The following is a 139,922-nucleotide window of genomic DNA, read 5'->3' as shown; positions in this document are numbered from 1 at the left end:
AATCAGGTTGTACGCCCCTCGCAGATCCAACTTTGTAAAAACGCGTCCTTTCCTCGCCGTCGCCAGCAGGTCATCTATCTTGGGCATGGGAAAGGCCGCGGGCTTGGTTCTGGAATTTAAAATTCTGAAGTCTACCACCAGTCTTTTTTGGGGCGTGTCCCTCTTCTTCACAAAGAATACAGGACTGCCCCCCGCTGCCTTCGACTCCCGGATGAAACCGCGCTTCAAGTTGAGGTCTATGAACTCCTTGAGCTCCTGCAGCTCATCCTCAGACATGGAATACAGTTTCCCGGCTGGCAGCGTCGCTCCTGGCAGGAGGTCAATCTTGCAGTCATAGGGCCTGTGGGGGGGCAGCTTGTCCGCTTCCTTCTCGCAGAAAACCTCCAAAAACGCTGCATACTTGCGAGGCACTGCTTGCAGCGTGCCTAATTGTAGCTGCGGGTCGTCCCCTCCTTCTTCCGGGCTAGGAAGGATGCAATGTTCCGCGCAATAGGAGGAGCCGAAGGTCAGTTGGCGTTGGTACCACGCCAATGCTGGGCTGTGCCTGTGCAGCCAACTCATGCCGAGGACTACAGGCGTGTCCGACAGGTGTGTGACATTAAAGCTGATGACTTCTCGGTGATTTCCAATCCGCATCACCATTGGTTGCGTTTGGTGCACCACCTGCCCCCCTAACAAGTCTCTGCCATCCACCGTGACAACGTTCAGGGGCAGCGTGGCTGGTAGCAGTGGTATATTGTGCTGCTGAATGAATTCCAGTCCTATAAAGTCAGCGTTGCTGCCGGAGTCAATGGTGATCGGCACCTCCAGAGTGCGTCCATTGGGCAGTTGGAGAGACGCTGTAAGCTGCACCACTGGTTTGGGTGGGAGGGGGTCTGTGGGTTGCAAAAGTGCTGGGGATTGTTTCATTGACTTGTCTGACTGGACCCCAGTGCCTCTTCCTCCAGCCAGACTCTGTCGTTTAACTGTTGCTGCGTTTTCAATTGAGCTGCTTCAGCGACTGTTGCGGAGGCTGCAGTGTGCTTGTGGAGCCTCTGGGGACACTCTTTCGCCATGTGTTGAGCACTGTCGCAGATGTAGCACTTCCTGTTCCCTCTAGGAGGCTTCGTTTTGGCTGCTCCCGGTGTTAGGGCTCTGTTAGCTGACTGAGCCCTGGCACCTCCTATCTCCATCGGCTCTTCTCCCCCTCCCTGCGAGGGTGTGGAGTGCGCACGCGCTGCTTCTCTGGGAAAGAAGGGAGGTGCTCTGGCTGGTGCCCTTCCCCAACGCCCTTCTTCCCTGTTGCAAGGACGTTCTTCCAGATGCACCCCGATCTCCAGAGCCCTCTGGACTACCTGCTGGGTGCTCCTTGGTCTCTCCCCTCTTCCAATCTCCGCTTTTACATCTGCATTCAACCCCTCCCAAAAGAGGTCTCTGACTGGCGCAGAATCTTTTTCCCACCCCAGGGCATGAACCAGTCCGAAAAATCGAGTATGGTACTGCCGCACGCTGGCTTTGCCTTGTTTAAGTCCATGTATGTCCCTCCTGGCAATATCGACGTCTACCTTTGATAAAAAGCAGGAGTCCATTGCTTTAATAAAAGCCTTCGCATCTTGGAGCGCTGGATCATTGTCCCTCCATAGATTCCGCAGCCACGTTTTGGCTTCCCCATGCAAATGGGACAAGATAAACCCCACTCTCTCTCTCTCATCTCTAAAGTCTTTGTCAAGTAAATCCAGCGCAAACAGCAGGTCTGCTCTGAAGTTGGGGTACTGCTGCAAACTCCCGTCGAAATGCGATACAAGGCTTCCTCCCCTTCTCCCCAAACCTATGCCTTCTGCCTTGGCTCCCGTTTGCCCCTCTTTGGAAAGCACGTCCAACCTGGCCTGGAGATCCCGGCAGGAGGTAACCATCTCCTCCTCTCTCTTCCTGGATGCAATTACCTCAGTGCTGAGTTGTGTCACCGCTTCTTGCAGGGCTTTTATCTGCTCTTCCGTCGTCATCTTGCCTTAGTTTTGTGAGCTCTGTAAGCACCCCTCCTCTGTCCTCGCTGCGCCGACTCACGTGGCGAGGTTCTTGGTGCCAAAACTTTAAAATAGGAGACAGAGCTTACTGTCAGGGCTGGCTCCGGGTCCCAGCTCACCAAGGACCAACGCTAGCCGATAGTACAGTATCAAAGTCTTTATTGAAGAATAGTCTCCATTTACAAGTCTCAGCGTCCCAGCCCTACGTCTGGACTTTAGACCGGCGAAGCTCTGTCTGGATCTCCACCCCCCGTGCACCAGTTCAAGACTCTAATCTTACTCCACCTCTTCCTTCTCTCTCTCTTCCTCTGGGTCTTACTACCCCCCGGGGTCTCATTCCTCCTGGACTCTTCCGACGCGGAGCTAGACCCCTCTGACTCCTCCCCCTCTCTTCGGCGGGCTTTAGGACCTGGCTCCTTACCCGGGCTGCCCACCTTGCCGCCCTCCTGTACATTTGAACTTGGCGCGCGCGCGCGTTTTACTTTCCGGATGACCGTTTCCTCGCTCCCTGACGAGGGTGTGGCCACTCCTGCCTCACGTTCTCCCTCTGCCTGCGCGCTCCCTGATCCCGATGCCTTGGACTCCTCCCCCCTACTGCACTCTGGGGGGGACGCTGGTCCGGATTTCCAGCTGCTACTCTCTGAGTCCCCTTCTTCCCGAGGTGTCCCCCTGGGCACTCCCCTTGCCCTGACCATGGGGGCCCCTTTCTGTGAATCCTCCGAGTCACTGGAGAGACTCAGAGATCTTGGACTACTGTCGCCGCTGACATTTCCTTCCGACTCCTCCCCCTCGCTCTCTGTTTCTTCCCTCTCCAGTGACTCTGCTCCTGAACCCCTGACAATAACAATATCGTATTCCCTTAGAAAACAGAAGAGGTTATACTGTACATCCCCCTGCCTATCCACTTTAAGTCATTGCTCATTATTTCTATATTAATTCTCCTTTCTTTTCATCTTGCGTGTGCTGCCGTCTGCGTCGATCTTGTCCACCGCCCTTCACTTCTCAAGTAGTTGTTCATCTTCACTTTTACCCGTCCACATTCCGCACAGCCAGTGTCCATTTCCTGTCCAGCTCCGAATTGTTTTGCAATTCCTGTTCTCTCTGCAGCGTTTGTGCTCTATTATCTGTCGTAAGATTATTTCTCAAGGACAGCCATCTGGTATTAGCTCTAAACAAGCAGAACTCTCTTCCTGCAACCCAACAAACCCTCGTCGCAGAAACCAGCCCATTGGGGAGGAAGACCATCATTCCACAAAGACTTTGAAGTACTAACAAGGTCCCCTCCTTCTGGCAGAAAGTTTTATTCATTCTCCCAAGGATGTTTTGTCAACTTCGGAACCAGGTCCTAACTTATTGGCACTGTGCCCAGGGCCGGATTTAGGTTTGATGAGGCCCTAAGCTACTGAAGGTAATCGGGCCCTTTATACGTCCAGCTGTCCTTTGTCAACAACAATTTGTCACTGTTTTTTGTGTTGAATACATGCTATATGGTAATTTATGGACCTAATAGGTATCTAAAGCCATTTGCACATAACAAATAGAAGCCTACACAACACAAAACACTGTTGCTGTATGCAGGTTTTATTTTATTTGTTTTTTATCTTATATTTTGGAAATGTACCTCCAGTTTTTTTTCCTTTAAATTTTTTTGGTGGCCCCCAAGAGAGTAGGGCCCTGAGCTATAGCTTGTTTAAAGGTAAAGGTAAAGGGACCCCTGACCATTAGGTCCAGTCGTGGCCGACTCTGGGGTTGCGGTGCTCATCTCACTTTATTGGCCGAGGGAGCCGGCGTATAGCTTCCGGGTCATGTGGCCAGCATGACTAAGCTGCTTCTGGCGAAGCAGAGCAGCGCACGGAAACACCGTTTACCTTCCCGCCAGAGCGGTACCTATTTATCTACTTGCACCTTGATGTGCTTTCAAACTGCTAGGTTGGCAGGAGCAGGGACCGAGCAAGGGGAGCTCACCCCGTTGCAGGGATTCGAACCGCCGACCTTCTGATCGGCAAGTCCTAGGCTCTGTGGTTTTAGCTTATACGTAAATCCGGCACTGACTGTGCCGTTCAGATGGAGTCACAGCTGGTTGGAAAACCTTAAGAAGAGCCTCCTGGATCAGGCTGAGGGCACATCTAATCTAGTATCCTCTTCTCACAGTGGCCAACCAGATGTCTGTGAGAAGCCCACAAACAAGATGTGAGCCTTGCCGTAGCTTTTGTCTCTATCTACAAAGCAGAGAAGCAGGAGGAGCACTGCAGGCAAGTGGGCAGGTCTGATTCTCTGCCACAGCCAAGCTCAGAAAACCTCCTGGTTTTATCCAGGAATGTCACAACTTCCAACCTCCCATTTCCTGGTGGGTTTGTGTCTCGTGGCCCCGTACGGTAATCCCTGGCGAATGTGGTTGCTCAACCAAATGCACTACTAGATTGTTTTTTTGCGGTTGTACTTTTCTGGTTGCGATTGTCAGCGATGATTAATATCTCACACCTAGTTTCAGGGTAGGCTGGGCCTTTGTATCGTTTGCTCAAATAGGGGCACTCCCTCATTTCTCCCCTTGGAAACCTAACCCACAGACTCGTGGCAGGCTGGGACAGAGGCTCATTATGCCTCGGCGGTGATTTTTTTTGTTTCGTTTTGCTTTTTAAATCTGTTTTGTTTACAAAATGTACAGGTAGAGAAGAAACAATAGGGGAACGGCAGTGAAGACAAGCAGGGCTGGTCCCATGTGAATAATTCATAGAAATCCTAAGGGGCCAAGAAACCTATTAGATCACGTGTCAGCAGCAAGAAGAGGCCTGCATGGCAACCCCCCCCCCAAAAAAAAAATGCCCCCACTGCAGCCGATTTCCAGGTAGCTGTCAAGCAAAATACAAAAGATGCAGAAAATAAAACTGAGCAGAACAAAACCAGCAACAGAGGATAAGACTGACAGCTCTGAGAAGCACAAGGCGGAAAGACAGATAGATAGGAAGGAAGCGTTGAAAAGCCTGAGAAAATATGTAATGTCAAAAATCCCATAAGGCATCATAGGTAAGCCCTGTGCATTCCATTACTGGAGGAGCCACCACCAAACAGACCCTTTCTCTTGTAGCTACCTGCCAACTCAAATTATATACTGTGTGCTAATTCATTCGTAGCTTTAAGGCCTGCCCTCTCATCATCAAAGGTTCTCAGAGCCGTTTGCAAATATAGTTTCTAAGACAGTCCGTTCCCTCAGGCTGGCTGTCTAAAAATACATCACACGGGGGGGGGGGGGGCTAGAGTTTAAATGGCACACAAACATGCCTCTTATGATATGGATGACTGGTCTGTTGCAGTTTTTAGGTGTGTGTTCCCCCACCCCCACCCCTAAATGCTTTGCCTCTGACCAGCATAATGCACATGTAAAGTACAGTGGTACCTCGGGTTAAGAACTTAATTTGTTCCGGAGGTCCGTTCTTAACCTGAAACTGTTCTTAACCTGAAGCACCACTTTAGCTAATGGGGCCTCCCGCTGCCGCCAGAGCATGATTTCTGTTCTCATCCTGAAGCAAAGTTCTTAACCTGAAGTATTATTTCTGGGTTAGCAGAGTCTGTAACCTGAAGGGTCTGTAACCCGAGGTACCACTGTAAATCCATCATTGATTCATTCAAGCTGATAATTATCTTTTCAGAGAGCTGTTTTCCCTTAACCCAGTCTTGTCAAGTTTTTTGCTTCTCCTGGGCAGATTCTTCAGAGCAACCCGAGCAGCGAACATGCAGGAAGGATAATAGAAGGGTGACATCTCTGCATCTGCAATGTGCTCATGGGCAAAGGCACAGGGCACCAAGGCCGGCCCACCCATGAGGCAAAGTGAAAGGACTGCCTCAGGCGGCAGGATCTACTGGGGCAGCAGATCAGGAGGCAGATTTTTATTCTCTCTTTTTTCCTGATGTAGATCTTCACCTATCCCTTCTTCCTTGACAGGGAGGAGGGGGCGCCATTTTGTGATTTGTCTCAGGTGCCAAAATATCTTGGGCCGGCCCAGCAGAACACACTGGGTGTTATGTACTGAGTTGAATAGGATCCAAAATGTAGCAGTCTGATTGGTCCTAGAACAATAGGATCCAAAATGCAGCAGTCTGATTGGTCCTAGAACAATAGGATTCAGAATGCAGCAGTCTGATTGGTCCTAGAACAATGCAGCAGTATGATTGGTCTGCAGGAGCCACCCAATCCAGCTCCAGATGGAAGTGAATCCACAACCTGATTGGCTTACAGGAGAATTCTGGAATTAGCCAATCATGTGCAGCCCATTGTGTAAATAATGTATATAAAGCAGATACTTTGGGGAAACTTTCATTCCTCCTCACCACTATTAGCTGAATAAAGAGCATAAAATCCACTCTCGACTCTGAGTATATTTCACTGGGGAAGTGGGTAGGTTTGTGCAGATGTTTCTCCAATGAGTGCTGGAACATCCAAGCAGACACTGGACAAATTGAAAAGGTCAAGAGACTCCCTAATTTATTAGAGTTAACTTTGTAAGAAAGCTGTTTGTGATTGAAACAGGAATGTTGCCATGGTACATTCTGTGGAATTGCAAAGGGTGTGCCTAATTTTATATAGTTGTGAGCTCTTGGCAGCATAAGTTTGCTCCTGGCCACCTGAATTCCATTGGGCAGATGGGCTTTGGTGTTTCTGAAACATCTCTCACCTGTCAGACTATGGGGTGTATGGTGTATATTTGTGTGGTGAAGTGCTGCTGCTGTCACAGCAAGAAGCTTCCTGTCCTTCTCGCACTGCGGCACAAAAGTGTGTGGGTTTTTCCGCCTTCTTACCTCACCTCCCACTCGCTCTGGATGCTCCAAGCACAAAAATGAAGTAATTTCTAATGCGACTTTTGTGGTAAAGTGATTTTTTTTCAGTGTGGGGTTGCCAATACAATAGTTCCTTGCCAAGGACGCAACCCTAGGTACGCCAGTGGACTCTTCCAATTATACGGCTGCTTCGTCACTAAAGGTGCCTGACTCCTTTTGACTGCTGGTGTTTTATAAAGCAGGCATCTATCTACCAAGCTACGTAGTAAGGCTTGCCTAAAATCCAGAAGTCATGGTAATAGATTTTGTAAGGAGCCTGGGAACGCTTCAATTAAGGATCCATTACAGGCGCCTTCATTAGTCAACATCTGAACTGAAGTTTTTCCTTCTTTCAGTCCATTTCTATTGATGGCTTTCTGATTGATGCAGACATAGCTTTCCTTGCTGGTAACGAGTTACCGCTTTGGTTTAATGACCAAAATGGCTTTAATTGGAGGCTTATGAGAGAGAGAGAGAGAGAGAGAGAGAGAGAGAGAGAGAGAGCGAGCGCAAGAGAGAGAGTCAATTGTCTTCTCTGAAAGTTGCAGCACGGTCCCCAAGCCTGACTATTTGAAGACCTGATCATTTAGGTAGATACTTTCCAAAGGCAGGAATAGCACTGTACCACTTCTACTGGCAATAAGAACACTCTTTGAGTGCTGGGGAATAGACAACTCTATATTCAGGTACCTACTCACCTAGCAGTTCGAAGCATGCCAAGTGCAAGTAGATAAATAGGTACCACTCCAGCGGGAAGGTAAATGGCGTTTCTGTGCGCTGCTCTGGTTCGCCAGAAGCGGCTTAGTCATGCTGGCCACATGACCCGGAAGCTGTACGCCGGCTCCCTCGGCCAATAAAACGAGATGAGCACCGCAACCCCAGAGTCGGTCACGACTAGACCTCATGGTCAGGGGTCCCTTTACCTTTACCTTTTATATTCAGGTAGGGACCTGGAGGGTCATCTAGTCCAGCCCCCTGCAATGCAGGAATCTCAACCAAACATCCATGACAGGTGGATATCCAACCTCTGCTCACAAACCTCCAAGGAAGGAGAGTCCACAACCTCTCGAGGGAGACCATTCCACTGCTGAACAGCTCTTACTGCCAGAAACTTCTTGCTGCTGTTCAGTCGGAATTTCTTTTCTTGTAACTGGAATCCATTGGATCAAGTTCTATTCTCCAGAGCAGGAGAAAACAAGCTTGCTTGCTTCCGCCCCTCATAGCTGCTCAGATTTCCACCACCTCTCTCTTATAATAATAATATTTTTTTATTTATACCCCGCCCTTCCCGGTTCAGAAAACCGGGCGCAGGGCGGCTAACAACAAATTTAAAACACTTAATTGATGCAACAAAAAAACCAGCTTAAAATACAGTATGAAACGTGAATAACAATACATTCCGAATTCAAAAATCAATTTAGGGGGGAAATCCATCCAATAAACATTAGATGATCACCAGGGCTAGCTGGCTAAATTAGTCCTACTTGGGCCAGCGAGGAGACCAGGAGAGAATTAGCTGTGGGATCCCAGAGCGGATAATCTTCATAAAAAGAGGAGGGGGAGGGAAGGAAGGGGAATAAAAGATCAGGCTAAGTTCAAATTGAAAGCCAGGTGGAATAGCTCTGTCTTACAGGCCCTGCGGAAGGAAGTTGCCGTATTTTTCGCTCCATAAGACACACCACACCACAAGACGCACCTAGTTTTTGGAGGAGGAAAGCAAGAAAAAATATTCTGAATCTCAGAAGCCAGAACAGCGAGAGGGATTGCTGTGCAGTGGAAGCAGCAATCCCTCTTGCTGTTCTGGCTTCTGGGATAGCTGCGCAGCCTGCATTCGCTCCATAAGACGCACACACATTTCCCCTTACTTTTTAGGAGGGAAAAAGTGAGTCTTATAGAGCAAAAAATACGGTACCTAAATCCTGCAGTGCCCTGGTCTCATAGGACAGAGCACTCCACCAGGTCGGAGCCATCAGTCTCTTCCCTTTTTCTCCCCATCCTGGTGTGTGCTGGCATCATAGGAGCCAACTCCTAGGGGCCAAGGGGTCTTTAGCCCCCCCCCCAAATGTTTGAGGGAGTCAGACCCCTCCCACCCCCCCAATTTATGGGCATTGTCATTCAAATGGTGTGTGCGCACCATGTCATGTGATCAGCTATGCAGAGCGGGGCTTACCTGCCCCCCCCCCATAGTTTATTCAAGTCGGCACCCCTGGCTGGTGTCCAGTGAGAATGCTGCTGGAGTCTCTCCTCCAATCGGCTAGACTGGAGGCACTGGGACTGCTCCTTTAAACATCTGCATAAATTTCAGCACAGAGGGACACAGAGAGCATGGCTGGTCCCTTGTGAGGCTTTGTAGGCTCCCTGACCCCTGTGGGCACCTTGTTGGAGAAGCCAGCTCTAAATAATTTTCCCCCTTTGGAGAATAGCTGTTGCTCATTATCCCTCCAGCTCCCTGGCATGCATTGTTAGGTGAGTCACCTGGGAGAAATCTGATCAGGGAATTAACTTCCTACTGGGCGGAACTGCCGTAAGGTATCAGCACCTTCGCCGGTGATTTATTGCACATCAGCCGAGCACAGGATAGAGTTGAATATTTATTTCTAAGCACAATAAGCCTCGCAGGCCCCAAAGCCAGCCATCACCTCCAGTGCCGTTCTTCGATTTACCTGCCTTTCTTATTCCCTTCTGGAGCATGTCTTTATCATATAATTGAAAGATAATGTCAAAATTAAATTCAGAGAGTTAAATGGTTTAGCGCGAGGCACTTCAGAATGAGGGGCGAGTTTCGGTGCTTTGAAATGAAGCATCAGCGAGGAGCTGTCGCTCTCAGGCCAAGCATAGCTCCTAACCTTATCTTTACATTACATAGAATTAAGTGGCACCTGTTTGAATGTTGTTTTAAAATTTCAGTTGCCTAAAACAACCTCTCCTTTTTTCAGTTGGGGAATGCATTCCCTAAGAGATCATCCGTCAAGCCATGCCAGCTGTGGGCAGAGTGAGAGACAAAAATGTTCTAGATCAGTGGTTCCCAACCTTTTTCTGGCCATGCCCCATCTAAGCATCTCTAAAATCGTGGTGTTGCCCCCCCCCCCCGTGGCATATACCGTATTTTTCGCTCTATAAGACACACCAGACCACAAGATACACCTAGTTTTGGGAGGAGGAAAACAAGAAAAAAAATATTCTGCATCTCAGAAGCCAGAACAGCAAGAGGGATCGCTGCGCAGTGAAAGCAGCAATCCCTCTTGCTGTTCTGGCTTCTGGGATAGCTGTGCAGCCTGCATTCGCTCCATAAGACGCACACACATTTCCCCTTACTTTTTAGGAGGGAAAAAGTGAGTCTTATAGAGCAAAAAATACGGTAATTCTTATTATTCAAAAAGTGAACTCCTATTCACGTGGAGGAAGCCTAAAGGGCCATTCACTGTTAATAACTCATTCTCGAATTGCCCCCCCTTAAAAATCAAGTTGCACATCTGTGAGGGGTGTGCCCCACGTTGGGAACCATGGTTCTAGATTAAATAATTTAAAGCAGGAGTGGGGAGCTGTTTGGGATCTTTATCTCCTCCCCCCACCTCACAGGCCGACTTCGACAGGTAGAAAAGTTTGCCTACCTGTCAAATATCTGGTGTCATGATGACATCAGGTGACTGATAGGTGGATAGCCCTGTTAGGATATAGTTCCATTCCACCTTTAGAACAGGCATGTGGAGTTGTTGTATGTCATATGTCTGTTTACTTCCAGCACAGTCTGCTGGGAACTTCCGTTGTATATAGCTTTTGCCTATACTGTTTGCTTGGACACAAAGGGAAGCAGACATGTTTTCCTTTTGTCCTGATGCTGAATAAACGCTTGTAAATATGCTTATTTATGCCTCTGCCCGCTACTTCTGTTGCAAAGAGTTCTTATCTCTGCTGGCTTGCGTGCTAAGCTGCTAAAGGTCTCTGAGGCTTGAGTCGCAGTTCTTGATGCTGTTCCGAGAACCGGAGTTTGCCCAGCTGCTGGCCGGAGGGCTGGAGCCAGCTGGGGGCCTGCCAAATGCCCCCGTCTCCCTGGACACATCCCAACAAGCCCCACCTGTCAAAGTTGGCCTGTGGGGTGGGGCAGGAGGGGTCTGCATCACACAGGAAATGCCCTGGTGAAACATCACCCAGGGGGATTGAACTCTCGGTTCATCAGTTGATGAGATCTTTGAGACTTCTCTCAGTCCTGCCACAGGCAGGCTTGGTGGGGATGCAAGACAGGGCCTTCTCCATGGCTGCTCCCAGACTGGAACTCCTTCCCTGGAGAAGCCAGACTGGCTCCCACCTTGTTATCCTTCTTGCCAGCAGCTGAAGACTTTCTTGTTCCAAGGCTTTGGGGAATTGACTGCTTTTAATGAAGGGGCTGGTGCCGTGCTTTTTCAATTGTAAGTATTTTTGTGTTTTGAACAGGTTTTATATGTGTGCATCGTTTTAATTCTATTAATTTTTAATTGTTTTTAACAATTGCTTTTTCTATGTTTTAAGCGGTTCTTGTTTTTATCTGTAAGCTGGCTTGAGTTTTTTCAGGGGGGAAAGCCAGGGTATAAAGAAATATGTCATGGAATAATAGAGTTGGAAGGGACCACAAGGATCATCTAGTCCAAACCCCTGCCTAATGTGGGGCTGAAACCCACAACCCTAAAATTAAGAGTCCTTGAAGGATATTATTAACAACAACTGGAGGGTTCAGTGCTTCTCTCTGCAGGGGTCAACTTGCCAGCACATTAACCACAGGGTTTGCACCCCCCTGTTGATGGGCATTGCCATTCAAATGGTGTGTGCTGGGAAATGATATACAATGAAATGAAAAGGATGTTTAAAATAACATTTGTAAAAATAATAATAAAAAAAAAACCCAGTTGCCTTTCTTTTGGGAATTATAGGGATGTTGTTGTTGATTAGTCGTTTAATTGTGTCCGACTCTTCGTGACCCAGAGCACGCCAGGCACTCCTGTCTTCCATTGCCTCCCGCAGTTTGGTCAAACTCATGCTGGTAGCTTTGAGAACACTGTCCAGCCATCTCGTCCTCTGTCGTCCCCTTCTCCTTGTTCCCTCCATATTTCCCAACATCAGGGTCTTTTCCAGGGAGTCTTCTCTTCTCATGAGGTGGCCAAAGTATTGGAGCCTCAGCTTCACAATCTGTCCTTCCGGTGAGCACTCAGGGCTGATTTCCTTCAGAATGGGTAGGTTTGATCTTCTTGCAGTCCATGGGACTCTCAAGAGTCTCCTCCAGCACCAGAATTCAGAAGCATCAATTCTTCAGCGATAAGCCTTGTTTATGGTCCAACTCTCACTTCCATACATCACTATTTCCCAGTAGCGATTATAGGGATAGAACTACCGGTACCTAATTGTATAGAAATTTACTCATGTATGCAACTACTGTGGCAAGAATGTTACTTGCCCCAAAATGGAAAGAAGCAGAGGAAGAATGGATACAAAAACTTATGGAATATGCAGAAATGGTGAAACTTACCAGAAGAATAAGAAATCCAGATAGCAAACTTTTTATAAAAGAATGGAAATGCCCTGGGGCCTAGGCCTACCCCAACCTCTCTCACCACCAAAGGAACACAAGTGAATAGCAAAGAGAACCTGACACAAACGACACTGACACAAAACCCCACACATTAAGTAAAATAGAAGCATTGCCACCCGACCCCACCCACACTCACCATGCCCCCTCCACCTCTTTCCCCCTTTTCTTCCTAATGTAACACTAATGTCTCAACAAATGAAACTGACCTGTAGAAAATGTAACTTGGAAAAAAAAGACAGTGCACATACTTTTGTAAACCAAGAAATCTTTTATAAAAAATGCTTTAAAAATAAATAAAAGAATGGAAATGGTTTACTGAACATTTACCGATAAATTATAAACAGATAAGAACACTGGCAAGATTATTGTAATAACCTGCAGCTACATAAGAGCTTTAAAGAAGATAAATAAATGAGTAAGTTAATTTGGATATGCAGAAGATATTAAAAATAAATTTAAGGAACCGCAGAAAGAAGGGGAAGGAAGTCAAGTTTTAAAATGTCAAAATGACTGTGAAATCAGTGAAATGTATATATCTGAAAAGTATAAGTAAAAATTAATAAATGGTATGTGCATACCATAGTGGGACGCGGGTGGCGCTGTGGGTAAAACCTCAGCGCCTAGGACTTGCCGATCGCATGGTCGGCGCTTCGAATCCCCACGGCGGGGTGCGCTCCCGTCATTCGGTCCCAGCGCCTGCCAACCTAGCAGTTCGAAAGCACTCTCGGGTGCAAGTAGATAAATAGGGACCGCTTACTAGCGGGAGGTTAACGGCGTTTCCATGTACTGCGCTGGCTCGCCAGATGCAGCTTGTCACGCTGGCCGCGTGACACAGAAGTGTCTGCGGACAGCGCTGGCTCCCGGCCTATAGTGTGAGATGAGCGCACAACCCTAGAGTCTGGCAAGACTGGCCCGTACGGGCAGGGGTACCTTTACCTTATGTGCACATCATGTATTGTGATCGATTATACATGCCAGGGCTAACCTGCCCCCCCCCCCATATTTAACTCAAGTTGGCAACCTTGAACTGAGCTATGCTCTAACCAACTGACCTATGCAGGCACAAATATACTTGGTCAATCTGGCTGGGCGGGCTAATGGGTCTTGTGGTCCAAAATATCTGAAGAGCAACAGGTTGGACAGGGCCAAAGTATTGTTGGGTCTGGTTTGAGAAAGGGAATGGGAATGGGAACACAAGTAGGCTTGGGGGTTTTCAAACAGCTGCCGAAAAGAGGGCTTTACATCTTGGCGCTTGCAACTTCCTCTTAACCGCAGCCGGCATAGAACCAGCAGAGAGCAAGCCAAGCCAAAATGCATACATGACAGAACAGAGGCTGCAAGAGTGCCGTGCCCACAAAATCGAACTGGCCTGCGATTGAGGCAGCCGGGTTTGCTGTGGGCAGCTGGGAACGAGTCAAGCTGCACATTTTGCAGAATGGGGGATTTTTCTCTCCCGGGAATCAGTCTTAGATTAAGGAGGAAGGATTTCCAGTGGCAGCCAGGTTGCAGAATGCAGGCTTAAAAAAAAAAAATTAGTAAGCAATAAAGTGATATCATTTCAAGATAATAGCCTCAAGAGCCAGGAATGCCTTTCACCAGCTTTGGCTGGGAAAACAGCTATAGCTGTTCCTAACTGTGTCCCCATCCCTGCTGAGTTGAAGGAGGGTGGCGCTGTGGTCTAAACCACTGAGCCTTGGGCTTGCCGATCAGAAGGTCGGTGGTTCGAATCCCCGCGACGGGGTGAGCTCCCGTTGTTCAGTCCCTGCTCCTGCCAATCTAGCAGTTCAAAAGCACGTCAAGTGCAAGTAGATAAATAGGTACCGCTCCAGCGGGATGATAAACGGCATTTCTGTGCGCTGCTCTGGTTCGCCAGAAGTGGCTTAGTCATGCTGACCACATGGCCCGGAAGCTGTACGCCGGCTCCCTCGGCCAATAAAGCGAGATGAGCGCCGCAACCCCAGAGTCGGCCACGACTGGACCTAATGGTCAGGGGTCCCCTTTACCCTTTACCCTTAATGGACAGGAGCAAAGGCTGCTGATGCAACCAAAACACCAGCACCTGCCACATCCTCTGTCAGAAGGCTAATACAGTGGTACCTCGGGTTACAGACGCTTCAGGTTACAGACGCTTCAGGTTACAGACTCTGCTAACCCAGAAATATTACCTTGGGTTAAGAACTTTGCTTCAGGATGAGAACAGAAATCGTGCTGTAGTTGCGCGGAGGCAGCAGGAGGCCCCATTAGCTAACGTGGTGCTTCAGGTTAAGAACAGTTTCAGGTTAAGAATGGACCTCCAGAACGAATTAAGTACTTAACCCGAGGTACCACTGTAATAATAATAATAATAATAATAATAATAATAATATTTATACCCCGTCCATCTGGCAGGATTGCCCCAGTCCCTCTGGTGGCTTCCAACACATATAAAAACGTAATAAAACATCAAGCATGCAGCTGATTGAACCTGAGATAGCTCAGTCGGTAGAGCATGAGACTCTTAATCTCAGGGTGGTGGGTTCAAGCCCCAGGTTGGGCAAAAGATTATTGCATTGCAAGGGGTTGGACTAGATGACCATAGTGGTCCCTTCCAAATCTACAGTTATATGAATCTGTGATTAAAAACATCTTGATACAGTGGTACCTCAGGTTAAGAACTTAATTTGTTCCGGAGGTCCGTTCTTAACCTGAAAGTGTTCTTAATCTGAAGCACCACTTTAGCTAATGGGGCCTCCCAATGCTGCCGCGCCGCCAGAGAACAATTTCTGTTCTCATCCTGAAGCAAACTTCTTAACCCGAGGTACTAATTCTGGGTTAGTGGAGTCTGTAACCTGAAGCGCCTGTAACCTGAGGTACCACTGTACAGGGTTTCAGATGTCTTCTAAAAGTTGAATAGCTGCATAGTTCTCCACCTCCCCGACATCTGACAGGAGGGAGGGCGTTCCACAGGGAGTGACGCCTTGTGGAAGGAGCCACAGGAAAATACAGATTCCCCCAACCATAACTGGCTATTAAGACCCCAAGCCGGAGGTTTAACAACTTGCAATGAGTCTCTAGAGTTGCAGGCTTCAGGGTGACAAGCAATTGAGAGCAGCTGACCTCATGAAAGGATAACTGTGCTTATCTCTGTTAAATGGCCTTGAGATTTACAGATGAAAGACCGTAAATGTGTTAAATGTCATTAAGAGGTGTTAATCAGCAGCCCTTTATGGGTTGCCAGAGAAGCGTGTTGTCTTAAGGCAGGGCAAGCATTCTGATGGCCAGTGCAGAAGTAATGCCTTCTTTCAGCCTACTCTTTTGGGGGCATTCGAGAGATCCCAGCGCTGCTTTCAGGTTGGGCTCCGTGTCCGAGAAACGCTCAGATCTGCCTTTGCTATGTAAGTTTGGGCAGTGTGTATGGAGGTCCTGGGATCCAAAAGAAAGCAGAGCAATAATTTTGAGACTAGCCCGGCTGCAGGAGTTGTCAGAGGGAGGCCTACAAAGTGCCATCTTAGGGCATAGCTGTCAACTGTTCCCTTTTTTTAGGGCAATTCCTTTATTCCGAATAGGATTCCTCGCAAGAAAGGGAAAAGATGACAGCTATGTCTTAAGGACTCCGCTCCAGATTTGTGTAGGGTTTTCTCCCGAGCCTTTTCTTCTCCTGGAGATTTCCTAAGTGGCAGCGGGTATGGATTGTTCCTCAGGGTCTGATCCTGAAGCCTTCCTCATGAATGAGTATAGCTGCGAGGTAGTGGGGGTTAAGGATCACAATCATTTATGCCTGGATTCATCATCTCATATTTTAAGCGATTTAGCAGTTTCCGGAGGGTTTAAACCGGTGGTTCAAACTGGTGCAACAAACCACCAAGTGTTACCATGACACCATAGAAACTAACAAATTTATCACAGCAGAGTCCCTCTTTCTTTCTTAAATTCGTATTAAATTTGGAAAATTAATTTGTGTTAAATTTGCATTAAATCCATCAGATGCATCACATTAAAGACAGCATATGGGGGTCCTGGGTTGCCCAGATGACAAGACACCCCTCTAGGCCTAAATCAGGGGTCAGCAACCTTTTTCAGCTGTGGGCCAGTCCACTGTCCCTCAGACCATGTGGTGGTCAAGACTATATTTTTGCAGGGGGGGAATGAATGAATTCCTATGCCCCACAAACAACCTAGAGATGCTTTTTAAATAAAAGGACACATTCTACTCATGTAAAAACATGCTGATTCCTGGACCGTCCATGGGCTGGATTGAGAAGGCGATTGGGCCGCATCCAGCCTGCGGACCTTCGGTTGCCTACCCCTGCCCTAACTGATGGGGTCCAAAGGAAAACAGAGCAGTACTTCTTGCACCAGTTTGGCTGCAGGAGTTGCTGGAAGGAGGCGTACAAGGCAGTGGCATAGCGTGGGGGGTGCAGGGGGAGCCGGCCACACCGGGCGCAACATCTGGGGGGGCGCGCTCGCACTCGCAGCTCTCTGCCCCCACCTGGCTCACTCACTCTCTCTCACTGCAGTGCTGGCTGTGCAAATCCGATCCGAGCCGCCGGGTCGCCGCCCACTGTGGAGGGGAGGGTGCCAGGCGTGCGGTGCGGAGAGCGAGGGACTATCTGGGGGAGGGACAGTGCAGCGGGGGGCGCAAATTACTTGCCTTACCCCGGGTTAGGGGGCGCAAATTACTTGCCTTGCCCCGGGTGCTGACAACCCACGCTACGCCACTGGTACAAGGCACCATCCAACCGTCTTAAGGACTCCACTCTGGATTTGTGTAGGGTTTACTCCTGAGCCTTTTCTTCTCCTGAAGATACCCCACAAAGCAGCTGCGGTTTAGGATCAGAGTTTTCCATCTCTTAGATGGGCTACCTTCCCAGGTTGACAAGCCCCATCTGCCCCTCACTTCCCTCTACAGCAGCGGTTCTCAACTTGTGGGTCCCCAGATGTTGTTGGACTACAACTCCCATCACCCCTAGCTAGCAAGGCCAGAGCTCAGGGATGGTGGGAGTTGTAGTCCGCCAACATCTGGGGACCCACAGGTTGAAAGCCGCTGCTCTACAGCATGTGCAGAAACCACCTTCTTGACCGTTGGACCCTCATCCGCTCAATCCACCAGAGCCGGTCTTCGCATAAAAGGGACGTCCCTGTGAAATGTATTATTAGCTTTCCCAATGCCATCCTCTCCCATCCTCCCATTAACTCACCTCATTAGGTTGAGATTCTTCTACAAGCCTTTCTCGCGGAGGTGATTAAAATAGTTACCACCTCTGAGCCCCATCTATAAGATATAACAGCTGGATGATTAAAGGGGTCAAGAGGTGGACAGTAACCAGCAATTCCCTGGTGCTTTAAAATAGTACTCTGATCTTCAATTCCGCCCAAACTCTCCTGCAGTCAGAATAACTGAGGGCTCCCTCTGCTGGTTGACAGAAATGACGGGCAGGGCTTCATAATTAACCTGCCAAAAAAGAGAGGAAGAAGCTATTGCAGTCTGGCATTAGATCTAGAACAGACAAAGACAAACTCGGCCCTCCAGATGTTTTGGGACTTCAATTCCCATCATCCCTAGCTAACAGGACCAGTGGACAGGGATGATGGGAGTTGTAGTCCCAAAACATCTGGATGGCTGAGTTTGCCTATGCCTTATCTAGAAGAAGAAATCTCTAATTGAATGGGCTCAGGTGGGCACAAATGAAAGCCGTTGAGGTCCTCCTGCAACTCTCTCTAAAACCAGTCCACATCCTGGCTAGAATGCAAAATCAATGGATTATTTGGAAGTTGCGGGTGCTTCACTCTTAGATGTCAAGGTTTTCCGAGATGAAATTTCCCTGTGTTGTACAGTTGGGAGGGAAATGGAAAGAGAAAACGTCTCAGTGTTGGCATTCTGTAACATCACATTTGGCAAGGATGAAGGAGGTCCATCACAGCTCTTAACATCATGAGAGAACTTTCCTGCATTGCCATTGCAAGCCCTGGCACAGACAGCAATCAAGAACAATCTGTTGAATCATCCCAAGATATTAAGGAACAGCAAGCTGCGTATTTTTTTATAAAATTGTTCAGGCTGAAGTACAAAAGAAATAGAAAAGGGTAATGAATTAATCAGCTACACCATAGCTGTTTGCTTCTACTTTTAACTTGCTTCTTGTTTTGCTTCCTCATTTTGATTTAGGTTGGCTCGTTTCTGTTGAAAGCTGTTGAGCTTTCTTTTTTTGAAACATGGATTTGGCACATATTATCAATAAAATTTAATACAAAAAAATAATAAGATCTGGCCTATGTAGCTAGGTGCGGAAAAACGAATTGCAATGTGTATGTTTCCCCGATAAGTGTGAATGCCAATATATATTTAAAGAGCCTTCCCCGCACATCGTATTTTAACGCCATCCAAATGGGTGGTGAACACTGCCTTCTATGGGAGCGAGAGCCATAGTTTAAATATGTGCTGCCTTGCCCTGATCCATGCTCTCCTCTCATACATCATCATCATCATTATTAATAATAATAATTAAATTTCTATAGTGCCCTTCATCTGGAAATCTCAAGACAGTTCACAACATAAGATTACATTATAAAAACCACAAAATGCATAGTAAAAATAAGAACAAGCCAATAACCCCCCCCCCTTCTCACAAACACATTTAAAATTGGACTCTCACCTGACTCTGCTGACTCACGGCAAGGTTCAAAGTCCTGCATTCCCATACCTTCTTGTCTATAAAACCCCCGAAGGAAAACAAGAGTGTTTGTTCTGTGTGAGAAGTTATTACCTCACAGGAACAGGGCAAAGAAAGCTTTAAAACATGGGGGTGGATGAGTAATGGACTATATGGAACTGGCTGAAATGACAGGCAGAATCAGAGACCAGGGAGAAGAGACGGTGAAAGCAGATTGGAGGAAGTTCAAAGATTATCTACAGAAACACTACAAGATAATGAATGTTTGATGACATCTGATTGAATGTAAAAGGTTAATAGTAAAAAGTTTAAAGATTAAAAAAGACCCAATATTTTAAGATATAAGAAAATCAAGTTATATTAAGACATTAAAATTAAGACAAAATTAATTAAGACAGAGGGAAGGAATTTGCTGACTGAATATATGATCTGGAATACAGAGAAGGGAGGTCTGGGGAGGTCGGAGAAATAAGTTAATGCAAGGAATATAATGAGGATAAAATTGTTTTTACTTTTTGTTTTTCTTTTTTGATATTTTTCGCTGTTTTGTGTTTGTGTTTTACTGTATTTTTCTATCTTTGTTGTGTTGTTGTTTATTTTTTGTGGCTTGATCTCTTATGTAAAACCTAATAAAATATTTGTTTTAAAAAAATAATAAAACATGGGGGTGGGGATGTGGGAGCCCTGAGCCCCATGGCGAGTTGACAGGTTTAGACATTGGGGAGAGTGACATTTGTCACTCCAGGAATTCCCACCCGCCCCATGGCTGGTGTAATGTATCAAGACCAGGTTCCCACAGCTCTGCAGTAAGTTGCCATCTCCCCCTTCTCATGGGCCTGTTAGCAGCTGCACATCTGCCAGAAATCCAACAGGTGATGCTTCTGCTTTCTCTGCACCTGTTGAATGCTAAACCCGTCACATAAGCAGTTATTTTATCTCGTTTGCAGCTCATCTTTCTTCCAAGGCACAATACATGGAGCTCCACCATTGTTATCCTCACAGAAACCTGGAGAAGTTGGTGAAGCGAGACAAGGAGGACAAGTCAACACAGTGAGCTGAGCAGGAGGAAGTCCCTCCCAATCTCAGTCTAGCAGTGTTTCTCAAACTTGTGTCTCCAGCTGCTTTTGGACTACAGTTCCCATCATCCCTCACCACTGGTCCTGCTAGCTAAGGATGATGGGAGTTGTAGTCCAACATCAGCAGGTGACCGAAGTTTGAGAAACACAGGAAGGTCACATGCACACCAAACATTTAAGGCACATTTATGGGACGCGGGTGGCGCTGTGGGTTAAACCACAGAGCCTAGGACTTGCTGATCAGAAGGTCGGCGGTTCGAATCCCCGTGACAGGGTGAGCTCCCGTTGCTCGGTCCCCGCTCCTGCCAACCTAGCAGTTCGAAAGCACGTCAAAGTGCAAGTAGATAAATAGGTACCGCTCCAGCGGGAAGGTAAACAGCGTTTCCGTGCGCTGCTCTGGTTCACCAGAAGCGGCTTAGCCATGCTGGCCACATGACCCGGAAGCTGTACGCCGGCTCCCTTGGCCAGTAAAGCGAGATGAGCGCCGCAACCCCAGAGTTGGCCACGATTGGACCTAATGGTCAGGAGTCCCACTCACTGAACGTCACTTTCAATCCTTCATTTGCATACAAACTATCCAATCACTGAACGTCACTGTTGCATTCTAGTGGAGCTCTAGATAAGCAGGCTGACTGAGCTCCTCAGTTCAGTTCTGTTCTAGCTTATAAATAAAGAGCTGCTTTGGAAGAATCACTATGTCGTCTAATATGTTCGCCCACAACTTAACACCGCCCATCTGGCTGGGTTTCCCCAGCCACCCTGGGCAGCTTCCAACAAAATATTAAAATACAGTGGTCAGTTAAACATTAAAAGCTTCCCTAAACAGGGCTGCCTTCAGATGTCTTCTAAAAGTCTGGTAGTTGTTTTTCTCTTTGGCATCTGGTGGGAGGGCGTTCCACAGGGCGGGTGCCACAACCGAGAAGGCCCTCTGCCAGGTTCCTTGTAACTTGGCTTCTCGCAGTGAGGGAACGCTGGGGGTGGAGATGCTCCTTCAGGTATACTGGACTGAGGCCATTTAGGGCTTTAAAGGTCAGCACCAACACTTTGAATTGTGCTCAGAAACGTACTGGAAGCCCATCTAAAGTAGCAGGTCCCCACTGGGGGCATACCCACAAGTTCCCAGATTCTGGAACTCCCTCGGTAGAGTAGTTAGACTGGTTCTCTCCTTGTTATCCTTCCACCAACAGGTAAAGGTGTTCTCGCTGCAACAGGCTTTCAGGAGCTGACATTTAATCAGGGAGCTGGAGCAGGGCTGGATTTAGATTTGATGAGGCCCACACCCAGAATAAGGGCCTCATCAAACGGCTGCGCTGGCTCGCCAGATGCAGCTTGTCACGCTGGCCACGTGACCCGGAAGTGTCTGCGGACAGCCTCTAGAGTGAGATGAGCGCACAACCCTAGAGTCTGTCAAGACTGGCCCGTACGGGCAGGGGTACCTTACCTTTACACCCAGAATAAATGGGAAAGGTTTTGGAGGGGAAAGATATTTAAAACAGTATCAGCCAGAATGAGAGGGCTTGCACTGAAAACGAATTGCATGTGGCAATTCAAACGAATTGCAGTTCAGCTGTCCTGCATCACCTCCAATCAATCTTCCTGTTATTGGAGAGGATGTGGAAGTAGAGGGGTGCATTTTCATCCAAATTTTTTATTGGAACAATATTCTCAGAAAACAGGTTCAAGCTACACCGCAGTTGGCAGCATTATCCATTTTTGCTGTGATCAAATTTCACAAAATAAATGAAATAAGAAATTGATCAGACAGTAGAGTGTGGGACTCTTGATCTCAGGGTTGCGGGTTCAAACCTCACAATGGGCAAAAGATTCCTGCATTTCAGGGGGTTAGACTAGATGACCCTTGAGGTCACCATTCAACCCTACAAGTCTATGAAAAAGGCTGACCCGGGGCAGGCAGCAGAGAGGCTGCAGATCTGTGAGCAGGGAGCTATTTTTAAAAAGCCGAATCATTCACGTCTCACATCGAATATACGTAACTAATCTGTAGAAAGGACTTTATGATCTGAAAACAAAGACTTTTGCAACCCAATTTTTTTTTAAAATAAAAACAATTTAACATAAAAAAGAAGTCTAGATTGAGGTCAGAAAACATGGAATTCATAAAAGACTTGGGGGGTGGAATACTTCTTTAGGAGACCACTGTAAGCAGATGAAAACATTAGCAGGATTTTTTAAGGACGATTTAGCTAGATATTCCAATATACTATAAGTAGAACTATTTGTAAGTTCCAAATTAGCCTAGGAGTAAAATATGAATAGTATAACATTATGGACTGAAAATATTATGAGGATATAGAAAGATAGTAACTTGATGAAGTTAATTTTATTAGAAAGTGGATATTGGAAAACTGCTACAATGAGATCTATGGAAACTCAGCGGGGATTCAAGAAAGTCCTTTAACAAGGAAAACTAAATTGGGTTCTTAACAGATAGGTGTTTATATGCTTGTTTGTTTTTACCTTTTAATATTGTGATGTTTTTCTTTTATGTGTGTTTGTTGTAAATTTGGAAAACCAATAATTTTGGGGGGGGAAAGAAAAGATAACATTAGCAGGATTTTAATCTCACTTGTAATGTAACAAATACTGTGGATCCTATGGATAGATATAAAACATAGATTATGATATAAAATGCAGTTGAAAATGTTGGCATCCATGGAGGGGATGGGGGGGAGGTCTCGAGATTCAGAGAAACCTCTTTATATGGAACTGTATTTGGTTCTAAATTTACATTTGCAAAATCAAATAAAAACGATAAATTAATGCAAAAATGCAAAAGAATCCGAGGCACAGGCGCTAGGACCTTGCAGGGCGCTCCGGGAGTGCCTCGGAACAAGCCGGCAAGTGGGCGGCTTCTTTCTGCCGGCCGAGAGAAGGGGAAGGGAAAACCAGCTCTGCTCCGTGCCAAACTAAGTGTGTGGGGCAGCGGCGGCGAGGCTAGGGGCGCGGCGCGCGCGACGAACCGGCTTTTCAAGCCCCGCTCGCCGGCGATGTGGCAACTGCCTCCCCGAGCCCGCAAGATCCAAGGCGCACCCCAGACTCCTCCGGGCAGGAGGACAGCGGGGGCGTCGTAGCCATTCTCGCCCGGAAAAGCAGCGCGCCCCGAGCGCGGCGCCAACAAACCGGCCAGCGCAGGCAGCGCGCAACATGGATGCGGAGAGCGCCAGCAGCCACAACAGCAGCAACAACAACAACAACCAGCAGCCAGGGAGCCTCCTGCCCGGGACTTCTTCGGAGAAGATCGTCGCCGAGTCGTACAAGGTCTACAAGCGGCGATGGCTGCTTCTGGGCGTAGTCTGCCTGCTCAATTGCTCCAATGCCATGGTGCGTAAAGAGCGCGCGCGGTTGTCTTTTCTTTTCGCTCGTCTCCAACTTGCCAGATTGCGCACGGGATTCCTTTGGCCGGCCGCTTTCCCCCCCATCGAAGCAGCCCTTCGATTGGCCCGGCTTGGAGCTGCAGGGATTTCGGGAGCCGAGAGGGAAATTTGAACGATCTGGCCACCCCAAAGTTTAAAAAACGCCTTCGAAGTGGCTGGAGGTACTTCGGAGGCGGAGAGGTGGCGGCGCGGCCGGATGTTCTCGGTTGTTAGCAAGCCTGGCGGATGAGTCAAAGCGCCTGTCATTGGAAGCTTGCGTTTTAAATCGTTGCCTTTCTGGCTTCCGAGGCGCCGGGCAGAAGGTCTCGCCGCCCCGTGTTATGCATTGCTTAGAATCATAGAATTATTATTATTATTATTTTTAGAGTTGGAAAGGGACCCGGAGGATCATCTAGTCCAACCCCCTGCAATGCAGGAATATGTAGCTGTCCCATTTGTTGTTGTTTAGTCCTTTAGTCGTGTCCGCCTCTTCGTGACCCCCTGGACAAGAGCACGCCAGGCACTCCTGTCTTCCACTGCCTCCCGCAGTTTGATCAGACTCATGCTGGTAGCTTCGAGAACACTGTCCAACCATCTCGTCCTCTGTCGTCTCCTTCTCCTTGCACCCTCCATCTTTCCCAACATCAGGGTCTTTTCCGGGGAGTCTTCTCTTCTCATGAGGTGGCCACAGTATTGGAGCCTCAGCTTCAGGATCTGTCCTTCCAGTGAGCACTCAGGGCTGATTTCCTTAAGAATGGATGCATTTGATCTTCTTGCAGCCCATGGGACTCTCAAGAGTCTCCTCCAGCAGCATAATTCAAAAGTATCCATTCTTCAGCGATCAGCCTTCTTTATGCTCCAGCTGTCCCATACCGGGATCCAACCTGCAACCTTGGTGTTATCAGCACCATGCTCTATCCAACTGAGCTGTGCATGATCTGCACAACACCCCTGCGAGGTAGGTTAGGATTGGAGAGACAGAGGGACTGGCCTGTTAGGGATTCTTATTTTTATTTTTGGAAATAATTTTTATTTGATTTTACAAATATAAAGTTATAACAGTACAACCATGCATATCCACATTTACAGATTCCTCCGAATATCTGAACTTCCCACCTTCGCCTTCATGGGTCCTATCCTTAAACCTTTTCTACTGCATCTTTTCCAGTATTCTATATTGAATATAACTCCATTGTTTCCATAGTACTTGCTACCTTACAAGTGTTATTGCAGTCCTGCTAATGTTTTCATCTGTTTACAGTGGTCTCCTAGATAAATTATAAATTTCCCCCATTCTTTGTTAAAGTTTTGGTCTTCTTGGTTCCTGAGCTTTCTGATCAGTTTTGCCATTTTTGCATAGTCCTACAATTTAATTTGCCAGTCTTCTCTGGTAGGGACTTTATCTTCTTTCCATCTCTGGGCTAATAGCATCTGTGCTGCTGTCGCTGCATGCATAAAATGTCTTTTCTGGTCCCTTGGAATATCAGCACCTACAATTGCTAATAAAAAAGCCTCCGGGTTTGTTTTTTTATATATATAAGTTAATTTAAACATTTTTTTCATTTCATTACATATCATTTCCCGGAATGCTTTTATTACCTGGCCTGGTAGGGATTTTAATGGGGGTTTCCGTGGTACAACGCTCATATCCAGCCTTTCTCCACCTCGGGTTCCCAGATCTTGTTTGGCTACAACTCCCATTACGCCCATAGCATTTGTTAGTCTTACATTATGCAGTTGTGGCTTCCCCCAAATAATCCTGGGAACTGTAGTTTGTTGAGGGTTGTTAAGACAGCACAGAACTACATGTTGTATGCATGCCTGAAACAGGAGTAGGGAACCTTGCTCCTGGCTGCAACCCACAGAGCCTTTGGGTTCTCCCTCTCAAAGGAACAATGAGGCTCTGCCTCCATGGTCCAAAGCAGTGTGTCTTGGATTACCAGTTCAGACGGTTGGGAATCACGGTTGGGTAGAGTGCTGTTGCATTCAGATAATGGGAGAAAGAAGGGGGGATGGAGAGGACAGAAGAGTGAGATAAGAGAAGGAGAAGTTTAGATGATGATGATGATGATGAATATTATTATTATTAATTGAATGCTGTGGATGCTTGTGAATTGATGCCATTTTTGTTCCACTCATTTCTGGCACTCCCTCTAACACCTTGGGGCAGCTTCATGTTTTATGCACAAGTGTGGGCAGATATGCAAGTGACATTCAATAGTGCAGCCTCTTGAGAGCCAGTGTGGTGTAGTGGTTAAGAGCGGTGGAGTCGTAATGTGGGGAACCGGGTTCGCGTCCCCACTCCTCCACATGCAGCTGCTGGGTGACCTTGGGCCAGTCACACTTCTCTGAAGTCTCTCAGCCCCACTCACCTCACAGAGTGTTTGTTGTGGGGGAGGAAGGGAAAGGAGAATGTTAGCCGCTTTGAGACTCCTTCAGGTAGTGATAAAGCAGGATATCAAATCCAAACTCTTCTTCTTCTTCTTCTTCTTCTTCTTCTTCTTCTTCTTCTTCTTCTTCTTCTACAGTTCCCAGACCTTTGTCAAACTACACTTCCCAGTATTCCTTGGGGGAAGCAATGACTATTAAAGTGTTAAAAGATTGCCTTGAATGGATTGTGTGCATGGGACCGCCCAGTTTTCTCAAAGCTCTGGGGACCGGATGTTCTAAGCTGCATGGGGTATTTTAAATCCTGAGTTAACCATTCCTAGGCAGTGGTCGCAGTCTGACCGAACCAGAGAATCATAAACTTTTATAGTTGGAAGGGATACCAAGGGTCATCCAGTCCAACCCTCTACAATGCAAGAATCTCAGCTAGATCATACTTGACAGATGGCCACCCAACCTTTGCTTAGTAGCCTCCAAGAAAGAAGAGTCCACCATCTTTCGCAGGAATGTGTTTCAGTGGAAGTGTAATCCGAAGGTTAACAATCCAGAGCCTCTGAACATGTGCAGAGTGCCGCTTCCTCCCCTACACCAAAGCCCCGAGATGAGCTCAAGTCCCAACTCCTCTCAATTTGCAAATTTAGACAGAGTCAGCAGAGACTAATTAAGAGGTGCGTCTTGTTTGCTTCATTCGTTCATTGATTTACTGGAACGACAAGGAGCAAAATGTGTGTGAATCACTATTCGGAAGGTGCAGGTGTTGAATTCTTGTGCTGCAGCAGCTTTCAGAGCTTGGAATGTTCAAGTTTGGGAAGGAAATGATTTAAATCAGGTCTCTGCTGCTGTGGGAAACATATTGCTTAGCCAGGTGGTCCAACGAAAACGCTGGCTCCAGTTGCAGAGCGACAATATTTCAGGTGGGGCTCATTTTGCGACTGTTCCAGGGGTTGAAAGGCCCCTTTCTTAGGACAAAAGGCAAAAAGGCTTGGAGCTTTTTGGTTGAGAGCTGAGGCAGCATGGCTAATGTTCAGTGCAGATGGGAGTTGTAGCCCAGCAACAAGTTCGCTTGGTGCAATGAGGAGGTTATGTTTTCCCCTCTCATTAAACTGGAACATGGAGTCACGTAAGGAGTCTGGTTGTCAGATCCAGGACCAAGAAAAGGAAGTACCTATTTCTGCAAAGAGTAATTAATCCATGGAACTCCCTGCCACAAGATTTTTATGGCAAGTATCAGGCTCACACCCTTGCCATTCATTTCCTTCATATGTATGTTAGAAAAACATGGGGAGGCCAATGTGGAGGCAAGCGATCCAAATACGATGGACCTTGGGGTTGATCCAGTAAAGACATTCAGATCATAGAATCATAGAATCATAGAGTTGGAAGAGACCACAAGGGCCATCGAGTCCAACCCCCTGCCAAGCAGGAAACACCATCAGAGCACTCCTGACATATGGTTAGATGTTTCTTCAAACATGGAAGTGGCCCCACTAGAAGATAAGAGATTCTTGAACGAATTGGATAAGATGACAGGAAGGATTCGAAACCTGCTGGACCAGAGATTCACACAAGATTGGAATAAATATGCAAACTATTTGAAGAGCAACTGTAATCAACAAATTACGCCAGTAGGACTACGAGAAGTTTGGTAAGGAGGAATATATGGAATATTGCAAAGAGGATAAAGAAGAGAGACATTAGATATGATATTTAAAAGTAATAGTGAAAGTAAGAAATGTAAATTAAGTGGGAAAGATTGGAAAATTTTCAGATGTGATTGGCGGAAGTAAAAAAAATTGTATAAGATATAAAAGTATATTTTATAATTGTCAAAAATGATATGTATATATATCTATTTCTTGAATGAAGTGATCCGTTTTCTACTGAAGAAACCCAAAGAATGGAGCCACTGATGAGGACGAGCGGGCTTGGACTCTCTTGGGTGATGGTCATAGACATGAGCAGCAAGCATACGCCAAGCTAAGGCCTTCAAAGAACTGGGTTGAAGTTTTCACCCCCAAGTCACTGCCTCACCACACAGAATCTGCAGGGAAAGGAACATTGCTGGTCCTGGCAATGCCAGCTCAGAGCTGCCCGGCGTCCCATCAAAGCGATTTCTGCTGTTAATCTTGGAAATATGACTTTGTCTTCTCCAGTGGCGTTGCGTGGGTTGTCAGCACCCGGGGCAAGGCAAGTAATTTGCGCCCCCAACCCGGGGCAAGGCAAGTAATTTGTGCCCCCTGCTGCACTGTCCCTCCCCCAGATAGTCCCTCGCTCTCTCTCCGCACCGCACTGCATGCCTGGCACCCCCCCCTCCACAGTGGGCGGAGACCCGGCGGCTCGGATCGGATTTGCACAGCCAGCACTGCAGTGAGAGAGAGTGAGTGAGCCAGGTAGGGGCAGAGAGCTGCGAGTGCGAGCGCGCCCCCCCCCCCAGATGTTGCGCCCGGTGCGGCCGGGGCCCCCCCTGCACCCCCCACGCTACGCCACTGGTCTTCTTACATACCATGGGCAGAAAGGCTTGCCCAGGTTGAAAAAGGCCACCCTGAAGCAGTTGCTTACTAGACCAACAAACAGAGAGTCCGACTCAGGAACTTGCCTCACAAAAAATCCCTTTGTCTTGGCTGTGTCCCGCAGCACCGACAACAAAGTTAAAAAGATAAGTAACTGTACAACCTTTGAAGCCATCTGAAGGCAGCCCTGTATAGGGAAGTTTTATTACGTTTTTGTATATGCTGGAAGCCACCCAAAGTGGCTGGGGCAACAATAAAAAATATTTTATTTTATTACCTGCACATTCTCCAGCAGCAGAGATGCTGTCATCTGCCAGCCAGGCCTTGCTGACATTAGAGACATTAGAGATCAGAAGCTGGGTGCCAGGGAGCGGATGGACGCAAACCAGACACCATGAAAGGCGGCGCTCAAAAGGAAGAGACAGTCTTTTCCATCAGTATTATTTAAAGTGGAGTCCGAAGTTGCAGAGCAAGGAAGGAAAAAGTTGCCTTTGGTGCAGGAGGCAAGTTTCTATGCCAGTCTCTGAGCTCCTTCCAGGAAAGCAAGAAGCATTTTTTTGAGTGTTCCGGGACACATTACAGCCCAGGAGACTGCAAAGCAGTGAGCAGGATGACCTGGAGAGAGACCTCTGGGTCCAGGGAGGGAGAGAGGCATTTCAGCCACTGATTCACTGCTGGAGGAGCACACTTTACCCCTGGAAGTAATCACACAGAGAGACTCTGAGTCTGGAAAATAAAAACACTAGGTTTGTTAGAGATAATATATATTCAGTAGGAAAGATCCTATCTAAGGTGGAGATGCAAAGAACAATTCTTGCTCTTTGTTTTTGTAATTTATGTATGCAACAAGATTTATACAGTGGTGCCTCGCAAGACGAAATTAATTCGTTCTGCGAGTTTTTTCATCTTGCGAATTTTTCGTCTTGCGAAGCACGGTTTCCCATAGGAATGCATTGAAAATCAAAGGAAACAAAAAAGGAAACAAACTTGCAAGACGTTTCCGTCTTGCGAAGCAAGCCCATAGGGAAATTCGTCTTGCGAAGCAACTCAAAAAACGAAAAACTCTTTCGTCTTGCGAGTTTTTCGTCTTGCAAGGCATTCGTCTTGCGAGGTACCACTGTATAAGAACTTAATTCATTCCGGAGGTCCGTTCTTAACCTGAAACTGTTCTTAACCTGAAGCACCACTTTAGCTAATGGGGCCTCCTGCTGCCTCCGTGCCGCCGGAGCCTGATTTCTGTTCTCATCCTGAAACAAAGTTCTTAACCTGAGGTACTATTTCTGGGTTAGCGGAGTGTGTGACCTGAAGTGTCTGTAACCTGAAGCATCTGTAACCCGAGGTACCACTGTACAGTAGGTGGCTTGCTCAAAATAATACAAAATATTCTCAAGGAATTACCAATATACCGTATTCTTCGCTCTAGAAGATGCGCCAGACCATAAGACGCACCTAGTTTTTGGAGGAGGAAAACAAGAAAAAAACTATTCTGAATCTCAGAAGCCAGAACAGCAAGCGGTATCGCTGCGCAGTGAAAGCAGCAATCCCTCTTGCTGTTCTGGCTTCTGGGATAGCTGTGCAGCCTGCATTCGCTCCATAAGACACACACACATTTCCCCTTACTTTTTAGGAGGGAAACAGTGAGTCTTATAGAGCAAAAAATACGGTAAGCCATAGGTTAAAAAGAAGAGCCTCATGCCAACTGTCTACTTCTTCAACAAGCTCGGATTTTGCTTGTTTTTTAACAAATTGAGGCCAAGAGAACACCAACGACTTCTAGTCAGGAACAGGTTGTACCTGCCATGAATAGCTCCTATGTTAATTCTTTCTTCATTTATGCTTCCCACGACACACTAGCAGCTATCTCTAGCACCGCCCGGCCTTTCCCCTTGCTGTGCAAACAACAGCACATGTGAAAGCTTATGTCGCAATAAATCTGTTTGTTTTTAAGGGACCACAAGTCTCTTTGCTGAAGGTTGCTACAGCACAGTAAAGGTAAGGCAAAGTTGTGGGCCTCTTGGGCTTGCCGATTGGAAGGTCGGTGGTTCAATTCCCCGTGATGGAGTAAGCTCCCGTTGCTCTGTCCCAGCTCTTGCCATTGTATCAATTCAAAAGCATGCCAGTGCAAGTAGATAAATAGGTACCATTGTGGCGGGAAGGTAAATGGCGCTTCTGTGTGCTCTGGTTTCCGTCATGGTGTTTCGTTGCGCCAGAAGCAGTTTAGTCATGCTGACCACATGACTCAAAAAGCTGTCTGTGGACAAACGCCGGCTCTCTTGGCCTAAAAGCGAGATGAGTGCCACAACCCCATAGTTGCCTTTGACTGGACTTAACCATCCAGGGGTCGTTTACCCTCTGGAGTTAGCAGTTGACATCATCGAAGCACTGTCGAAAGTCAGTCTCCCTCCTTAGAAATTCTCCAAACTCTGCACAGTGGTACCTCGGGTTACAAACGCTTCAGGTTACAGACTCCACTAACCCAGAAATATTACCTCGGGTTAAGAACTTTGCTTCAGGATGAGAACAGAAATCGTGCTGCAGCGGGAAGGCCCCATTAGCTAAAGTGGTACCTCAGGTTAAGATCAGTTTCAGGTTAAGAACGGACCTCCAGAATGAATTAAGTTCTTAACCCGAGGTACCACTGTACTTCCTGCCTGTGTTGGTTGGTTGAGGGATATGTCTGCTGAGAAACAGAGTGCTGGTTTGAGCTCAGAGTGTGGTGGAGCCGTGGAGAAGCAGTAATGAAAAGGCAACGATGATAAAGATAATGAGAAGTTCAGATAATAATAATAATTTATTATTTATACCCCGCCCATCTGGCTGGGTTTCCCCAGCCACTCTGGGCGGCTTCCAACTGAATATTAAAAACAGTACAGCATCAGACATTAAAAACTTCCCTAAAGAGGGCTGCCTTCAGTTGTCTTTTAAAAGTAAAATAGTTGTTTATTGCCTTGACATCTACTGGGAGGGCGTTCCACAGGGCAGGCGCCACTACCGAGAAGGCCCTCTGTCTGGTTCCCTGTAACCTTACTTCTCGCAATGAGGGAACCGCCAGAAGGCCCTCAGTGTTGGATAATGAAAGAGCAGGCCCAACAAACACGCCGAGTGATGATTAGAGGTGTTCCAAACTGGCTTATTTCCAGGATATCAGTCAGGGCCGCCCGGCCCATGAAGTGAGGTCAGGCAGTTGCCTCAGGCGACAGATCTGGCCTCCACCTCAGGCAGCTGCTACTGCTGTCTCTTCTCCAGCTTCCTCTTACTCTCCTGTCACCTCCAGCGCATGTTGCGGAGGGAAGGGGTTGCGGAGGAAAAGGATGTAGGGCTGTGGAGCTGCAGAGGAAGAGATGGTGGCAGGCGTGGGGCAGGGGCTGCAACGAAGGAGGCAGGAGCAGCATCTTCTGTTTTGCCTCAGGCGGCAAAACTTCCTGACCCTGATACTGGCCGTGTTTCAATGAGAAGAACAGCAGACTTTATCTGCGGCAGAGTTCTTAGTCTTTATTGCCTGCCGAGTTACTTCTGTTCCTTTAGTCATACATACTCCAAAAATTGTGTTACACTCTGGACTACTTTACTCACGGCTTAATTGCCTAATTGGACAATTAACCTATTCGCCACACTTAACCTCTCCTTTGTTTTCATTGTGACCCAGAAAAAAGGCTCAAGTTTCTGTAAGCAAAAGGAGTCGTCCGGGTTTGCTTCCAGTTAAACTAATCTGCTTTCTGTTATGTTGTAAACAACCAGCGATACAAGATGCACTAAACAACAGGACTGATGTGGACTAGTGGCCATATTGCACATTGACGTGCATCACTTGATGACCCTCAACTCGATGTGTGGGCCAACTCTGTTAAGGTGACAAAAATGAACGGGTGCCTGTAGCAGCTACTCATTTTGACAGCTACTGCAGGCATCTGTTCAGAGCCTTCTTCCAGCTCTCTTGAGGCCACCATTTTTCTCCCTCACATCCGGGCTAATTCAGACAGAACGGAAAAAGGCAGTCAGTGCATCATCCAGGGTACAACCCCCCACACTACAAAGGATGGGGAGGGGCTCCCAGGAGCGCAAAACTGGGAGGAAGAACCACCAAGACGCTTGTGGGTCTTTAACAGTGGTTTGGATCCAGCATCTTAGAACAAGGATGAGGGATGTCAGGCCAGAGGTCTGAATCTGGTCCTCAGGAACTCTTCCCAGGTATCACATACCCTGGACACAGCTTTTACAGTCTCTTTTCTGCACTGCCCTTGATAGTTTTCTCCTGGCTGAATTGTGTCTTTGCACTCCAATAATGTTGCTTGTTTGCCTGGATAGAGGCTAGAGAGGAGCATGTGTGGGTCTGTAGAAACAGGCCTGTTGCACAAAGGTAAAATAAAATAAAATTGAATGCTCTCATCCTTTTTTGCCTCTGGCCTTGCCCACGCCTAGCATGGGTTGCCCAGTAGTGGGTGTGACTCTCTGGCTATAAAAGGTTTCCCATCTCTAATAACAGAAGTTGGCTTTTGTTTTTGTTTTTGTGTGCATGTAAGAGAAAGAGCACTCTTTTATTAATGTGTTATACGAAAAAACTGCTCCTTTTCCCTTATGGGGTACCCAAGAGCCCGTCTAGAGTCCTTTTGTAGGTTCTCTATCAGTAGGAGAAAATAACAGAGGCCAACCAGAGAATGTTGTTGTTGTTTAGTTGTTTAGTCGTGTCCGACTCTTCGTGACCCCCTGGACCAGAGCACGCCAGGCACTCCTGTCTTCCACTGCCTCCCGCAATTCGGTCAAACTCATGCTGGTAGCTTCGAGAACACTGCCCAATCCATCTCGTCCTGGGTCGTCCCCTTCTCCTTGCGCCCTCCATCTTTCCCAACATCAGGGTCTTTTCCAGGGAGTCTTCTCTTCTCCGGAGGTGGCCAAAGTATTGGAGCCTCAGCTTCAGGATCTGTCCTTCCAGTGAGCACTCAGGGCTGATTTCCTTAAGCAAAGCAGCTAGTAAGCCTGATCTTTATTAACTGTTGCTACAGGGTGCTCACAACCACACGCTGGAGGCAGGAGGGACTCCGAACAATGGTGCGCAAGCCCTTATATAGACATTTTGAAATTGCCCACCCTGGAGCCCAAGACCATCCCCCAAAACATCATACATACATCACAGAAGGGGCAGTCTACAACAGAATCCTGTCTGACATGAAACCTGTTGATGGGTTTTTATCTGGCTAGCCTGGCTATTCTTTTGTGATGATAAATACAGTGGTACCTCAGGTTAAGTACTTAATTCGTTCTGGAGGTTCATACTTAACCTGAAACTGTTCTTAACCGGAAGCACCACTTTAGCTAATGGGGCCTCCTGATTCTGCCATGCCACCAGAGCCCGATTTCTGTTCTCATCCTGAAGCAAAGTTCTTAGCCTGAGGTACTATTTCTGGGTTAGCAGAGTCTGTAACCTGAAGCGTATGTAAACCGACGTACCACTGTACTTAATTTCTGAGTCCAGGTCACAGGCTCGCCCTATTCATATCTTAAATGTACCCTTGAGGCAGGATTTGTGAGCAAAGAGACAATGAGGAGGTTTTTCTCATCTCCTCCCTCCTTGCAGAGAAACATTTGAGGTCAATTTGGGAGAGACAGTTTCAGGACTTTTTTCCTATACAGTGGTACCTTGGGTTACAGACGCTTCAGGTTACAGACTCAGCTAACCCAGAAATAGTGCTTCAGGTTAAGAACTTTACTTCAGGATGAGAACAGAAATCACCAAATGGCGGCGCGGCGGCAGCAGGAGGCCCCATTAGCTAAAGTGGTGCTTCAGGTTAAGAACAGTTTCAGGTTAAGAACGAACCTCTGGAACGAATTAAGTACTTAACCCGAGGTACCACTGTACTGCTTCAGACATGCGGTTTATATATTTATGTATGTGTTTTCTTGGTACATTTATTTTGTATCTTGGACATTTTCATAACAATGAATATTCTGCATCTTCAGCTCTGCATATTCTTTCGCCATCTCTGCACATCGCTTACCTGCTCCTGAGTTCTGCGTCCTTCACTCTGGGATTACCATATTCCACTTGTAATTAGCTTGGCAGGCTCTGTCAATTTGTGGGAGAACCTCTTTGATAGCGTTAAGGCTTCATTAGTTTCATTTCCTGAGGCAATTTCAGTTCAGAGTTCTTTGCTCTTGACAATTTGACAAGCGAGTTTGTCTCTTTAAGAAAGGCTGCAAGTTGACCTTGAATGGAACATTGCAGGTGTTCTTTGCAATTTTGCAAAATATATTTGTTTACCAGATAAAAGGTACTCCCTGATTTTAACTCTTTTAATTTAACTTCCTAGTTTTCAAATGACTGAAGATTTTGACAGATTTTTCTGAGCACTTAGGGTCAAAAGAAAGTACGTGATTTCTTTGTTCTGTGAACCGCCGTGATACCTCTGGGTATAGGGCGGTATATAAATTCAATAAATAATAACAATAATTTAAAACAACTGTTGAGATACTTCTTTCCAAATCCGCTAGACAAGAGTGTTTTCTTCTATGTATGGGCTGTTTTTGTGTACAGTGCGTAGGAATGCAAATGCTTAGGCTGTTTGTGAATGCATTAAAAAGTAAATAAATCAAAATACCAAATACTTCAGCTCCCTGCGTGGGTTTCAACTAAGGACTCCCACTAGCGGAATGGGGTTTCCCCCCTGCACCCCCCAAATGGCTTGGAGGGTCAAGAGAACCCCCCGAATAGTTTGCCTCTCAAATAACAGCATTCTGTGCCCTTTTGGAAGTTTTGCAGGTTCATTGGCCTTCCGTACAGTTTGGTTCCACTTTTTAAAAAAAGGTTTTGCTGTACTTACGCTAACTTGCAGGTTCTCCTGAACGTTCTGATTGTTGTTGTTGCTTAGTCGTTTAGTCATGTCTGCCTCTTGAATTCTACCTTCGCAGCGTCCACATGCCCTCCAACTTTTCTCCAATGAAAATGTTGTTGTTGTTTAGTCATTTAGTCATGTCCGACTCTTCGTGACCCCCTGGACCAGAGCACGCCAGGCACTCCTCCTGTCTTCCACTGCCTCCCACAGTTTGGTCAAACTCATGTTCGTAGCTTCGAGAACACTGTCCAACCATCTTGTCCTCTGTCGTCCCGTCTCCTTCTGCCCTCCATCTTTCCCAGCATCAGGGTCTTTTCCAGGGAGTCTTCTCTTCTCATGAGGTGGCCAAAGTATTGGAGCCTCAGCTTCAGGATCTGTCCTTCCAGGGAGCACTCAGGGCTGATTTCCTTCAGAATGGAGAGGTTTGATCTTCTTGCAGTCCATGGGACTCTCAAGAGTCTCCTCCAACACCATAATTCAAAAGCATCAATTCTTCGGCGACCAGCCTTCTTTATGGTCCAGCTTTCACTTCTATACATCACTAATGGGAAAACCATAGCTTTTACTATACTAACGTTCTGATACTATCCTCTAATTTGGTAATGATTTTGCTCTTAGCATATGATGCTTTGCTTCTTTGCTCAGTTTGCAAAGAGACGACCAAATGCCTCGTTTCCAGATTTTTCTAGTAATCAAAGGTGTCTTAGAATACATGTGTACTGAATTTCATGGGTGAGGTGAGGACGTAACCTTTTTCATTCTCCCTTTTTCTGAGTCATCATGTGGGACTAACATGACACTTGCCTGTGGAAATATGCCCGTATGGCAGGGCACACAAGAAAAACGTAAGAGCAGGATGCAGATTGATGGGTAGATAGATCAGTATAAATAAATAATTTGCCTTTTGCCTAGAGATGTGTCTTGCATCAGTCTCCGGAGCCCCAGCCAAACACTAATTTGAGATCGCATTAATTGCCTGGAACCTTCCCAGCTAAAATACAAATCCACTCGGAACATTGAGCTGCTCATGTTCTAATGGTTTTCCTGGATTTGTCATTCGTTCTTCAGCACGATGCTTTAAGTCACCTTCAGGTCTAGCAACATGGGGTGACATTGCCCCGCTCTGTAAGATCTTCAAGGAAATCCTGCCTGGCCCTGCGCAATCCAGGCTTCCTGTCTCTCTACCTCAGGGGTCAGCAAATTTTTCAGCAGGGGGCTGGTCCACTGTCCCTCAGACTTTGTGGGGGGCCGGACTATATTTTTGTGAGGGGGGGGGAGAACGAATTCCTATGCCCCACAAATAACCCAGAGATGCATTTTAAATAAAAGGACACATTCTACTCATGTAAAAACACGCTGATTCCCGGACTGTCCACAGGCTGGATTTAGAAGGTGACTGGGCCGGATCCGGCCCCCGGGCCTAAGTTTACCTACCCATGAGCTAGCTGATTGTGTCTAGACAGTGCTACTCACAGATGGTGCCCTAAACATAACTACCTGCAGGTTTTGTGTCGTTACGCTGTAACCTCGTTCCCCCTCCATCTGCAGCTATGGTTGACATTCGCTCCAGTGGCTGATAAAACAGCAGAACGGTTTCACACGTCCATGGATATGGTCAACTGGCTGTCCCTCGTGTACCTCGTGATATCCGTTCCAGTCGGGCTCATAGCAATATGGATTCTGGACACCGTCGGGCTGAAATGTGCCGTAAGTTGAAATGGAGACTGGCGCGAAGCGGCAGTTTTTGAGCAGTAACCTGGGAACTTGCCTGGAAATCTACTGCAGATTTCTTTCTTAGAAGATCACAGATGGTCAACAGGCTTCTGCTTGACCCTGCTCAGGGGCTAATAATAATAATAATAATAATAATAATAATAATAATCTATTTATTATTTATAACCCACCCATCTGACTGGGTTTCCCCAGTCACTCTGGGTGGCTCCCAACAGAATATTAAAAACACGATCAGACATTAAAAACTTCCCTAAACAGGGTTGCCTTCAGATGTCTTCTAAAAGTCAGATATAGTGGTACCTCGGGTTAAGTACTTAATTTGTTCTGGAGGTCCGTTCTTAACCCGAAACTGTTCTTAACCAGAAGCACCACTTTAGCTAATGGAGCCTCCTGCTGCCACCGCGCGATTTCTGTTCTCATCCTGAAGCAAAGTTCTTAACCCGAGGTTCTATTTCTGGGTTAGCAGAGTCTGTAACCTGAAGCGTCTGTAACCTGAGGTACCACTGTAGTTGTTTATTTCTTTGACATCTGATGGGAGGGCCTACCTTGGGGTTGGGCAGGTTGGCAGGGACACCAAAAATGCGCCTCTCCCTGGGGGTTAGGAGTGGCTAGGAGCCCACCCACACCAGGGTGGCTCCTCCGCTGCAGTCTCCTCTGACAAGGGCCTTTTTTCAGCCGGAACTCCCAGGAACTCAATTCCAGCACCTCTCAGGTGGGCGCCATTGCCATTATAAGAGAACAAGGGAGGCGTTCACAGTGAGTTCTGGCACCTCTTTTTCTAGAAAAATAGCGCTCGGTGCAAGGGATCTCCTGAGCTCCTGCTGCGCTCCGGAGGCTTTAGGCGGCTATCCCTGAAGCCTGGAGAGCGAGAGGGGTCGGTGCGCACCGACCCCTCTCGCTCTCCAGGCTTCAGCAAAAGCAACACGAAACCTCCGGAGCGAGCACTCCCTCTGCGCTTCGGAGGCTTCACATTGCTATCGCTGAAGCCAAGGAGCCTGCATTCGCTCCATAGGACGCACACACATTTCCCCTTAATTTTTGGAGGGGAAAATGTGCGTCTTATAGACCGAAAAATACGGTAGTTCTGGAATTTCAATTGTTGAAATTTATTCCGTTCTCATGGATGGCTGCTTGAAATCAGTGTTGGTGACATGGTTTGTTCTACTGCAGGTGATACTCTGCGCCTGGCTGAACATGATGGGAAGTGTAATTCGGATTTTCAGCATCCTCGATTTCCTGGATCTGGGCTCCCTCAACTTTGTGTACCTGCTTGTGGGACAGTGCCTCTGCGGCACGGCCCAGCCGCTCATCATTTTTTCACCCACCAAACTGGCAGCCTTATGGTTCCCAGAACACCAAAGGGCCACAGCCAATATGATTGCCTCCATGTGTAAGTAACTGGGCCAGGGCAGGTCGAGCCAGAATCAGTCTTAAATGCTCAGACCACACTGCCCTGATCGTCAGACTCGCCACCAAATTCTGCACCGGCTGCAGTTTCCGAACCGTCTCCGAGGGCAGCCCCACATATAATGTATTGCAGTAGTCCAACCCAGAGGTTACCAGAGCGTAGACAACTGAAGTTAGGCTGTGGCAGAGTTGGCCCTCTGGCTGAAGCTAATGGAAGGTACTCTGTGGCAACATGGCCACTTGAACTTCAAATCAACAGTAATGGATTCAGAAGTGGCCACAGCTCCTCATCTGCTCCCTCAGAGGACTGGGACCTCCTTGACAGGAATAGCAGTCAGTCTGGAAACATATGACTTCATGGAACCATTCAAAAAAGAAGAAAGCAATAGTGTCAAACCTCGGTTGTTGAACGTAATCCGTTCCAGAAGCCCGTTAGGCTTCCAAAATGTTCTACAACTGAGGCACGGCTTCCGATTGGCTGCAAGAGCTTCCTGCACTCAAGCGGACGCCGCGTCGGACGTTCGGCTTCCGAAAAACGTACAAACACTGGAGCATTTACTTCTGGGTTTTCGGCATTCAGAAACATTCCAAAAAGGAGCTGTTCCGGAGCCGAGGTTTGACCGTATCTCCCAAACAGAAAAGCTGCATGTCAGGAAGGAAGCTGGGCTAGAATTCTTCCCCCATCATCCTAGATTTCTGTGCGAATGGATTTTTTTTCTATGGAAAGCCATTCCCCCAAGTGAATGAATGAATTTATTAATACGGTCACAGACCAGCTTCAACACACACAATATCACAAATCATAAAAAATATCAGAAATACAAGGGACAATATAACAACAACAAGGATTTAAATATAAAAATTAAAATTAATTGTTAACGTGCCCACTGTAATTAACATTTAGGGGATTGGGCGTTATGGGATACCACTTGCTTTCTGCGATTGATTGCAGATTGATTGCAGAATTCAAGTGCTATCTGAAGTGATACAGTTCAGAAACTTCTTCACCTACGATTTATTAGTGTCTTTAAGGGGTCTTGAAGAAGAGGGCCCAAAATACCTGGCATCACCGTAGGGATATCTTTGGAGGAGCAGCCCTCAAATCACACATCTGAGAAGCCCCCCAACGAAAGGGGTTCCAAAACAGGTCCTGAGTTCTAATCCTGTACAGGCGTGCTTTCCAGTCAGCTGGCTTGCTTTTTAAATGCTCGGCATTATATTTCAGCTGCTTTGGAAGTCACATATTTCTCTCTCTCTCTCTTAATTTCCATTTAGCCAATCCCTTGGGCATTCTCATCGCTAACTTGCTGTCACCTGCGCTTGTACAGGGAGGAAAAGATATCCCTTTAATGGTAAATGAAAGCTAATCAATTTTAGTATTCTGCACCGCTTACATATCCTTGGCAGATGAGTTAAGCCATTTTCCCTCCCATTCCTGCTTTCTACAGCTTGGAGTGTACGCAGGGCCTGCTGTCTTCGCCTGTGCCTTAGCCACATTGGGCGTTCGTGACAAGGTCCCGCCAACACCGCCGTCAGCAAGCGCTAGCCACTCCAATTCGCCATCATTCTTCACGGGCTTGAAGATGGTATGTTGCAAGCAAAGCAGAATTATTAACTCAGATAAAGGTACAACGATTGCTACGTGCCTCTGTAGGACAGAAAGAAAGAAACTGTTGTGTCATATTAGATCAGTGTTTCCCAGTCTTTTTCTGACCACTCTTTCAAAGTGTTGGTGCTGAGCTTTAAAGCCCTAAACGGCCTCAGTCCAGTATTATGAAGGAGCGTCTCCACCCCCATCATTCTGCCCGGACGCTGAGGTCCAGCGCCTAGGGCCTTCTGGTGGTTCCCTCACTGCGAGAAGCAAAGTTACAGGGAAGCCCGCCCTGTGGAACGCCCTCCCACCAGATGTCAAAGCGATAAACAACTACCTGACATTCAGAAGACATCTGAAGGCAGCCCTGTTCAGGGAAGTTTTTAATATGTGACATTTTAGTGTATTTTTCATCTTTGTTGGAAGCCGCCCAGAGTGGCTGGGGAAACCCAGCCAGATGGGCAGGGTACAAATAATAAATTTATTATTATTATTATTATTATTATTATTATTATTATTATTATTATTATTATTACCATGGTCCACTTCCGACCTTGTTTCCTTTCATGGGCATAGCCAAGGGGGCAGCTGTCCCCCAAATAAGTAAAAATCAATACAGTGGTACCTCTAAATGCGAACAGGATCCGTTTCGGAGCCCTGTTCACATCTAGAAGCAAACGTAGCCCATGTCTGCGCGTGCGCAGGTCACATTTTGGCGCTTCTGTGCATGCGCGTGACAGTTTGAGCGTCTGCACATGCGCAAGTGGCGAAACCCGGACGTAACGCGCTCCGTTACTTCCGGGTTGCCGCAGAGTGCAACTTGAACGCTCTCATCCCGAAGCATATTCAACCCGAGGTATGACTGTACAAATCTGAGGTTCTGCCCCACTAACAAAAATCCTGGCTATGCCTATGCCCGCCCCCATCCATCAGCAGGGGGCCGGTCCACTGTCCCTCAGACCTTGTGGGGGACCAGACTATATTTTTGTGGGGAATCAACAAATTCCTATGCCCCACAAATAACCCAGAGACGCATTTTAAATAAAAGGACACATTCTACTCATGTAAAAACACACTGATTCCCGGACAGTCTACGGGCCGGATTTAGAAGGCGATTTGGCCGGATCCAGTCCCCGGGCCTTAGTTTGCCTACCCAGTCTCTATCCCAAGCTATCTGAACGTATCTCTTGTTTGACAAAAGTCTAAGGTTTCCAACAGACCTGTCAGTTACACTGGAAAACAAGTTGCAAGTTTTAGCAGACTCTGTATAAATGTGTATACCAGCTCGCTGGTGAGCGATCTGCTGTTTCCCCCCCTGACAACTCGTGCCTTGTCTTCCGTTTTTAGCTCCTGCGAAATACATCTTACATCATCCTGGCTCTTTCCTTCGCGACAGGGATAGCAATATTCACCTGCTTCAGTGCTCTGTTGGAACAGATCCTGTGTGTCAATGGATATTCAAATGTAAGTTGCTCCAGATTTCATCTGTGGCTTTTTGTTGTCTTGCAAGCTCAAGGGAGGGCAGGTGGAGACAGGAGATCGAGAAGACAATCTGGGAGGAGACTGCAGGAATTCAGCTTCAGCCTATCACAGGGAGAAGCGGGAGATGTGTAGAGACTGCGGCGACTGGGGTGGGGCGTTTTTTTGTGAAACTCTGTAGGGAGGTTTTCACCAGCGCTGCCTCCCCTACCTGGATACTCCAGCCATCGAACCTGGATGTTAAGCATGTTAAGCAGATGCTGTCCCACTGAACTGTAGTCCTTCCACAATAGGAATAGAAGACTCTGCCTTAGACCAAGCCAGATTAGCTCTGCATTGTCTGCACACTGACTGGTAACTGCTGTCCAGGTTTCAGGCAGAGGACATTCCCAGCCATTCCTGGAGATGCCAGGGAGTGAACATTGGGTTCACAGAATCACAGCTTTGTAGAGTTGGAAGGGACCCCGGGGGGTCATCTAGTCCAACCCCCTGCAATGCAGGAATCTTTCTTGTCTGGTACGATATAATTAACAACCAGATCAGAAGACTCTTGATTGCTTTCCAGTGAAGGGAGACAGGGTGGGGCGAGGGAAATATGCTGCACCTTATTCTTAGGAGCCGTAATTATTGGGTTGACGCCAACTAAATTGCCATCAAAGTAGGCTCATTGAAATCTATGGGCACTGCTATGGGTCTCCCAACAAAGTGGATCTGCTAGTGCAAGGTTTTTTGGCTGCGCGATGGCTTTTCGTTGCCTTCTCCTCTCCACTATGTGCATCTCCTCTATCTGCTTTTGGGGCTCCTCAACGTTCTGGAGAAGGTTTGGGAAGGGTTTGGGTGGAGGAGCAGGATGGGAGTGGAAGTCCTTGCACAGTTGTGGAAGTCCTTGCAGTTGTGGATCTACTTTCTCCAACTCCACTCCCTGGTTTCAATGGGTTTGCTCTTCGCTGGAGTCTGCCATATCATCTAATCAATCCCTCTTTTACAGTTCTTTGCAGGTCTGAGCGGCGCCTTGTTCATTGTGTCCGGACTCATCGGGGCCTTCTGCCTCGGGCTGTACGTTGACCGGACAAAGAAATTCACAGAAGCTACCAAGGTCTTTCTCTGTCTAGCTGCGCTGGCTAGCATTGGATTTGCAGTGGTAAATGCCATTAATGCTAGTTCTCTTAAATTGACATTATTGGGGGCGCACCCCACGATGGAGCTGAATTGCTGAAAGTCGGCTCTGCAGCCTTGTTGGTACTCAATTTAGACTCTCTTCATGCAGGTGTCTCAGCTGAGAAACCAGACCTATGCTTTGGCAACCATCTGCTCACTCTTCGGGTTCTTTGGATTTGCTATCTATCCTGTCGCTCTGGAACTAGCGGTCGAATGTTCTTATCCCGTGGGGGAAGGATCCTCGTCAGGGCTGATTTTTGTGATCAGGTAAGGAGCAGAATCAGGACACCCGATTTCTTCTGTACTATGCGCTGCGTAGTTGTAGTGGTAATATACAGATTCTTTCCAAAAGCTTGCCAGGCCAAGGTTAAAGAAGAACTGGAGCAGGGAAGGGAAAACTCAGACCCAGGCGTCAGTTGCAGCTGTCCAGGTCTCTCTTGTGCGGCCCATGGGATTCTCCCCAAGCCACTGCCAGGAGCTGGAATTGGGCAGGTCAGCAATAAAACACCCAGTGTCAGTGAACTCTTTATTCACAGAAACCAAAACAACGCAGGCCTAGTGGTCACAGCAACTCTTCCCAGTAGTCTTGCCCCAATGAGGCAGCTCCGCCTTCCCACCACTCTCTAAGGCTCCTCCCCTGCTTCCTAAAGCTCTGCCTTCTTGTCTCTCTTTGCTCTGCCCTCTTCATTCCTCTCCATGTACTGGGAGACCAGGGGGAGGGAGCTGGCTGCAGCAGGAGGGGGAGGCTCCCTGGCTTCTTCAGCAGCCTGCCTCATCTCGTGTCTCCTGGCCCCGCTCCTCTCCTGCCTCTGATTCTGAACTGCTCTCTGCCACAGCCTCTTCCTGCTCACTAAACCCTGTTGCCTCTTCAGCTTCCGACATCACCTTCTCCCAGTCTGCTCCCTCTGACTGCTCGTTGTCATTGCACCACCACTCCCCTGGCTCTGAACCTTTTTCCCCTGGGGGTTCCCCAGTTGGGGTCTCCCACCGCTCGTCTGCATCCAGCCATTCCATGACACCACACTCTCTTCAGTCCTACGTTTGAGGGTTTATGCCTGGCTGAAATGTGCCTCTGAACTCTCATAATACCTCTTGGTTGCCTGAAGAAAGGATGTGTGTGTGTGTAGAAATTAGCCAACGGTACAATTCCTTGTTCCAGCTACTCTTGCCTCTGGCATGTGCTCCCCCAGGTGGCTGCCCAGATGACAATTTGGTCCCTGTTCTGCAAAAGGTTCCCCGACCCTGAACATCACTAATTACTTCCAAGTCAGGGAAGACGTGGCCACAGTCTTCAGATCTCCGAAGGTCTTTTCAGGCCGAAGGTGGAGCAGACTCCATCTCTGTTGCTCCAGAGGGCAGGACTAGAACCAGTGGGTGGAAATTGCAAGGAGACCGATTCTGGCTAAACATTAAGGAGAAACGTTCTAACAGTGGAACCGGCTGCCTTGGGAGGTGAGAGACTCACCTTCGCTGCAGAGGCCAGATAGCCGTCTTTCAGGGGTGCTGTGGTTGCATCCTGCATTGCAAATCGTGCCTTGTGCATTGTTTCCTCCAGGTTTCCCTCCACCTCCATGATTCTATGCTCTATGGGCTTATTGTGAGAGGGGCTTCATGCGCATGCAGGTACAGTGGTGCCTCGCAAGACGAAAAGAATCCGTTCCGTGAGTCTCTTCGTCTAGCGGTTTTTTCGTCTTGCAAGCAAGCCCATTAGCGGATTAGCGCTATTAGCAGTTTAGCGGCTATTAGCGGCTATTAAAGGCTTAAGGGATTAGCGGATTAGCTGCTAAAAGGCTATTAGCAGCTTAGTGCCTTAGAAAAAGGGGGTGGGGAGCGAAAAAAACCCCCCAGGAATCGCAAGACATTTTCGTCTTGCGAAGCAAGCCCATAGAGAAATTCGTCCTGCGAAGCACCTCCAAAACGGAAAACCCTTTCGTCTAGCGGGTTTTCCGTCTTGCGAGGCATTCGTCTTGCGGGGCACCACTGTATTGGCGATTCTGTGCCATTGAGACACCTTTTCCAGAGTGGCAGGGCTATATCAACAGGATGCTGGGCTTCCAATGGTTTCAACGCACAGATAACGCTGCAACACACGACCTCATTCAAGTAATGCCGGTTTCAAGAAAACAGACTGGTTAGGTAGCAGTTGGGAAGGCGGCTGGGAAAGCTCCCGTTCCGCAGGAGGCTGAATTAGCATTGGCTCCTTCAGAGCTAGCCGATTTCCAAATGTCCTCAGCACCTGTTCCTTTGCATGGCTGGCAAGTTTGCAGCGGCGTTTCCTGTGATGCAATTGCCCATATATGGGCAAGGGGAACCACATGGCAAGTATAGGCTGTGAAGTGAGGGAAAGCTTCAGACAGCTTTCCTGTAGGGCCATCACTGGACTCAGAAATAGTAGAGGACGCCGGGTGGGGAGGAGAATCGCCACAGTACGGTTGTATCTGGCTGGCTGGCATATCTCCTATCGAGACTTGATGGGGCATCTACTCAAAGTATACTGGCACCTCGGTTTTCGATCGTGTCGGAAGCTGAACGTTTCGGCTTTCGAACACCGAAAACCAGGAAGTAACTGCTTTGGTTTTGGGAAGCTTTTTGGAAGCCAAACATGCCATGCGGCTTCCATTTTGAGTTTTCCGGACTTAAATGCTTCCAGAAATGCATGCTTCGGTTTTCAAACGTTTCAGAAGTCAAACATGGATTACGTTCGAAAACCGAGGTACCACTATACACAGAGGGTGGCAATTTAGCTAAATCCTCCCCAGAGCTGAGCTTATTTAACTCATTTTTTTAAAAAACAGGGGTCTCCATACATGGGGAAATCAGCCGCTCGAACCAAAGTTTAAGCTTCTAATCCTTTCAAGGCTTTTCAGACTGCAGAAACAGAACATCGAAGCGGAGCATTCTTGAATGCTCTGGTGTTGCCCCTTCTCTCAAAGAAGCGGGAATGGTTTTGAGCTCCTCTCTTGCGGTGACCCTTCCCTTTATTCCCGCATGGCAGGGGGTTGGACTAGATGACCCGTGGGACCCTCCCAACACTACCACCCTATGATTCTAAGTCACACCCATTCCCTTCAGCGGGTCTAGTCTGCGCAGGACTAGCATGGAGTACCACCCAAAATGTCTGCTCTAGACATAAAAGTGAATTTTTACTCTTACAGACAATATATTCCCCCCTCCGCCGTGCACACAAAAAAAGAGCCATTCTTGGACATGGGGTGTGTGTGTGTGACATAACCATGAAAAGGAGACCTGCATGATGGACTGTTTTTGTTTCCCCAGCCAACTTCTAGGTGTTGTGCTCATGCTTTTGCTGCAAAGCCTGGCTATGGAAAAGAAGGATGCTCCATTTTCTACTTGCACCTCAGCCATCGGCAAAGCACTGGACTGGTCAAGTAAGTTTTTGTTATGTATTTATTTTACGTATTATAAATATATCCTCTCTCTCTCTCTCTCTCTCACACACACACACACACACCTGTGGCGGTTTCCTTCAGGGGTGAATATCAGCTGCAAGGGGGCGGGGAGGCAGTTTGTTGAGACACAGCAATGGCAGTAGAGGTCTCTTTCCCTGACCTGCTCCCTTCCCTGCCTTGGTGTGGGTACTAAAGTTCTGCAAACAAGGAGTCCCCCAGCTTCTTAGGCTGGAGGAACCTCCAACCAAGGGCCTCTCTATCCGGCCCTCAAGACTCGCCCCTGGACACATACCCCAGCAGCCTTGCTTCACTATACTTGCTTTTGACTGACAAAAGTGTGACCTTGAACTCTGATAACCTCTTTCCTGCCCAGATGGCAAGGAGAGTTTGTTGCTCACCCACCAGATTGTCAACAAGGTCTCGGACCGAAAAGGGTTCCCCACCCTGGGTTTACACTGTGTGATTTTCTTGTGATTTTTGAGATGCAGTTATTTTAGTTTCTCTTAAGGTCTTTTATGTATTTTGAGGCCCTCCTCTCTTTTCGTCTCTGCATAACAGCAACAGGGATTTTGTCTCGCAATGCTGTGAGTGCATTCTCCATCACATCTAGGGACACAGGTGGCGCTGTGGTCTGAACCACGGAGCCTCTTGGGCTTGCCAATCGGAAGGTCGGCGGTTTGAATCCCTGTGATGGCGTGAGCTCCCGTTGCTCTGTCCCAGCTCCTGCCAACGCAGCAGTTCAAAAGCACACCAGTGCAAGTAGATAAATAGGCACCACTGCGGCGAGAAGGTAAACGGTGTTTCCATGCACTCTGGCTCAGGACCCGGAAAAGCTGCCTGTGGACAAATGCCGCCTCCATTGGCCTGAAAGCAGATGAGCGCCATGGCCCTTAGTCGAATTTGACTGGACTTAGATCATCCAGAGGTCCTTTACCTTTTCTTTTTTAAAAACCATTAAATCTTTACTATAGTTCATTATGCCATTGTTTTTCTGCTCAGTTACACATTTTCTTCAAAGTGCATAATGGCTGATTTTAGTTGGTTATACATTCTAGTAGATTTAAGATTGAATTTTCAATATGAACGGAAATTAACGAGTAAGTTTGGGTAGCTGTTCTATAGTTACTGATGCTGACCTAACTTACTGTGCAATCCTAGCAGTTACTCCCAGGTAAGTAGGGTCAGGATTGCAGCTGGAGTCCCTAAACTGATCTTGTAATTCTCATATATTTTTAAGCTGCTGGGTTTCATTCTCAATACATCTCTAGAAATGTCCTCTCTTTCTCATCACAGCTTCAACGCTAATGATGGCTGGAATCTGCAGCCTGGCTGCATGTTTCTTTGTGGCTGCCTTTCACACTAATTACAAGAGGATCTTCGCAGAAGTGTCTCACGACTTCTCAGTCAACAAATCAGAAGAGGATGTTGCAGTAACGGCAGAAAAATGAACTGCTTCTGGTTGAAATCTGGACTAACCCAAGTGCCTCGAGAAAAGTTTAAGACTTTTGAGACCCCAAGTGCCACAGCTGCACAGTAAGTTACAAGTCTTTGGGAACTGACTGGAGAAAAAGATTATGGTTATCTTAACAGGAAACTTCTCACAAGTACAGCCCAAATTCTCTGCAGCAGTTGGAGAGCGTCTTTTTCAAGACAGAATGCAAGAAGAGTCTAACCCCATTAAAAGACAATTTAATCCTTAGTGATGATGCTGAAATGTGTAAGTGCCTGAGACTCACTAAGAGTGGCTATTTTCATTCTTCCAGTGTGTTACACTCCAAGGGCAATTCAATGGAATAAGCATATTTATACCAACCTGAATTCTGTGAAAAAAGAAGGAAATGCAAATGTTCTGCAACTCTTCATTTTCAGCATCTCCCATTGTTGGGCAACAGCGTATTTCCTTTTGATGAAACTTTGTTTGAAAGTGATCTATTAATGTTTAAATTAAATAAATTGTGTTTCTGACGGTGAGGATGTGAGTGGCATTGCTTATATAACAAAGAAAACATCAACCGTGCGCAAGAAGGAAGTACCAGCAGATTCTGGAGAAATTTGCGAAAGGATGCAAAATCTTTAGGGGGGGGGGAATGCAAGAAGGGACCCCCACCCTATGAAGGCTGAATATGCTTAGTAACTTTGTAGTGTTGATTTTTTTTTGGGGGGGGGGTGATGGCCTGGGATTCGGACTCAGAGGCTGAACCTGAGGAATCCCAGCCTGCACAGGAGTCCCCGCCTCCAGAATCAGCTGAGCCGGGGCTGGGGCTTGAGCCTGAAGGGTCCTCACCTGTGCTGGATCCTCAGGTGCAGGCACCAGCTGAGTCTGCTCTGGCTCCGGAGCTGATGGAGGACCCATTGCCTGCAGGTGCTCCACTCTCAGCCCGGTCAGAGGAAGTTGAGGTTGCCTCTGGGTCCGGCAACCCTCCAGCCTCTCCTGAGCTGCAGAGGCTCAGGGCAGAGAGGCGGAGGGAACTAAGTTCCCGCAGGAGGAGTGCTCGCCTCCAGGCCAGGAGAGGCGAGTCACCTGTGGACCGGGGCCGCCCTATGTCTCGGGGCAGATAAAAGCCAGCCAGCCCCAGTCCCAGGTTGCGGGAGCAACATTGTTGGTAGCCTGTTCCTGCCTGCACCCTGTCCTTCTTTTCTGCCAGAGTTCCTGACCCCACCCAACTCCCTGCCCTGGACCCAGCTACAGCTTTGATGGACAGCCTCCATACCGCACCATCAACCTCAAACCAGTTGTGAGGAGCCAATGTGGTGTAGTGGTTAAGAGCGGTAGTCTCGTAATCTGGGGAACTGGGTTTGTTTCCCCGCTCCTCCACATGCAGCTGCTGGGTGACCTTGGGCCAGTCACACTTCTCTGAAGTCTCTCAGCCCCACTCACCTCACAGAGTGTTTGTTGTGGGAGAGGAAGGGAAAGGAGAATGTTAGCCGCTTTGAGACTCCTTTGGGTAGTGATAAAGCGGGATATCAAATCCAAACTCCTCTTCTTCTTCTTCGAACTAGACTCAGACCTCGCCTCTCGGTAGCCCCTAGGACCAGCACAGGGAGGTACAGAATGGGTGAGAGAGCTCTGCAAAGTCTCCCTTACAGACAACCTGGCAAATAAACTGACGTTATCAAGTTATTACACCATAGGGAGCAGAGACACATTCACCTGCTTCCACATAGCGATGTTAGTTATTTGTGGACTAAGCTGGAACAGTTTCTTACACACTCCAAGTGCCCCAAGGCGTGCACAAGCCTTCTTGTTGCCACAAAACACAACATGGCCAGTTTATTCAGGGCTCAACAGAAATTAGCAGTTATATTTGTCACAGACAAATTCTAATCAGATGGTCAATACTCACAAAGCAATCGATACAGAATTTCAAATCAGTGCAAAAATATACATACAATCAAAATGAAACCAAACACAAATACGTAGCAAAAATATACACAGAATCTCTCTACGAATATAGTATATACTCTGAAGACAAACTGATATTTAAATAAAAAAAAAGAAAGAGCACACCATATAAATAATTCTTTTACAGTCATTGCGTGTCAGGACTGATCATTCAAAGGCAAGAAGAAGGGGTTTACAAGGCAGACCTCTAGAAACTAGTACACAATAAAAACCCTGTTTAAGACAGAAGAACAAGTAAACAAATATGATGTGCATTTCTAGCTTCTGTTTAGGCACACAATGTGGAAACGGTTCACCTAACGGTTATAATTTTACAATTACTCTTGAGCGAATAATTAAGCACACAGATTGCAAAGAGCAAGAACTACACAATAGGCAAACTATTGCAGGTGGCAAATTTTGCATTGTGGCATAATCAGGGGTGCTTTTAAAGCTATTCGCTACTAAACTTTGCTCAGCTTATTTAAATGGGTCTCAAACTTTCTCACACAGTGTTTCTCAGATTGATTTTTTTAAAACCCAGGCCCACTTCTAAGCTTACTGCACTTTCAAAGCCATCTCTTTGGCTGGTGAGCACACCACAGCCTCTCACACATCAGGACATGTATTCAGCCCACTGTGGGATCTGTGGACTGAGGCATTCATTCAACGCTAGCATTAGAGAAGTCCAACACGGCACCTCCATCTCTCTCCCAATCCAGGTCTTCCATACGAGGAAGCAGGAAGGAGGGAAACTCTGTGGCCAGAAGATCTCTTATCTACAGCTTGCAGGGTTAGCAAAGCTTGGGTGGCTGCAAAGCTCAGTCTCTGCTGCCAAGACAAAAATATGTCTGGCTTTTCCACAGCTGGGCCTAATACCTCCCTGCAACTCCCTCCCCCCATCACCGAAGAGGAAAAGGGGGTAACTCCAGAGTATGAGAACCACTGCATCTACTACCAAAATTAGTAAATGTTTTACAGTTCAAGATGAGCCACAGCACTGAACATATGTGCACAGCATATATTTAGACTTCTAATACCCAACCGCACTGGAATAAAATTGATGTATTTGTAGTGTAGATGTGGCCTGAAGTTTGCAGTTCCACTAGATTATAGTTCCTATTTAGCCTTTATCGAACAAGAGCAAGAATGTATCTAGACATCTTTCCTTAGTTACAAAGAAATGAGCGGAATGATTTACAACAGATACTAATTTTTGCATTTAACATTTGCGAAATTAAGTTTCTCTCAGCTCATTTCTAACACATTATACTGTTGCTATTATGGGAAACAGAGCAGTCATGGGCTCCAAAAGCACAAAATTGTGCCTGTCCTTTGTTTGTATAGATTTGGCCAGAATTGGTGGAAAATGAATAAATTCTAACAAGGCCACATCAGAACAATCTGGTTTAAACAAATTATTGAAAATTAAAGAAACAGGATCATCAAGAGGTGACCAAACATGAAGAATTTGCACATTATACTCATAGCCGTGGTCTTCAAACTGTGCTGTGGAGGTTAAACCTAAGATTCCTTCCAAGCTGATCAGAGATTCTCTTTGGTGAGATAATACACAATGGTGAACAAGCTCCCCTGAAAGACAGCCTGCCCGCCACAAGTAATTGTGCAGTGCAATTCTTTTATGGGGTGTTCTAGGGCACATTCATTATTTGTACGATACAACTCTGAAACTTTTATCAGGCTGGGCCAGTTTGAAAATCACTGACTGAGAAGAATGAGCACAGCTCAATACAGACATATATGGAAATTTAAAGCTAAGCAGCTGTTCCAAGTTCTCTCAACTGTAGATATGCAAGAAGGACCAAGCATGATTTACATAAAATGATTCATGCAAGCCACCTCATAACACTGCACAAAGCATTCCCTGCTGAAAAGGACCAGCTTTATACAAACCAAATTTCACTTTCCACATAGGAAATAATGCACACAGTTAGCACATGCAACCACCGTGATCGACACACATGTATTTTAGTATGTCTCTGGACCTCAACTGTCCCAGAAAAGGGTTTCCAATCATGTGTGTTTTACACAGGGAAATATGCATGTGTGCTTGTCATATACAATTGCATGTACATGGGAAATTAAAATTCCCTGCTTGGAAGCCATATTTGTGTATGAAGTTTGGCATGTACTGAAATGTTACAAGAAAATGCAGCATTAAAGGGACCTATAAACATACTTTTTATTAAGTCTGACGGGGAGGGGCAGAACCCTGAAAACAGGTTCTTAGTTGTTTACAGAACGAATATCTGAATTATCATTTACATCAACGCTACTATAATTGCATAGAAAACCTTCCTTATAAATTATCTTCAGAAAATATAAACCTTCTTAAAAATATTCTAATTCAATATTTGTGTCAACACAAACTTTTCTCATCCTGGTCTTCAAAAGATTTTTTTTTTTAACAAAAAACCGCCCACAGCTTTTGAAGGGTTCTACTTAAGAGGTTGTGTCAAGAAAGGCAATTAATACCATTAACTGTCATTAGCAAGTAGACTGGCAAGCCTTCCAGTGGAAGCAGTGCATCGAGATGGAAGCTTACAATCAACAGTCACCATCTTGTAAACATTAAATTTGCTAACCTAACTGCATTAAATTATGCTACTGTAAGCAATGCAAAGATTCGCTTTACATTCAACGCAGAACTATAGGAAGTTAAAACCATAACGACTGCAGCACCTGTTCCAGTATAACCCAATTCACAACCTAGTCAGTCTGAATTTCAGCTACACGTTATGTTGGAAGACCTCCCTAACTTAATACAGACAGACGGACAAAGGCTTTGCGGCCGCATGTGATCGAGAACTGGATCTAAGCAATGAGGCTGGGTTGTTTTTAAATCCCTATTTTGTTTCCTCACTCATAATCACCTCCCAAAGCTCCCATGGGGGAGCATCGAAAGGCGTTCCCCCAACATGACCCATAGCAGCTTTGGGACAAATTTCAAGTGAGGAAACATTGCAAGCAATAATATAACTCTACCTTCTCTAGCGCCACGCAGACCCAATTTGGGGGAGACTAGCTGCTCTGAATCTTACACAACTGTTAGAATATCTGGCTATGGATCTTTAACATAACATGCTTTTGGGATGTAGTGCTTCAGCTCAGTGGGGCTGCAGATAAAGGGCAGACAGAATCATCACAGTAATTTGTTCCCATGGAACTGAACAGGGCTAAATTTACATAAGAGGTTTGGGAATGACTTAAGTTCTGCTCAGCTCAGGAAGAGAAAGGATCTTTGTACACATTTGATCCAACGCACAGTAGATCCAGTGTGCTGCCCCAATGTCACATTTTCAAAAAGACAGAGCTCAATCTGCAAACACCCAAGCTACAAGATCTGTATACCACAAAATTGGAGAGCACAATGTGCTACATTGAGCTGTGTGTGCATTGGTCCCAATACAAGCGCTGAAAGCTAACACTGTCCGTCGGACAGAATGTCTGTATAGGGTTTTACTTTAAAAATCTTTAACACGCAGTTTATATCTGAGCTTAAAAGTGAACTTTCAGTTAATTTGTTAGTAGCCTGCTATATTCCTCTCCCGAATCTCTGAGTGGGCAACAGGAGGTGTGGGGGAGGGAGGAAGGGGGTAGTTAAGTAGGCATAAATGAATATACTGGAATTACAAAACTGAATTTCCTGTGGTGTACTTCAGACACAACCTCAATCCTAAAATGCACTTGTACAAAAAGGGCTTTGTATTAAGCTATACCAAATATAATGCAATTTCTCTTACAATTACAAGTGCAAAACAAAGGTAGCATGTAAACAATGGATGCAGGTCCTGATTTTTTTAAAAAAGAGTATTGGCTGAAATCAATAATGCAGTTGATTTCAAAGATCCCTGCATGAAGACAGATTACAGCACTACATTTTTGCCAATGCTGACCTAAGCTTGGACATGAAGATGAGCGCTTTGTACGGTGAGAAAAGCTGTGCTAGTGGTGATAGGGGGTTTTTGTCCTGGAAAGATGGACCATGCATTTACTTCATAATGTATATAATGGTGTACACACACACACACACACACACACACACACACCGATTTTAGAAACTCCAACATCTCTGCACACCTGAGTGTGGACTTGTGCATCACATACAAAAACAATGTGTTAATTAGCCACAATCCTGACTCCTGACTCCAATACAGATTAAATGCTAGTTTCATGCAAACCATGGTTCGCAAATCAGAAGCATGTGCTCTCTCCTCAAAACTCTCCCCCTCTTCCTCCACTGCCTTCCTGGAGTTCACTTTGGTTGCCTTACATTTGTGTCAAACCAGCCATGGTTCCCTTGTAGACTAGAAGCTGAAGTGTGCTTGCAAACCAGGATTGCCTCTGCGTTTACTGTGCACCATCACAAACCACGGTTATGCAAAGCCATAGTTAATGCAAGGAAGAGGGAGGAACTGCAAGTTTCTGCAGTTTTGCAGGGAGCTAATGGTACATCTGCACCAGGCCAGAGTCAGGTGAGAAACAGGCATGAAAACAATAGGGATGCAGCCTACTATTAGGAAAAATTGGTCCCCATGACAAATCACACCATCACAACTGGAAGCTTCAATGGTTTCAGGAGAAATGATAGAAACTGGCAGGAAATCCATTCCATCTCCAAAAAGACCCTAAATATCTCCCTGGTTTCAAAATTAATTTTCCATGGGCTGTTGTTAGAAAAACACCATCTTTGGATCCCTGTCCATTACCTTAAAAAACCCTCCAAAAAGCCATGGTCTACAAATAGAGAAAGGCTTACAGACAAACTATCGCTGAAATAGTCCTGTGAACGTACTCAATTACTATATTATTAGGATGACATGTCACTTGGATTAAATATATGTGAAGAATGCAGTAAAAATGGAGTGGATAAGATTACATTCTGGGAAGAGCACTCTTTGCTGTGCTCGATGAGCTGTCTCACAATACATCTCCCCCAGACCCCTAATGAGACATTGTTCCTTAGTTCACAAAAGTGGAGAAACTGTAATGCCAACAACAAGTTCTAGTTCCCAAACACAAAAACCAGGCGCACAAGTACTGCTTGGTGTGCCAGCTTTAGCTTGTTTTGGGGCACATAGTTCACATATGAAGGGCTGAGTTGGACCAAAGACAAAACAAGCTGCCACTTGACTTCAAAGTAATCTCTCTTGGGTTGTACTTAGACTTTGTGCTGGAGATGTACTTCTCATAGTGCACAACTTTACTCTAGCCAAGCAGCTGTGCAAACCAGTACTAAATTGCACAATATTTGTGCATGACAAGAACCAGTCACTTGCTGCAGCTACTTTCTGCCAACAAATTCATAGCATGCTACCGCCATTTATATCAGGGATTTATTTGGGGAAACATACACTCTTCATAAATAGCATATTATTGCACTGTGCTATTTCACTAACGAGCAGTGAAAATCAACAATATGATAAACCAAGGTAAGAGCAGTTTATGCTTTCAGGGAGAAACTATAAATAACTAAATACAGGGCTTGGTAACCAAAGAGGTACTGTGAGATAGCTCAAGGCTTTGAGCATATTCAGTGAAATTTGATGGTCCCTCCCCAGCCATAGGACAAACTGCATCATCCGAAATGAAACTCCCTTTAGTTTTAAATTAGTATTTCATGGGGGTAGTTGCCATTCAAGAAAAATGAGTTCAAAGTCCCCTTGAATACTTCTACTTTGCCTGCACAATATTTTATACCTAGAAGGATCTAACAAGATGAAAAGGTCTTAAATGTCTATTCACATTCATCTGTGTATCAAAGCTCAGAGTTTTTGCAAAGAAAGCACCTGCCAATGTTACAAGGTCTACAAAATATGCAGCATTCCCCAGCTAAACTCTGGTTGGTGTGGAAGTACGTTTAAACTGCAACGTGCTCTAACAATCTGGAAGACAAATACATGTAACAAAGAAGCCACAGTGTTTTGTTTTGTTTTTGCTGTGCGGCGCACAGTGCATGAAGAGAGCCTTTGTGTAAACATAGTGCAAATCAGAAATGGACCCACAAGCCACACTGGAAGCTTTGTGCAGATAAAGCACTGGCAATGCGCGGAGTCTCACTGGGTGGGTCCAGTCCCGACGCCACCCTTCTCCCAGGAGACTCTTGCAGCAGTGACAGCTGCGTCAAAATGACAGTGCTCCAGCAGACATTCGTGTTGTGTAGGAAGAGTTGTTCTGCAGCAATTACGCATGCAATGAGACAGCTGCTCCCGGGAATACCCGCTGCAAACCAGAGCAACTTGCAGTTCCTTTAGGTTGCAAAGCGTCCCAGGCATGAATGCCTGGTGGAGCGGGAAAGGAGTTGCTCACCTTCACTGCTTTCCTGATGCTGTGCATGCCACCGTTTTCAAAAAAGCCATAGTTGTGCACAAAAGCTTGATATGTTCTCATTAACTACATACAAAATGGGGTATTAGAATAGATGACAAGTGCAGTACTGCGGCTACCACAGCCCTCTCAGGCTGCTTCCAGATGGACAAAGGCAGCCTAAGAATATTTGTTGCAAAAGCATCTGAAAGACGCAATGTTGCATCTATAGGATTTTGACCCTGTTTGAGGGTACTGCTACTGCTTCTGCATTCAGGAGTAATGATATTCTCTCCATAATTAAATACAGCTTGTATTGGTATTATCAGAAACAATGCTAAAGTCACCAGCTATCTTGCTTAATCTTCCTTCTGCGATTAGCATCCACAGAAAGATACTATCTTCATTTGGACACAATGAAAAACTATGATTTATCTCCTCGTATCCATGCAGTGGCTGATCCCTGAAACGATAGATGATGGTTCTATCATTACAGGAATGAAGTGTAGCATAGTTGTGAGAAGATCGGAAGCCTTTACTTCCATTTTGGATTAACTAGTTTCACATCATGCCTAAGCTCTAAATGGTGGTCAATTTCAACTACGGTTTACTGAAACATGCCAGCTTCATAACTCATAAACCATAGTTTGTCCAGGTTCAAATATAACAACAAGTTACAATTAATCAAAACTGAAGTAGAAGCTTCTAATCTCCTCATGATAATACTGGAGAAGGAAGCGGGGGAGAGTGCAAGTCTGAGACTTGATGCAGCTTGTTCACGTAACCACAAACCATAGCTTAGCCTTATGTCTGAACAGAGTCTGCATCAACTTTTCCTTGTATGGTCAATATATTTATAGAGCAGGGAATGATTCCCTAGTTACAAGCAAGGACCTATCTATGTAGCATTTTTATCTGCACAATCAGTACAGCCGCATCTAGATCTAGTCACATAAGACACACTTTAAAGACAAACAAACATGTAGACCAGTTCATCAATAGAGAAGAAACTAAGGCATATTTCAACTTAGTGTATCAATACTTAACATAAATGAATGCTGATTTGTTTACTAAATTGTGCCATATTTACTGATTATTGGTTTGCCATTCATAGTCTCTTTGTATGTTAAAATAATTTAGGGAACGAAATTAGAATAATAATTTAGGGAATGAAATTAGAATTTAGGGAATGAAGTAAGAAAAATCTCAATATAGGGACCTGAACTATAAAAAAGAAACATACACACAGAGAGAGAGAGAGAGAGAGAGAGAGAGAGAGAGAGAGAGTTGGAGAAAACCAGAAGCTTGTAGTGTATAGAAAAAGATTGTGCAGTATAAAAATAGATAAAATTATATTAGGTTTTTAGGGTTCACTGGCCATGTTCACACATTAAGCCATCGTTTACCACTATGCATACATGTCGGAAGGAGCCACAAGACTTATTGTGCTTCCTCTTCTCCCAAAACACCAGAAGAAGAACTTCACCAGAGTTTAGTTTTCCTTTTCCTGAATGTCAGCCAGTCTTGCCTTTCTGGACAAGGGATTGTGGCTTAAAACAAAACTGGTTCATATAACAAGCAGAATCATGGTTTGCAGCTGGCTAGGTTTGAAACTGAGAACCACAATCCCTGGTCTGGATGATAAGACGTTGTTTACCATTACATGTACAGCCATTGAGTAGTGTGGAAGTGTTCATGCAGGCAAATAAAAAAAGTAGCTAAATATCCAAGGCACAATCCATACAGAGCTATGCATGCGGAAGGTGGATCCCTATTGCATTCAGCCAAGCCTGCCAGCTCTCTGCTGAGTGCATCTTTCCAATCAAGGGAGTGTTGAGTAATTTGTGGCTTTGCAGACTTGGGAAGGAGCTGGTGGATCTCTTTTATATGCAGTTTGGAAGAGCCTCCTTTAACTGGAATCTGCCAGGAACGTTGTAGTGAACCCTGGCATGGTGGCAGCACACCTAGTGCAGCGGAAAATGGGATTGTGCCGCTGGAATGATATCCATTTGCTCCCAATCCTACTTAAAGCATTATTGCACAAGTAATCAGCAACATCACAAAAGTGACAATTTTATCCCTTCACCATGTTTCCCTCTTGGGGAACGCCGGGGTAGCTTTAAAACTCTTTAAGTAGGTTTCAGGTGTTTTTTTAAGGGTTAAAAACTTATTTTATAAAAATAAGTGACTCCCAGGGAGAATAAGGCGAGGAAAACGTAGTATATAAAGAGCACGGCATAATGGGATCTCTGCTCTACTGGCTACGGGCATGAAGCAAAAACTGGTTAATGGTTTATGGAAAGGCTACCTAATGCGAACTTCTCCGACCAACATGAGATGCATAAACTAAATCTCATGTCGGCTACAGGATAGGCACTGTACAACAAACATGGAAATATAATTACAACAGGCTCTTGTGCAACCAATTCTTAACTTGGAACTGTACAAATACAGTTTTACACCAGGCAGATCCATCTCGTCTATAGTAGGTGTGCTGCATTTGTTCTGTGGATATCGTTTTCCATCAGCGACCCACTTCATTGACCATCATGCTCTCAGATCTTGAGTCCTTTAAATTTCCTGATTTTTTCTGTTTCTGTTTCGATTTCTTTAACATATGAACCTGTAATAAATATGTTAAAAACAATCACCACAACACAACCTTTCTTGAAATCCATCCTTATCCGAAATAATTTTTTCTTAATGTCAACAAGCAGCTTTACACCTCATTTTCTTCTTTCCCATCTACAGGTATTGGTAAAATACATAACAAAAGGCTGCTAGGGTAGACTAGAGTTGAGATTTAAAGGTGGGCGTTTAATTGACATGGACTCTTTCAACATTTTAGAGCGTACATGCTAAGAAAACACCTCCATAGCACAGATGTTACTTATTTTTAATCCATCCATCTTTCTCAAGAGATAAGGCAGTGCACCTTGGTGAACTGGATGTGGGCTGTGGGTTAGCCAACCCTGCCTTAGACATTGCCCATTTTGGATGCAACATCAATTCTGCAAGCTGAAATGTGCAAGAGCATTATGCTTGCACCAGTCAGCCCTTTCTGGTAGGCTACCAATAAAAACTTCCTGGGTAAATTAACTTAATGGAAAATTGTAATGGCCAGAATTGGAAGAAACCACAATTTAAAACCATGCCTGAAATTAGTTCTGGATCCTGGTTTGTTCTGATTCTGGTTCAGATGTAATAGGAAACGATGGTAAATTAAGCCAGGAAGACTTCCGTCACAGCACGCCAAGAAGGTAGGGAGGGAGAATGGGGCTGCAGGCACAAAGCTCATGCAGCTTAACAAGCCAACATGGATTATGTCTGAGCTGGAATGATCTGAAAGATTGTTCTGAATATTTATGGTCCATAGTAGGGTGGTCCAATGCATGACCCGAGTGCAGCAACATTTGACACAAACACACCCAACCCTTGTGCCACCTTCCAAAAGCCAACTAAGTGAGGCACTGGGCTTTAGAAAGGAAGTGTGAGGGTTGTGACGGGGTCCTAGAGTCTGTGTCTCCTTCCCAAAGCCTAGTTAGCGTTTTCCCAGCTTTGGGAAGGAGGTGAGAGGGCTGTACGTTAAAGCGACCCCTGTCCATTAGGTCCAGGCATGGCCGACTCTGGGGTTGCGGCGCTCATCTCGCTTTATTGGCCGAGGGAGCCAGCGTACAGCTTCCGGGTCATGTGGCCAGCATGACTAAGCCGCTTCTGGCAAACCAGAGCAGCACACAGAAACACTGTTTACCTTCCCGCCAGAGCGGTACCTATTTATCTACTTGCACTTTGACGTGCTTTCGAACTGCTAGGTTGGCAGGAGCAGGGACCGAGCAACGCGAGCTCACCCCGTTGCGGGGATTCGGACCACCGACCTTGTGATCGGCAATTCCCAGTCTCTGTGGTTTAACCCACAGCGCCACTCGTGTCCCGGGAGGGCTGTAGGACCCTGCTAAAGTCTTGCGCCTCCTCCTTAAAGCCCAGCACCTTGTTTAGCCAGCTTTGGGAAGGCAGTGCAAAGGTTTTAGGGGGGGACAAATATTAGCCTCCCTCACTCCCCACTTGGCAAGGCAGTGTGCAGCCCACTTGATATGAAAAGTTGGGCTGCCCTGGTCTATATGTATAGGGTGCATGCATTTTAATGCCTTATCTCTATAACATGCCCAACACAAAATGTTTATCAATACCTTTGGTCCTGCTGTAGAAATAATGATCTGGCCTGGTGGCTGGATCCAGGGCTCTCCATCAACTTGTACTGGGATTGGCTTCAGAAGCGTCAAGCGGAAGTAGGAGCCCTGGGCTATTCGGATGCCTGAACGTAGACCCCCCTGGACTTGACCCTATGTAGAACAATCAGAACGCTCCTTTCAAAATCAAATATCAATGTAAAGAGAAACCACAAACTTGTTTTACAAGGTAGGGTATTTATCAAACTTATAGCACGAGTGTACTAGATATTTACAATTCTGGAAATCTTTCCTAAATTTTTCTTCACATGAAACACTCCCAGAATTGTGACCAGAGAATGTATTTATTGGGGGGGGGGGTGGTAAGAGAATACAGTGGAACCTTGGTTCTCAAACAGCTTAGTTGATGAACAAATCGGCTCCCGAATGCCGAAAACCCGGAAGTAAGTGTTCCAGGTTTAGAATGTTTTCTGGAAGCCAAACATCTGATGTGGCTGTTGGCTATTGTTTCCAGGGCGCCTGCACCAATCAGAAGCCGTGCCTTGGTTTTCGAACATTTCAGGAGTTGAACGGACTTCCGGAATGGATTAAGTTTGAGAACCAAGGTTGCACTGTACTTTGATCACCAATACAGTTTATTTTTACAACCTCTCATTAGATATCAATTTAAATTTCATTTATGACTTAAGGCATCCCATGTCAAGTCAAACGGGGTGAAAATATTCTTACGACTGGCATCACATTGCCTTTATGAGTCAAAGGAAGATATGTTTAGACATAAGGTGCTAATGGTTCTCTTTGATTTAGCCGAATGCAATGACGTTTAACACTAGACTTACCATGTGAACAACTCCAGTGACACCAACTACTTCTAGTAAGCCATCGTCAATTCTTGGTTTTTCAAACCGATTATCGTTATCAGACCCCCAAAGATCGGCACCAGAACCCCAGCTGGACAGAATACAAAAGAACTGTAAGTAACAATTTTTTTTTTTTAAAAAAGTACCTTGTTCTTTAATCAGTGCAGCATAGTATCCTCCTACGGAGAATTATTTTATAACATAACATAAAATAATTGCATGAATATGTTCCCAAACCAGCAACCTGCATGCTTATAGTTCATGCTTCTTACAGAAGCAATGACAGCAGAAGTGTGAGGCCCATGTCCTCTACTGTCCAGAAGTGCAAAGAGTCACTTGTGCTTCTTTTGTTGACACTTCTTAAGAAGAAGAAGAAGAAGAAGAAGAAGAGTTTGGATTTGATATCCCGCCTTTCACTCCCTTTAAGGAGTCTCAAAGCAGCTAACATTCTCCTTTCCCTTCCTCCCCCACAACAAACACTCTGTGAGGTGAGTGGGGCTGAGAGACTTCAGAGAAGTGTGACTGGCCCAAGGTCACCCAGCAGCTGCATGTGGAGGAGCGGAGACGCGAACCCGGTTCCCCAGATTACGAGACTACCGCTCTTAACCACTACACCACACTGGCTCTCGTGAGCCTGTGAGCTGCCCTGAGCCATAGCATTAAAAAGCTGGAGAGAGGGTGCACCCACTGAGGTGAATGGAGCTGGGGATGGGAAACTCATTCAACAACATGGTGCCATCCAGATGTTGCTCCATCCACCCCAGCTAGAAGGACCAGCGGTCTGGGATGATGGGCGCGGCAGTCCAGTAACATCTGGAAGGTACCACTTTGAACCTCTAAGGCGGGGGAGCAAAAAGAGTCCATTCCCATTCAATTAATCATTAATATATTCACTAAACTTATTTTTCCTTCAGAAGCCATACTTGTGCCCTCAACCCACCTCCGAGGCAGGCTTCTCATTGCTTGTCAACATCAGCATAATACACTCATGTGATGCTTTTTAGTTCTGTGGTGTTAAAATCCATACCACACTGAAACAGAATGGTTGCAATTTGACCACAAGGAGGCAAAAGATGTGACACACATAGTACTCATTCGGCTGTGTAAAATGCAAATATGTATTTTACTTTTGGTAGTGGCAGATAAAGCTGGAGTTGTGCTCAAACTATGTGTTAAGCACGGAGTTAAAGGAACCATAACCAGCTGTGAACATAGCCCTTCTGTCTAGGAGTAATGATTTGTCCAGAGAGATTTTCATATCGCCATCGGGACCAGAGAACTACAACGTACTCTGATTATCAGGAAAGTCACCATCCTTCGGGAGACTCTGTGCTTTTGGCTTAATGACCAGCAGAGGGCACTTTAGGATACTTCAGAAGACAGCACAAGTTACTAAACGAAGTGGAGGTGAGCCTTTAACCTTACACTAACTACAAACACTTTACGCTAATCTAGGAACACTTTAAAGGCTCTGCCATGAAGATATATAAATAAGAAGAGGACGGATATCCTAATGAACCCTAACTCCACCAGCAAGCAATGTATCAGCTAGTCTATCAAGCTGCTTAGCTAGAATGGAGATTTTCCAGTTAGAGGCATATACTAACTAGACATGATATAGGGAACTTAAGATATGTGCTATCATTATACAGTTTATTTGGAGGTGAATATGACTGTGTAAGAAACTAGTCCTGCAGTTTAGGTTGAGTCAGAATACCAGGCCCATATTACATTATCTTTTAATTTATTGAGAAACGTTAGAAAGAAAAACATTTCTTATATTAAAAAAATGTATAGGTTTTTTTTAAAAAAATCTCATCAAAACCTTCTTCCAATTCTCCTTAAAAAAATTATTATGCATTTGCATCTGACCACTCTTTGAACAGATGCTGATTTATCTAAGGTTTGTCTGGGTCTATTTCATCAAGAACGTTAGTAGCACTGGTTTTGTTCAATTCATTTGTGCTGTAACTCTATATTTAAAGGAATAAGAACATGGTGATGTAGCCCATGTTTTGCACTTAGGAGGCTGCTGGCAACTCTAGTTTGAAGGGAGGAGGGAAAGAATTTGGAAAACAATGAAAAGCTGTTGCCAACTGGAACAAATGATTACTGAGCTAGGAGGATCAATGGTATGACTCAATATAAGGCAGCTCTTCAAACCATCACAAGCTGAATGGACAAAGGCAGAAGGGAGAATTAACAGAGCAGCCCAGATTCTCTGTGTTAACGTGAGTCTGTTTTTACACATTTCTGAAATGGGCTACACTTTATCAAAATAGTTGCCTCTCTTCAAATCAATGTATTTCAACTCTGCAAACAGTTCTTGCTGACACCTGACCAACTGTGATATACTTTCAGCGTCGGTGAAGCTGAAGCTAAATGGAAGAATCCTATTGAAGAGATTTTGGCTATTAAAATGCAGAACAGGGTGCAACCATAACAGCAGGATTCTTTTCCTCCAAAAGACAAGAACTCTGACAAAACCGCATGGCACAGACATATGTATGGTTTCTACCTGGGAATATTAATGAAAATAAGGCCTTCGATATTCGGAAGCTCAACTTCATGCTGGTCCACTTGAAGCTTTATTTCTTTATGAAGATTTCTTGTGTGGCTCATTTTCTGCAATCCGACTTTTACATAGACACCTTTGTTGTGAAACCTAGAAAAAGAAAATATTTGTTCAACACAAACAGAGCACTTCATATTGCATCACTGTTTTGCTTTCCTTGCTGATTAAAATTGAAGATGAAAATGTGTTCAGGGAGACTCATTTTTTTCTTTTTAAGGTAAGAAAATACCCAGGTGCAGAATATAGCTAAAACACAAGCTAACACACACACACACACACACACAAGGTTGAACAACATGTACAACTATATACTACAGCTCCCAAGAATGGGACAATTCAAAACAAACCTACTGATCTTCCCTGGTAGCCTGCTGTTTCATAGCATAACCTGGCTAAATACACCCTTAAATGGAAATATCAAAACAAATGCCCAGAAATCTAATCAGGAAATTGAATTCAGAGTGGGGGGAAAAACAGTTTGATCCTATGAATATTTACTAGGGAGCTATGTTGAAAGTGGTGTTTATGTAATATTTGTGCTTACTTACAAATCTACAATTTAAGCATAGGTGGAGGTACAGCTTGTATCACTCTTACAAACAACAATTCCACTGCCCCGTCAGATCTCCAGAATCCCAAATGGTGCCTACCTTTCTTCAGCTCCCAGTTCATCCATCTCTCCCTTGCCCCCCCCTCTAAAACTTACTCAAACTAGTTCCTTTGTTCCTTTACACACCCAAACCTAGTTTCCCATTATTTATCCTTAGTGGGGATGACAAGAGGAATGCTACCTAAGGAGATTCCTAGCCTTTCAAGACCATATACCCAAAATTCCATAACAAAGGATGTAACTGGCAGCTTGGCTTCTGATCATTAAGGAATACTGAATAGTCAGAACACCCTAAACTGTGCTCCGAACTTCCAGGCAAGTCCACAACATTCTAATTCATCTTAAAACACACAGATTTTGCAGTGATGGGTTAAGCTGAGGCCAACCAATGCCGGTTTGCAGTTGTGAAAGAAAGAAGCTCTTCAGAACAGTCATGTAAACAGATCTTGGTAGTGGTTTAAATCAGATAGGGAAAATCACATTACAGATGCTGCCTACATGGTTTCAATTCACAGAGAGGGTGTAGCAGGAAGCCACAAAAAAGTGCTCCCACACCCACCTGTTTCATATTGATGCAAGTGCAAATAAGGCTTTGCCTACATCATGGGACAATTCCAAGCTAATGTCCATTTATTGATGTACCTGATCCCTCAGGGGAAAGTAAATACATATATCGGGATTATATATAGAGGCCAGAAATGTTACAGCAGGAACAAAATAATCTTAGGCAGTGTCAAAGAAATAAGCATCCTTGTTTTTCTCTGTGAATATGAATGAGAAAGTTTTATCCATTTGCACAAGAACAGGGTCCACATACCTGCTATTGAATTTGTCTGGCTCCTCTTCCCTGGCATGATGAAAACCTAGGCTCAGCTCTGCATCAATTCCAAGGCCACAGTAATTGTTCATTTGCACAATCTAGATAGATAGATAATTTATTACTGTCAGAGACCAGCTTATAAAACACACTTGGGGGTACAATCCCAGAAGGAAAACAAACATTTAAAACAATGTACAACAATAAATTTAAAATTTATAAATGTGATAAGCGTATAGACACTTAAAACTTTCAGATAAGCTAATAAAACAGAAAAAGTAAAATTTTACAACCTAGTCCAGATTTTTTAATTTCCAACCAGCAGTACGGAACATTCACATCACAGCCCCTTCAACTACAGGCAACGACCGATTCACGCACATCCACTGACACCCAACAACACACACGCATCACGGCAACCCAGAAACGGCCAGAAAAGGGGGCGTAACAGGGGCGGGGGTCGTAACAAAATAAACATGAGAAAAATACCTTAGGAGGCTCCGGCTCTAGCACACCATTTTCTGCGCTTTCAATAGCCTCCTGAGCATCTAAAAGGATGGTCCAGCGATCCATAAGCACATCATCAGCTTCATCTACAGATATCAGAATGGAGTATGGATCTTCGCCACTATATCCAGCACCCCAGCGGAGCACCCTCCCCAAGTCATTACCTGTTTTTAAAAAGGACAAGTTTTTGTTAACAACCTATATGAAAGCAAAAGCCCTCACTCCAAAACAGATCGTGGCTATTAACTGCTTCTGTGCCACATTTTTCTTTTAATGTAACCTGCAAATTTACAATGCTTTAAACTTTTTGTAGCACTTGACCTCAGCATTAACAAACATCCTGCTCGCCAGAACAGAAAAACCAGAATATTTTCAGGGGAGGAGGGAACCTGTGAAGTCATGAGTGCAAATAACAATTTCGCATTGCTGTTCCTGAAATCCAGTTTCAAACTCACCTGTTCCCAAAGGTAAAATAGCCACAGACGGCTCTGAACAGGCAAGCTTGTGTCTGATCTCTTCCAAGGCGCCAAGAACCCAACCAACAGTGCCATCACCGCCACACACCAGTATTCGGAAACATGGAATTTGAGAGAATGTGTGAAACCTTCAATATAAAAAGCAAAACACAAGTGAGCACAACATATTTGCAGGAATTCTGTTAAATTCAAACACACATTCAGGTCTCTAATTATTTAGTGGATAGAGGGTTGTAGCCTAGGTCTCAAAAATATGTGTTTCATGTGATCCAAAGTTCCCTTCCAAGAAGTTGTGCAATTCTTCGAATGCAGGACCACAGGTTTATCTCCAGATTATTATGGGATTTACCAAGTGGTTTCCAAATGTATATGAAATATGCCTAGCTAGCCTAATGCTAAAAAGAGAGAGTGAAAAAGACCCCCAACTACTAGTACAACAAAGAACCACTGGTAGCAATTTTAATTGATTTTTTTTAAATAAAAAAAGCATTATACACACTTATTTATTTCAACACCTGGAAGGTTAGCTCCCCAAGGAGGCTTTCATCATACTAAAATATAAACAACCCCATAGAAATAATAAAAGGGGCCACTGCTACCTTAGACTGAAAGACGTAGAAACAGCAAAAGGAAAATAGATTGACTCTTTAAGTCAGATAATAACAGTTCACTCTAATTTTCAATAAAAGACAAGAAAGATCATTAGACTTTGCAGTTTTCACTCCCAGTTCACACTTGGGACATCGCTGTACAAACAAATGAGCTTCTGTTGCATTTGTTTAACTGCTGCCAAATGCCAGATGTAAAAATAGAAATGCTATTTATTAAGCCCACCCCTACAGTTCTGTTAGCTGACAGTAAAAGCTGTTGGAAATGGTGAAAAGGTTTATTATTTGACACGAGGGTAATACATCCCCAATGCCACTGAGTCTTTTGGCATTGACAGTGATCATCCTCAGCTGTACTACTCCTCACACTGCAGCTGTGCCCAGTTTCCACAATGCAAAGCTTTTGAAACCGATGGCTGGGGTCCAAAGACCTGGACCAGAAGTCCTGCACATCCATGAGGCTTTGGATTGGCAATCTGCAAACAGGAGCTCTACACCACTACTAAAGCATGGGGTTTCAGAAATTATTTATGACGCAGCTATGTTCAAAGAAAAAACGAAACCCCTAACAAATCCCACTAGGCAGCTGCTAAGACCTTGGAAGCACCTTAAACAGCTTTTCAAAACCCAACCCTTGTGTTTGTTTGCTGGCCAATGTTGAAAGCAAGTATGCCTTTATGACTACATTGTGAGAAAACAGTTTTAAGTAAAAATGAACCATGGGTTGGATTCAGCTGAACAGTTGCACTAGCAGGAGCTAAATTAGACTTTCTCTCCCTCTCCTCTAGGGCTGGGCGATATATCATCCAAAATCGGTGTGAAGTCCATATTGTGATATCAGTTTCGCAATTTTTGACCTGGCAATACAATACATCACAAATCATGATGTGTGTGGGGGGGGGGGTGTGCACTATCAAAAATCACTATGTGGGTGGAAACCATGAAGCCAGCCAATGCCTCTACATAGTTCCATCCTTATTTCAGACATTGTGCTGTATCAGTATCTCACAATGTTTAGCTGATGCTATATCAATGTTGAAAATCAGGTCTTGCCCAGCCCTACTGTCCTCCCACTGTGCGTGTCCCACCCCAAATCAGTTCTAGGAGGTTGGGAGAACCTCCACATCCCTGCATGGGGGGAGGAGAGAGCAGACATTTCTACCTGGCAAGGAGAAATACTTGCCCTGATGGCACGATTTCTCCAAAGACCTTACATGTGGTTCTCAGACAGTCTCCCCACCTAAGCATGGTTGAGGATCAAGCAGCTTAGTTTCAGCGGCTGAACTGTATAATTTTCTTTCAAGACTAGGAAGTGGAAGAATGAAAGCAAGGAGCCCAACACATAATAATAATAATAATAATAATAATAATAATACATTAATAGAGATATCTGAATTGGGCAAAACCTAATAATTACCCAGGCAGTGGTCCTCCATTCGTTAGTTCAAAGACTTGATGAGGATTTAACAGTTTTCTAAAACTGTAGAGCAAAGCCCGGCCTTTAAGTCCTCCACTCTTTGGGTTCACAAATACAAGCAATGGGCAGCAGTTCTGAGGAAGGTTGGTTTGCTAGAAGAGGGGGAAAGTAGTGGTTAAACAACGCTGCACGTGTACCCAAACAGATACCATTCCAAAAATACCCAATGAAACCTAAAAAAGGAAGACATAAAACATGGGCTTCTAAGAGGCTCAGGGCACTATCTACTTTACCTCATTCTCAGTTTTAAGTTTTTTCACTGCAGCATTAAAAAAAAAACAATTTTAAGAATTACAGGGGTGTTTTTGCCCCTCTTTTTTGTACATGCAAGCAATGCAGGAGCTCAGCACTTAAGGCTAAATAAGGAACTAAACCATTTCCTACAATATAAATATATATATATTCTGAATCCCAGAAGCCAGAACAGCAAGAGGGATCGCTGCGCAGCGAAAGCAGGGATCCCTCTTACTGTTCTGGCTTCTGGGATAGCTGCGCAGCCTTCATTCGCTCCACACATTTTCCCTTACTTTTTAGGAGGGAAAAAGTGAGTCTTATAGAGCAAAAAATACGGTATATCCCTGGGATGAATGATGGGGGTGGGGCTTTGGCATGTGTACACAACTTGTTTAAAAAGATATGTATATGCTGTTCCTACTGCACCCACTTGCTCCAAACAAGACTTAGCCTACCCACACCAATAATGTTTTCTTACATAAAATGCGGTGCCACTCTGAGTTCATGACAGAGGCAAGATTGCAACAATCCTCAATTTATAATCGGAATTGAGGATAAGGTACTGATTGTTTCAGGCAGCTGCTAAAACACATGGACAGCTTGCTTCTATCTCTGTAGGCAACTGGTAATCATACCAGCAATGGAAGAAAGCAACTTTTGTTAGCTTAGGCAAATAAGAGCTGGCAGCTACAGAGAGAGATTTATTCTGCATAGAATGAATGACCTAACACAACCAAACCCAGATCTGTTTGTGCCTACAGATCAACAATGGCAGGATACATCATGAGATGTATCAGACATCACACCATGGTTCGCACTAACCACAATTTGGAACTGAAAAAATGCTGAGCTGCTGACCACATTGGCAAACTATGTTTTAGAGCAGGTTCTCTGCTTTGGTTTTCCATTTATTCAAGACTTAAGATGCACAGGTCACCATAGGCAGAGCAACAGTGCTAACTACAGGTTGGTAAATTCAGATATCACATGTAAACCACGGTTAGCACAATTCATGATTTGCTAACCCACTCCAGACCATAGTTTCAAATTATGGTCTGATGGCCAATCATAAACCACCGTTTATCCTCAGCCATTGGTACCTGCTTCATTGTTACTTAATTGTTGGTTTAAATTTACACACATACACCTGAAAAAGAACCCCAGAATCTAAAAGACTAGCATTTTTAACTAGCTAGTTCAGATAGGAATATTATTCTGCTTCTATATTCTATATGCACTAGAATAGCTCTTCCCTTTTAATCATTAGAATACTTGGCATGATTACAATGGGCCTCAACTTCCTAGTGATTGTATGTGGAGTGAAACAAATGTGAATCCACTATGATTACATAAACATTAGTGCTTCCAAAATCACTTTTGGTTAACAGCAGTTGAGCATGTCATTCAAATCACAAACCATGGTTTGTCTTAACTATGGTTAGTTAAATCAGGATAGCTCATACAGTATGGTTTGAATTTAGCTTGTTTCCATTAACCCTAGCTAAGATTAGCCACACTCTGGGTCCAGATGACAGCAATCTAAAATGGAAGAAAGAGCTTTTTAAGTCCTCCTCATAGCCATGCTGCTGAAGAAAGGCAGCAGGAGTGCAAGAGCAAAGCTCACTGCAGTTTCTTCTAGTATTACTAAACTATAGCTTAGCATTACGTGTGTGTGACTTTCGTGCTTTACTTTCCATGAAGGAAAAACTCAATATAAGAAGCCACCTCTGTTTATCTTTGCATCTCTCTTCCTGCAGCAGTTTTCCCTGCTCTTCACTCTCACAATTCTCAGAGAAAATGAGAACCATGCAGGGATAAACAGAGAAAATCAACCAGTAGCTCCTCTGTTCCCATGTGTGATCTTAAATTTTCTTGGCCTGTAGATGGGGGAGACTTCAGTCATCTCAAAGGCAAAGCTGCTGAGATGAAAAAGAGGGTATACCAGCACGGTACTGCCTATGATGCCTGCAAACAATTTCAGTACAGTGGTACCTAAGGTTAAGTACTTAATTCGTTCCGGAGGTCCGTTCTTAACCTGAAGCACCACTTTAGCTAATGGGGCCTCCCACTGCTGCCATGCCACCGGAGCACGATTTCTGTTCTCATCCTGAAGCAAAGTTCTTAACCCGAGGTACTATTTCTGGGTTAGCGGAGTCTGTAACCTGAAGCGTATGTAACTTCAAGCGTATGTAACCTGAGGTACCACTGTAAATACCACCATTAAAAATCATAATGCATGAGATATTATCTGCTCTTCCTGTACAGTTCCTGTTTGCATGGGTTCAGCCTGTCCTATATGCTCCCACGGCACCCAATTTGTGTTATGCCCCACCTTGGCGGCAGTCATTTTGTTACTGGTGCCTCTGAAACTTTCTCAAAATTCCGAACGTGCCCACTGGCCTGAACAAGTTGGTGAATGCTGGTGTAACCTGACTCTTATTTATGTTAATCCAATTTTTGCATTAAAATAGTATGCACAGGGGCCTCTGCAACGGTGATGGAAAAACAGCAAGAACTGTCGCTCTCGCCGTTTATCTTCAAGTGAGAATGGAGGCTTTCCAAAAGCTTCATTATAAATCAAAGATATATGCAACTGCACCCATTATTCACCATGCAATCTTCAAAGCCTATATTTAGAATGCCATTTTTCCTACACTTCATAAGAAAAAAAAACGACCTGTTCTGGCCCCAGATGCAAGCACCAGCAATAGCACAATCCGGCACTGCAAAAATAACGCAACCAACAGGTTGGGTAGTGAATAAATCAGTCTGGAGAGAAAGACCTAAGCTGTTGGTCTCATTCATGTACCTGCTACTTTCACACACATATACCTTGCTGAGTGGCATGTAAATTTCACCACAGGGAAGAGGCTCCCATACTAACACAAATGCTTGCTTAAGAGGCCACAATGCATTCTCATATTTCAGGAGACTTAAACTTGGCAAAGTAGTTTAGAAATTACTTATGAGCTCACACAACAGGCTTCAAGAGAGCCAAGTAGATATGGACTCATTTTTTAAAGGGTACCTTAAAGTGGAGTAAATTAATCCATCATTATGCTCTCAACATACAGACAGCTTTGTTATTTAAGTCACATTTTAACTATCCTTCAAGATTATAAATGTTAAAGCTGTTTTTCTTTTAGGTAGAACAAAAATAGCTCATTATTTTAAGGACAAAATCAAACACGACTGTTCTTTGTTTATAACCACACATTCCTTTGTTGGCAGTAAACTTTGCTCCATTCCCTTATTTGTTAATTGCTCCCATCCCCTCCGTAGCCAGAGTAAAATGGCCAAGCAAAGTAGGGCTGGATTTAATTTATTTTCATGTGGAGTTCATAGAATCATAGAATTGTGGAACTGTAGAATTGGAAGGAACCCTGAGGGCCACCTAGTCCAACCCACTGAAATGCAGGAATCTCAACTGGATCACACATGACAGATGACCATCCAACCTCTGCTTTGCACATGAAACATGCTATATTTATCGTCTGAGCATTAGTTAATTTCTTATAGAACTTGGAAGCCAATTGTTCTTACCAGAACTTCAGGGATGACAACTGCAGTTAGTGGCTTGTCATTAACAGTGGTGTCTTTAGCTAGCATATAGAGTCTTTCGGCTTCGGCAAAACATGAAATTTCTAGTACAACAGCACCTAGAACAAATTAATTCAATAATAATTTTTAAAGGCTATACAAACATAAATGCACATAGTGATATGATGCAATATCTTTATTGTGTCACTAAAGGGTATATACAATGAAGATTGAGTGCACTGAACGCAACTCAGCTCACAAAAGTTAAAGAGGCTTAAACCTGGTCAGGTTGGTGCCTCTGGGTGACTGAGGTTATTCTTTGACAACATGAGCACAGCTATGATACACCTTTTTTGATGGTACCTTCTCTACCCAACAGAGGGTCTGTTTCTCCCAATGGAATTTCTATGGGAAAGGGTCATGGCTCAGTGGTAGAGCACAAGTTTTGCATCAAAGGGTCTCCTGTTCCAATTCCCAGCACCTCCAGGTAGGTTTGGGAGAGACCCCTAAAGACCTAAAGAGTCACTGCCAGTCACTGAAGACAGCACTGAGACTGATGAACCAGTGCTCTGACTTGGTATACGTCAATGTCCCCTATTCCTACGTAGACAGAACACTCTTTGACATTTTAGTGCTTAGCACACCACCTTCCAGATCAATTTGCCATCTGACCATGAGCAGTTAAGGTCAGAAGAGATGCAAATCAATATCTAACAGCTCAAAAAGGGCCAGAATCTAAGCTAAACATAAGAGGGGACAATAAGTACGTAGCGTCTTGAATAGTGCACTTAATCTTCCTCCAGAGAGGACAGCTGTGCTACAAATTGCTATGTTTTTCAAAAGGTTGTCAAGAAAAGTAGGGGGATTTCAAATCTGTTCAAGGGAAACATGAAACAGGGCTCCAAGACGAAATCCTCAGAAGGCATTCTTGCTCATATTGCTTGTTCCCCATGCGCCACATCATTGGCTTGTGGAGATAGTGACATTTATGTTTCTGCATGAGTAAGTATCTCTGCACGTTACAGGAGAAAGTGAGATAAGTAGACTGTGTTGATGGTAAAGTGTACTTCCACCCTTAAAAAGATTACTGGAACAGGAATACGAAAGGTGCATGGTATGATTTAAATGGGCATCATAGGAATGTATGCAACACAGAACCTTTCAACATAATCTGTTTTTTCTAAATACACATTTGTTCTCAGTTTTTCCAGGCTGGTGTTTTTTGTTTTTGTTATAGCAGACATGCCAAAAGACCTCTCCCAATCTCACCATATGAAAAGCGAGAGATGCGAAACATTTGAACAGACCCAAGGGTGGCACTTTATAACCAAACACTTTTTCCACAGCCATTAAACTCAAGATAAAATGCTATAGTCTTACCTTGAGATGAATATACGTGGCTCACAGAAACTAGATTTGCTGAAAAAGTAGAAAAAGCAAAACTTATTTTCTATGGGTAACATTAAAATGTCTATTCCCCTCCCCCCAGGTGGAAACAAACTATAGGTTACCGAAATAAATTTTAAAATTTAATGCTGTCCCATTTTACACACATTCTGTGAGATCAGTCTTGTTTATTTGAAGATGCATGAATGTTAAACACAAATTGCCCATGTATTTAAAGTTAAAGGCTTCAGGACAATAAACAGGATCAACTGGTTCGCAGCAGAACAAAGCTGGTTCCAAATCCTGCTAATGGAATATATTAGCTTGAGTAATATACACAAATCATATTTAAGATGCCTATTAATCCTAATTTAAATTGTTGTAGCAAACACTGCATGAGTGGGATTCCAAAGGGATGCAAGCATAGCTCTGTGCGTGGAATGGAGCTTCTGTGGACAACCTTCGCTCCTTCTGTGGTCAATTTTTGAAAAGCAATGAAGTGGTCAGGAGACACATGTAGTCACTGTATAGCATTGAGCATCACACAATGTTCAATAGCTAGGCAACAGACCCACATATCTTCACTTCCCCCCACATCCCCCCCTCTTTGCCAGAAGCCCAGCCAAGCTGGATATAAACAATCCAGTAGCGTTCGCTGGCTTCTGGCTCTTTTGCGCAATCTGTTTAAGCCCACATACAATTTTATTTCACCTTATTCATTTAAAACTTAAACCTCAATTGACAAATAGATTATGGGGAAATACAAAACAATCATTCACGCAAAAATGGGATATGTTCAAGAAATACCTACAAAAATATAATAACGACATAACATCTATGGCAGCGTTTGAATGACCCTTGTGTAAATTAAACATTATTAAATAAGGAAAAATGGTATGATATGTTGTAAGAAAGTATTAGAAAATATATTAAGAGTGAGGTATTAAGTACATCAATGTTGTAAATGTAAATTACATCGGGAAATGACGGTAAGTCTATTTGGACATAGTTTAGTTTATTGGATTTTACTTTGGTTTATTTTTCTTTAGTTAGAAAATATAAAAAAAGAGCATGGATAAGTACAAGTTTAAATCGATATTTAACAGTATAATTATTTAAGGTTGTTACTACTACTACTACTACTACTACTATTATTAATTTTACCTTTTCTTTGTATTTAAGATTGTGTATGATTCTATGATTCTATGATTCTATGTGTATGCTATCCTTAGATGTCCATTAATATTAATAATAATAGTTAATAAATAAAACTTTTTAAACTTTTTAACGTCCAAATCAGGTTTTCATATAAAGTAATAGAAATAACATTTTTTTAAAACCCCAATGAGTATTGTTTCAGAGAAAGAACAAATATAAAAGGCAGCACCAATAACTGTGGGGAAGAACAGGTGACAATCTATGTTTGAGGCATTTCATTAAATTCTAGCCTCTGCTTTACAACTTCTAAGACATAGCACCAAGAAAAATAATGCACCGAAGGTTGAAAAAACAAGACTGAGAATGACAGAGTGCCTTTTAGTGTGTTTCAGAATTTAAAATAGATTTTTTTATTTGACAATGGACACACCCAGATAATTAAATATCATCTTAATAAAGCAAGATATGAACTTCCTGTACCTACACACAGCTGCTTTGCTCCTCCCTTTGTGTGAGTAGAGAAACAAGCCAGAAAGCTTCAGTTAACTAATAGTTTTCTATGATATCTAAATTGTGAATTGCCCTGAGAGCTTCCACACATGCCAGTAAAACGAAGCCATCTTTAAACCCTGGGTCCAGAGTCAAATCAGTAGCTGTGTGAGTGGAAGCCAGTGCCAAAAGTTCCACTAGCACAACTGGACTTTCCTCCCCTCTCCTCCTTTCCACGCAACCCCTCCAAATCAGCTTGGGGGGGGGTGTCTGCAGAACCCCCAGAACAGCAACCCAGGGGGAGGAGAGGGGAGATTATTCTGTTGGACAGGCTGAAACGCTTACGCTGATGAAACCATGGGAAGAGCGTGATGATTAATTCCTCCCATGGCTTCATGTCTTGGCTTATTTGGAAGCTACTAACCATAGTTTCCTAGCTCTGACATAATGAGAAACAATGGTTAGCAGTGGGCTCACTCATGTGAAGTAGGGGCAAAGCAGATGTAAGCGGATGTGTGAGGATTGTTCATATGTCAGTTCATTTAGCCATTTGATCCTCTGAAAGCAGCCAGAGATGAAAACATAAACTGTTTTGGTATGCGACTTACTTTTGAGGCTTAATTCATCTCTGAGGATGTTTGTGTATTCATCAGTAAAGAGATGAGGTGGCAGACCACCAACAAACAAATGTACCCGCGTAGCTGATATATTGTTTTCTACAATGTAAAATCTTGTTTGATTCATCTGACGTAGTGAAGTCTGTAAAAGGGAAAAGGCAGCTGAGAACTCACATGACAAATACAAAGCATACAGAGAGAAGGTTAAGACTACAATAAGCAGAAACTCTTGCCTCCAACTACCAGACCACTAAGCCTGCCTGCGTAAGAGAACTTCTCTTTTGTTTGGACTTGTGCAATTGTTCTCATTTTGTGCTACATCTTAGCAAAAGGTTGAGGAGTACTGGTTAAATGCACGGCAATCAAAATGCCAGTTATGAGCAACCTCTCAAATAATTCTAGATTACGTGTCACAAAACTCTGAATTCCATGACCAAAATACACGACGCAAGTAAACACGCATACTGTAATGTTTAGTACCCTTCTCGAAATATGCAGTTCCCCCAGGTAATTTGGAATACGTCAAGATGAATGTGCAGTGGAAGGAGTTAAGATGATAATGGAATTTGGGGTAGCTAGTGAAGGGAACAAGAGTCTACGAATCAAGAGGGAAAGATAGGAATTTGTGAAGAGTCCTAACCCAATGACCTTGGGAATACACATCAACTACTCCCTCTCTGTTTCTGAATATTCTGATAACGCTCAAAAATGGAGCCAGCCCACAGGGAGGCTTTAACCCTGTGGAAACCTATTCCTAAAAGGTCCCCAGAACTCCCTGGCTATATCTTTCATCACCACTGTGTGTGTGTGTGTGTGTGTGTGTGTGTGTGTTTATTTTAAGGGTTCTCACCTTCCCAGACCACCTTTGCATTAAGCAGGTAAAGGTAAAGGGACCCCAGACCATTAGGTCCAGTCGTGGCCGACTCTGGGGTTACAGCGCTCATCTCGCTTTATTGGCCGAGGGAGCCGGCGTACAGCTTCCAGGTCCTGTAGCCAGCATAACTACGCCGCTTCTGGCAAACCAGAGCAGCGCAAGGAAACACCGTTTACTTTCCTGCCGGAGCGGTACCTATTTATCTACTTGCACTTTGACGTGCTTTCGAACTGCTAGGTTGGCAGGAGCAGGGACTGAGCAACGGGAGCTCATCCCGTCGTGGGGATTTGAACCGCTGACCTTCTGATCGGCAAGTCCTAGGCTCTGTGGTTTAACCCACAGCGCCACCCGCGTCCCTATTAAGCAGGTACTGTATGTCTAATTCTTCCTGGCCATTTTTGCTGAGTTTGGGGTGAGTTCTCTGAAGAAGCTGGACCCTGAAAAACCCCTTTACCTCCCCTGCCTTCTGACATATTCTGCCCACACATTTTCGAGCTTTGCTCAGCCAGAAGATACTTGCTTCAATTTTTGAAAAAAAACCAAAGAGGTTGGGGGAGACATGGGATGGGATGGTACAGAGCGGGTCTCAACATTCTAAAACAGGTACCGGTAAGCTATAGAAAGATCCACAGAGTAGTTTTTACATGGAAACAAAAGGAATTCAGCTGGGAAATAGACAAACAGGGGACTGAAGTAATGAGCAAGGCATCATGAGCATCAGTGGCTCTCTGCTTGTCCAAAGAATGGGATGAGGCAAATGCTAACGGGAGGTCTTGAGGTACAGCTGCTTTTTGGCTGCTTCAGGAATTGTAGTTACTACAACAGCTGGGATGCCTTTTTCTATGTGATGCCTCACCAGGAAGCAGAATGCACAAATCAGAACTGAAGAGATACTAGGTGCATTTTAAAGTGGTATGTGCAGCTAATACAAGTAGCTGGCAAGAGCTAGCAACTTTTTGTCTCAATTTCTTCTCGGTTTAAATATAAAGTCCAGTAATGATGTAAAAATGAGAACATTAATTCAATAAAGAAATAAGGGAGAGTGCTACTGTAGGCATCTCGTTCTTTGTTTACCTTCCTTATGTCTTGGAATCTGCTGAGAATCAATTCATGATCATCCAGAACCATTCGCTGAACTAAGGGGGAAAGAAAAATATCAATTCATATGTGGTTCCTTTTTTTAAAAAAAATAAAATTAAATGTGCAGTTCATTAGCACACTAAGCACTGCCAATCAGGACACTAATTTATTCAGTTAAATTTAACCTTCCAAGTAGAAACGCCAGAAAGGACCATTAAAAAAACAAAACCCCAAATCTCCAGCCTCTTGAAGCTGAAACTTAACATTCAGGATTCTGATAACAAGTGCAGGCATTAAAACTGCAGGGACATCCTGTAATAATGAGAACTATCTGTGACTTACCTTGCTTAGAGCCCATGAGTACCTCCACCAGTTTGAAGTTCTGAAAGCTTTCCAACTGCCAAAAGAATTCATCAAGATTTCCAGTAAGTTACACTCTTTTAACTTTAAGACCCTTAAGGTTTTGTTTTTGTTTTTAGACAGTATTAAAGATGAAGAAATGTCACCAAAGCTGTGCTTTAGACCTCTCTTCTTCCTTTTCTGGTGCAGTTCTGTCTCACCTTAAGACATTAGCCTGGTTTACCTGTCACATTAAACAACAGTTTTCAAATTAAGCGATGGTTTAATGCGGGAGGAATGAGGAACCTCCAGCCCACAGTCTTAACTGGGCCCATCAAGTGTCTCTGAATTTGGTCCATTAGGTTGTTTTGCTGAAGCCATGCCTACCTGCCCTGCAAGTGTGGGGCTTGTAAGATTGAGCTTGGCCAAAAGGGTTATGCAGGCACTGCACTTTGATAATAATAGTCATACCTCAGGTTACAGATGCTTCAGGTTGTGCGTTTTCGGGTTGCGCACTGCGCCGAACCTGGAACTACCAGAACGGGTTACTTCCGGGTTTCGGCGCTGACGCATGCGCAGAAGTGCCAAACCTGGAAGTACCGAAAGAGGTTACTTCCGGGTTTCGGTGCTTGCGCATGCACAGAAGCACTAAATCGCGCTTTGCTCATGCGCAGAAGCACCGAATCGCGACCTGCGCATGCGCTGACATGGCGCTGCGGGTTGCGAACGTGCCTCCCACACGGATCATGTTCGCAAGCCAAGTGTCCACTGTAGTAGTAGTAATAATAATAATAATAATTCTTTATTTGTATCCCGCCCTCCCCGGCTGATAAAAACAACACAATACAGTGGTACCTCGGGTTAAGTACTTAATTCGTTCCGGAGGTCCGTTCTTAACCTGAAACTGTTCTTAACCTGAAGCACCACTTTAGCTAATGGGGCCTCCTGCTGCTGCTGCACCGCCAGAGCACAATTTCTGTTCTTATCCTGAAGCAAAGTTCTTAACCAGAAGCACTATTTCTGGGTTAGCGGAGTCTGTAACCTGAAGCGTATGTAACCTGAAGCGTATGTAACCTGAAGCGTATGTAACCTGAGGTACCACTGTATGCATAAAAACAGACATCAATTAATTAAAATACATCTTAAAATTCATTCAGACAAGTTAAAATCTGGGCAGGTGGCAATTATCAGGTTGGAACTGAGAGTGGTTAATTGAGAGGAGCATCTGCAGGTGTCTTCAGAAGCCCTTCTCACTGCGTAGTGCTTTGCAACCATCACCAACCAGCCTACGGCAAGGTCTTCAGAAGCACCACTCAAAGCACTACAAAAAAAATTGCACCTCGATAAGGGCTCCCAAAGACCCATAGAGGCAATGAAGGTCACCTGATGTCACTGTGACGTCGGGTGGATGGGTGGTTGCCAGGGGTGAGGGAGAAAACAATTTTGCCTGCCAGCCCAGAAAGGTTCAGCCCTGGGTTTAATGTGAATGAGCAGCATTGCTCAAAAGATTGTGCATTGCCCCCCTCTTCTTTTTTCAGAATGTCGGGGGGGACGGGACAAAGAAGGGCTGACTTCCATAATGTGCAAAGTAGTGTGGTTTGTCCATTTCCTAAGAAAGAGGTTAGTTCTTGGCTTACAATCATGGTTTGCTAAAAGACAAACAAACCACGAGTCCTGGCACACATGTAATTGGAAGCTATCCCCTGTTCCAATTCTTCCCTGGCACTCTGAAACACAGCACACATTCATTTCAAACTATGGTTTAAAGTAAGGTGAGAACCAGGATACTAAAAATCCACACTGTGTAAGACTGGATAAAAATAAATTCTTTAAAAATAAAAAAGGTATTTACATGTTGGAAAAAAAACCCTTAAGTTATCTTAAATGTTTATGTTAAATAATTTGGATGTAAACCTTAGAAGTTCATCTGTAAACTGAATCAATGCCTCTGCCAGTTACTTTGAATTAAAAAAGAACCAATCCAATCCACTCTCAAATACAAAGGCAATGAAAATAAATCCATTAACTACCGTATTTTTTGCCCTATAGGACGCACTTTCTCCCCTCCAAAAATGAAGGGGAAATGTGTGTGCGTCCTATGGGGCGAATGCAGGCTTTCGCTGAAGCTGTACACTGACCCCTCTCGCTCTCCAGGCTTCAGGAAGCTCTCCGCAAGCCTTGGGAGCCCGCGGGAGTTCCTGTTGGGCTCCCTAGGCTTGCGGATAGCAGCCTGCATCTCGAAGCCTGTATTAATTTATTATATCTGAACCTGTTTTAGTATTTTATCCTTTGTACAAGTAAAGTAAATTTCTCTTGATTTTTTTGTTTTATCTTTTTGCAAACTGCTTTGAGGTGTTGTTTTTACAAACAAGCAGTGTATAAATATTATGAAATAAATAAAATACCATGAGTACTGTTCTTTACTCTGCAACTGTGTGAATGAAGAACAGGTTATAAATGTTTTAAATAAATACTTGAAACTGTCTAGTCTCTGCTCAATGGAACTCCCTTGCAATTTTTACTGTGTTGTTTGTTTAATCTATCTGTGGTACTCTTTATTTGAATCATATAGTTAAATACAAGTCAATGCAGAGGGGAAACTGAAAATGAAACAATCCATTTGATACTGCTTACCTGGTGTCCAAGTAATGGGAGAACTTCTTTAATAACCATCTGGGTAGTGCTTTCTTTATTTACTCGTATTGAGACACAGGCCATTCCAATCCTAGATATTATGAAATAAATAAAATACCATGAGTACTGTTCTTCACTCTGCAAATAATTTACAGAAGGTGGGTTGGGTCAAAGGAACATCAGCAGGGAAATACTGCTTTGCCAACACGTTTAACAGCCACAAAAATAGGATTATTCATTATGCTGAATGACCATGACTCTTCTGTCCATAAAACCAATCAAATAAATGTTGCTATCAAGTTCACTCTGAAGTTTAGAGATTCAAATTTTCAAGTTATATTAATACTTTTTGATTTGTAGACAAGAGATTTTTTTTCTTGAAAAAACAAACAAACTACCACCTCACAGAGCCTACATTCTCTATAGGAGGAAAGTGATAGCTGTATGGATGTGCTTCAATCATTCTGGAAGCTACTTTGATTTATAAACAGAAGGGGGTTCAATATATCAAAACCAATAAAATAACCTCTCATTTCCTTAACATAGATTTATTAAAATGCATTCTACACATCACTCCTCTTATTTATGACACTGTACCATAAATATGGACCTTAGTAAAGGAAGTATCACTTACTTCAGCCATCCAGGGTAAATTTTTACAACTTCATTATCTCTCGGTTTGGCTCTAATGATCCAAGCTTCAGGAACGGCTTCTCGGAATACAGACCCTGGCAGGGTCTCTTCTGTGGTATCATTCCTATTAATGATGTCATCACAAAACAAGGCCTGTTGAGTGAATGTCTGAAGCTCATAATCTTGTGGATCATCGTTGATGTAATATGACCTCAGTGCAGCCTCCTGCAACACCACAAAACAAACACAAAGTAAGTAGCTGAGCATTTTGAGATGGTATGAATATTCTTGAATGGAGAGAAGCAGCAACCATTATGTACATGAAAGTATAACCTATTAGAGCCCTGGTCAGCAATTATATTTTCTTGTGGAACAATTTTGGCAAGAGTGAGGAGTGGCAGACTCCTTCAACCCACTTCCTAAAATGGCCAGCTGAAGAACTGTTCCCCTAATATGTCATTTTATTATTTATATTCACAGCTTCCCTTTCACCAAATAGTCCCAGGATTTTAAAAAATTACCATTAAAGTAAGGTAAAGGTAAAGGGACCCGACCATTAGGTCCAGTTGTGACCGACTCTGGGATTGCGGCACTCATCTCGCTTTATTGGCCGAGGGAGCCGGCGTACAGCTTCCGGCTCATGTGGCCAGCATGACTAAGCCACTTCTGGCGAACCAGAGCAGCGCACGGAAACGCCGTTTACCTTCCCGCCAGAGCGGTACCTATTTATCTACTTGCACTTTGACGTGCTTTTGAACTGCTAGGTTGGCAGGCGCAGGGACCGAGCAACGGGAGCTCACCCTGTCGCCGGGATTCGAACCGCCGACCTTCTGATTGGCAAGTCCTAGGCTCTGTGGTTTAACCCACAGCGCCACCCGTGTCCCAAACATAAAAGTAAGTACCTTTAAAATAATGAAATAAAAACCGCCAAAACAACAAAAAGCAGGACAGCAGTGCATAGTAATACAAAGAGAGGCAAGATAGCTACCCAATTCAAGACCTGGGTAATGATGCACGTCTTGACCAACTGTCAATTGTCAGAAAGCATACACTGCTGACACAAGACACACCAGAGGGAAAGTTATTCCACAACCTGGGGGCCATCACAGAGAAGGCTCTCTCATGCACCACCACTCCTTGAGCCACAAAGGATGGTGGCACTACCAAAAGGGTCTCGACTGCTGACTTTAGCAGTTGGGCAGGTCAATGTGGGAGGAGGTGCTTCTTTGGCTATTTGAGGACTAAGTTATTTAGAGTTCTACATGTCAATGTTAACTCCTTATATTGAGCTTGGTAGCAAATGGCAACCAGCGCAGGCCTTTCAAGACAGGCATAGTACAATAGGGAGAGGTCGAAGGGACATGTGACCTTATGGCAATATTGCTTACCACATGTCCCTTTTTCTAATCTGCTTTATTTCCACGTTAGCAACTGGGTAGCTGATGGAACTCCACAGTGGGAAGGATTTGGTTTGGGAGCAGTTGCTGACGCCCAAACGTAGGGGTGGGAATCAAAACTCACAATAGTAAGTAGTACTATTATGCATAAGATAGTAGGTTTGAAAGAGGTACTAAAAGATAGTATATGTACCCCAGAAAGAAGAAGTTCTAACTATTGTTAGTCAAGAGAAAGGGTTGAGGCTCCCAGAAAAAAAGATGTGATCCTGCACAGGTTCTTATTAACAAGGTAAAAAAGGGGAAATGGACCCCTGGACAGTTAAATCCAGTCAAAGGCGACTATGGGGTTGCGACACTCATTTCGCTTTTCAGGCCAAGGGACCCGGTGTTCCACCGACAGTTTTCTAAGTCCTGTGCCCAGCATGACTAACTAAACAACTTTTGGAGCAACGGAACACTGTAACAGAAGCCAGAGCGCACAGAAACGCTGTTTACCTTCCCACCACATCTACTTGCGCTGGTATGCTTTCAAACTGCTAGGTTGGTAGAAGCTGGGACAGAGTAACAGGAGCTCACCCCATCGCATGGTTTCAAACTGCTGACCTTCCAAATTGGCAAGTCAAAGAAGCTCAGTGGTTTAGACTACATAGCTGCTGTATCAGATGCCACCTGAACTACAAATACCTAAGTATTTAACGTTATGACGAACTGCTTATTATTTTGAAAGAAAATATTTAATAATAAAGTTAAGATTAAATGATCAGCCTCATATATAAACACAGTTAACATTTTTCAGTTTTTCTATTTGAGAATCCATACAATTTTAGAAAGCACGCAATGGGCACTCTTACCACAACTTCTTCATTTTTTGTAATCCTTGGGACTGTAATAAGCCGAAACTGATTGCGTTTTACTGCATCATTCCCATCATATATTTTCAAGATCTGTTTACCTAAAAGGAAAACAGTATTTTAGCATTTAATACAAAGTAGTGTACTGCATCCAGACCACTGAGACAATTTGCAGGGAGTTTTAACTTTCAGCTGCATTGGATATCTATTGTATTTACATGGCTTCCATCAGTGTAACAAAATTTCTAAATTATTCTAAATCTAAATTGTTCTAAATCTAAATTATTACTGTTTATTGTTAAATTGCTTCAAGGTGTCTCAAATGGGATGGAATAAAATAGGATGGAATAAAAATTAAATAAATAACGTGCCAGATAAGATTAAAAAAAAAACAGGTGGCAGAATGCATCCCTAATTATATGACATATTTCTGTTGATTTTTATTGCAAGCCACTTTGGGGAGCCATCCTGTCCAAAAAACAGGATTTATTAAAGCTAAGAAAATAATAAGCCACTCTTTTGATCATTTCGAGGGGAAAGGGCAAAACAAATTAGATTACTGAATTTATTAAAAATAAAGTTTAACCTGTCTTTCTGTTAAAGGAAATGCACAAGAAGGCTTACAAACTAGCACTGTACATATGTGTTCTCAGTTATGACAGTAAGAGATGACTAAGTGGATTTGCAAGCAGCTGCTTATGCCTGGTTGCATTTTACTGCCAACTCCTTGAAAATTGGACTGTACCATGTTTTGTACACCAACAAAAGGCATCATATGCTCCTAGCACAAATCTTGCTGCAAACAGATACTCTCTGCTTAGTAACAAATGCTACTTACTTGAGTCTGTGGAAACCTGGGACTCTTTTAGTGATAATTGTGTTGAACTGTCAACATCGTCGTCGTCATCTGTGAAAAGAAAAGTCTCCTTTAAAGGTTTGCCTTTAAAAACAAGGTGTTCATCCTTTAAAATAAAATGTTGCGATGAAAACAATACTATCAGATTTCCCTATTATATAGTACTCACATTACTGAAGCAGATAGACATGCAAGCATGCCCATGCCCATGATAAATAAATATACATTCTCTACAGCAGTATACTGGAAAGCCACATGGAATTCTTGTTTTTATGAAGCTGACATATGTACTTTTATGAGCCCTGGAAAACCAGGGTTCAAATTCCCACTCAGTCATGAAGCTCACTTGGTGATCTAGGGCAAGCCACAGTCTTTAAGCCTGACCTACCTCACATGGTTCTTGGGAGGATAAAAGGAGCATCTCCACCCCCACCATTCAGCCCAGACACTGAGGTCCAGCTCCGAGGGCCTTCTGGCGAGAAGCGAGATTACAGGGAACCAGGCAGAGGGCCTTCTCGGTAGTCACGCCCACCCTGTGAAATGTCCTCCCATCAGATGTCAAGGAAATAAGCAACTATCTGACTTTGAGAAGACATCTGAAGGCAGCCCTGTTTAGGGAAGTTTTAATGCTTGATGTTTTATCACATTATTATTATTACTATTATTATTCTTCTGTTGGGAGCTGGCCAGAGTGGCTGGGGAAACCCAGCCAAATGGAAAGGGTATAAATAAATTTATTATTAATTATTATTATTATTATTATTAGGTGAGAGCCATGTTCACCACCTTTAGCTCCTTAGATGAAAGGTGGGAAATGAAGTGTGTGTGTGCTTAGTTTGCCTCCATTTAAAGAATTTAAATCACCCTCACTTTTTTCTGTGAAAATGTAATGTTTGTAAAATAACTGCCGTTATCACTTTCTTAATGCGGGTCAGAAAAAGATCTAACCTGCAAATGCTTTTTTTAACAGACAAAAGTAGAGGATAAACCATCCCATAATACCAATTGTAAAGGTAAAGGTACCCCTGACCATTAGGTCCAGTCGCGGACAATTCTGGGGTTTTGGCGCTCATCTCGCTCTATAAGCCGAGGGAGCTGCCGTTTGTCCGCAGACAGCTTCCAGGTCATGTGGCCAGCATGACTAAGCCGCTTCTGGCAAACCAGAGCAGTGCACGGAAATGCCGTTTACCATCCCTCCGGAGAGGTACCTATTTATCTACTTGCACTTGATGTGCTTTCAAACTGCTAGGTGGGCAGGAGCTGGGACCGAACAACGGGAGCTCAGGCCGTTGTGGGGATTCGAACCGCCGACCTTCTGATTGGCAAACCCTAGGCTCTGTGGTTTAGACCACAGCGCCACCCATGTCCCAATAGCAATGGTAATCCATATACCAATATACCCAAACCAATGGCAAATATATTTTACTACTTTCTTTGGATTGGATTCTGGTTTTGCTATCATGGGTAGAAGCATCCTCTGTTTCATTCTCTAGACTGGCATCAGAATAAAACGGCTCAATTTCCCTGCCCCCACAAAGTGGGGGAGGAAGGGAAAGTAGATTGTTAGCCGCTTTGAGACTTCTTAGGGTAGTGATAAAGTGGGATATCAAATCCAAACTGTTCTGCATTTTTATCATTGATACTTCCAGGTTTGTTGAACTGCTGCATTTGGAGTATTCAACAAGAAGAAAGTTAAATAAGTGCAAAATGTAATTGCCCATTCATAGCAAATAAACTGAAGGACAACTACAGCATTCCTCCAAATATGACTCTCCAAACTGAAGGTCAAAGAGAAAGAGTGACATAGAATGACAATGGAATAGTCATCTTTCATAGCTGAGGATAGTAACATTTGAAGCATTATCTAGCATGAAGTCTTAGAAGAGCCTCAATTCTAGGTTTGTAATTTATTCCTTAAGACACAAAATAAAAGTAATAAAAATAACTTGCACCAAGACACAAGGAACAAGTGCTTTATCGATGAGAGGACTTCTTTGGTATTTCTTTCTCAAATTCTGATAGGAAGTTTTTAGCTAAGGGGAAAAGGTATTTGTGGGAGTCTAAAAACAAGTCAAATTGCCATCCTGAATGGATGGAGAAGACCTCTTGCCTAATTTCTGTAAATCAAGTGATGCAGGCCATACTTGGTCATAAGTCTTGACAGATCAGCCATGGCATAATTAATACATACAGATTCTGCTTGCAGCTTAGAGAATTTCTCGTTTAAAAAGGATGTTTATCACTTAACTAAGAAATGCAAAGCCAATTCTTCCACTAGTTTCCTGGCCTGTCCATCAAAAGATTTTCCATTACTGCACTTTCCCAGGGGTGCCAACTTGAATAAAATACTGGGGGTGGGCAGGAAAGCCCCACCCCCACATAACTGATCACATGACACGGCACACACACACCATTTGAATGGCAATGCCCATCAACTTTGGGTGCCCTGGCCCCCTCAAATATTTTATTGGGGGGGGGGGGTCGAAGGGACTCCTATGCTCTTTCCTAAGGGCATTTTCACACATTAGTTTAAGGCCTATTCCAAAAAGAGGATCTGAAAACAGGTCTTTGAAGATATGTGCATTGTACTGGCACACTTATCAGAGTCAGGGAGGGTTCTGGCTCCCTGATAAATACACACTTGACAGCCAACCTGATCTTGCTGCTGTGCAATGTGTGCAACAGCTCTTATGTACACCAAAAGCAAAAGTAGTGACTGTAAGCTATGCAGCATGCTATGTTGATCTGAAAAGAATGGCAGATTACTCCTTTCCCAACATAATCTCTTTACAACACAGCTATCTTACTTCAACATCTACTAATTTCCTAAGAGACACACGGCCATAGCAATCCCAATACAATTTATGGCCCCAGACAACTGCCCTATATATCCTGAGGGGTGTGTCTCAAAATCTATGGCAGCCCAGGCTTGCACCCTTGGTATTATACACAGTTTTCCAGCCACAAGACGTTTCATTAGTGCCTCTCAAAAAACTATTGCAGTCCAAAGCAGTTGCTTATGTTGCTTGTTCTGTCAAGCCATGCCTGAGCACGGAAAATCTGAGGGCATGATAAAACATGACAAAAGAGAACAGACACACAAACAAGTTTAAAAGAATATGCCGAAAGAAAGCAAAGGCTCATCTGTAGCATCAAAGCTACACCAGCCTGCGTGCGTATGGAAACATGATGCAATGTCCACTCACAGAGGGAGATTTTACATGCACTGACTTGATCCAGAAGCCACTTTTCAAAAAAATTCCAGAAAATACCATTCGCATTTCTGGTGGAAAACGATCGCTATAGGCAACAACCGATTTACGCGAGTCCAACTGATGGGCAATCGTGCACATATGCATGACGCCAACTCCAGAAATGACCCAGAAATGTCACCCAAAAGGCACAACTGGGTGGAGCAGGACATAACATAACCCTCGAGCAAAACAAGGATTGCCTGTACATAACAGCTTTAGGTGTATTCTTGTAACCACCAGCAAAGCAGAACTCAACCATTCCAGCAAGTTCAATACAGTACTTCAAGCAGTTTCTACTCCTCACAGGTAGACATTTTTGAAGGACAGACAATTGGGTATTTTTGTTTTTTATAGAGGGAGACATTTTCTAGACGAGTGTACATTGTTAAATATGCATAAAGTGCAATTATTCATACTTAATATTTGCAAAGGTCATATAACTTCCCCACCTTGTTTACATATCTAAATGAAACAGGTTTATTCACTTTTCAAGCTACATAATGCAACCTAATAAATCAGCACAAACAATAAGCTATTTTTGTTTGATAGGAAAGGTCTGGCCAAGTTGCTTTTGTTAGCTTTATCCAGAAAACAATAAATAGTTATCCAAAGATCTGGAAGGTAGCTTCATACATAAGCAAACAGGTTTGAAAAGAAACACCATGCGTTTGCAAACTAAAAATTCCAACATTCCAACATTTTTAGCAAAGGGGACACATGGTTGGCTTTGACACAAGCCACCCAATTGATTGTTTGGTCAATTTGTGCCTTAGATAATTTTTTTGTAAAATACAAACATACAAGAGATTAGCACTTGGAGGACAGTGACAAGAATGCAAGCTCCTTCCTCCCATTACTGTTCTCAAGGGAAATGTCAGCACTGACCTTAAGCGCAGCTAATGTGAACCAGGGATCTTAAAAACCAAACAGTAACATTAACAGTGTAATCCTAAAAAGGTTTTCTCAGAAGTCTCACCGAGGTCAATGGGACTTACTGCCTAGTAGCTGCATTCAGAATTGTAGCCTAAATCATATTTAGGAGGAAGGCAGCACTTCACAGACCCTAAGCTAAGGCTCGGGGTTGAAACCATTAGTTACGCTAAAAGACATTTGCCCATCTTTCATGTGTGCTTAAAATAAATCTTTGCAACCATCTGAGCAAGTTTATTCATGACCACTGACATTCACATTTAATGACAACCTGACGAATTACCTTCTCCAAGGGCTCTGAAACCTACCTATCTCCAGGACACGTGAAGTGTTGCAAGATTTAAAATGTGCTTTACTAAAGCAGCACATTTATAATGGATTGTAAAGGACCTAGCATGCAGGATATGCAAGGCAACAGAAGAATTTAAGAACATAAGAATCAACTTGTTGGACTGTCCAAGGTTCATCCAGTAGTTTCAAATAGCAGCCAGGCATATCGCTCTGGAAGTTTATACACAGAATATGAAGATGAAGGCCAAATCCTGCTCAACACTGAAGATGGAGGTTCCATTTAGCTATTATGGCTTATTAAGCCACAGACAGACCTATCTGCACTGTCAATTATAGTTACAGTCCTAGACTTGTGGGGAAATATGAATATATTCTTGAGAACCCGAGGGGAAAAAAATATATGTAGGATGTACTCTAGGTGGCAGTAAAATATTATGGTAGAAACGGAACAAAGTATTTTCAGTACAGCCAAGGCAAAGGAAACACATTTATACATGCTATTTACTGCCTCAGCGCTACATAAAATTAGTTTGCTGTTTTACATGAAGGTTTGCCATCATTCTTAAGTGTTTTTTTTCTAGTACAGTATCAGAACATTCACCTGTACCTGGGTAAGCACAAAGACAAAAGTATGAAGAAAATGTACGCACTAAAATATGCCCCTTTCTTGTGTTCCGTTGTTATAGATTTGTTGCATATAAAAAGCAAGCAAACCTTCCCCACACACTGCAAAAGGAACCCATCCCCTCAAATTCAGCCATGAATCAAAAGTCATTTACTTTGTACAAGAAAAGTGGGGAATCTTTTTGACTCCACGGGCCATTAAGTCTTCATCAAGAATGGCCTTGTGGGCCAAATTTGACAGATGGGTGCAGCCAAGGTGCAACGTGCTTTGAAGACCCAAAATCAGGACTTTAAAGCACTATGTACAGCATGGGTATGCAAACTAAGGCCCGGAGGCCAGATGCGGCCCAATCACCTTCTCAATCTGGCCCATGGACGGTCTGGGAATCAGTGTGTTTTTACATGAGTGCTTTTATTTAAAATGCATCTCGGGTTGTTTGTGGGGCCTTCCTGGTGTTTTTACATGAGTAGAATGTGTGCTTTTATTTAAAATGGATCTCTGGGTTATTTGTGGGGCATAGGAATTTGTTCATCCCCCCCCCCCAAAAAAATAGTCCGGCCCACCACATGGTCTGAGGCGCGGTGGACTGGCCCACGGCTGAAAAAGTTTGCTGACTCCTGATGTATAGAAATTTGTTTCTAAAATGGAGGTTCAGTTGATGAGTGGGGGGGGGGGTTGAACTTTGCTGTTTTGGCTGTGCACCTTTGTTCCCTGCAGGGAACAGGAGAGCACAGCTACAGCAGGATTTGGCCTAGTCCTCCCACTCGTCAGCCGACATTATGAGTGATGCCAGCTGGTGGGTAGGTAGGGCATGACTTGGGAGAAATGATGTCATGAGCCAAACTGGACTCCCTGGCAGGTCAATATGGGCCCACAGACCCAACCCGGTTGCAAAATACGTACAGTCCTGACACCTTGCTTAAAGCTATTGATCCCCTACTTATTTTCTACAGTAAATACATTTTCAAAATGTGAAAAAGTGTTTGATATTTTAAACCAGGCATGCTCCTACTTTAAGCTAAGAAAAATCTTGAATATAGGTAATTTGATTGGGGGACGGGGATGTAAAGAAACTAACAAGCATGCTTTTTAAAAAATAAGAAGCAAGAGATTTCTAGTTTAGCAAACAGCAGCCTAAAATGGTAAATTCCTAACAAGTCTGTCTAAGACTTCTTAAAGCACAGTGCATGCCTGCTCAGAAGAAAGCCCTGTTGCGTTCAATTAAACGTATTCCCAGGTAAGTGTTCATAGGGTGGCAGCCTACCTAAGCAACTGGACAGCAGATGGTATTCAACCCAAATCTGACTCACAAAGACTTAAGCTCTCAAAAATGCTTTCCGGCCCAGAACCACCACCTCCAGGCCAGGCAGATTCCCAGAACTACACAGGATAAGAAAGCACATGGGTGGACTGAATGAGGCTTAGGGGCTTGTTTCCTACCCCTGTTCTCAGAAGTTCCTCCTTTTAACAAGGATACCATTTTGACAATTGTGCATTTTGGCTTTTAATAAAAACAAAAAGTAATCACTAAAATGTTAAATAAACCAATGGATTAATATTACGCAGTCAGAACTTTACCTGCTTCTGTCTGTAAGCTTTCCGATATCCGAAAACAGTGCATTTTACTGAAGTTGCGAGAACATAAGTGCACACAGTTTGGAGGAAGAATCATGTTTCTTAGTCTTCCAAATGTACATTCTGGAGGTACAATCACAGAGCAAGCAGCATGAGCCTATGGAAAACACAGCATCAGGTTCTTGTGAAGTCATGTCTAATTTCTATTTCAGAGCTGTAAATTTTGAACCTAGACAGCTGTTTCCCACCCAATTTAAATTAATCTATACCCACAGTTTGTGGCTAGCTGGCTGTGTGTGTGTGTGTGGCAGAGATAAAGGGCACCCCCAAAAAAGTTGCAACCTTTGACAAAGTTAGTACTTCTTTCAGATCCCCTATCATATGGTAAATAATTATGAACACTTTAAAATTCTGTGTTATTTTACCAGTATATCCCCTTAGTCACAGAAGACAGATATTAAATATCAGTAAGCAAAGTTAATCCCATGTGAGCTCAAATATTCATATTCTATGTGCTCAGAAGTTCAATGAATGGAAGAGGCTTGGTCACACAGAAAATGTGAGCGTGGATCAGCAATTTCCTGTAAAATTAATCAAGGAGCCATTTAATATTGGGGAACAGTCCATTTTACAGATAAGTAAAAGCTTATTGCCTCAGTTCTTCTAGTTTTTTGTTTGTTTTAAAAAACTATCTTCATTTAGTTTTCCTTCCTGGCTAGTTTTGAAATGAAATACAAAGTACAACTGAACACAAAGTACAATGATCACAGCCTCTCTCCTCCCTATAGAGATTCATTAACCATATTCTTTTTATATATATATATATATAAACCTGGTTAAACAGATAGTTCTGTAACTTGTGGAGTTTAATGAGTAGCAAATATAACACACTGGCACACTGGAAGAACTATTACTGATTGCCAAAGCACAGTAAAATACAAGTTTAGATGTATTCAGATTCAGTGCCTAATACCTTTTCACCTTGATGATTTCTGGCTTTGCAAGAATAAGCAAAACAAATACTCACAAACCTAATGCAAGTTTGGGATCACCAAGGTCAAATTTTTAGAGCAGGATGGGGGGGGGGTGCTGAAGCCTCACCGCACTCCCTGCCCTCAAGTTGTCTCCCAGTGCCCCATCACTGGAAGTGATCCCAGCTGAGAGAAAATGCTGGGACGTGGGTCCCAGTCTGCTGCAGAGGAAACTGCAGATTTGGAGAACACCCACAGTAAGACCCACTCCCTGTGTTATGTAAGATTCAGGCAGACCCAGACTTTAAAAAGAGACAGGTTTGCCACTGTCACATACTGTCTGGCCTTAAGCCTAGCTCAATACAAGTATTTTAGATGGAAACATGTGGTTTCAATAGGGAACAGAGACAAATGAGCCAGTGTGGACTCGTAATCTGGTGAACCGGGTTTGTGTCTCCGCTCCTCCACATGCAGCTGCTGGGTGACCTTGGGCCAGTCACACTTCTCTGAAGTCTCTCAGCCCCATTCACCTCACAGAGTGTTTGTTGTGGGGGAGGAAGGGAATGGAGATTGTTAGCCGCTTTGAGACTCCTTAAAGGTAAAGGGACCCCTGACCATTAGGTCCAGTCGTGGCCTACTCTGGGGTTGCGGCGCTCATCTCGCTTTATTGACCGAGGGAGCCGGCATACAGCTTCCGGGTCATGTGGCCAGCATGACTAAGCCGCTTCTGGCGAACCAGAGCAGCACATGGAAATGCTGTTTACCTTCCCGGCAGAGCGGTACCTATTTATCTACTTGCACTTTGACGTGCTTTCAAACTCCTAGGTTGGCAGGAGCAGGGACAGAGCAATGGGAGCTCACCCCATTGCGGGGATTCGAACCACCAACCTTCTGATTGGCAAGTCCTAGGCTCTGTGGTTTAACCCACAGCACCACCCGCGTCCCTTGAGACTCCTTAGGATAGTGATAAAGCGGGATATCAAATCCAAACCCTTCTTCTTCAACAACTGAGTAGCAGTACACATCCTATCCATGCAGAAGGTCCAGAGTGCACTCCCTGGCATTTCCAGTTAAAAAGATGTCAGGCAACAAGACTGAGAAAGACCTTTTGTCTGAAGCACTGGGGCATGTACAGCCAAGTCAGAGGACGTGCTGGGCTAGAGGGGCATGATATGCTCCAGTAGAAAACAACTATGTTCATATGATGTTTAAAATATAAACCAAATCACAAACACAAAGGAAGGGTAGTCTAAAGCCGAGTATGTTGCTATGGAAATAATTTCACATACAGTTACACCTAAAAGGGAATTTCCACAGCAGTGTACATTCTTAGTTTAATGTTGCCATTCAGAAACAAACAAAATATATTTGAAGAGTAAAGAAAGGCAGTTCACATTTTCTGAGTTATTTTACTTGCAATGTCCAGAGTACACTTACTGTCCTGTTAGATAGTTCTTAAGATAGTAGAAATCCAGCCAGATGGGTTTTCTAAAAAATGTTTATATAGTGACCACTTATGGATTGTAATGACAGTTATGATATTTTTCCAGACTACATGCACTGTATTATGGACATTTCAGTTATTTTGTTATTCTGTTTATTTGCTTATCTGATGTTTTTATACCACACTTTTTGTCCATTCTGGAGAACAGGGAAACTTCACATATGAAATTGTTTAAAAACAACCATCTTTAATTAAAACAGAGAATACATTAACATCCTGTTTTATCACATATAATATACTGTGATGGACTTCCAGCTAAACTACCTTTCACTGCTTCTTTCTTTTAAGTTGCCTTGAGGATTCTGGCAGGTTCACATGCCAGGGTATCAAATTTGGAAAAAAACCAAATAAATCTTGTTTACGTACCAGAATGCCGCACCATTCACATCTCATACCCGAGAGCACCTCTGAAGAGCCACACGTTTTCCTGCAGACCTTACAACGCGCACCTGAAGAAAGATTTCCCTCCCTCCAGTGATGATGGTATGTATCCTACAGCAATTAAATAAATCCATTATTTAAAAAATGTACTGCAACCTTTAAAATTGCTTTGAAATCTTGGTAAAGCAATTGAATTACCTGCACTCGAAATCTGAATATCTAACCTTTCAGTAAGTCCAGAAAAATCAACCAAAACAAACATTTAACGACAGAGTCTTCGAAGCAAGTAACAAAAAGTTCAACTTTGCGTTAGGTCCTTGGAAGCAAAGCTTTCCTAGCAGATTTCTTTCCTCTGTTGTTTAAACAAAAACTTTTGTACTTACATGATCCTGACTGCCATCTTGATGGCACTGGCGACAGTCACTACAAGCAAACGGGGCACAATCCGTATGCACGTGCAGCTCACAAACTAGGAGTAAACAGAGGGAAAGGGGAGGAAATTGCCTCTCGTTTGCTTTACTCTTGCTTTTATCTCTATTTTTAATTCTCCTACTTTACTTTTAAAATATATTTCATCATATACTATAATAAAGATGCAACATCATGTACACGATTAGCAGAACCATAAGAACCTAAGAAGAGCCTACTGGATCAGGCCAAGGCCACAGCTAGTCGAACATCCTGTTCTCACAAGGACCAATCAGATGCAATCACAAGCAGGACCCGAGCAAAAAAAGTAGTCTCCCCTCCTGCAGGCACCAGCAATTGGTGTTCAGAAGCACAGTGCCTGTGACTGTGGAGGCAAAGCACAGCAACTGTGGCTAGCAGACACTGATAGCCCTATCCTCCATAAATTTGCCTAATTTTATTTAAATCCATCCAAGTGGGTGGCTTTAATGTAACAGGTAAAGTTAAAGGGACCCCTGACCATTAGGTCCAGTCATGGCCAACTCTGGGGTTGCGGCGCTCATCTCGCTTTATTGGCCGAGGGAGCCGGCGTACAGCTTCCGGGTCATGTGGCCAGCATGACTAAGCCGCTTCTGGCGAACCAGAGCAGCACACGGAAAAGCCGTTTACCTTCCCGCCGGAGTGGTACCTATTTATCTACTTGTACTTTGACGTGCTTTCGAACTGCTAGGTTGGCAGGAGCAGGGACCGAGCAACGGGAGCTCACCCCGTCGCGGGGATTTGAACCGCTGACCTTCTGATCGGCAAGTCCTAGATTCTGTGGTTTAACCCACAGCGCCACCCGCGTTCCTAACGTAACAAGTACATAGGCCCAATGTGGGCCAGAACCACAATGGGGCCAAAGCATTAAGACACTACTCTGAAGACCACCGGGGACTTGACCTGGAGCAGAGGTAGGCATGCTTGCTATTTACATGTTACAACCAACCAACAGCCACTCAATTTCCAATTTCATGAATAATGTCATGTCTACATTGGCCCTCAGTGCTTTGCATGCAAAAGATCCCAGCTCCAGTCCCTAGAATTACCAGTTAAAGGATCCTAAAAATCTTATTAAATAGGAACCCCAAAATTTGGGATCCATTCCAAACCGGTGCCAAAATTTTGCAATAGTTTGAACCCCTTTGGCACCACAAATCCCACTCTCAAAATGAGGAACTGATACTAAAACCTGGGTTCCCAATTAATGTCACTAGTTAACAGCACTCAAAATCCCATATTGTCCAATGGATTCCAAGCAATGTCATATTTCTGCAATTGTTTTGAATCATTTTGGAGCACAAACCCCATGTTTAGCACTACCCCCTAAAAAGCACAGTAACTAATGCATCAAACCTGGGAAATATTTCTGTCCCTTTGGGAAGCAGAACATGCTATAGTTTCAAATACAGAGTAGTTTTTTCTTTAAATTACTTTTCATTGAGATTTTTGTTAACAGATAAAAGCCTTCCATCTTCTAACTAACAGAGACATCCAGGAGGGACTTCGCACATTTGCCTGAATGGCAAGTCTCAGTCAGCCTTGCTGATGGCTCATCTATCTAGTTTGTTTTATGTGTCAATGGCCTTTCCCTCAGGTGATCTCCTGGACATGGGGAGCTGCCCTGTCTCTAATTTTTGCACTTGCTAGAACTCTGCCCAAGACCTTGGAGGCCCACCATCAATTGAAACAGACAGATACTGGGTTAGATGGAACAACTCTCTCAATAGAAGGCTGTTTTGTATGAAATCACATTAGATTTGTACATTGAGATTAACCTACGAAATCGCCGTTTCTCATACAACATCAACAACTGGTAAATGCTGTGAGAACACAGCCTCAACATTTTCTCTGCTGGGAAAGGGGGGGGGGGGAGAGAAATGCATCTTATCAACAGGCTTCCTCCCCGCACTCTCTACAATCCCTCACACTTCCTAGTAAGTCCTCATTTATCATTCTAGGAAGTGCCTTAAAAATATTGTGCTTGTGCCAGGGTGGCAGACAGTTAAGATACCAATTAGAATAAGCTGACAACACCATGATCCATTACAGTTCAGCCTTACCTTCACAGCGAAATGCTGGAGACTCCAAAAGCTTTCTGCACACGGCACAGAACTTTCTCTTGTAATGTCCTGGAGGTCCTAAACAATGTGCAACTGGAACCTGCACAGAAAACAAAGTGTGCTTTAACTGTATACTGTGCCCTTAAGATCTACAGGTGCAGCATAACTGTTACTGTATAGGCAACTAAAAACACTGAGCAACTTGGGTGACTTTTAATTAATGTGTATTCGGTTTGTGCCCAATCAGAAACCAAGGCCCTCTGTGAGAATCTTTTTTCTTTTTTAACATCTCCCGTGAGAATATTGAGTCAGCAGCAGTCCAATCAAGCAATTTTAAAGATTAGTTGTATTTATACAATTTCTTAATCACACTTCAGTAAGGAGATCCCATTAGAACATTGCCAACCACATCCTTAGAAGGGACACAGGACGATCAATTAGGTACTCACACCATCATGGTTGAGACGGAAAGGGGGGGGCATGTCTTCTTCACCTCCTTCTTCGCTACAATATATCCATTTATTTCCAACTGTCAATGACAGAAGGGACTAAAATCTATAAATCATAGAAAATCAACGTGCCAATTTGCTCAATTTCTCTAGAACTCCATGACACCTTCCCTGTCCTCCATAATCCCTCAAGCAAGGTGTTAAGACCCTAATCCTGTCAAATCACTCTGCCTGGCCTTTCCTCTGGGCAATGCCAGGTGGCAGACTATGCATACATGGACCATTGTCTTCTCATCACCGGTACTCAGGATGTGCTTATCTGCGCATATCTCCAGCTCTGCATATTCCCCCCTCCCTCCTCCATATGTTAATCCTGTGTAACCCAACCTCTTCTTAATATATTCATGATGTAATCTGTGTAACCCAACCTCTTCTTAATGTATTCATGATGTAACTGGGATGTATTTTGCACTGTATTCTGGGACATGGAGGGAAGTTTCAAAAGTTCATGTCACCCTTTTCTCGCTGTTCAATCTCGCCTTGAACCTTGTTGCGCAATAAACATGGATCTTCTGCAGTTTGCTCCTCTCCGGCTGAACTCATTTTCCTCCACAGGGACCCGCGGACTTAGTCCGACGAGCTGGGTGGCAGAGCAGCCTCGCACCCAGATTTTGCCGTAACAGGATGGCGCCCGAACGTGGGGCTGGAGGTTCTCCTGCGTTGCTGACCGGGGGCCCCGAAATCTTCAGCCGGCTCCGGGCCATTTTGCCTGGGAAGATCCTTTGGACCCCCGGCCATCTTCCAGGCGGTAATCGAAAGCCCCAGGAGTTCAGCCGGGGAGCAAAGAGGGATCCAGCCGGCTTATTCATCAATCCAGGGATCGTAATTGAAGACGCGTGAGTATAAGGAAAAGGGAAATTAAGTGCACTGGTGGAAAGGGGTAGAAGTCTCCTGGCAACCGAATTCTCTGCCCTCCTCTCTATCGTTCTTCTCACCTTTCTCTTGGTCCGGTTAGTGAGAGAGACCGTGGACCGCTGCTCAACCCGAAAAGGGGGTCCTGAGCTCTATCTCTTCCTCTTAAAATCTCCAGCCAGCCGCACCAATTGGGAGCCCGAGCGTAAGACGGAGAGACCCGACTTGAAAAATAGCCGACTCCCCGCAACGGGCATCCCAGTTGAAAGCAAGGGGTTGGAGCTCTCTTTCCGATCTTCCCTAGCGTCCTAACAAGGGGGCAGGAAGTGGTCTTGCTTTCTATCATCAATCCCAGCCGCACTGGTCAGTGCCACGTAACACGTGTATCGTGCGTGAGCCTGCTTCCAAAAGCAAGGGGGATTTTCGGTTCAAAACTCTATCCAGGGATCACCCGATCTGGCACCGCATGGTGCGGGCGTCCAGTAGGGCCCCTTTTCCTGAGATTGCGACGATAGGTAGGAGGTTGCCAGGAAGGATAGCCCAGAAGGATTGGGTGGGCAGAGTGGAAAGGAACCCCAGATTATGGAATAGTAAGTAAGGATAAGGAAAAGGAATAGAATAGTTAGAGCTCGTTAAAAACCCCCCATAGGAAGTTGCCAAGCAACAGGAGAAACCCCAAAATAAACCCCTATACAGGTTACCCCAAATCCTAATCAACCCCTCTCTTTCTCCCGTCCCTATCCCAGACACCCCCCCCAAAAAAAAGGAAAAACCACAAAAAGCAACAACAGCAATGCATGCATATATAAAAAGGGGTACCCAGACAACCACGCGTTGTGAGCCCTGCCAGTTTGATTAACTGGTGGTGTGTTTGAAGAGGCAAGGAGGCTCATAAAACCATGTGGGACCTTCCTACTAATTTCACTTAATGAAGCCAAAGGAAGCGGCCCAACTCCTTGCAATAACCAACTAAAGGATGAGAATATATATGTTTACATGTTGTCTGTTATATGTGTTGTCTGTTAATTCATATATGAGAATATGTATGTTTACATGTTGTCTGTTACATGTTGTCTGTTATGTGTGTTGTCTGTTCCTTCTGTCTCTGACAGACTGCTTTTCCTAAGGCTGCATAGTTAAACTACCAGCTTGCTCCAAAATTTTAAATCTAAGAAAGCCATGTTGGGCCTTATCAATCTTAAACAAGACAAAAATGTGAATGAAGTGTGCAAATGTTTGTTATTTGGGAGAGGCTCTAAAAGAGGGTTTTCCTCCCAAGTGGTAAAATCCTGTATACGTGCTACTTGTATTCTGAAAGGAGGATTACCCCACCTCCTTCCTCTAGTTTAAGTGAGGAGGGTGATTTTAAGTCTAATGGTAAATGGTGTTTTGTTGTAACTTTTGAGTTTGTGAGTACACCTGTGTTCCAGTCTATTTTGGAATGTGAAGTTAACCTAATGTTTCTGCTGCAAAAGCGTAATTGAGCACAACTGCTCTCAAGCTAAAATGCAGTGTATGTACTTCATTAAGCATATTCCTATGAAAGTATGGTGTTCCTTCTAAGAAAATATCTGAGTCCAGTTTTAACTTTGATTTGGTTGGACAGAAGAGTTATTGTAAGGCTCCTGATATCAGTCTCTATAAGACTGGCCTCTTTTCTTAGAAAATGCCCCCCCTTGTTTCATTCTGTCGCTTTCAGGATTTTTCTTCTTCTTCTTACTTCTGTGCCAGGTAAATTTACTCCCGAGTAAGCTTCCTTTAAAGGAAACTGCAAAAGGGGGGGGGGGCATAGATTAGGCTTACTATTCCTCTGCAAGTTTAGGAAAAATGTTCACTTCAATCTTCCTTGCATTCTTTAATCTAAGGAAGTAAACTCTCACTCAAACTAGCTTCAAGATCTGCTAAAAGGGTTCTGTATAAAGTTGGATACTTTTATTTTCCTCTTCCTTAGTACATGATAGGAGCATGGCTTGTGGTCTCTTCCCCAGTTGTGCCTGTGTACATAAGTATGTGTGTGTCTCTTTGGTAGTACAAATCTTGCTTTTCGGGTTGGACTAGATGGCCCCAGGGTCCCTTTCAAGTTTCCCCATTTGTGGCTGTGTGGAGGGCCATGTGTCTACAAGCATGTGATGAGTTGAAATTCAGCCCAACTTTGTTCTTTGTTTTTTTTTTAAAAAAGGTGAGAGGTGAAAGCCGTGATGTTTTGAAGCAGAACTGGTGAGGTCAGGCATTTAAGTGATTACAGTATTTATCATTTTGTCTATTATTTAAAAATCAGACTTAAAAGTCTACTCAAAGTTTAAGCACATACAAATTCATAATCAAGCAGCATCAGTCTTTACCATCCTGTAAATAAAGGGCAGGAAAATTTGTCTGCAAATGGTAATGCTGAAATGAATGAGAATATTAAGATCTTATGAATTCTGACTCTCTGGCCATTTTCCCCATATATAAGGGCGTGGCATTGTTCCGCGAATGACCAGAGGGAAATCACACAAAATGATAGCCCTTTCCTGTAAATAAAGGAAGCAATCCATTGCTTGGGCTGAAGGAAACATGATCCCTTAGAAAACTGCTAGCTTTGGTGAATACTTGCATTGCTGAGGTTTTTTTTTTTTTTTTGTTTGTTTGTTTGTTTGTTTTAAAATCTAACCCTATTTTTTTTAAATCTACTCCTTACCCTTCCCTTTCCTTTATTCTAATTTAGCCAAAAGATGCAACATTTCAATGGTGTAAAAATTTTTGCTGAAATATGAACTCTGCACATGCACAGAGGTTAGGTCAGCTTAAAAAAAAAAAAAGAAGAAAAAGAGAGAGAGGAAGGGGGGGAGGAGGAGGAGGTTTTTTTTTGAGAGCGTGGGCTGCAGGGAGAAACTCATGCAAATTTCCTTATGTAAAACTTGGAACCATTGAGGAAAATCACCCTTAATGTGTCCTTTCCTCCAGGGGCTACGTAAGACAAAAGGCTTAAGTACTCGACCATCAAAAGTAAAAAGGTTTCCAAGTTTCAAATCTTAACATGCCAAATTCTTTTCACAGGTAAATATCAAAGCACTCCCACTGTGAGCTCCTCTCAGTAGTTTCCCCAATCTAACATGCAAAATTCTTTTCACAGTTTTCCCACTGAGTTTGTCTTTTATCTGGTTTTGTTTTGTGAGTACTATATACCTATGCATTATAGGAACAGCATTCCTGACAGAGATTTTCACAGGAAATAAAAATTTCCCTTTCAAACAGGATACTGAAGAGAATTCGGACCCACATAAGCAAAATGTTTAATAACTTGCCTATTGTGTTCAAATTAACAAAGGTTCTGTCCCTTCGTTTCTTGCACAGCCAAACTAAGTGAAGGAAATTAAATGTAAATGATTATAATATTTAAATCGATAAAAGGCTTTTAACTATGAGTTTGTATTCACAGCTTCCCAAGAAAGAAAATTTTAGAATATTCTCTCCCTTCTTGACTATTATCTTCCTCCTAAAAAAACAAAACAAAACAAAAAACAACTAATTATGTCTTCAGATCCCAACCCCCCAACCCCTTTGCAGGCCTATTTCAAAGGATTTTTTTTTCAAAGGATTTTTTTTTTTAAGCCAAGGCCTCACAGTGGCCACAACAATTTCTTCCTATAAAAGACTTGAGAAACTGACTAACTGAATTTTGAAGAACATTTTATCTTTTGACTACCACCCAAGAAGGAAAGGACTTAGAAAGCTATAACATTTCAGCGACGTTTGGAAGGGCTGCTAACTTCCTCCCATTGACTCAAAGGCAGGCAAGAAATGCCCTTGTGCCCAAGTTTGGAAATACATGTAAAAGCAGCAAGAATTGTCTCAAGATCACATTATTGCCTCAAGATATGGTGTAGAATTAATAATTTGTATGTTTTGTGTATTATGTGTTATTGTGTTAGTGTGTTATCTCCACAAAGGGGGGACAAAATTTCTGTGTGTAATTGTTTCTGTATAATGTAGGGTACATAACTATGAACAACAGAGGGATATGGCTTACACCCCAAGTTTTTCATGGAGGATTCTCATATATTACATGCTTTCCGATAGAGCGGGCAATCTTTAGATTAAGTCAACTGATGATCATATTTCCTTGTCCCACCTGGCACTCTACAGAGTGCCAACCTTCCCTACCCATTTATTTATGTATTTAATGTTTTCTATACCCGAAGTTCCCGGAAAGAGATTACCTTTTACTATTTCTTTCTTTCTGTTCCAGAAAACTATTTCAAATCTCTTCTATGACTTCCCTGTATCTCTTGCAGATTCAGTACTGTCTTTAAGTAGCAATTATCCTGTATTTATTTATTAATCTTGGGTTTCCCGTATAGCCGTGAAATTAATCTAACCACAACCAAGTATTATTCTTGGAACCATATTTTATCAGGTAGTTTTGAAGCAACACTCTTTTATTATTATTTGAGATGTTTTGATTAGAATGCCAAATGAAAAGGGGTGTAGATCACGTCCCGAATTTTTTATTTATTTATTTATTTGAGGACACGACTACCATATGTGGAATAAGGTCCCTTCACTTTCCTTACATCTCCAACATATTATTACTATTATTGATAACAAGAAACGTGTATATGCCTTGATGTAGCAGGAATGGTCCCTTATAGAGTTAAATTGACTCATTTGGAGAAGTGCCCCTTTTAAGAATGGTTTTGTTTAACATATTGGTTTTGAAAAGTTGAGAACCATGGGGCAAGATAAATTCAAATTGGACTCTGTTAGAATTGGGCATGTGTATCCAGGCTGCAATTAGCTTTTGGTCCTTAAGAGCAAGCGAACAACTTTCCATGAGTGCAAGACCAGAGCCTGCAATAATAAAACCCAATTGAATGGCCATGGCAAAGACGTTTCCCTCACGATATGTCTGAAACCTGTGCCAGCTATGATGAGTGACAGGCGACATGGTTAAATGAAAGCCCTGAGGGGATTCAACAGGATGTGTTACTATACCACTATGCCGGTGTGAGACCATAGAAGAGCTAGCTTGACACCTGAGAAACACACAAAAATGGCAAAGGACAAACCACCAACTGTATTTTTCAGTCAGTAGTGGACCTTCCTGCTAAATGTAAAGCATAGACACTATTGAGAAAATGTTTCTCCCAAGAGCCAGAATGGCACAAGTAATTTAGTAACAAAATACAACAGATGTTCCCTTTAAGTAATATCCTATATCCAGCTATCTGCACTGCTATACTTGCAAATGACCATAAGAGGCATGGCTTGCAAGTCCCTTTCAGGTTTGCATAAACCCACACATCTGGTACGGTTGATACCAAGTCATTATTTAGCGCATATCTATATAACACACGTACATTGTATTGCTCCATGTTGTTCCCTCCTTCGCTGTCCTCTTCTACCTTCCCAGACTATGTACAAATGCGGCAAATGGGGGAAGGGTAGTACAAGATCACCGAAATCTAGGATGCGGAGAAAAGATTTGCAAGTTCTTACAGAACTTTAATGCAAATCTATCTCCGAATGGGGGACTGAGACGGAAAGGGGGGGGCATGTCTTCTTCACCTCCTTCTTCGCTACAATATATCCATTTATTTCCAACTGTCAATGACAGAAGGGACTAAAATCTATAAATCATAGAAAATCAACGTGCCAATTTGCTCAATTTCTCTAGAACTCCATGACACCTTCCCTGTCCTCCATAATCCCTCAAGCAAGGTGTTAAGACCCTAATCCTGTCAAATCACTCTGCCTGGCCTTTCCTCTGGGCAATGCCAGGTGGCAGACTATGCATACATGGACCATTGTCTTCTCATCACCGGTACTCAGGATGTGCTTATCTGCGCATATCTCCAGCTCTGCATATTCCCCCCTCCCTCCTCCATATGTTAATCCTGTGTAACCCAACCTCTTCTTAATATATTCATGATGTAATCTGTGTAACCCAACCTCTTCTTAATGTATTCATGATGTAACTGGGATGTATTTTGCACTGTATTCTGGGACATGGAGGGAAGTTTCAAAAGTTCATGTCACCCTTTTCTCGCTGTTCAATCTCGCCTTGAACCTTGTTGCGCAATAAACATGGATCTTCTGCAGTTTGCTCCTCTCCGGCTGAACTCATTTTCCTCCACAGGGACCCGCGGACTTAGTCCGACGAGCTGGGTGGCAGAGCAGCCTCGCACCCAGATTTTGCCGTAACAATGGTATAGTGATCTGCATCCCAGAAAGGCAAATATATATAGGAACAAAATTACATAAGGAAAAAACAAAAATAAATCACAGGAGAAAATGCTGCAAAGCTAGAAAGAAAACCAATGTTCCAATGACAAGAATCAATCTTAACTACGAGTTCTGGAAGAGTTGCTCCCTGTCTTGCAGGCCTTGTTCCACCAGGCCTGGGCAGGAAGGGGCCCTGACTGACTCCAGCTACAAAAGCTGAGCCTGCTGAACTGAGTCTTGGGCTGGGGTATTGTTTAGAAGTTCTGTTGGGAGGGGTTGCTGCTGCTATTGATATTAAATTTTTGTATCTTTATTTTTAGATCTAATGACCCTATGACTTGTGTGGAAAGGTTGTGTACTTTTTGATGTGTTCTGCTTTTGTAATGTTTGTAATGTAAATCTTTTCATGTTGTAAACTACCTTGAGCAAGGCTTTAACTTTGGAAAAGTGGCAAAGAAATAAAATGACGGTGATGATGAATAAAAAGGATGATGTAGTGCCAGCCACTTCTTACCCAGTGACCCAGGCATAAAAATTTCTCTGTTACACAAAGATTGCAAAAGGAATGTTCTCCCTTCTTTACGTTATCAAATGACGCAATTTCTACTGACTGGTTTCTAACAATCAAAGGGAATAGTCACTTCCTTTGCCTCCGTGTCAGTGTACGGCTTAAAGTGGATATGCACCAAGGAACCACTATGCGCATATATTTTCTGCTTCTGAAAGTGGGTGGAAAGATGCAATTTTAATTACTCTCTACAATCCCATCTTCCCCTTCCTCGTCCCTAAGGAAACAGAGACTAATTATACTGTCCTCACCACACAGAGTCTCAGTTATTCCTGTTCTAAATACAGTAGTCACCGCAGACAATTTAGCTACATTAATTCTATGTGGTGATGTCACAAGACACCCTGACAAAGCTGTAGAATTTTTGCTTCTCATTTATTATTGAAAGCCCTTTCTAGAATATGATCTTGATATGAGCCATTAAAATCAATTAGCAAAACACAGCATAGCAATCTGATTCTATAAATGCTTTTAAAGCCATCTAAGTGCCGTTATTATACTGAACACATTATCTAATCAACATGCTATACAGCAGCAGAAAAGGGAAACTGCATTTTTTTTTCCAAGAGAGAGCGAGAGAGACAGAGAGAATACGAACAAATAAAAAACAAACACGTAGTTTAGCTCTAGATAATAGTACCATTAAGAGTTATTTGTGGCACAAGGATGCCTGTTCTATTTTCAGCTATCTTCAGCAGTTAAACTTCCTGTTTCGAGTTTTTGGTAGGGGTTTCCCTTTGCTGTGCAAGACTTCATTACACTGATAGGCTTAGAACAATGACACACACAACTGCAAAAGGAAAACAATATACCAAACCAAAGACAGCTGAAAAGGCACTCAGCCTGGAACAAAAGTCACCAGGGAGATGGTAAATTGTTACCTTTGAAAAGCTATGTTCAATGCACGGCTGAATTGGAGCCAGGACTCACCAGCATAAAAATTATACAGAATCCTGGAACATGCGAAATATTGACAAAGATGCCTGTGAGCATGCACAGAACCCTTTTCAGCAACTACAGAATGTCCTCATTCATATATGAGACGTCATACTAGTTCCAATATATTACACAGCATACCAATGCACGCTGCCCTCATCCCCAGGTGCAAGTGGGAGAATCGAGCCAAGGTTTCGAGGCTTACTGTTATGGCCAAACCCAGAGTCATGGTTTATTTCCCTAAAACAAAACCACAAGCAGCAAGCCAAGAACCAACAATGGCTTCTTGATTGTGGTTTGTCGGGGGGGGGGGGGGAGAGAATCACAGCCCTGAGTTCGGATGAAACAAGTTTTGGTTTGCTGTTCCTGCTTGCACCAGGGGAGAGCGAAGCAGAAGCGACTGAGCAGCTTGCAGTCCCCAAAAGCCATAAACCACAGGATATCATTACAATTCCACACAGCACCCGCAATCTGGGGTTTTAGCTAACTACATCCTGGTTAGTAGAAATGATTTTCAGAAACCTGACATCCTTCATTTTAGAGATTAAGCACTTTCAAGGCAGCGACTTTTCTCCAATATCAACAAAAGCAAGGAAATCCATTGAAGTCAGCAGCAGTAGCTATGCAAATCTAGCTTGAAAAGAGGATTGCATTTGACTGTTTACACAGTAAACAATTTGCTCAGCAAGGGCCAAACTGGAGGCAATTAGAACAGATAAACACATAATGAAAAATACTTATCAAGATATGGTCTTGATATAATTCAATTCTGGTTTGGGGCACAAACCAAGCCGTGTGTGTGTGTGTGTGTGTGTGTGTGTGTACATATATGCCCTGTTGCCACCTGCAGGAGGCAGCAGAAGAATCAAATTCAACCTACAGTATAGCACAATTCTTATAAGGTGGCTTCCTATGTTCTATGTCCTGCTAGAGGAAGATCAAGGGCTGAAAGTGCCAGGGGCGAAACTAGGCTTTATTTCACCTGGGTCAAAGACCCAGTTTGGCACACCCCCATGCACATTTGCGTGCCCAATCGCTCCTCTGGAGGCTTCATCCAGGGCAAAAAACCTGACTAGCTTCCCCCTCCTAAACCACAGCTCATGCACAAGGTGATTTGCTTAACTATAAATGCTGTAAGCAAAGCAAGCAAACAAATAAATCCTACATCTTATCTTATCCTTGTATACTTTGGGGTGATAAAAGCCAAATTAACAAGACAACAAACGATATTTAGGAAGAAGTATTGAACAAGACTGCATGCAGGTCAAAGCAATAGTAGCAAAAGACTTTTATCAGGACCAAATGAAACAACACATAAAGCAGTGAGAAGCTTTAGAGCTCAACCAGAACTCAAAAATAATTTCCTGAAGAGAACTATACATGCATTTGTTTAAACTAAAATAGGTTCAGTACTAGACAATGCAGGCTGCTCACAAAAAATGTTTGATATATTTTGGACTCCATCCAGCTTGTAACCAAGTCCAAGCAACAAAGGTTCGTCATAGTACGCAAATGCTATAATTTCTCTTTGAGCACTGTCGACACATGAACTTATCTGACTCATGCCATGCTTCTTATTTTGTGAGCCTTTACTTGACCTTGAATTCCATGTCCTGCTTTAAAGTGACATTTTCATTAAGTCCAGGATAATCCCCATTTTGCTTAGCATCAAGCAAAAAATTCAGACGAAGCTGACTCTTAGCCAGATTCCCTTTACCCTTAAGTATTCAAAATGCAATTCCTGGTTTATAACATTAGCATGCTCTAAGAATCCAGCAGGAAGAAATCTTTAACACCCTTCATATATTAGAACTTTCCACAAATAGCCACTTTGTATAATCAGCAAGAAGGGTAGGGGACAAAAATAGAAGCTTCCCATACATAGAATAAACTAGCATTAAGCCTTCTGTTATGTTTTCAAGCTAAGAGCCAAAGTGAATATTTGCTTCATGCAGCCAACACACAATACAGCTGTCCCATATGGCTGCTTTTGGACAGCAGAATATTATCTTCGAAGCCCATCAGGCAGCCTGTAATTAACAGAAGCAGTTGAACATTTCATGACACCTTTTAATGCTGAAGACTTAAAAGTCACATGCAAGAGGGGGTTGCTTATGTTAGCTTGAAGGAAAAGGCTTCTGAGGATAAAAGCACAGAAATCAAAAAGCATTCTCTGCAGTAGCAAATGAAGAAAACTCCACTGCAACCATGTCACTTACGCTTGCTATAGTTTTAAGCTTAAAAAGTAAGTATCATGCTACAGAGGCAACATAAAGTCAAGGGTATTCTCCTGACCTCAACTTTTTCAAAATCAACAAGAATCATAATGAAACTGACATAATAAAAAATGAAATCATCGTTGGCCATGACTTTGAACCAATATTGACATACTAAATCTAAACTTAAAAGTGCAGCTATTTGCATACATCCTCTCCTTTTCCCACCCCTCTGCCTGGAGGACCTGTTGTCAAAGTACTATCCAATAAGAAAATGTCTGTTCCTTCTCCTTTTCCTTGTGTTCCAGAATGTAGACATGTATTCACCTTGAAAGGTATATATGCATATCAGGAAATCAGGGTCCACTTAATTCTAGGGTATTTTCAAAAGGGGTGGTAGGAGCTATTATGCCACCCTGACAACTCTCCATCATTTGGCTCTGAACACCTGGTCTTTTGCATGGCCAATGATCACGAAGACCTTCATATGTCTAGAACAGGGATGTCCAACAGGTCGATCGCAATCTACTGTTAGATCCCCAGGAGGTTTTGGTAGATTGCGGCCGATCTCTGGCTCCCTTTCCTTAGCGTCACTAAAACTGACTCCTGCCCCACCTTCCATTGTATGATCCGTTGTATGATCTCTGGAAGGGAAGATGGAGCTTTCTCTGTGTTGCTGTTTTGATCCATAGTGATCTTCTTGTGAGTGATTTTACCTGTATCCCTTGCCTTTAACCCCCCCAATGGAACTCCTCCCAGAAAAGCTCAATTGTGAGCTGAACCCCCCCCAAAAAAAACAGGGCTTTCCCCCTCCCTAAAAAAAGCTGAACAACTTTGAACTGAACCCAAAAAAACCTCAACAACTTTGAGCTGAACTCCAAAAGGGGGGGGGGGAGTAGATCACAGCCAGTTTTTAATTTTGAAAGTAGATCGCAGTCTCAAGAGAGTTGGCTACCCCTGGTCTAGAAGATATTATAAAATCTCTAAACTAAAAAGAACTGTTCTTCACAAGCTGTACAATTCCATCTGCACCCTATTTAGCCACCTACATGTAGATACTATCATAACTGCATTTGCTTTGATTATATTTCTATGAACAGAACTAAAGGCTTTAGATATCTCCAGTTTGTGTTCCAGTAAACAACAGTAGCAATAATTCTTATTTTCGAAAGTAACAGGGAAAAGTTCACGCCAGACTGAAATACGGAATACAATTTTGAAGATCAATTTTAAAATGTCCCAAACTCTTGCAAGATAGGAGTTTCCATTTACTATCCTTGCACAAGATTGACCACATGTTGTCACACAATGTATTATATTGCCTTATTTCAGTTCTGCTAATTGATATTTTAATGCTGCAAATTTTCCAGAACTTTGAGACAGAATAAGTACTGCTAGGCATTTCATTACGTCTTCTAGTTGTTAACAGAATTAGTATACTGAAATGTTAACCTATACCTTTGTTTGGGGACAATTTGTTATTTTGTTTACTTGTATTTCTCCTACAGAAACATTTCATGGCACACCAAAAAGCATATAACATCAAATGGTTTTCAGCATAAAGGCAGACGAAAGGGAAGGAGAAAGAAACTCAAGAGTTAAGCAGGAGAAGTAGACATTTTGGGCAACTTACCCTGACAAGACTTGGAGCAACACAAGAGCATGGCATCTTCACATGCTTCAGGCACTTCTCATGAGACATAAAATTGCAAACTGTAGAAAATAAAGGATGTGTGTTAATTGGTCATTAAAAAAAACCATTAAAAATCCAATTACACCATTAATCCCGGATTCAATGTTGTATTGTGTAAAGGAGTCCTTGCTTTTTTCTGTCCTGAAACTGCTGTTAGTTTCTTTAGATGACCCCAACTTCTAGTATTAGGAGAGAAACTTATTCCTATCCCTCTTCTCCATACCAATACAATTTTTTAAATAAACCTGTCATGTCCCTCCATACTTGCCAAAAAACAAACAAACCCAAATGTTGTAGAATTTCCTCATAGTCCCAGGCCCCTGATTATTTTGGTTATGCTCTTCTACCTCTCTTCCAGAACTAAGCTCTCCTTTTTCAGATTCTGTAAGGGTACTATGCTTTCTGAAGTTTTATTTTCAATTCATTTCTTAATCATCTGCAGCATGGAATGTGCATTTTTCACAGCTACAGCCTACCTTCTCCCATCTGAAAGATGGGGACAATAGTTGCCTACCATACAGAGATAAAGTATCTGAAGCAGTCTGAAGCACTGAATTCTGCTATATAAATTATTCAGAAAAGTGAAAATCCAAGCAAACTGCAAAGAGCTCCAAATCAGTTTCTCCAGATTGGGTGACTAGACAACTAAATAGCAAAGGCAGGTCAATGAAAGCAAGTGTAAAAAGAGGCACATAAGGGCAAAAAATCCTGTTGTTGCATGCAAGCTGATGTCTGAACTAGCAGTGACTAGCTAGGAAAGACATATTGGGGTTTTAGCAAATAGCTCAATAAAAACATCAACCCAGCACATGATAGCTGTGAAAAAAGGACATCCTTAGTCACACCTTGTCATTATGCTCTATCAGTGCTTGAATTCCACATCCTGTTACATCTATTGTCACATGTAAATCTTGTGATCAACAGAAAGTAGTTTGAACCCATTTCTTATTTGCTTTGATTTCTTCCTATGTGGCGTCACTGGCAAGGCAATTCCACATTTTCTATTTTGTCTTGTAATTCCAAACATGTTTATTTAAGTCCAACTGAACTCATTAAGACTTGACTTCCTCATGAGTATGCTTAGGCTTTCAACCTTACTCACACACTTTGACAGGCAGCACCAGTTTTCAAGGAGACAATGGCTGCTTTTCAGATGCTAAAATTTAGCTGCCATTTTAAAAGGGCTCTGTGGGATTTGCCATCTTTTGATCATGTGCTACTCATTTTGTTTGAAGGGTAATTGCTTCTATTTCTTTCCATTGTCCTCTTTAGCAGATGCTGCAGCTGAGCACAGATGACCTTGAAGCTATCAGCTACTGGATGCAGAAGCAGAAGCCTTTATTAGGCTGAATCATCTAAGTCGTTGCTTTATCTATCATAGCTGTTTTAAGTCGTGCTGATTGGAGTTCTCAATCAGAACCTAAATTAATATGCAAAGAGTGGATCCTATTAAGTGCTATATAGTTGATGACAATTTGAGCTCCTTGGACTGTAATACAAGAAACTGGGAAAGTGAGAGTTTAAAACTTGTTTTTGCTCATTTCTGTGCTATACCAGTTTATATTAAACTTCATAACAAGGGCTACTAATTGACAATAATAAAGTATTATTATTATTATTATTATTATCTACTAGATTGCCTACAAAATAAAAGTTTTGTGGCCAATATCTGTCTATTTCACAACATGCTTTCAAAAAACGATTCTGTAAATATTTAATGGAAAAGAGTATTTTTGTCTGAATTATGAAATAAACACATCCTTTCTAGGAAACATGTTGGTAAATATGGTATGACATCAAGGTGATATATTTGCTTTGCGATATCATACAAAATATTTTTTGAAACAACCTCTTTAGTGTGATCATTATTAGCCAAGCTCCTGCTAAAGGTGTTCATATCTTCAACGACTTCCATGAACAGGGCCCTTTTATGCAGTGGCTTGCAATAGAGGAGGCAAAACATCTCACATATAGAAAAATGACACATTTCAGCAATTCTTTTCTTTAATAAGCAAAAGAAGGAAAGAAATAGAAAAAAGTCCCTAAACTTTTTTTAAACCCTCTCCCATTTTTTAAACAGCGTAAAACTGTTATTGTCCTAGCTGTAAACAAAAATTATAATAGATTTCAAAATTAGTTCAGTTTAACGGGGGGGGGGGGAGGATACGTTGGTATGACATTCCAAAACTATGGTCTCAAAGACAAAAGCTACTGCAGAACATTGTACCCGCACAATGCAACTTAAATTCCTCATTGAATTATTAGGAGGCCCTGGAGAAGAAAACACAAGAGATGCATAGGTAAAATACTGGGCTCACAGTAAATAATGGTAGGGGTCTAATACCCATAATAACCTAACAGGGGTTTCCCCCCGAAAAGTATATTATAAGGAAGAGTTCAGAATTTAATCTAATTTAACGCCATTTCTACCATGCCTAATTTCCCAGGGAAACCCCAGGCAGCTAATGAACTTGCTCAACAGAAAATTCCATACTGAGATTCAGCCATTGGAAAGGGAAGCTAATACCTACCTTTCCTTCATGCCAATCAACTGCTCCTTTTACATATAAGATAGAAAATTGTACAAATTGTAGAACTGTTGAGCTACTGCAGACTCAAGCAAACAGCCCCAATTAGTTAGTTTCTCAAACCCAATATATCATCATGTATGGCTGGTGGGTTTTCTTGTTATGAAAGGTTTTGAAATAATGTAGTAGTAGTCCTGGAAATAAATTCGGCTTCCGGATGGATAGGCAGTTGAAATGTGTGTTTTTTTCCCCCCTTCAAGACTTCCAAGTTCCACATCATAAAAGGTCGTGCCTTCCATTAGTTGCAAGATATTGATTCTCTCGGTCTGGTTACAAGTAATTGATGTATTCTGCTCCACTTGTTATCTCAACCTCTTCTTTTGAATCAAGGATGAAATTGCTTCTACAGGCAAACTTCCAGAACTGAATACTTTGTTCCAGTTTTTTAGATTAAGTGCATGTGAGAAAAGAGTATCCGGTAAACCCAAACTGCTTCTGAGACAGGAACAAGCGGCTCAGAAAACCTTATCATTTGAACTTGAGTTAGTTACCAAGGTTATCAAGATAGGCAAAACCAGTCTGTGATTAACTATGAACCTAACCATATGTGTGTGTGCACTTCTTCCCAGGTGAGACATGCATCCTGGGTTGAGATATCTTCAGTGCTTGTAGTATTAAAAAAAACAAACACAAGGAGGGAGGGGAGCCCTAGAATGTGGCACTCGGCAATTCTCCTGGGATAAGTAGCAACTGCCCCCAAGCAGCTGGCAGCCTACACATCCCTATGAGGGACATTCATGGGCTCCAACAGGCAAGTAGCTGCTAAAGGCTGGAAGAGACAACAGCATGACACTGTGCTCAGAATGGTAAGACAGAGGAACAATGGCTGGACTACTTGGAAACACAACAGGACTGGGTAGGATTCAGTAGTAAAATGAGCAGCAACTAGGCCCCGAACAACCTTTGAAAACCTCCTCCTAACAACAAAGGGACACAGCAAGGGGATGGTATCTGCAATATACAAAATACTACTCCAAAATCCCACAAAGCTCCTAGACGTAATCAAAAAACAATGGGAGAACTACATAGGCTATGAGATTAACCCCACTCAGTGGACCAGAATGTGGTCCAAACCTCCCTTTAAATCCGTATCAGCGAAAAGGAAAGAACTCACTCTGAAACTCACTTACAGATGGTGCCTAACACCAAGGAAACTAGCGCTAATACGCCCAGGAACCTCACCAAAATGCTGGAGAGGATGCACCTCCACAGGCACATACCTCCACATGTGGTGGGAATGCCCCAAAATCCAACTATTCTGGACAACAATAATACAAGAAATATGCAAAATAAGTAAGCCCATCCCAGAGCTGGCCCTACTAAACATCTTCCAAGATAATAATCCCCACTCACATCATAAAGAGCTCATAGCCAACCTAGTCTCAGCAGCCAGAAACATCATAGCCAGACACTGGAGAGACTTGTCAGGAGTAAGCATGGATCAGTGGTATCAAATAGTCTTTAAACAGCTTTATCAGAAAAACTAACCAATAAACTGAAACTGACACGGGGACAAATAGAAGAAGACACCGTCACCCCAATAAGGCTCCCCTTTATCACATACACAACCTAACAAGACAGCGACAAGAATCTACCAACAGCATACAAATCAATATGGCTAACCTGATCCAAAACACCCACCCCACTCACACATGAAAACAAAGGTCAACACGGCCAATCACAAACAAAAACCACACCCTAGGCCAACCCCAACCTCTCTCACCACCAAAGGAACACAAGCGAATAGTAAAGAGAACCCACACAAGCCACGCAGACACAAAATCCCACACATACATTAAGTAAAATAGAAACATTGCCACCCGACTCCACCCACACTCACCATGCCCCCTCCACCTCTTTCACCCTTTTCTTCCTAAGGTAACACTAATGTCTCAACAAATGAAACTGATCTGTAGAAAATGAAACTTGAAAAAAGAGACACTGCACATACTTTTGTAAACCAATAAATCTTTAATAAAAATATGTTTTAAAAAAACAAGACTGGGTAGTGAAGAAGACAACACTGCACAGTGTGACAATGGTTGAACAACTGTTTCCAAGATTAGGCCACCAACCCCATACAGTGGTACCTCTGGTTGTGAACGGGATCCGTTCCAGAGGTCCGTTCGCAACATGAGCAGAACGCAACCCGCATCTGCGTGTGCGCAGGTCGCGATTCACCATTTCTGCCCATGCGTATGATGTCATTTTGTGCGTCTGCGCATGCGTGAGCAGCGAAACCCGGAAGTAACCCTTTCCGGTACTTCCAGGTCGCTGCGGGACACAACCTGAAAACGCGCAACCTGAAGCAAACGTAACATGAGGTATGACTGTATTCACTATTAGGTAAAAATTAGCTGCTAAATGGAAAATACACAATAAAGCAATCGCCAGGTAAAGTTTGACAGAAATATGCACAGAAACTGCCTATCTAATTTACCATAGGGACATTTAGACATCAAAACCAAGCTCACGATTGACTTCTAAATTGTGGGTTGACTGTGTGGCAAAGACGTTTTATAGCTGTGTTTCTTAGAAAGCCTGAAGTAAAAATAGCTATTTTAACCTAATGTTCATTCAATCAACATTGGGTGTATGCTTCCGGGGAGGGGAAGACTTAGCCTGCGTGGAAAGTAACAACTGCTACAAGATTTCATGGCACAAGCAGGCTTCACTCTGAGCACTGAGTGTAGTCCATCTTCCCATTTGACCCATGGGCCATGAACTGTACTGCCCTTGTCAATTTAGTGATGCATAACTGTGCCCTGGCATGTTGCTTAGCAGTTATAGGCCACTGTTGATACCTGCCAGAGGACCTGTGGTATATGGGGGAGGCCCATACATTTCACCAGGAAACCCCAGTTAGAAATGGAGTCAAAACTGTGGAAAAGATAAACAAGCTATCAGGAGGCTGTGCAGAATCTGAACCACAATGGCCAAGAAAATCAAATACAATTCTAGCACAGTGGAACTAACACCAGATCCTCAGGCTTATGCATGTACGGAGGGAAACCTAATAGTCCAATATCCAGGAGCCTGAAACAACTGACTAATTGAAGCAGAAATGTTACTCACTGTGGCAGTGCTGAAACTGAATGAAGAAAGAAGTTACAGCCAAAGACGTTTAAGTGATCTCATTTCCCTCTTCAACTTCAGTCTGGGTTATTATTTGCCAGTGGGATTGCCACAACCCGAAATTTACTTAGGTTTCCAGAAAATGGACTCAGATGACTGCTACCTTTTATAAAATCTACAAGTTTTGCTCTCCCCCCCCCCCCGAAACTACAGACAGCATTGTGGGGCAGGGGGAAATCTCCCTAGAAAATTAAGGCCTTTATAACCATGTTTGCCTCACAAAGCAAGTCATGGTATTGAAACAGAAGCATTACATGAAGTATATAAAAACTCACGCTGGATACCCTGTCAGAGGTTTTCAACCTTTTTGAGTCCATGGCTCCCTTGACTGACTACATTCTTTCTGTGGCACCCCTGTGGGGCTCAGGAGCCCAGTTATGTCACCCCTTGCCTGCAGAGCTGGCAGCCTCTCAAGCTTTTTCGAACACCCTTCCTTGTGGAGTGCTCCCTCAGCTTCCTCGCCTCTCAAGCCTCTCCTTGGGAGTCCTCTGGGCAACTGCTGCTGCCTCCCCTGGTCTCTGAGCTCCCCCACCCTGCCCCAAAGAGAGGTGTCTCCCAGAGGCATCATTCACCTGCGGGGCTCATAGCCAGGGCTGCTGCAATAAACAGCTGTGCAAGCCTTTGGGAGGTAGAGACGCAAGAGGGCATAAGAAGAGGGATGGAAGGAAAGAGGGACAGTGCCATCATTCAAGGCAGCCCAGGGTGCCACGGCACAGTGGTTGAAAATCTCTGCCTTAAGTGATAAAATGTATTAACAGTGCTCATAGGACCTATATCCAAATTGAAAACTTTTGCATGTTACCGGCCCTAGAATTCTCTCAAATTTCCTTTTCTGGTTCCTACAGAAACTGTCGGCTCTCCTTAAGAAATCCTTTGGCATGAAGCTCCCAAAAACATACAGTTGATCAGTTTTGGAAATCAAGAGAAAGTAATAAGATCATTTCCTGGAATTGCAGTCCTCTTTTCAACAAGCAGCCTTTGAACTCAGAACTCAGGGATGAGGACCAGATCAAGGGAGAACTGGGCACTCTTCACAAATATTGTATGTGTGATAAATAATGGGATTATGCTCAAACCTAACTATCTAACAGCACAGGAATTTTAGTAGTATTTTCACAAAGGTGTCAAAATTCTCGATTATCACATTGAATATCGCTTATGAGTTCATGGTTGAATCATCACTTTCCTTACTGCTAGTTAAGTGAATCAACTTTCAACGGATCAGTGAAAGAAGGTTTATGGCAGGTTCAAGCAATAATGGAATCAAGCGTAACTAAAATAAATGGGGGGGGGGGACATGTTGGGGAAATTAATTTGTACAGAGCAACTTCAAAAGGTGGAGGGATCCAAGTCAAAAAGAAAACTAATCTATCAGTGTTAGAAACTTAGATATATAAGCTAGTTGCCAAATGGCATCTTAAACCAAGGTTACAGTCATCAAAATGAAATATCCACATCTCCTAGCCATGCCTAGATAAAAAAACATTATATATGACCAGATCTAATGGTGAGTCATTGTAAATACTGAAGAAAATTGATGGAACAGATTTAGAGATGGAGGCATACAAGTCCAACCAAGCAGGCTGAGCTGTGTGTATTGCTATTTGCTTCAGAATTTAATGAGAAATAGTAATTAATCTTGTTTATTTTTTCTAACTTATGGATAGTTTTCAGAGATGTAAAAAAGATTAAAATTAGGTTAAAATGTAGCCCATTTCAGTAGCAGTCCTGAAAAAGCATTTCTGAACATTTTCAAAGTGCTTTAAAACAAATTGTATGCCTAAACTTTGTTTTAATTTGCTCTGAGTCAAAAATCCCACAAAGCTTTAGCTTGTAGATGAACTCAAAAGTGCAATTATGCAGTCAAAATTGCTATTTCTTAACTGCAAATGTTCACCTCAAATACTTTATATCCATTGTTTAAAACATTCAGAGCATAACCACACTGAGCAGACATTTTATGATGACTTTTCCTCGAGCCAAGGACCATTCATAATGAATGTAATTTATCAAGGTGTGTAGGAAGGAAAGAAGTACAGTCTTATGAAAGAGACAGAAATTGGATTATTGACTAAAATGGGACCAGGAATGAAAGGGAAAATGCTGTGTAAAAGGCCATGAGAAGTATGACGTTCTTTACAAAAGAGACTAATATTAGTAAAAAGGTAAAGGGACCCTTGACCATTAGGTCCAGTCGCAGGCGACTCTGGGGCTGCAGCGCTCATCTCACTTTATTGGCCGAGGGAGCCAGCATACAGCTTCGGGGTCATGTGACCAGCATGACTAAGCCGCTTCTGGCGAATCAGAGTAGCGCACGGAAACACCATTTGCCTTCCCGCCGGAGCGGTACCTATTTATCTACTTGCACTTTGACGTGCTTTCAAACTGCTACGTTGGCAGGAGCAGGGACCGAGCAACGGGAGCTCACCCCGTCGCGGGGATTCAAACCGCCGACCTTTTGATCGGCAAGCCCTAGGCTCAGTGGTTTAGACCACAGCGCCACCCGTGTCCCTAATCTATGGGTCAATATTTCAATGTTTATCAGCTAAAGAAGGGACTAGAAAACAAGAAAGGAAAGATCTACTGAACATGTTCATGATAAATATATTACTGCTTTGCATTGAAGTAATGATTAAGGCAAGCAATAACGTATCGCCTTTACATTAAGACTTTCCTTTGTTATTTATGATAAAAAAAATTGTGTAATCTTCTGTAAGTGATTTCGCATAAGATTCTCTCTCTTCTCACACACAAAATAGGCACTTCAGTGTTCTTGGTTTAAACTGCTTCCAAATTAGTTGATGCAAAAGAACTCCTGGTTGGTGCATAAACACACACACACACTACTGCATTGCTCAATTATACCTAGCTATATAGTATATGACTCATTCCCTGGGTTCCATACCTAGCTCACGCCCTCTTTTTTATGTAATATGGATATGAGCAATGCTTAATCATAGTGCCACTCTAAATCTTTAAATAAAGTATGTCACCCTTCTGTATGCGACCTTTGTGCTCAAGGCCATCTTATGATGTCTGGTTCTTAGCAAGTTAGAACAGATCAGTGTGGCGTGTCAAGATGTTTAGACCCTAATGCATCAAGAACAAACAGGGACAACAGCTGCTTCCTCCAAAGGAAAGGGAAGGAAACGGCCCTGCAGACTCAGAAATTATGCATAGCATAAAAGTTCAATTAGGCTCAATGTGTCCAATAACTTGCTTTACACTCAGGATACAAGGTAGGTAAGAGAAGCAAGTCTCAAAGCCAGATGATCCTTCCCTTTTTTTATCATGGTCCCTTACTGTATGGAGAAAAAACCAAATTATCTGGGGAGATCTTACTCCCAGTAAACTGGCTCCCACCTCAATAAAGACCAAGTAGTAAAGTATCATATTGAACAGGCTCTAACATCTGGATGGAAGAAAAAGGATCTTTACCTGAAACTAACAAGAATGTCAAAACCATGTTTCAGAAAGAAAGTATAATCTAGACAGGACGGAATGCATGCCACAGTGAAAATAATCCAAGTTCTGAAAAAAGGATAATTAAGTTCTTTGTTCAGAATAACCTTCAGGTTGTTCAGTATTTATTTCAACTATAAAATGTAGGTTTCTGGTGGAAGGCAAGATAGAGAAAGACAAACAACAGAAGTGTCATACCCTGGCCAGTGGAGTTGTGCCCAAAAAGGCACCTAGAAAGTCCATTGTGGCGACTGTAACCTGGGTTTAAGGTGCCAATTACCTTATATATCAGAGTTTCTAACACTGGGCGCCCTTCCTATGCATATAAGAAGCGGCCTCTACAGGCATACTGGCGTCTGCACAGAGTTTTTCCATGCAATGGTGATCCTGACTGGTCCAAGATCCCCATTCATATGAAAGAGCTCTATGAGTGTACATCAGTACATGCACAGAACCTCTTGCCATGTGCACCAAGTGCATGGCATGGCTAGCATGTGCAGCGGAGGGGGGGCGCACAACCCTATTCCCCCTTCTCTCTTCTCCTTTAGTGAAACCAATACCATTTGCGTAAGCTGACCTACTGACCTCCAAGATGGAAGAATAGCAGGCCATGAACAGGAGGCAATTTTACCGCAGAAAACAAGGGACACTAAGGAACAACTCTTCAGCCCACCAATAGCAGCCCATCAGCATGAAAGGACCAAGACCCTGCCAGTCCCAAAAGACTCAAGTGCACACAGAAGGGGTTTAACATTTACACCCCTTGTAAGCATCTGTTCATCTCTGACCCCTCAAAAAGAGAGCAAGTCCACCTTTTCCATCTTCTACATAGAATCTCAGTGGCAGCTAAGGCGGCATACAGCCAGTCACAGAAAACCATAAACGTTGGACCAGTTTGCTCGCCTATGCATTCTAATCTACCTGTGGGTGACAGAGTTTCTTGAGTAATCAAATCTAACACAACCAGCTTCCACGGAATGACTTTCTCTCAGACGATGTGACTAGTTTGTTTCTGGCAACAGAGAGTAAACTATGATAAAGGACTCAGCTGCTAAGTTTCTAACTGCCAGGCAGCATTTCAGGAGACAAATGTACACAGGTCTCACTACCCAAACACAATGCATTCTCAGGAAATTGTTTTTTAGGCGAATGTTTGCACAAGACGTTGACGATTTCCATTTATCCCTATGGGGAAATTTCTAATGCGTTCCCAACCACAGAATTTTGCCCCAAAACGATGAAAAACCCAGAGAAACCCTCTGAAACCTTGCAAAAGGCAAACAAAGAAGGGCAAAATGCTCTCTTATTTGTCCAATCTTTCCCATCCTCCCAACCATGGTTTCTGGTGAAATGGCTACACACAGGTCTGCCTGTTTGGATATCTGAATCAGTGGTGTGTATAGCAAGGTTTGGGTACCAATTCCTTGTCTTTGGATAAGTGAATTTTCATATAACAAGTGCTTGGATAACGGGACCTGCAAGTACTGGCAACCTATTAAGAGGGAATTCCCTTATAGCTGTAGTGCAAAAGGGAGGTTTTTCCAAGGGCAAAAAGAAGTGATGAGGAAAGCTTCAAATGATAGACCTCAAGATGTCAAGACAAAGAAATCTTGTCAGGAATATAGACCTACACATACACATATACATAGCCACCTCTACAAGGGAAAGTCCCTGGCATCTGGCTCTATGGCAACCCAGTAAGTTTTTACCGGCACATAAATGGCACTAACAGCTTCACCCGAATGATACCAACCTGTTAGGCAACTATTTAAGTAACAGAAGCCCCACCTTGGCAATCTTACAAGGGAAAGTGATTTGCATTTGCTGCTGCAACAGGAAAAGCTTTTCCCAACACAGAGATGAATCACAATCATAGAGTTGGAAGGGGGGGTCTAAGGGTCATCTAGTACCACCCCCTGCAATGCAGGAATCTGAACATGCAGTCCCCCATCCAATCTGAAACCACACCGGGCCCTGCAAATGTGCTAGCGGTTTCATTGCCAGAGGGTGGGGGGGACCCCACACTGAGAGGCTGGTTTAAGACAAAACAAGAACCACCAGGAAGGGAAATGTTGGCAAACCTACAAAAGGAAGTCCTTTGCATCTGCTGCTGCTATGGCGATCAAGTGACTGAGAAAGCTTCACCAGCTGCATTTCTGCCTGCTCGCAGGCACAGGAGACAGGCTGCCACTCACCCAAAATAGGAAGAAAAATGAAATCTGTCCCTAACACACACATACACCCACTCAAAACCACATTTCTCCTAGTGATAACACCCCCATCAGGAGTTGTGAGATTAACGTTCTTGCTTTTATTATGTATCATGTGTGTCTCTCTCTGTGTGTGTGTTGCATTTGTATGTTGTGAACCGCCCTGAGAGCTTCAGATGGAGGGCAGCATACAAAATAACTAACTAGATAGATAGATCAATCAATCAATCAATCAATCCAGGGTCTCACACATACACACATCACCACATCCGCTCATTCGGCAGAGCAGGAGACTTTTAATCTCAGGGTCACGGCTTGAGCATCACATTGGGCGAAAGATTCCTGCATTGCAGGGGGTTGGCCTAGATGACCCTTAAGGTCCCTTCCACCAATTCTATTATTCTTCTATGGATAATTTCCCCGATATGGGTCGTGAGGAGATTATTCTTGTTTTTATCATATATTCCGTGCGTGCCTGCGTGTACATTGTATTCATATGTTATGAACCACCTGAAATCTTTGGGTGGAGGGTGGCATACCAAGAAACATATTGATTAATTTGGGGTCTCACCCGTAACACACGAAAAGACTCCACATCTCTTCCACTGGTAATTCCCCCACTAGGGGTCGTGAGGAGATTCACGTTCTTGTTTTTTATTATGTATTGTGTGTGTGTGTGTGTGTGTGTGTGTGGTGTCTGTATGCTGTGAACCGCCCTGATGTTTTCGTCTGGAGAGCGGGATACAAATTAATTAATCAATTAACTGATCGATCGATCGATTAATTGGCAGGAGTCTCCCTTCCACAGGCACGAGCGCGCGCGCTCACGCTTTCCCCCTCCCTCCCCCCCCCCCGAGCCCGCCTTTACCTTCGCACAGGTACCCGGCCAGCCCCCAGATGAAGTCGGTGCAGTAGTGGCAGAAGGTGGGCTTGGTGAGGGTCACCCTCTTGAAGCAATGCCCGGGCGCGTTCCCACGAGACGCCGCTTGTTGATGCTGCTGCGGGTGCTGCTGCTTGGGCGACGCGGGCGGAGTCCGCCGTTGCTGGTGCAGCGAAGAGGCGGAGGAGGACGACGAAGACGACGACGTGGTGGTGGTGGGTAGCGAGCGGCTCTTTCCCCCTCTGCCTATGAGGGGGCTGGCGGAGGGGCTGGAGCCCCGGCTGCCGCCGCCGCCGAGCAGGGCGTGAGCTCCGTCTGCCATGCTCGCCCGGCTCTGAGGGAAGCCGCGGCTCGGGGTCCTCGAGAGGGAGAGCGAGTGCGCGCACGAGATGCCGCGTCCCCGTCTCTCCCTTTCCCCCCTCAGGGCGCGTCGTGAGGAGACGGGTGGCGGCGGGCGGTCGGGCGGGCAGGCAGCCCCTCTCTTGCGAGACTTCCGCCAGGGGAAGCCGGAGGCGGCAGCGGCGAAGGCGGCTGAGGAGGCGGCCTGAGGGAGGAGGAAGAGGAGGGACGCAGAAGGGCGGCGCTTCAGCGGCAGCCGCAACCGCCTCATGCCGGGCTGGCGGGCGGCGTGGGCGAGAGTCCCTCTCCTTCCCTCCCTCCCTCCCTCCCTCCCTCTCTCTTTTCAATTTTTTTTTATTGGTTTTCACAACATTATAAACAAGCAAACACATAAGACAAACATAAATCATAGCCCCATTGGAAATTACATTGTTAAGTGACTTCCTCGCTTCCCCTTGGTTGAATTTCATTGCATGTCCTTCTAACGGTTTTCCAAATCTTATAAAATTCACCCTAAACGTTAACATCCTTAGATCTCCGCATTATGAAATTAAACCTATTAATTCGGCACTTGGCATAAATGAAATCCTGAGCCAATTAAGTATCTGCAAGCTGTTTTCAGTCAATTTAACTAAGTAATCGTTAAATTTAATCCATTCTTCCTGATACTCCTCCTCTTTCTGGCCGCAGACTCTTCCGGTTAGGTCAGCTAGCTCCGAAAAATCCATCGTCTTCGTCTGCCATTCTTCTATTGCCTCTTTCTCTCTCTCTCTCTGGCGAGAAAGGGCCGGTGGAACTCCTCGCTCCAAGACGACTGCAGTCCTGACGAACTGCTTAGCATCCCCTCCAGCCATGCAGCATCTTAATGTAGCGATTTTCCCCTCTGCATCCCTTTCATAACTCTATTTTTATAAATCATTTGTCCATCCATAGTTCAGATTTTTACTACAGGTTTTCTGTCAATCCTACCAATCTTTACAATAGCTTTTCAACTAAATTATAAACTTCCCCCATTCTTTATTATAGAGGTCCTCTTCCTGGTTTCTAATTCTGCCTGTAAGCTTTGCCATCTCGACGTCGTTCATCAGTTTTGTCTGCCCCTCTTCTTTGGTCGGAGTTGTAGACCCTTAGGGTCATCTAATCCAACCCCCAGGGGCAGCCAAAGCAGAATGGCTCCATGAGTGCCGGATTTCCGTACAGTGGTACCTCAGGTTACAGACTCCGCTAACCCAGAAATAGTACCTCGGTATAAGAACTTTGCTTCAGGATGAGAACAGAAATTGTGCTCTGGCGGTGTGGCAGCAGTGGGAGGCCCCATTAGCTAAAGTGGTACCTCAGGTGAAAACACAGACGTCCTGTTGTAGAACAAAAATAATAATTTTACTATTTATACCCCACCCACCCATCTGACTGCATTGTTCTTAGCAATCTGAGAGACTTCCAACATATATAAAAAACATAATAAAACATTAATCGTTAAAAAAAATAACTTCCCTATACATGGCTGCCTTCAGATGGCTTTCAGGGGCTGGGATAACGCCAAAGCCTCCAACATTTCTCTGATGAAAATAGGGACAGCCTAAGGAAAAGCGGGATCAAATCAGAAAAAGCGATGGCTTCTGTAAATCTGGGACTGTCCCTGGAAAATAGGGGCACTTGGGGGGGTCTTGGTTAGAGCACTCTGCTCCGGCACCACAAAAAAAAAAGCCTTGGTTGCCCCTCATGGAGGCTTTCCTCAGTTATAAAGACCCGCAGCAGCATTCAAGGCCTTTGGGAGATTATTATTATGTAATTATTTATACCCCACATTTCCCTCCTGGCAGGGACTAAAGGAGGCTGACGGGTAAAAATGAGAACACCTTAAAAACATTCCCTTTGGGGGGGGGGAGATGACAATTTTTTAAAAGCAATTAAATAAATAGCTCTCTTGGTTAAGTATGAGACTCCTGATCTCAGGATCTTGGGTCCGAGCCCCACATTGGGCAAAAAGATTCCTGCCTTGCAGGGGGGTCAGGCTAGATGACCCTTGTGGTCTTTTCATTTTCTTCAATTTCACTTTTAATTTGTATACTGCCATTTCTACTTTGCTATACACAAGGCGGTTTGCAGCAACAAAAGGTGCAGCACACACACCTTAGACTAATCTGATCCAATACGAAAACTGTACAATCCTATTAGTTAGTTGGCATCTGTCTGCCTTGAGAGACTCCTCTGGGGGGTGAAGTCAAACCACTGTGTTGGCAGCACCAAAGTGGCCTCCCTGGGGTGCAAGCCTGGGCAGTGTGGATGGAGGTCCTGGCTGCCCAGACAAGACCCCACTCTCAGCCACGCTGATGGGTCCAAAGTAAAGCAGAGCAATAGGTTTGGCACCAGCTGGGATGCAAGAGTTTCCAGAAGGAGGCATACAAGGCACCATCCAACAGTCTTAGGGACTCCACTCCAGATTTGTGAAGGGTTTACTCCTTAGCCTTTGCGTCTCCCACAAAGCAGTGGGAGGTTTGGGATCAGATATCCCACAAGGCGGTGGGAGGTTTGGGATCAGTTTGGGATCCGACACCATGCTCTGACCATCTCTCCAGCTTGTCACCTTTAACAGACTGCAACCTTTTTTCCTAGGTCAACTCTAAAGACTACCTTTCTCCTTTTGCTAACCAAGGGCTGGAGGAGGGGCCCCACCCACTTGCTGTCTGCCCCACAGCCCCTCTCCATAGTTTTCTTAATGGCCCATTATCTTCCTTTTGTTTTCTTAATGGCTCATCTCCCAGGCAATTACCGCATCAGTAGACTGGCCTGGATTATATTTTAACCCTTGCTGGATCCAGGGCTTCAGGGGGCTTGATGAAATTATAACAGCTGCTGGACTCACAAATTTAGGGTGTCATGCACCCACAAACTCATAAGAATCTTTTCACAGAAGTCTACCTTTTTCCAGCCCCAGCCCCCACCCCAAACTGATCCTAGGGTCATTGAAGCAAATACTTAACCACTCATATTATACTTACTAGATGCACTGTTGGGAATGACTACATTTATATAGGTGATGTCCAAAGTTATAAACAGTAGACCCCTTAACTCCATTGATTTCAATGGTTCTACTCTGAGTATTACTAACATTGGTTTCACCCCATGTGTTTTTAAGCCATGGTTTGAATGAGTACATTCAAGCGCTAGTTAAAAACCCCACGTTTGTTTTGGAAAATCAAGCAACGTACTTTGCTGCCAACATAATGTGCAGGCTGGCAGTGTTACATTTTCCACGTTTTATTTACTCTAGCCCCAGCTGAGTTGAGTAGCTATAGTGACAAAACTTAGGTGCCCAAGCGTTGCTATTACACAAGCGAAGGGAGCCTAAGATATGCTTGACATTTCTCATTCCTGGGCTGCGCTTGAAGTGAAGGAACAATTGCTGCCTGCCAGTCTTCTAATCTCAGATACTTAAAACCCTCCTTGGATCAGCAGAACTAATGCTTTCGTACAATTCTTTCTACATACCAGGGTAAGGGCTTAAAACTGAACTTTTAGAACACCAGCAATTTGCAAAGAAAATATTTCTTCCCAGTCCACGGGGCTATTGATAGCCTGTCAGTTTCTACTGAAAGCCGATTAAATCTTGAGTGAAGATAAATCGGGGCTGGAGGGAAACATGCAAACAGATCCAAAAACAGGGCACATTAGAAATTACTTTTTTTTCAGCTGTCACTACTCTTCAACCAGACTTTTTTTTTGGGGGGGGGGAACTACTGAAAATTGTTTAATTAAATGGGGTGCACCTCGCATACCGATAAGCTGATTATCACACACTGTTGTGGCACGCAGTAAGAAGTTGTTTACTGCTTCCCTCTCCAAATTTCTGATCAGGAGCAGCAAGTTGGAAAAATTCTTCATGTTGCTCCTCAGGATATTATACCTGTCTAGCATGGTGAGCACAGGCACGTCATGGCTAATGGTATTCTGTATGAATCACCCTTTGCTTTGAAGACTTGTGAGGATACATGGGGCTCCTGCAGTTTCTTTGCTCCTTACACTCGCTTTATTGGGGTAGCTCCTTCCTGCACTGCTTGGATAACTTGAAAAGCCCTTTCTCTGCCAGTTTTCCCAAGAAGCAATGCTGATTGCAGGGAGGAGCATCGGTGTGGGCTCCTTCCTGTGTCATCCAAGGATTCTCAAGGACCCTTGAGTAAAGTCAGCAAGGAACTACACTACAGCAATTCCCATAGGTAAAGGTAAAGGGACCCCTGACCATTAGGTCCAGTCGTGGCCGACTCTGGGGTTGCGGCACTCATCTCGCTTTACTGGCCGAGGGAGCCGGCGTACAGCTTCCAGGTCTTGTGGCCAGCATGACTAAGCCGCTTCTGGCAAACCAGAGCAGCACACGCAAACACCGTTTATCTTCCCGCTGGAGCGGTACCTATTTATCTACTTGCACTTTGACATGTTTCGAACTGCTAGGTTGGCAGGAGCAGGGACCGAGCAATGGGAGCTCACCCTGTTGCGGGGATTTGAACTGCCGACCTTCTGATCAGCAAGTCCTAGACTCTGTGGTTTAACCCACAGTGCCACCTGCATCCTAGCAATTCCCATACCATGAACACAACAAGAGAAGAGGCCCTCAAGTTATTCCATGTGGGCAGAAGATGACACCTGCCTCAGGAGGGACATGCTATCATGTTTTCAACACAGCTGTTTGTTTAATGTTGTTGCAAGGCTTGCATGCCACCCCCAATCTCTGCCAAGCTGTAGCAAGTCTCTAGGGGTACCAGGTGGTTTCTCAGGGTCGTGTTTCCATTGGGAATCAAGATGGGGCAGAGGGAGCAGGGGTGGGGTCTAGGGGGGAGGTGAGGCCTAGGAAGAATCCAAGCGAGGCTTGAAGGACCCTATTCCATCCTATACAAGGCCCATCATCTCTGGTCACTGGCCTACAGTGACACGGAGGGAAAGTAATTCTCATTCCCCTTTTCTCTAAAGATACACTGAACAGGAAAAAAAATATATGAAACAGGAGCATCGTACTGGCCTGCTGGTCAGGGGGGCTTTGTTAGCTGTAGTTGCCTGTGTGTGTGTGTGTGTGTGAGAGAGAGAGAGAGAGAGAGAGAGAGATAAATATAGATATTACGCACACATTCTTTATTGAAAAATAAAAAGTACACAATTACAAGTGCACATGGTAAGATAAGACACAAAAAGATGAAGAAAAAAGAAATAGTACCCGTGTAGAAAACAAAACAGAACTAAAATGATGTATACATTACCAAAGGAAAAGAAAAGAATGTTATTGTAGTTAACCAGACCTCAATCTAATACAGTATTTATAAAAATGAATTTCAAATATTGTTAAATTTGTCCATGGCAAGCTAACGTTTGTACTCAACTTGTTCATGTGCAGCGAGTTTGTGCATATCTTCCATCATTTTTATTTGTCCACTTCTCCAATACCTGTCTTTTTGCCGTAGTAAGGGCACGGGGAGTCCATTCATATTGCCCCTTTGTTAGATTCCATGTGTTGGGTCTATAATTCACAATGATATTTTCCTCTGCTAATTTAAGATTATTCCTGTAGTTCTCTGTTGAGGACAGACTTAATGGTGCACAGCATTCTGACACAGCATATGAAAAGTTCACTACTGAGCCTTATCGTCTTCTTTTTCTTCTTCCAGATATACAGGTTTCGTTCCAAATCTTGAAAGCATTATTGGGGAAACTTACGGCAATGCCACCAGAAAGCTGCTTGCCCGTCAGGCAAAGTTGCTGCGGTTAAGCCACACTGCTGCTGACACACCTGAGCACAGAAATCTTCTCGGACAGCCATGCGGTCATCATTATACTCAGCAGGCAGGAGGCAGAAATACTGTATATGGTATGACAACTGTCCTTAAGATATGATTCAATACATTTCAGAAAATTATAATGAAGAATACCCCCTGCCCCAGCATCAATAATTCCTAAGAACATGAGAAGAGCAGTGTTGGGTGAGACCAATGGTCCACGTGGTCCAGCAACTAGTATTCAGAAGCATAAAGACGTAAAACATAGCCTTATCCTCCATGGATCCCGCTTTTTAAGGGTGGTACTACACATGTAATCAGGGGCGGAGGAAGGGGGGCGGACCACCCCTGGTGTCATCACTGAGGGGGTGGAACTGTGTGGAGTTATCTCCTGTTCCACTCACAACATGTAGGATTGTTGGTGCTATGTCTTTATTGCATAAGGAGGGAACCTTTCTTCTGTCAAACGAAATCAAATACGAAATTGCATAGTACATCAACTATCAAGCACCACCAAATGTTGAAATCGATTCTCGCTTTTCTTCTGTTTTACCCCTCTGAGAGCCAGTGTGGTGTAGTTCTTAAGAGCGGTAGACTCGTAATCTGGTGAACCGGGTTCGCATCTCCGCTCCTCCACACGCAGCTGCTGGGTGACCTTGGGCTAGTCACACTTCTTGAAGTCTCTCAGCCCCACTCACCTCACAGAGTGTTTGTTGTGGGAGAGGAAGCGAAAGGAGAATGTTAGCCGCTTTGAGACTCCTTCGAGTAGTGATAAAGCAGGACATCAAATCCAAACTCTTCTTCTTCTTCTCTGCATACTCAGTATCCAAATATGCTATCTATTTTGGTAGCAAGTTAAATATCTGCACAGGTTATTTTACAGTGATACCTCGGGTTAAGAACTTAATTTGTTCTGGAGGTCCGTCCTTAACCTGAAACTGTTCTTAACCTGAGGTACCACTTTAGCTAATGGGGCCTCCCGCTGCTGCTGCTGCGTGATTTCTGTTCTTATCCTGAAGCAAAGTTCTTAACCCGAGGTACTATTTCTGGGTTAGCAGAGTCTGTAACCTGAAGCGTCTGTAACCTGAAGCGTATGTAACCTGAGGTACCACTGTACCTTGAAAGTGTTTCTGATGGGATATTGGGAAGAATCTGAGGAGAAAGTGGGGGGGGGGGAGAGGGAGAAGGAAAACCAAGACATTATCTTTCACCTGATAAACCAAGGTTTTTCCAAACTTAAGAGTCATGTGGGCATGCTTCCTCTTCCATATTCCCTCATGCATCTTAATGCAACATTTTCAGAGTTTGTTAATGTACTGTTTATTGTTACATCAAAACTGTGGTTAACACTTTGACTGCAATGGTAGTTTGCAAACCAGGATCAAACCAAGTTCTGCAATCCTGGTTTACGGTCAGAGCTTAAACCACAGTTTCCCGTTTTTTTACATAATAGGAAACCTTGGTTTAACAAACTCCAGAAAGATGATCAGATCACACGCATTGCACCTGAACTGGGTCTAGATATGTAATTTTTGATTCTTTGAATTCAAATAATTCATTTGAAGGATATCTTTGGGCAGTCTTCCATGTACCCTGTGGAAATCTACAATAAATAAGTTGAAAAAGATTATTTCCCCCCATTTCATAAAGAGAAAATCATACTGTGGTTCAATTCCACTTTCCCTTGGAATAAAGAGAGAATGAAAATTACCATAATATCCCCAGTTCTAACCGTGTGCAACACACATTTCCAACAATAGTGCAAAGCCACCTGACATTAATAGGAAAGTGCATGAGAGGCTGAGAACTTTATAAGGAAAATGAAATAGGAAGTAAGAGGACGCCAACCCGCTGAATTGTCTGTCTTAAGATGACAACCAATAATAAAATTCCAACATTAAGCCTTATTATCTAGGATTAAAGCAATCCCTTCCTGATTTCAAATGCATGTTCAGCTTTTATCTCCATGACTGTTGCAAACTTCCATCCCTGTCCCAGAATACCCACCAATGAATACCAATCACCATCTCTTTACACGAAGACCTCTGTATGACTGCGATCCTTCAACTGCTTCAGCTGTTCAGACAATTGAAAGAGCAAAGGCAGACTTAAAACCACCACCAAAACCAGACAAGACAAGACTACTCACCCTAACAAAGCCAGGAGACAAGACAGTTATGGTATGTAGGTTTCAGGCATTACTATGACTTTCACATACTCCAGAAAGTATCAGTGCTATTTGGTTTTGATGATACGCATCTAGGACTTCAGGGCTCCTCTGGCTTAAGTCAACGGCTCAATCTAGATACACACTAAACCATTCTTTGGCATTATGCAAACAAGTTATCAAGTTGTGACATCTCCCTCTCTTCTCCTGCACTAATAACTTCCTGGGCCTGGGCAAACCACAGTTCAGGGCTACATCTGATCTGGCAAATAAAAGTTTGCATGAGCCCTTCAAATCAGGATTAGGAACCAGTGTTTGATTCTGGCTTCCTTTCTTAGTTCACAGTGTAAGAACAAACCATTGTTTTGCCAGTTCAGATGTGACATGAAACTGTAGTTTGTCAAAACCCAGGAAGGTCTTCATGAAAAATAAGGGAAGCGAGGAAGGATTTGAAGGCTGGCGGGGGGGCGGGCGGGCAGAGATGATGTCACATTATGTTCTGGAAGGGGTCCAGGCAAAAGGGGCAGCAAGAGAGATTGAGCAGAATACTTTAAGACTGTTGGACAACTGAAGATGTTAGAGCTGGAGGAGAGAAGGCCAGTGTGTCATAATTTTACTCTGAATTATTTCTGTCATGACAGATTTCTTCTTCTGCAACACCTGGTTGGCCCTCTGACAAGAAAATATTGGGTACCACCATTCCGGAGTCAGTCAGAGTTCAAAACGCAGAGGGTGAACAAACTTCTACTCCCAAGAAGAGAGATGCTATTCAAAAAAGTCTCGGAAAACCAATATACAGAGCTGATAGGGGTTTCCCTCCATCTTACACTGGCTACATCCCAGGTATGTTTCCCCACCCTAGCCTAAATTTGTGGTTCCATTTGCATTAATCCATCCACATTAAAAGAAAAAGAAAAACACCCTTAATCTATTTCGCTAGAGAAGATTAAAAACAAACCCGGAAATAAAGTATATCTAGGTCATTTCATCTGCCCCTTTAATCTCCCAGTTATAAGCTATTAGGTAAAGTGGAAACATTGCCTGGGCATATGCAGATCCAATCCTTAGCGAATTGCATTTTGCAAAGAGGTTAAAGGGCAATTTCACAAATGAAAATCGAGACAGTCTGTATGGAGGCTGTCTTGACCCTGTCCCTGTGTTGGGTCACACACAGAAGCAAAGAACTTCAATAATGAAGGATTTTCATGACCAGATTCCAAAGTCGTTTGCTTAAGCACCTAGAGAAGATCCGAGATGGTGGCCAAAGTTGTACCTGTTTTACAGCTGTCCTGGCTACTGCTCCTTTCCTACTGCTGGAGAAGATATAACTTTTAAATATAAGTTTGGTTTTGACATAAGTACCATAGTTTCATGTGACTGGAACTAGCCTTAAGATTGCATGACCCCTCCTCCTCTCATCATATGTGCTATTTCTTTCCCTTCTGGGTCTTCAGCAAAACACAGTTTGCTGTTGTGTCTGAACCAGAAAGCAAGTTTGCACTTGTTCTGAAAAGCAGGATTGTGAATCTGCTATAAAACTGAGGCTCATTCCAGGTTTGTTCTTGCAATGCCAAACCATGATTTGGTGTCATGCCTGAAGTGGGCATATGTCGAAAAGGTGGTAGTGATCTTTTTTAAATGGAAGAACCATAGCAAGAATCTACTTGTCTCTGGGGCAAAATATAGTCAAGATAAAATCTTAAAGTGCCCTCTTAAGTGGGAAGTATCTGAGACTCTGAACTGGTAAGTTTAACTTTCCCCAGCTGATACCAAATATCTGGTGTAGACCAATCTTCCTACCTTATTTTAAAAGCACTGAAAGTGACGTAGTACAGTACAATACTAATTGAAATCATCGTGTCCCTCCTGTAGGTTTATATTTTAAAAAGAGGGAGAAATATACACAACCAGGGGAGGGGAGGCGGAGGAGACATGAAAGACATTATGGAGTAGAGAAAAATGCTTCAACAAGGCATGGTTTAGTCTGGCTTACTTTATGAAAACGTTAGCTGTGCAGTTAGGAAACAGATTTAGCTCCCTGTTTACCAAAGCTCATACCTGGATTGCAGACGCAACTCAATGGCCGACACTTTAGAGGAAAGGAAATACGAGGCCTCTCTCTCAACCACAGAGGATGTTCTGTGAAGCAGAGGACAGCCTCTGTCTCTCTCAACCAGCTGCATCTTAAGAGTTTCAAGTGATATAAACCCGATAAAACAGTCACTTTTGCCACCAACACTTTGGGTGGCTTGAAGAGGTGGGTAGAGGTTGTGCGGTGCAGTGGTTAGAGTACTGGACTAGGACCTGGGCAGCCAAGGTTCAAATCCCCATTCAGCCATGAGGTAGGGGAGGGATGCTGCTGAGATAGCGATAGCTGTCAACTTACAGATTTGAAAATAAGGGGCCAGCAGCCTTGAAAATAAGGGACCAGCAGCCAAAATAAGGGACCAGCAGCCTCACCTGTTCCAGGCACTCCAGTCTTCCTGTCCTCCTGCAGTCTGGTCAAACTCATGCTGGTAGCTTCGAGAACACTGTGCAACCAACTTTGTAACCAGAGGTTCAACTGAATAGAATCTGAATCACATGCACCACAAGGCCTATGCAGCCTCAACTTAAGATGGCTCCCCGGCCTGGCTTTGCACTGCAAAGTTTGCAGCAGCACGTGCAACAAAATGGCGTCCAGCATTCAAAAAACCACTCAGCTTGTATTAACTAGCCACACACAAGGCATGCAAGCTCCACCCCCCAGTCGTTCTTAGACTTCTTATTGAGTGAGCAACACAGCCAAGCAACACAGTTGGAGCCTCCCTCCTCCCTGGCCAGCAGGGAGGGAGGGAGAGGAGCTGCTTCCTTTGAAATTTAAGGGACATCTAAGGGACATCCATCAATAAGGGACAGCAGCGGGACATGGCGCTGGAATAAAGGACTGTCCCTTCAAATAAGGGACACTTGACAGCTATGGGGGTAGCTCACTTGGTAGAGCATGAGACTCCTCGTCTTAGGATCATGGTTTTGAACCTCATGTTGTGCAAAAGATTCCTTAACTGCAGGGGGCTGGACTTGATGACCCTTGTGGTCCTCATCCAACTCTACAATTCTATGATGCTACATGAAGGTCAGTAGGTTCAGCCTTTAGTAAAAGAGAAGCATACCTTTGAAGCCTTTTTCTCTTTTCCTAGCACTCTAAACACATATCTTGAGCAGGAAGTATGGTACCTTTCTTAAGATCAAAGAAGTAGAGGCGGTACAACCATGTAAAATTGCCTAAACCTCTTACCTCTTCAGATCTATTTCTAGCAACTCATCTAGCAGGAGGTTCTTTGGAACACAGAAGAAAGTTTGCCAGCAAAAGTAAACACACATTGTTGAGGTTTCACTGCCATAGGCTGATCACAACTCAAGTACTACCAGTGCAGGACTTCAGTCCAGAACAATTAGACAGACTCTTCTTCTTCCCTCCATATTTCTTTTTCCTTTTGTATTATGTCTCTTAGATTGTAAACCATGATTACAAAATGCAAGTGCCTCAACTGCTTTAGCAGAAAGGCAGTGTGTTAAAGTAATTGGCTAGTTAGAAACTAAAAGCTCATTAATGTTCCCTTCCATGTCTGAATATTAGTCACAAGTTACACAAAATAGCAAAATGAACAGTGAACCCTTCTGCTTCTTCAAAAACAGGTCACAAGTTCTCATTTGGAAAGACCTGGGGAGTGAGCACCAGAAACTCTCTGGAAGCAGGAAAGAGGCGGCCTTTTGTATGGACTTCTCATATGTAAGCAGGGCATGCCTAATCAAATTGCATGCCATAAATCGCCATCAGTTCAAATATATGCGTTGTCATCTGAAACATATTAAAGTTTCCCTTTCCTTTCCTTTATAAGTAGACGCATAAGATAGTTTCTACCAGGGCTAAGCTGAAACTATTTTCACAATCTTCCCTCACCACACAGAAAACAAACCCTCCTTTTTATGATTTTTGGTACTCCTTGCAAAAAGAAAAGAAAAGAGGATGTTTCTATTTTTCTCTCTCCTATTTTTCTCTCGGACACCTTGGTAAACTATGGTTTAGCTTTCTGCAAACAAGCCTCATACTTCTGCCTACACTTCTTCTTCCCGTACATGCACAGACAGGACAGCAGAAGCATTTGTGTCCATTTATAACTAACTGCATTTTATGCCTAAACCGGGACAAACTGTGGTTCATCATGACCATGGTTTGCCCCAAAGTCGTTTTCAAACCATGGTTATGATCTCAGCTTGTTTGAAGAAACTATAATTAAAACTAATTGCAGTGCCCCATTGGGAGAAAATGACAAATCACCATTACTTTACGACAGAAAAGGATGCTGCTTCTTCTTCTTTTAATTAAAGATTTCTTGGTTTACAAAAGTATGTGCAATGTCTCCTTTTTCAAGTTACACTTTCTACAGATCAGTTTCATTTGTTGAGACATTAGTGTTACATTAGGAAGAAAAGGGGGAAAGAGGTGGGGGGCATGGTGAGTGTGGGTGGGGCCGGGTGGCAATGCTTCTATTTTACTTAATGTGTGTGGGGGGGTTTTGTGTCAGCGTCGCTTGTGCAGGTTCTCTTTGCTATTTGCTTGTGTTCCTTTGGTGGTGAGAGAGGTTGGGGTTGGCCTAGGGTGTGGTTGTTTGTTTGTGACTGGCTGTGGTGAACTTTGTTTTCATGTGTGAGTGGGGTGGGTGGGTGTTTTGGATCAGGTTAGCCATATTGATTTGTATGCTGTTAGTGGATTCTTGGCATTGTCTTGTTAGGCTGTACAGTGGTACCTCGCAAGATGAATGCCTCGGAAGACGAAAAACTCGCAAGACGAAAGAGTTTTTCGTTTTCTGAGTTGCTTCGCAAGACGGATTTCCCTATGGGCTTGCTTCGCAAGACGAAACGTCTTGCGCCTTTTTTTTTTTAAACCGCCAATGCATTCCTATGGGAAACCGTCAATACACAGTGGTGCTTCGCAAGACAAAAAAACTCGTAGAACGAAAAAACTCGCTGAACGAATTAATTTCGTCTTTCGAGGCACCACTGTATATGTGATATATGGGAGCCTTATTGGGGTGAAAGCACTTCTTCTATTTGTCCCCATGTCAGTTTCAGTTTATTCATTAGTTTTTCTAATAAAGCGGTTTCCCATACTATTTGGTACCATTGGTCCATGCTTACTCCTGACAGGTCTCTCCAGAGAAAAGGATGCTTCTGAGATCTCTATAGCTGCACTGGAAGAAACAGGGGGATGGCAAAAGGGCTTGTGCTTGTACAGTGGTACCTCAGGTTACAGATGCTTCAGGTTACAGACGCTTCAGGTTACAGACTCCACCAACCCAGAAATAGTACCTCGGGTTAAGAACTTTGCTTCAGGATGAGAACAGAAATCGTGTGGTGGCAACAGGAGACCCCATTAGCTAAAGTGGTACCGTACCTCAGGTTAAGAACAGTTTCAGGTTAAGAACGGACTTCCGGAACAAATTAAGTTCTTAACCCGAGGTACCACCGTACCTGGAAACTGCAATTAATCCAGAATGCGGCAGCTAGACTGGTGACTGGGAGTGGCTGCCGGGACCACATAACACCAGTCCTGAGAGATCTGCATTGGCTCCCAGTACGTTTCCGAGCACAATTCAAAGTGTTGGTGCTGATCTTTAAAGCCCTAAACAGCCTCGGCCCAGTATACCTGAAGGAGTATCTCCACCCCCATCGTTCAGCCCAGACACTGAGGTCCAGCTCCAAGGGTCTTCTGGCGATTCCCTCACTGTGAGAAGTGAGGTTACAGGGAACCAGGCAGAGGGCCTTCTCGGTAGTGGCGCCCGCCCTGTGGAACGCCCTCCCTTCAGATGTCAAGGAAATAAGCAGCTATCTTCTCTTTAAAAGACATCTGAAGGCAGCCCTGTTTAGGGAAGTTTTTAATATTTAATGCTGTATTTTTTTAACACTTGATTGGGAGCCGCCCAGAGTGGCTGGGGAATGTCAATCAGATGGGTGGGGTATAAACAGTGCTTTCACTGCGCAGCGATCCCTCTTGCTGTTCTGGCTTCTGAGATTCAGAATATTTTTTTCTTGTTTTTCTCCTCCAAAAACTAGGTACGTCTTGTGGTCTGGTGCGTCTTATAGAGTGAAAAATACGGTAGATGGAGACATTTCAAGAAAGGAATCAATCTTTTATCACTTGAAACACTGCTAGGATCTCTCAGTCGGTAGAGCACGAGGCTTTTAATCCCAGAGATATGGGTTTGAGCCCCATGTTGGACGAAATATTCCTGCATTGCCAGGGGGTTGGACTAGATTATTATTGCTTTGGGTTTGATTTTATATGCTGTGGTCTTGTTTGTGAACCGCCTCGAGACCTCCGGGTACAGGGCGGTGTATAAATTGAATAAATAAATTAAAAATAAATAAATATAATAATAATAGATAATCCTTATGGTCCCTTCCAACTTTACAATTCTGTGTGATTCAGCACAGACAAGATCAGATATGCTAAGCCTCAGCATAAACTCTCATTTATCCCAATGTTTGACTTTGGCCAATGTTGTCCAGTCCATCAGCAAATCCTCACCAACCTTTCGCTTGACAAGCTGTAGATATTTCTGTTTCCGAGAAACATTCTTTTGATCTGTATTTGGCACAAATGTATATTTCCCCCTGTTACACAGTTAACATTTGGGACACTCAAATCAGTGTCTTAATCCCAGTTTTAAAACGTATTTTCCAACACTTTTTTGATCCCGAAGTATCTAGTGACTTATATAATTCTTCTAATCATATTTTTACACTGAATTTCTTGCTGCAAGATTATGGAAAAAAGAAAATTCAGAGAATAACAGATACTCTCTCCATGTCTATTAATAAATAAATAATAAATAACAAGATGTTTATTATCATAATAAATTACAAGATGAAAAAATATTTTTTTTTATAATTCCAGTGGCACTTTAAAGATCACCTAAATACAAGCTTTCAAGGTATGAGCTTTCATGCGTAATACACATTTCGTCAGATACTGTTTATTAATAGCCCATTCACATTTATCAACAGTCATTTTATTGACTGCATTTCTCCGAACACTTCCTTGTTCTGGTGAAAGGGGGAAAAATAAAGACAACTGCATATGTAGGATCATCTTACAGAATTCAGGAAGCTGTGCTAATTACTTGAGAACATAATTTGACCCAAACTATAAGAAAGCATTTACATTCATTTGCTTCAATGTGCCGCCCTCCGCTATTTCAGAAAGCAGCTTATGCAAATTGCATATGCTAGTGAAGAATTAGAAGACATACTATACAAATCTTGTAACTTTATCATAGAGATTAAATGATCAGTTTGTCCTTTGATCACTGTCCCCTTCACAGGAAATTCTTTAGTGGTTTCTGACTTCCATAGTCATGGATACAAAACCTTATGTAACGGAGTCTTGCAAAGCTTCTATTACACAACCTTCACAGCCCCATTAAGTAACTTTTTACAGAATTACTACAGGGTACTGGTTATTCAAATGCTGTTTAAACATTTTAACAATGAAAACCTGCATTGTTAGTGAGCCATTCTGTATTTTTTAGAGTGTACACACCCATTGAGTGGAACCAAATTCTTGTTTTTTTGGATGCTTTGTCTGTGGACTATTAAACTTGAAGTGAACTCATGCATTCTAACTACGGGTACCTACTGTGTTTTCTACCATGCGTGCTTCAAGGACTACGATCCCTCTCCCTGTTTGTGGAAACACTCATTTATTTATAAATATATTTATATACCGCTGTATCATTAAAAATGCATTAAAGTTATTTACAGCAATAAAACATAAAACTGTACCATAAAATCCATTAAAAAGTTTAAACAGATGTCAACTCAATTAACCATAGTCAAAGGATGCATTTTTAATTGCCTGGAGGAATAGAGAAGATTTTGGCATGTGCTTTAAAGTTGACACCAAAGGAGCCTGCAGATCTCAAAGGAGCCTGCAGATACTCTTGCATTTGCTTCCATAGAATCCTAGTTTTAAAAATCCACTTGCAGCTTTTAATTATGTAGATTAGATTTCATCCATATCTGTGCGCCAATGTAAAAGCTGCTGGAATGGATCCTCACCTTCTCACCCATCTGCCTAAATTTTAAAGGTAAACGTAACTATTAGGTGAAATATTTGGGGACGGGATAGGGAGACTATTCCATATTCATTTCTTTAAAAAAAATAATTCAGGATTTCTCTAAAGCCAACCACTGCTGTAGCTGGTCTCTGCTTGGCCAAGGTGCTCACCTTTCTGCTGCAAAGTCTATTCCCCCCCGCCAAAAAAAAGTGTTCTGCAAGTAAGGAATGGATTATATGTATATATATATATAGAGAGAGGTTTTACTTAATTTTATACATTTTAACTTTTAACCATTTCAAAACATTAAAATAAAAAGGTTCTTTCGAACCTTCGGACCTTCCCTCCCTCCCTGGGTTCCATTTTCAATGAAAATAAAATATTTTATCTTTTTCTGCATCTTTTACCGTTATCTGTTATCCAAAGATCTTTTCACATTACAAGTTTCCAGTGATTTTAACTGTTTACAGTGGTCTTTTAAATATGTTAAAAAGTTAGTCCAGTCTTTAAAAAATACTTGATCTTCCTGGTTCCTGATCTTTCCGATCAGTCTTGCCATCTCCGCATCCTCCATTAGCTAAGTCTGCCATTCTTCTCTGGTCGGTAATTCTCCTTCTTTCCATCTCTGGGCTAGAAGCATTCTCGCAGCTGTTGTGGCGTACATGAACAGTCCTGCTGCCCCACATATCCAACACTCGCACCCTGTCTTTTCCTGCTGCCCAAGCAAGAGCCCATACTTCCAATTGCAGTGGGTTCAAAGTGAGGACGATAAATGCCTCCATCTGGATGACTGCTGCGATTGGGATGGTGAGCAGTAACTTCTCCCTTGCCCTCGAGCTTGCAGGGAAATTAGGAGGGCTGTTGCAGAATGAAAGAAATCTTTCTCAAATATCTCAGTCAATCTGTATATGATGGAAAACAAAATCACTGAAAAACACGTCTCCACCCCCATCGTTCAGCCCGGACACTGAGGTCCAGCTCCGAGGGCCTTCTGGCAGTTCCCTCTCTGCACGAAGTGAGGTTACAGGGAACCAGGCAGAGGGCCTTCTCGGTAGTGGCGCCCTCCCTGTGGAACGCCCTCCCGTCAGATGTCAAGGAAATAAAACAACTATCTGACTTTTAGAAGGTATCTGAAGGTAGCCCTGCTTTGGGAAGTTTTTTATGTTTGATGTTTTATTGTGTTTTTAATATTCTGTTGGGAGCCGCCCAGAGTGGCTGGGGAAACCCAGCCAGATGGGTGGGGTAAAAATACATTATTATTTTAATGTGATGCGCAGATGGGCCACTCCGGCCACCTGCAGTTTCTCTGGCAATCCAAACCTTAAAAAAAAAGTTTGAAAGTGCTTCCTGATTTAGCCCCTTTGTAGTGAAATATATTTGAATTATCCATTTGATTAAACCGATTGACCGCAGAAGCCTATGCATATTTACTTAGATTTTTACTGGGTCCACTGGAGCTTACAAACAGATTGTGCTGTACATAGAAAGCCCCCTAGACACACTGGAACTGATTTCTGACAAAACATGCAAGGGATTGCACTGTTAGTGTGGTGACCCTATTTATTAGTTTAGGCCCGGTCATCTGGAAGTAAGCCCATTTAATAAGTGTAGGATTGCAGTGTTGGCCACATTATTTTCTATTCTATCAACACGCTTGATAAAAATGTATTTCATCTGCCCTGGCAAAGACAAGTGCAAACCATTAACAAAACAGAATATCAAGTACAATAAAATGGACTTACTAAGCGTCACTGCTTGCAGTATTTAAGCCTGTTAGCCCAATCTTCTGGTCGAGCAATCAGTAGTACAGCTGTTGAACTATAATGATCCCCACGCATTGTGAAGAGCAGCCAAAGGGGTTGTCTTCTCTCATATTCGTCATTGTATTAAGTGAAATGATCACAGGGATACAATTTTGCTAGCATAGCTTTTTATTTAAGTAACTGCAGAGTTAATAAAATCTTGCTTTCCAAAATGTTATTCCATTTATTGTGCTTAATTTAAATTTAAAAAACCATTTACAATCCCAATCCCATTTAAGAAGTCTACAAGGCAGCTGCTTAAAAATAATTTCAACCTTAAAAACAACCAAGCACAAAAAGCTACCAGCACAGAGTAGCTCTACTCATGTCAACTCATTGCCATAATCATGGTACATAATCAAGATTTACGAAAGTCTTGTTTCTAAACGGAAGTTCATTTTGCAGCACTATCCTAGGAGTGTTTGATTGGAAGTTAAGTCTGACTGTATTAACTGGGGCTTATGCCTTAGGAAGTGTGCGTAGCATTGCCGTTCTAGATCCCTTGCATGATTGTAGTCAGGGATCCAGTCTTTTCAACAGAAGGTTCTCTGAATGGTGAT

General features: G+C 43.7%; 3 protein-coding genes and 1 long non-coding RNA gene across 5 annotated transcripts; 3 read left to right on the top strand and 1 right to left on the bottom strand.

Moving 5' to 3' along the window:
- Positions 1-22,965: 22,965 nt before the first annotated feature.
- SLC49A3 (solute carrier family 49 member 3) lies at positions 22,966-47,950 on the top strand. The gene is made up of 10 exons (XM_083420246.1): positions 22,966-23,443; positions 36,749-36,907; positions 38,105-38,324; positions 39,617-39,693; positions 39,790-39,927; positions 41,280-41,396; positions 42,400-42,552; positions 42,679-42,836; positions 45,846-45,958; positions 47,273-47,950. Exons 1-10 carry the CDS (start codon positions 23,267-23,269, stop codon positions 47,425-47,427), a joined length of 1,467 nt encoding a protein of 488 aa, XP_083276372.1. The 5' UTR covers positions 22,966-23,266; the 3' UTR covers positions 47,428-47,950.
- Positions 30,577-32,759, top strand: LOC310668080. Its single transcript, XR_014506610.1, has 2 exons — positions 30,577-31,144; positions 31,437-32,759. It is a non-coding gene; the product is annotated as an uncharacterized lncRNA (long non-coding RNA).
- A 1,268-nt stretch (positions 47,951-49,218) lies between the features above and the next one.
- On the bottom strand, positions 49,219-121,839 carry DGKQ (diacylglycerol kinase theta). 2 transcript variants are annotated; one of them, XR_014506280.1, is made up of 24 exons: positions 121,179-121,839; positions 108,856-108,935; positions 95,935-96,034; positions 93,808-93,893; positions 93,410-93,535; positions 90,572-90,725; positions 83,876-83,944; positions 83,038-83,138; positions 80,791-81,014; positions 80,157-80,247; positions 77,526-77,580; positions 77,178-77,239; positions 75,221-75,371; positions 72,960-72,998; positions 71,583-71,698; positions 67,746-67,897; positions 65,700-65,848; positions 65,227-65,408; positions 64,738-64,838; positions 63,254-63,400; positions 60,715-60,826; positions 59,876-60,028; positions 54,262-58,311; positions 49,219-53,825 (listed from the first exon to the last, which is right to left on the bottom strand). XR_014506280.1 is itself a non-coding variant. In XM_083419592.1 (23 exons), the coding sequence occupies exons 1-23, from the start codon at positions 121,798-121,800 to the stop codon at positions 58,213-58,215; spliced, it is 3,171 nt and encodes a 1,056-aa protein (XP_083275718.1). In that variant the 5' UTR covers positions 121,801-121,839; the 3' UTR covers positions 49,219-58,212. The 2 variants fall into 2 exon arrangements, 1 of the variants encoding a protein (XP_083275718.1); XM_083419592.1 differs by having other exon boundaries at positions 49,219-58,311.
- A 2,246-nt stretch (positions 121,840-124,085) lies between these two features.
- LOC310667779 (ciliary microtubule inner protein 2B-like) lies at positions 124,086-133,847 on the top strand. Its single transcript, XM_083420715.1, has 5 exons — positions 124,086-125,025; positions 127,184-127,383; positions 129,290-129,471; positions 130,100-130,301; positions 133,137-133,847. Exons 1-5 carry the CDS (start codon positions 124,994-124,996, stop codon positions 133,232-133,234), a joined length of 714 nt encoding a protein of 237 aa, XP_083276841.1. The 5' UTR covers positions 124,086-124,993; the 3' UTR covers positions 133,235-133,847.
- The last annotated feature ends 6,075 nt before the right edge of the window (positions 133,848-139,922 follow it).

Source organism: Podarcis tiliguerta (genome assembly GCF_965153285.1).
Source record: "Podarcis tiliguerta genome assembly, chromosome: 17".
NCBI classification, from domain to species: Eukaryota; Metazoa; Chordata; class Lepidosauria; order Squamata; family Lacertidae; genus Podarcis; species Podarcis tiliguerta.
Note: the sequence above shows the minus strand (reverse complement) of the source record. Positions and strands in the feature narration are given on the sequence as shown.

What these genes read in the sequence shown, in the direction of transcription:
- SLC49A3 (XM_083420246.1), top strand. Translation starts at nt 23,267, where the DNA reads ATGGATGCGGAGAGCGCCAGCAGCCACAACAGCAGCAACAACAACAAC. An exon ending in CCGTCGGGCTGAAATGTGCC is followed by an intron (nt 36,908 to 38,104) that starts GTAAGTTGAAAT and finishes GTTCTACTGCAG; the next exon opens with GTGATACTCTGCGCCTGGCT. An exon ending in GGGCTGATTTTTGTGATCAG is followed by an intron (nt 42,837 to 45,845) that starts GTAAGGAGCAGA and finishes TTGTTTCCCCAG; the next exon opens with CCAACTTCTAGGTGTTGTGC.
- DGKQ (XM_083419592.1), bottom strand. Translation starts at nt 121,800, where the DNA reads ATGAGGCGGTTGCGGCTGCCGCTGAAGCGCCGCCCTTCTGCGTCCCTC. An exon ending in TCCAGCATTTCGCTGTGAAG is followed by an intron (nt 93,894 to 95,934) that starts GTAAGGCTGAAC and finishes GTTTACTCCTAG; the next exon opens with TTTGTGAGCTGCACGTGCAT. An exon ending in AAGCTTACAGACAGAAGCAG is followed by an intron (nt 83,945 to 90,571) that starts GTAAAGTTCTGA and finishes TTCTTTTCACAG; the next exon opens with ATGACGACGACGATGTTGAC.
- LOC310667779 (XM_083420715.1), top strand. Translation starts at nt 124,994, where the DNA reads ATGCTTTCGTACAATTCTTTCTACATACCAGG. An exon ending in AGGCAGAAATACTGTATATG is followed by an intron (nt 127,384 to 129,289) that starts GTATGACAACTG and finishes TCCCTGTCCCAG; the next exon opens with AATACCCACCAATGAATACC. An exon ending in CAGGAGACAAGACAGTTATG is followed by an intron (nt 129,472 to 130,099) that starts GTATGTAGGTTT and finishes CTGTCATGACAG; the next exon opens with ATTTCTTCTTCTGCAACACC.